The sequence below is a fragment of the Rhinolophus hipposideros genome (genome assembly GCF_964194185.1).
Source record: "Rhinolophus hipposideros genome assembly, chromosome: 16".
Taxonomy (NCBI): Eukaryota; Metazoa; Chordata; class Mammalia; order Chiroptera; family Rhinolophidae; genus Rhinolophus; species Rhinolophus hipposideros.
Window position 1 is genome coordinate 26025770 of NC_138062.1, and position 125921 is coordinate 26151690.

A 125921-nucleotide genomic window follows, 5' to 3' on the forward strand; every position below is an offset into this window, starting at 1 on the left:
CTTAAAACAACACAAATGGATTATCCTCCATTTCTAGAGGTCAGAAGTTGGAAATGAGTCTCACCGGATTAAAATCAAAGTGTTGGCAGGGCTGTGTTCCTTTCTGGAGGCTCCAAGGGAGAATCCATTTTCTATTCTGATCCTGCTTCTTGAGGCTGCACACATCCCCTAAAATAACCCCCTCCCATTTTTAAATCCAGCAATTACTGATCAAGTCTTTCTCACATTGCATCACTCTGACTCTCTCTGACTTTGACTCTGACTTCCTTGCCTCCATCCTTCATTTAGAAGTACCCTGTGATTACAATGGGCCCACATAGGTAATCTAGGATAATTTCCCCAACTCAAGGTCAGTTGAATAGCAATCTTAATTCTATGTGCAACTTAAATTCCCCCTTGCTTTGTGCCATATAACATGCTATATTTACAGGTTTCAGGGATGAGGACATGGACATCTTTGGGCCAGGGGTTGGCAGGCATTATTCTGCCTACCACTCTATTTACTGCTAAAAAACACCATCTATTTTGAGAAAATGTAGTGAAAACCGTTTCTGTCACCATTAGAATCTTTTAAAGTCCAAGCTGCTTCATGAATGTCCTACCAGGACTAGAAATTTAGGGATTCCGACCTCCATGGTCTGCTTTTCCTAATTAAAACGTCACACTCCTAAAGAGATATTTTGAAGTGCTAACAGGGTCCCAATAATTACAAGTTACCAGTGTAAAATTTGTGTAACTGGGTGTGTTCAAAGAAAATTGAAAACAAATAAAAAGGAGGATAAAAGAGTAATGAAAAGGAAAAATGATAATGAAGTTTATCTTATCTTTCTTGTGTTGGACAAGTTATCCTGATTTGATAAATAGTACAATCAGTGATTAATTTTGTCTGCTAAAAAATAAAGTAAATTTCTACCCCTGATACATAAAAGTAAAAAGTATGCAACAGTGTACAATGGTCCTCTCACTTTTTCCCTCCTGCTGCATTGCCCCCTCACCCTATCTCTCAATTCCTTTTGGTTTATGAACTTGTGGTTTTGGTTTATGAACTGGACCAAGAAGCCAGCAAAGATGAATCCATTAGTCCCATTACTTTATTTGAACTGATATGGCGATAATGTCTCAGAAAAAAAGAAAGATGCTGGTTCTGAAAATCCCTAGGTTTAAAGAGAATCATATAACCAGTTTCCAGGTTTTGCAAACTTAATGAATTGATCATAGATCAGTGTTCTCAAATGTTAATATGCATAAGAACCAATGGGGGAGGGTTATTAAGTGAACATTCCGAATCAGTAAGTTTGGGGTGAGGACTAAGGTTGCATCTTTTTGACAAGGTCACAGGTAATGCTGATGTTGCTGATACACAGACCGCACTCTGAGTAGCAAGGAGTTACCACTCAGTAACTCCTGTCCTATCTCTGTTTGTCATTGTCATTTGCAAGTGTAGAAAGAGTACATGTTTGAATGCTTTGTACTTTTAGCAATTATAAGTACAAGAATAACAAGGCATCTTGAGAAGAACACTTGAGCTATTCTGCCTAAGCCAACAAAGCTATCCAGGGTTGCTTTAAAGTGAATATTTGTCCTTGTGAACATTTTTATCAAGTTGGCATAACAGTTTCCTATCCTCAATAAAGTGGAGGCAAGTAGGTTTTAACCTATGCATCACATGAAAGACAGAAGAATGGACCTGGAAGCTGATGAAATATTCAGGTATTAATTTATTCACTCATCAGTCATTTGAAGAGTGGATAAATGATTCTACTAGGATTCTCCTGAATCCCTCCCTATTAAGACCCATGTTCATTACTAGGCACGTAGGCTGCAAAGATTACTTCCCTAGTGCAAAAGTACTTTCAGTCCTTTGTCAGGGCCTATCAAATATCCAGATTAAGGAATGCCTTTCACAATCACCTTTTGATGATTCCAGCCACCCTCATTCCTAGATTGGTTGCTTTTCCTACATACCTCATTGTCTGGTACAAAGGATGGGAGAAGGATACACGATACACTCTAGCTGAGAGTCTACCCTGTGTAACACTGAGTAGCCCCTTACAGAAATTACTGAGGTTAAATGAAATACTTATCAAGGATTTTGGTGTGCTGTAGGATTTGAGGATGGTAAAAGCAGAAATTAAAAGCTTTAACAAGTCACATTCCAAGATGACAGGCATACTGATGAGCAATGCCAGTAAAGGAAAATAAAAACAAACAAACAAATAAACAACAACAAAAACAGGTTTTATACAAGCCTACAGTGCATGGCAACTAGAGGACAGGCAAATGAGGCCATTTGAACCAAACTGATCTTTCCACTTTGCCTTCCTATAGTTTTATAAATGCACATTGTATTTCTATCAAATGATAGCACTTCCTGTTTCTTGAATATCCATGTCATAGCTTCCCACCTCCATGCCTTTCCTCACGTTTTCCTTGGACTGCAAACAAAACAAAACAAAACAAAAACAAAAACAAAAACAAACTTCCTCTATTTCATCTTTTCCCAAATATGACCAACCTTTTAAGGCCTAAGTCTAATGCTGCTCCATTGTGAAGTATTTATCCTTTAAAAAAAAAAAATCTCTTCTGTGCTTTCATATCATTAAACTTGTTTGTTTGTTTTTTTAAATAGTATGTGTTTCTCTTTTAATTATGCATTAGTGGGTATTTCTTTTTATTTTTTCTTCTAGGTTTTAAATAGCACTATGAGGAGAGAAACCCTACTGACCTAAGAGATTATCACGGGTTGGGAGTAGAGGAAGAGAAGATTTCAAAGGTGGCAGAATCAAACATGCAAATTTACAGCTATAAACTTTTGCCTGTTACTAACAGAAAGTATATTTAAATGCCTTTTTTTCTTAAATGTCTTTTTTTTTAAAGCTTATTCTAACTGTTTGCCATGAGAAGAGCATGTAGGCAAGAACGGGTGAAAAATATGCAAATACGATGAGTCAAAAATGGGACCAGATTATGTGGTGGGTTTGGGAAGAAATATAATTGGAGATATCCGTCAAAAAGGTGACTCAAAAACAGTATCAGAACTTATTTTTCTATGCTGGAATACACAACACACACAAGGCCCCCTCACGCACCTGCCCCCCCCCCCCAAACAAATGTTCTGAAGCAAGTAGAATCAAGACCTTACTGGAAAGATGTAAATGCTCTGTAATTATTGAATTGCATTTGCAAAGGAGTAGATAGGCTTTAAATCTGAAAACCAGGACAAGCATGCGTGCAGATATCAACTTCCCAGCAGAAATGTTGGAATTTTTAATTGCGGAAAAGTAGTTTTTCTGGCTTAGTGCAGAGTGGGGATTTCTTTTTTTCCATAAGCCAAATTTTCCATGAGTTCCCTCCCTCTTATTTTCCTTTCTTTTCCCTTGTCCCTGTCCCCTCTTCTCTTGTCACCACAGAGTAACTGCTGAGATGGCGATTGGGTAGCTGGAGGGGCCAGGACTCAGTTCCCCTGCCCTAGTCTGCACGGTGGGTGGGACTCAGCACTGAGCTGGTTTTCCACAAGCAGGTTTCTATGCAGTTTTCCTACACTTTCACTGCACTAGACCCGAGGCTAAAAGTAGACAGCAGCTGGGGAGCTGCCCCAAGCGACCTACACCTGCAAGGGAGGGAGCGCCACCAGCAGACCAGGAACGGGGCCCCGAGTGACCTCACCATGGTGCGTTTTAGCCGCTACTTTCTTTTTCAGTCTGAAGGGGAGGGGTTCTGAGAAGTCCCTTGCTGTAGGGAAAGGAACTGCCGGGTTCCTTAGGGGTCATCAGAGAGATGCAGAGAGACAAGAACAGACCCCGATCAGAAAGGATTTAGTGTTTCGGAGCAGCGCGGGAATCGGGTTTGCTAGAAACGTCTCGTCCCGCCCAGCCTGTTGAGCAGGTAGACAGGAAGGAGCCCAGTGTGAGCTCCGCGGCCTCCTGTGCGGTGGGTGCACTCACGCAGGGACCAACAGGTGCCACCGCAGAGTCCCCTCTCCCGCACCCCCGCCCTTGACGCGCCCACTTTCGCTCGGCGTTTACAGTGAGGATTTGATTTGCGAGGCGCGCCTTTGAGCTGCTGGAGATCCAGAAACAAAGCCCCGAGCTCTAGGAGGCCACCGAGTAAGTGGTCCCTGCATACCCACGCGGGTCGGGACTCCCTAGAAAGACGGTCCCTGTCCCCGGGCCTCTGGCCTGGGCTGGTCTTCCTACCCGTCCCCCACACCCTGGGAAGCCTTCCCTGCGTTCCCAGCTGCCCAGCCCTGGGGGGCCGGGGCCCGGTTCCCACGCTGGGAAGGACCAAGGGAGCAAAGGAGACGGCGCCCGGGTGTCCGGCTCAGGGCTCGGGGGACCTGCGACGCCTGAGGCAGCAGGACTGACGCGGGGTGGGCGCCTGGCTGACCGCGCCAGCGGCTGCGCTCTGCAATCCCAGGCGCGAGCACGCGCGGGGCGCGCCGGGCCGCTTCTCTCCCACGGCTGGGTCGTGGGGCAGCTCAGTCCGCCCACCCAGGGTCGCCGGGCGGCCTGCGGCGCGCGCTAGGACGAGCTGGAACAGCACAGGGGCGCTGGGAGATTAGAGCCCGCAGAGCCGGAGGCTGCGCCTGGGCTTTACCGAAACTTCATCCCGCCTGCTACGGCGTGGGTGAGTGATTCGCTGTCCTGGGCGGCAAACGGCTAGGAGAGCGGGATTGCTTAGAGAGAGCGGGCAGCAACTTCCCGTGGTGCTGTTTGGAGCTAGACTGTAGAGTAAGAGTGTGTGTGTGTGTGTGTGTGTGAGTGTGTGTGTGTGTGTGTGTGTGTGTGAGAGAGAGAGAGAGAGAGAGAGAGAATTACTGGTTGGCAGTGCAATTTATGTTTTCATTGTGACTGCCGCACCTGGGGAAACAGTGAGCCAGGGGTCACCACCATCTCTGCGGGTCGCATGGCCTGGAGCCTGCACTCGATGTGCTAAGCAGCCTCCCTGACATTGCTGTGAGGTGGGCGGCACTGCAGTGTGATCCTGTGAGTCTTTTTTCTTTTTCTTTTCCCCTTTGTTTTCACACGGTTGTTTCTTCATTTTGCACTTGATAAACGGTTTGCATCTTTTGACGTAAACCAGAAGGTTGTACATTTCACTTAATGGTGATTGGCCGAAGATATCCTGGTTTCCAACATATTGGAAACTCCTCTGAAATAGAACAGATCATCTCTATATATTTTTTTAAATTAGAGCTTCATTTGTAACATATCAGTCGTGGTTTTCCAGGGTTAGTCCTCCGATGCTGATTTCATTAAATGCTTACCTATTGTACTTACCAGAACTGGGCTTGGGAGGAACATCCTTAACCTTCTGGTTCCATGTAAATAAACATTAAACCACTTAGTGATAGATACAGATTTTTCTATCTTGGTTCATAATGTAGAACTAATCTGTTGAGCTTTTCCTAAAATGGCTATATATATTGTTTTCTGCTGCTGCAGTCATTTCAAAGACTAAATTATGAGGAGTAGTGAAAATCATTAACAACATAAGCATATGAATGTCTAAAATTCCAAAGCAAATCTTAATTTGTCATAAAGCCACATAAACTTTTTATTACTTTTTCATTGGAGGTTTTCTGTGTAGTCTATGTTCTGTTCAGTTACTAAACCACTTACAGTCTGTGTATCTGCTTCAAGGGGTCATGAAGTCCCTGGAATCTTATCAAACATTTGAGTTGCTGCATTTTTAGGGAGATAATCTAGCGTCCTTAGATATCCAAAGAGATCTGTGACCCAATAGAAAAATGAGAACCATGAAATTAAAATATATAAGCTACACTTTTTCTTGTCAAAACAATATGCTCTCTATATAAAGTCTGCAGACATAAAATAGCAGGAACAATTCTAGAATAATTAAATAGTGTTACAATAATTAAACATTTCATTAAAAATGGACTCATGTTTTCAAATTTACCAGTTAGGAAACTTAGGTAGATGAAGTTTATTTGGTAGAAATTTGTAATGAATAGTTGGGAATCTTGTTTCTTCTTGTACTATAAGATTTCTTTCCAGTATATGACGGAGGAAATTAAAATTATACTTTTCTGTCATTGAAACCCAACAGAAATATAAAGTACTTATGCCTGATGTGGTGTTTAATAGTGTATGAATATAAATAGCCCGTTAAAATCCCTGTTTTTAGATGTTCAGGTAGAAAATAACGTGTCTAAGAGAATTTTCTGTTATTTCAAGAATGGGGAAGAAAATGTAAAGCTATTTCATTTGTATCTTAAAAGAAAAAGAAATATGGAAAACTTCACAATGCTTAGTACTTATCTTTCTTGTAACTATTGTTTATTAAATGATCTTGCTTTAAGGCATTATTTTGAAAACTTTAATATTATATTTTACTAAAAACAAAAGAATTAAGTGATACAATTAAATTATTTCTATTATGAATAAGTCAATAAAATATCTTTGTGACTGAATGTCAACAGTTTTGTTGTAGATATTTTTGAAACAAAAATATCTTTAGTTAACATTACTTTTTTGATAAATAAAAATATTTCATAACATTGAATTTTGTGAGAAACTATGCAAGTGAAATTTAATTCTGTATTTGTATTGTAGGTTGCATTTGCCAACAATTAATATGAGTGTAGGAGGGAAAATACCTATAATTTACAAATTAGTTTAAAACAACATATGTATCCCAAAAGTTTCTAATTACCTTTTTCCAGAAATAGATAAAACTCAAATTAGCCTTAAGAATGAATCTCTCCAGATAAAGAGACGTGGAAAGATAAATCAATATTTGAATATATCAAGACAAAAAGTGTTATTAATATACTAATATATTAATATAAAAGTATATATATTTTATATTAATATAAAAGTATAAATTTTGGAGGAAATTAGTTATTCAGAATATTTTTTATATGTCAGATTTGCCAGGAAGTTGCTTAGCATTTTTTTTCTTTTGATTTGCTAGAATATGTAACTTTTATGGCACTGATTTTTATATCACTTACATTATAAAATTTACCCAAATAACTTTCCTTAAACATTACTATTTATTACTTTTCTGTATATTTGTAGAAACAGATATTTTCCTTTCTAAAATATCAACAATTTCAATGGTTTTTAGTCTCTAGGCCGTCTAGATTTATGAAGTGTTTATTAGGTGCCTGTGCAATAGTTTTGTTTTGGGTATATCCGTCCGTCTTGATCTGATACAAAAAGGGCTTTTGGCAATTTTTAGGTCTTGAGATGAACAAATTCAGTTGCCCATTGACTCGTTGACTTCCTTGGGGTTGGAATAAATTTTTAGCTACCCTGGATCACATTTGCTTCTATTTCTCTCAAGCAGTTTGGAAGTGTCTGACCTATTTCATATATTTTTCTTTCCACTGGGTTCAGGTCAACAGGCTTTATCTTCCTAGAATTACTTTCAAGGATACAAGAGCTTTAGGCCAGCTTCCTTAGCCCACTGTGGAGAGAATGACCAGCTTATAAAACGAGGGGCATGAGCTTCTCTTGCCACAGAAAATGTGATTCTCACTGCTTGTAGTTAACTTTGCTTACCTGGAATGCTTTCTCCCTTTCAGAAAATCAAAGGCAACTCTCATTAATTAACTCACATACCACCTCTTCCTTCTCACCATAGTAGGAATTAGCAAGAAGCCAACAGAAGACAATAGCTTTGGGACTGAACTCCCTGGGAAAAGGAAGTTGGAAAGACCAAGGAAAACTTCTTAATCTTGACATTTTTGCCAGGTCTAACCTATCTACATATCCCGTATCGCTCTGCTACGTTACATTAAAAATAGCTGTTTCGATGTCTGAATGTCTTACCAAACTCAAATCGCCCTACGGATATTCATCATTGGACTCATAGTGCCTGGCACATAGTAGGTGTCTGATAAGCTTAATGTGTTGTCTTCGTAATTATTGAATTAAGTTTTTTTTATGCCTTGATGCTACAGGTTGCTCTATTCAAGAATACAATTTAAAGAATTGTGTTTGTTTTGCAATGACCCTCCATGGAATATTATGATCTTCTCTAATATGGCTTGCAGCCTGTTCATATGGCTTGCAGCCTGTTCAGAACTGCTTGTAAACTGTTATTTCTTTCACCATCGCCAAACTTCCCTTGGTATTTCTGAGTTCACTAGTGTTAACCTCTCCTTATTACCAGTGCTTGCCCGACCCCCTAAACTTTCCACTTTCCTTGGGAATCCAAAACAATGGAGGTTTTTCTTTCTACACATTAATTGCCTGTCATTGTTCAGGACTTCATTCAAAATCTACACGTTCGGCTTTCACTGTACCTTAACCTGTTCCACTTCCCTTTGGGAATCCAAGGTATTTGCCCATCTGGGCCTTTGCATCACTCAAAATTGCCTCGTCTGAGACAGCTAAGAACTTCGAATTCCCTTTATGACCTCAATCTCCTATCTTTCCAGCAATTCCACTCACTTACCACTAACCGACACCCTCCCCTTCCATTATTGTTCCTTGGCCACCCCCAATTTTCTCATGTTTTACGCTCACCTTGGACAGCAATGTCCAAGCCTCTGCTCCAACCCTCAAATCTCTTGCCACTAGAATCTGATTCACTCTAACTTCAGTTTAATGAATGGTTAACAGTGATAGAAATTTATTGTATTCTTTCTTGGATGATTCCATATCAAAGTCTCCCTAGTACATGTTCCAGATTTCCCCAGGTTTTCCAGTCCACTCAAATGACCCTTACTCCTTTCATCCTTGGCAGATGAGCTTATTTCTGAATTCACAGAAAATATGAAGTTCAGTTTAGGCAAAGTATTTGTCAAGATTTATCTTAAATGTAGGAGGCATTTCTTTATTTGATCTGTTCTTAGTATAAGAACTCTTTTCTTATATTGACATATACTGTTTGTCTCTATAATATCCATACCCCAGTGTTTACCTCTTAGAATACTTGCACACACTGTGTATATATGATAACTCTTGTAGTGTCTATGGTAATATGCGGTTCCTTCAACTCATCCTGTACTGGCATGGTTGCAGAGTCTTGATATCATGAGGGCGTTTCTCCTTTGGCTATATACTTAAAGTGTGGTCTCCAGAGTAGAACCTAGAGGAGTGGACTAGTATCATTGGATATATCAGTTTTTCTCCTCTGGATACCATATAGTAAATCATTCTAAAATGTAATCTGTCCTCCCCTCACTTATCTTTTGGTTTGCACCCACACTATGCTATTTAGTGCACACTGTTTTTGCATATTCTTCTGCAAATAAACTCCTCCCCAATTGTACATTTGGCCACTTGATTTGGGACTTTTAAAAATATTTACTGCATTATATAGGGTCCCATATGGGCACAGGACTTATTAGGGAGACTACTTCATAGACTGTGTAGATGCCTGATCAGTGCGCTATACACCTGAAGCTGAAGCTGAATAATGTTGAATGTGTCAACTATAATTAAACACACACACACACACACACACACAGTGCCAAAAAATTGTATACGCATTTTAAGAAAGGAAAACTGTATTAAAATTGTAATACTCAATGTATACCAATAACAAAAGATGACTCCAAGTCACATTTGACTTCTGCAATTACAAGAGGTGCTCAAAGTGGTTACCATCAGCCACCAGATACTTATGGTGAACTACTGCTTGAGCAACACTGATCAAAATATCCATTTGTATACATTTTTTGGCATCCGCAGCATGCATATGTGTAGCCTTTATATATATATATATATATATATATATATATATATACATACACATATGCACATATGTATGTATATATATATGGTCACGGGATGTGGAGATTGGGGGGGGTCATCACTTTGTAAGGGATATAAATGTCTATTACATTGTTTTGTACACCTGAAACTAATAAAATGAATTTAAAATAAAAATACTTACTATAATTAAATTTTATCTTTACCTTTTGTTGGCCTATTGTTCCAGAAGGTCAAGATATTTTTGGAATATACCCAAAATATATTCCATGATATAGACTAGCAATTCTTCCCAATATAGAGGCATTAACAGATTGAATCAGGTTACAATTAATATCTTCATCCAAGTAACTGTGTAAAAGGCTGAACTGAAGGACATTTGGCATGATCCTAGCCACCTTTCTCTTGCTTTACATGAGTCCATGAATTAGTCCTCTTGATAAGGCTATTTGACCAGTTATACAGTCAAGTAACTCTCTTTCCTCAGAGTTTACGTTCCTTTATGTGGCCCAGGAGTATACTGTGACAGACTTGGTCAAATTCCTTGCTGAAATGCATTTCCACTTTCTGCAGAATAAATATCAGGTAACCCTGTTAAAACAAAGAGGAAATAACACTTAATTAATTTATAATGATAGATTCTTTGCAACCTCTCACTAGCTTGTAGGGAACTACACTTCACATTTTGAGTGCTCACATACCATAGTTTTAAGGATCTCTTGGGAACCATGCCTGGAATTAATGTCACTCTCTCTAGGCTAGAATTGCTGGATCCACCTTCTCTATTTTGAAAATTGAGGCAATGGCTGGATTCTTTGTTCTCTATCAACCCTTATATTCATCATAAAACCTGTAAAGATTATTTTAACTCTCCCCTTATGTCATCCACAAGTGCTTTCAGTACTTTGCAATGTAACTTCTTCTAGTTAATGGATTTAAACTCATTTAGAATATTTAATATCATACTATATCTTGGGTCTTGAAATTTATTATTTTGATTGTTGTATTATTTTTGCCAATATGAGTATTATTTTCTTGAGAAACGGAGATGAAACAAAGCAAGAATAGTTCTGCCTGTCTGGTCACGTACTGTCATTTGAATTTCTTAATCTCTCAACAGTCAGTATACTCTTCCTATATCCAATAAAAATGCCATTATTGGCACTTTATCTGGCAATAATAACAAAAACTAAAAGAACATTTTTTTGAATTTGTAATTTTTGAAAGCTTTGGGTTTCTTATATTTTAGGACATGCTCCTTAGAGGTTCAGTCACCTTTTTGTACTTCTTGCAATAAAGTTTATAATGGTTGTCACTGTGGAAGATACAGGCAGAGTTTATGACACAGTCCGCCACTTGAGGGAATGTAAAGTCTGCATGTGGAGATAACAGAAGCCAGAAATAGTTTCAGAATTATATATGTCAACACGTAACAATGAACTTAACATTTGTGATGCAGTTTTAATAACTTCTAAACAGCTTAAAAGAAGGAGACAGTTCGACAAGATGGAGCTATTAAAGAAGGCTTTCTAGAGAAGATCAAGCACTTACCATGTTTCCCTGAAAATAAGGCCAGGTCTTATATTAATTTTTACTCCAAAAGTCGCATTAGGGCTTATGTTCAGAGGATGTCGTCCTGAAAAATCATGCTGGAGTTATTTTTTGGTTAGGTCTTATTTTTGGGGAAACACAGTAGTTGAGATTTTAAAACAGAACAAGTATGTTGGACTTTGTAGGACATGTAGGATTTAAATGAGAATAATGGAAAGAATGTTCTAGACAAAGGAAAGGAAAGGAGCACTGCAGGAAGCAGGTGAGGTGAGTGGTGTGTGTGTGTGTTTGTGTGTGTGTCTCCAAAGAATGGAGAGAGAAAGGGCAACACCAAATCTTTTCAAGCCACAGCTTTGAGGTATTCCTTTGTGGAAAATACTACTCTCTCCCTCCTTTTCTAGCTTTCCTTCCCCTTTGCTCAGTCTTTGAGAGGCCCTTACCTACTCAGTCTTTAAATTTCAAACGAGGCTCTATTTCTCAGAATCTCTCCTTGATCTTCCAAGTCTGAATTGAGGGCACTGTTATGTTTTCCTTCAGTTCCCTGAACTTCCCTCATATTATTATGCTCTACCACAATGGCTTGCTGAATTGTCTATTTTCTCTATTAGACTATTAGACCTTGAGGGAGGAGGTACCATTTTTGTTTAGTTCTCATTCTATTCACAGACACCTAATAGAAGTGCTCCATGGATCATAAACACTCACTAAAAATGTGTGAGATGATATGGGTCTGCTTGGAGCAATGAGGTTATGTAGGAGAATATTTATAAAAAGATTGAAGGTAAAGAGGGGTTAGGTTACAGGACCAGAATGTCAGGCTGCCTCTTTGCTTTATTAGGTAATATGGAACCATTTTGTTTTTTGAGTTTGGGATGGGGGTGTATGCATTACTTTTAATTAGACCTTCATAAGTCAATTCAAACTATTTGAAGTTTGATATGCAGGTCTAGATTTAACTAGGAAATTATTTGGCTGCTTACTGTGCATCGGGTGTTTCTATTCGTGAGGTTGAGAAACCCTATAACTTTAATACTGCGTGTTTTTATTAGAGAAGTTTTGTTATTTCAATAGTCTAATTTTATACGTATGTACTGAAATTGTTAGCTGCTTATTGTTCTCAATTTTCAATCATTTTGCAGCTTCAGATGTACTCTACTGTAACTGGTTAAAGGATGTGTAGTTTATATATCAAGTTAATAAAACACAGGGTGAGGAATTTCAATGTTCCATTAGTACAATATAAACTTTTAAGTTGTGTATTTGTGAGCATAAATTTCAATCAATATAGCAATAAAGGTGAAATGTTTAGAAGGTTACAAGGGTAACATGGAAGAGATTTGGACAAACACAGTAACATTATCAGTACTTGATATGCCAACATTTAAAACAAGGTGTTCTTACACTGGAGGATTAGCATTATGCATTTGTAAGTGTAATTAGCAAAAGGCAGTCCTCCCAGTAAAAACTCTTTGGGTAAAACTCCATTTTTGTAATGCTTGAAATAGTTACAGTCACTAATTGTAAGTAACATTCCTCTTTGTCCACCTCTGCCCCAAATAACAATTTAATATGCCACAACATTTATATCTGGTTCTTTTCTGTGGTGACTACCCAGAAAAATACTCTTAAGCTCTTATTGTGTCATCTAATGCTAAAAAAAATCAGCAGTATTATGTAGGAGAGCTGTGATATTTCTTGACAGAGAGTGTACCTTGGTTGGATAGCAAATTCTTGCAACTAAAGTTCTTGCCTTTCCACTTTCCTCCCTTTGAAGCTATAAGAGTTTATCCTAACTTAGGTTACATTACCACCTAGAGCTCACTTGCTGGCTTAGCCAAGATCAAGAAGATCATAAATGAGGTATATTGCAAGACCACACCCCAAAAAACTTTCTGTCCTATTGGTCCTTCTCATGACCTAAAATTCCTTTGTATTATTGCAATCTTTTGGATTTTATTTCTTGGAAGCCATGAGACAACTCTTTTACCTAAAAGACCACTACAACCATGCTTGCCCAATTGGAAAATTCACTTTTATTATGTTGCCTTCTGCCTTCAATCAAGAGCGTGGTTTCTTGGACATAGACTTTTAAAGTTAAGAGTAAAAGAAACTGAAAGACCCAGCATGTGGGGCATAGACAAGAAAGATAGATACTAGCAGGGAACAATCGGCAATGACATGGTTCTCAGACAGGAAGAAGAAGGTCAAACGAAAGGAGAGCAGGTTCTGAAAATAACTATTCATATTTTTGTTACCTATTAGTTTTCTTCATTGCTAATGAAGCAGTGTGCTAAAGGGGGGTGTTTAGAACATATTTCCTCACCAACATGTTGTGGCCTTCATTATCTACTTAAACCACAGTATAACTGGTTTAGTTATTTTTATCTTACTATTGGATATATTTCAGTGCCTAGAGGAAACTGGTAGCTGCACGTTGTGCGGTCTGGTCTGTTCTGTTCTACACAGAGTAAAATGGTTTTGGATATGATTCTTTACATTAGCTGTCCTTGATAAATAATCATTGGTCAGTATTGTCAAGAATTTTTCCTGCATACCGTGTGTTAAAGACCATTTTAAGTGGTGTAGGGATCACACAGTGTTCGTAACTTCAAGCAGATAATCTGACGGCCATACTTGACTGCCTAACTGCCATCCAATGCCGTGTTCATTCTCTTAATTGAATGCTATGTTACAGCCATATTGTGTCCACTGTAATTAATCACCATGCTCTTCTTTGCTTCTGATGTTAGGCCAATTATATCCTTTATTTCTGATATTGTATTGTTCATTTTTAGCATTTTTGATTATTTCTTTACTTTCTGTTTTTCAATTGAAACTCCCTATTTATATATGCTATCCAACTCTACCACTGGATTCTGTAATACATTTATCATGGTTATTTTTAAGTTCCTGTCTGATAATAATATCTGGGCCAGTTTTTGGTCTGCTTCTATTAATTGTTCTCTTGTGCGTGGGTCACGTTTTTCTTCCTCTTTATGTGTCATACGTGTCATAGTGGTGTGCGTATCATATCACACATATGTTTTAGGCTGCAAGTGTGGAAGATTGAGTCAATATAAGTTGTGGGGCTCCTCAGGATTCTAATCTGTCATACATCAGTTGAAAGTTTAACCAGCTTCTCTTGACCTCTCTCTATGGGCTTCTGTCACTTTCTACTACTTCATCTAGGCTGAAAATAACCGTGGCTCCCATTTCTCCTAGGGCCCGCTATTCATTTATTTTGGAAATTAGTTTTTTTTTTAATCACTTGGTTAAGGTGTAATTTACGTACAAGAAACTTCACATATGTAAAATATACAATTGGGTAAGATTTGACAGGTGAAACTACCACCACAATCACGACACACACAAAAAATAAACAACGAAAAACATTTCCATCCTGACTAAAAGTTTTCTTGTATCCCTTACCAGTCAGTTCCCCTTTCCTCTCCTATCCCCAGGTAACTGTTGATCTGCTTTCTGTACTTATAGATTTGTTTGCAGTATGCAGATTTTATATAAAAATAATATTACAGTATGTACTCTTGTGTGTGTGGTCTCTTTCACTCAGCATAATTATCTACTTTATTGCATGTATCTGCTGAGTAAGAGTTCTTTACATATATGGCTGTAAAACATTATTTTTATGTATTCACATGATGAAAGATATTTGAAACATTTCCGATTTGGGACTATTACAAATAAAGCTGCAATGTGTTTGTTGGAATATATTATTTACCTTTTTCTTGGGTAAATGCTTAAAAATAGAACAGCTGAGTAGTATGATAGGATATGTTTAACATTTTAAGAAACCACCAAACTGTTTTGCAACGTGATTGTATCTTCTTAGATTCCCTCCCGCAGTATAGGAGAATTCTAGTTATTCTACATCATTACTAATTCTCGGCATTGTCAAACTTTAAAATTTTAGACATTCTAAAGGGTTTTCACCTCATGACTAATAATACTGAACATCTAAAGAGGTATTTATTGGACATTCATATATCTTCCTTAATGAAGTATCTGTTCAGATCTTTTGCTCATGTTTTTTCAATTGAATTGTTTGTTCTCTTATTTAACTGTAAAACTTTACATATTCTGGATTTAATTTCTTTGCTGATATATGTGTGGGAAATATTTTCTCCCAGTGTGTGAATTGTTTTTTGTTTACTCAGCTGTATCTTTTGAAAAGCAAAAGATTTTTAAATTTTGATGAAGTCCAGTTTATCATATTCTTTTATGTTTCATTCTTTGTTGTGCTTATTTAAACATTTTCGCCTCATACAAGATCACAAAGATTTTTCTCCTAGAAGTTTCATAGTATTAACTTCTGCATTTCGGTCTGTGATTAATTTAGAATTAATTTTTGTGTATGATATTAAATATGGATCAAAGTTCATTTTTTCCCCATACGGATATTCAGGTGATTCATCATTTATTGAAAAAGCTTTCTTTTACCCTGCTGAATTACCTTGATACATTTTTTAAATAATTGAACAAATAAATGCATATCTGTTTTTGGACTCTTTATTCCATTGATCTCTGTGTTATTCCTTTCAAACCAATACCAAACTTTTTTGATCACTGTAGCTTTATAATAAGTTTCAAATCAAATGTGTATATCTTTCAGTGTTGTTTTTCTTCCTTAGTAACGATATAACTGTTCTATATTTTACATTAAAACTTAGCCTCATTTTGTCAATGTCTACTAAAAAACTGGCTGAGATTTGATAGGGATTGCATTGAATGAAAAGAGCATTCAGGAAAAATTGATACCTTAACAATAGTGAGCATGGTTTATCTCCCCATTTACTTGGCCTTCTTTAATTTATTTTACCAATGTTTGTAGTTTTCAGTATGGAGGTCTTACAAGCCATTGGTTAGATTCATTCCTAAGTATTTTATAATTGTTTTTATTATTATAAATGGATTTTTAAAAATATATCTCGATTGTTTACTATCAGTATAGAAATTCCAATGGACTTCTGTATATTAGCCTTGTAACCTGCAACCTTGCTAAAATCACTTCTTAGTTCTAGTTATTAGTTTGTAAAGCCCTTGGAAATTTCTACATAAACAATTATATGTGCATATAGCAGACAGTTTTACTTCTCTCCAATCTTTTTACCTTTTTTCTTAACTTATTGCAATGGCTAGGACCTAGCCTCAATACGATGTTGATTAGATGTGGTGAAAGGTGGCATCCTTGCCTTTTTCCTGATTATAGTGAGAAAGTGTTCAGACTTTCACTTTAAAGCATGACTTTAACTGTAGTTTTTTTTTTTTTTTTGTATATAGATGCTGTCGGATAGATTAAAAAAATAAAAAAAAACCTATAATTGTGTAGCTTATCGATCTAGTTCTTATTATTGGGGTTGGAGTAGGAGTCTCTTGTGATTTTCTATAACATAATCAGAAGTGGTAGACTCTATTTTGACTTTTTCTGAGCTAACTTTGTACAGTGTGTGGTAAGTGTTCCTCTTTACAGAAAGCTCCCAATATACATAAATCCAGAGATTTCTAATCCTCAAAATCCTTCTTTCAAACTTGCTATTCCTCAATCTATTGGCCTTAATATCATCTTTATTCATTTAACACTACAGTATTTCCTCACCATAGCTCCTTATTTCCTTTCATTTTACTCCACTGTTATTATTGTTATTTGTCTCATCAAAGTCATAAGTGTCTGTCTCATCTAAAAGTTTAATGATATTTTGTCAGTCTACTGTAGACTGAATTGTGACCCCCTCCCATTCATATGTTGAAGCCCTAATCCCCAATGTAAAGATATTTAGATTATCTTTGGGAAATAATTGGGTTTAGATGAGGTGATCAATGTGGGACCCTAGTGACAGGATTAGTGCCCTTAGAAGAAGACAACCCAGAGAGCTTGCTTTCTTCTCTCCCTGTGCCATGTGAGGATACAGCAAGAAGGTAGCCATCTGCAAACCAGGAAGATAGACCTTACTAGAACTGGACCTTGCAGGCACCCTGATCTTGGACTTCCATCCTCCAGAACTGTGAGCAATTGGATTTCTGTTGGTAAGGTCTTCCAGTCTTTGGCATTTTATTATGGCATCTTCAGCTGACTAATACACCTCCTGACCCTCTTCAGACTTAAAACATATACTTCTTTTTGAGCATGTCCTCTTCTGTTTACATTCTCATCATTTTTTTTCTGATAGCTGCTTCTCCACATTAGTCATAACATCCTTCCCCAATTCTTAAATATGAATTTTCTCCAGGATACTAAATTTGGCCATTTTATCTTTCTCCTTCCAGCCCCTTGACACTGAACAGTTTGAATTAAACTCCTGAATTTAATGGCTTCCTCTCTGTGGAGGACCACAAATTAATATCACTAGTCTGTTATATGCTCCTTCATTAAAGACTACAAATTTCAAATGCATCTCTACTAGATGACCCACTAATAGTTCAAGATCTGTGTATATAAAACAAAATTCAGCATCCCTTCTCTCAAGGCTACTTCTGTTACCTCCTTCTATTAATGGCACCATTATCTTACCAGACAAACCTCAGAGTCATCTCGTTCCTCAGATCTAGTCAGTTGCCACATAATGACAATTTTAATTTTATAATATCTCTAGCACCCATCCTTTCCTGTCCCTTCCCACAACTTCCTTCATTGCTCAAATGCACTTACCCCATTCTTCCTCTATGGCATGCCCTTTTGCTAACATCTTTATGTCTGAACCTTAGTCATTTTCAAAAAATAAGCTCAAATTTCATAGATTCCAAAAAGCTTTCCCTGATCATCCTTTTGCTGCCACTGCCTAGAAGTTATATTTCTTATAAATATTGTTACTCTTCTGTCTCTACCTATTCTTCACTTTTTATTTTAGTCATTTAAGAAAATTACACATGCGCACGCATGCGTGCGCGCACACACACACACACTCATACACACCCATACTAGACTTTGAAGAAAATTAAGGAAGGGAATAGTTTTATTCTCTTCAGAAGCTCAGAAAGTATTGATTGATTTATAAATGAACTTATTAATAGCTCATTATAAAACTTTTTTCAGGAAACAAAGACATTCCATACGCTCCAAAGTAGCCTCATCTTATTTGCATCTTATTGATTTTTTCCCTGTGTCCTGCCCTATATAGTGGTTATAGTTAATAACCTAATATTAGTATCTTTATTGTCTTTAGTTAATATTTATGGAATGCCTAATAATACGTAACACTGGGCTCAGTGCTTCTAATAAAGCATTGAACTATAGGAAGCGTGTGTGGTTTTCCGTTTAGCGAATTTCATAGTGAAGTGGTAGAACAGGAGGCTAGGGAATAACATGAGCATTTTTTGGCAGATCTTAGTGAACTTCATAAATTTTTATGTATGGAGAGATTTCTCTCTTCCAAAAAGGTAATAAATAAATAATAAAATAGAAAAGGAAAATAAATGATAAAAATAAAAAAATAGCTAATAAAATAATAAAATGAAAAAGGAAACTATACAGGAAAACTTTTTGAAAAGTTGTTGTTCTCATGTGTCATTTACATGTGTGTATTTGTCTCTGTACATACCAAACATCCAAGGAAAATAAAAGGAAAAAATTGAGTCAATTTGATAATAAGAACTTAAGCTATCTGTATTCCTTCCAGATGACTTCAAGCCAGTAGTTCTGTCTTTTAATTTCAGCACAAAATAACTTACTGGAAGTCCAAAGTTGGATAAATAGTGATCTGCATTGGTTAGTTAGATTAAGGCTAAAAACAAGTCTCACTTTCAATTAAGTGGCAAAGACAGGATAATGAGCAAGGTTATTTAGAAAATATATTTAGAAAATTGAAATGGACTAAAGATAGCTCTCTTGAGAAAGTTCAAAAGGTGATGAGAAAATCATGCAGAAGAGCCTGTTAGAAATATTTTAGAAACTGTAGACAGCCAAAACAATTTTATAGTGTGTATTATTAGTGTGATATGAAGATGAAACATAAGCCTCTGATGTGATTAAGATGAAGTGTTTACAATAAGCCTCAAATGATTCAGTGTGGAACTTGAATAAAAATGCTAAGTGTTAACTTTTTTCTCAAAGCAGTTGCTACAATTGTTGGAAGTCCACAAAAGGAGGAGCACTTCTCTGCTTTGCAGTTGAGTAGGTGATCAGACTATATTAGAGTGAACTCTGAGCTCATGGTCAAACTGCCTGAGGCACTGTCTGGTCTCTATACCTCAAGAGTTTGAGGTTTGGGTCAAGTCACCAAAATCTGGACTTCTGCTCGAGCATCTATAAGTGGGAAAGGTTGCAATACCTCATCTCTAACGTGGCTTCCGGTTCTAAACTTCTGTTCTGAAAATGCCTGTGTCTCTATGTAGACTTTTATGTAAGAGATACTGAACAATTGTTTAGGGTTTACTGTGAACAGGACAGTTTCTTTTCACTTTCACTATTTTGAACCAATTAGAGGTGAGATGGTGTTAAAAGAATATAGATGTGGTTTCAGATTTAATGGGAAAGAACTCAGTCTTTCTCAGCATATCCTTTGTGAGTATCCAAATATATACCTGCAAAGTACATGTTCAGAAGCCAAAATTCATTTCTGGTAATGGTGTCTTCTAATCATTATGCAAAAATTCAGAACTACACTAATTCCTAGAACAAGAGAGGCTCAAAGTAATGTTTTACAAAAGGGAGTCTCCTTAGAGATCACTGGGACCCTGAAAGTTTCTCTCATACCTGCATTTCTGGAATATCGAGGCTTCATTCCCTCAATTGACATGCCCGACAGTCTGACCTTCCATTTTCTTCCGTCTTCTATTTTAGCAGGTAAATTTAATCTTTAGTTTCCAGATTACATTTGTGGGAAGAGGAATTTCAATAATAATAACTAAGTCCCTTATTTCTCAAGTCCAATCCAGAGCATTGGCTCTGTAATAAAATAGGCCAAGGTTCGTTTCCTGTTTCTGCCCCTCACTGGCGATGACCAAGGACAAATGACTTAATCTATGTTTCAGATTCTTGTGTAAAAAATAGTAACCCACACACACACACTAATTTCCCCATTTGTGCAAATTAAATGAGATAATGCGTATGATATCCTATGTCATCCCTTAAGGCAGAGGTCAGCAAACTGATTATATAAAGGACAAGATGGACAATATAGTAAATATTTTAGGCTTTGCTGACCACGTGGTCCCTTTTGTAATTACTTAACTCTGCTGTTGTAGTTTGAAAGCAGCAGCCATAGGCCATACATCCATAAATGAGCTTATAAAAGTAAAACTCCTGTTTTTCTTTTACTGTCAGTACTACACTTCTGACACGAAATGTGTGTTTTCCTCACAAGCAGTTCTCCAACACCACCTTGATGTTGTACAATTCAATTCAATTCCAACACTGTCTACATGGAGTTAGTGGCAGATCCCATAGACTAATGGCTCAGTCCTACACGACTGCTCCCACTTAGGACTTTTTTATACAGGCTTCATTATGTAGGCACCATTGATTAAATCACTGGCCATTAGTGATTAATTCACCCTCCAACTTTTCTCTGCTCCCCAGAGATCTGGGTGGGATGGAAAATTCCAACCCTCTAGTCACCTGGATGGTTCCCCTGACAACTAGGCTCCATTCTGAACATATACTGATATACTGGACCCCCAGCCTCCTATTACCTCAAAAGCATACAAAAGGATGCTTATCACTTTGGAGATTCAAGGATTTTATGAGCTATGTGCCAGAAAACAGGGAAAGAGGGGAAGGTAGGCAAAGACCAAATATGTGTTTATTATAATGTCAGTGTGACTATGTTCCAATGAAATTTTAGTTATAGGACACTGAAATTTGTATTTCATCTATGTTCCTATATCTTGAAATATTTTTCTTTTGACTTTTATTCCATCATTTAATAATATCAAGATGATTCTTGGCTCAAGGGCTGATAAAAAACAGGCAGCAGACTAGATTTGGCTCACAAGCCATTTGTTGTCAACCCCGACTTCCAAGGGTCGTGAGTGTCCAGTGTTCTCCTCAGTAGTGGGTTAGCTTTGTCTGACCCGTTCAGTCCTGGCCCAGTGTAGGCATCTCCTCCAATGCCTGTGCCTCAACCACTGATGACATTTGTTCCTATTCTTTTTGGTTTTATCTCTGTTGTTTTCTGTGTGGCCAGGCCTACATTTCTTGATTAATTTGTTCTTGATTAGATTGCGTAAATTTCTATCTCCAGCAGAGCTTACAAGTCTTAAGTTTTCATGGCTCAATTGGTTTGTTGTCATTTTTCTCAAGGATCTTGGGAAAAGTTCCAAAGGATGGAGTAGAAGAATCATGAGGGTCACTATTATGTCTCCTTCCAAAATCTTTGTTCCAAATATGACAGCTCAGATAATTTGACTTTATTCTGTCATAGCGTGAATTACGTGCTCATAAGGTTACCACTGCCTTCCCATAAAGGTTGGCCACCTTGATACCTCCCCATTGTTCAAATGTTAATTCAAATGCTCTACAGGTACGACAGTCAATCCCAGAATCCATTTCATTCTTGTCAGAAACTCCTACATCTCCTAATTAGACTCTGGGTGGCTTGCCTTGATTTCACAAACATACTAAAATTAACACGCCAGTTGATAGCTCACCTTTCTCTGCCCATCACCTAAATCTTTTCACAAAATAAGTAAACATTGACAAGGTAGATTTGTTTGTTACTGGTACATGAAATTGCTCATACCTTGTATCTGTTCTTGTGTTTTGTAGTTATTTGTTACATAAAATTTCTTGTATCATAATATGTTAAAAAATAAATGCTAAATTCCTTTATGATAAAAAAACAAGTATCTAAATATAAACAAATAAAAATTTGAATTAAAAAATTAAAACGAAAGATTTTTTTCCCCTGAAAGTATAGGCCAAAAACATGGATTCACATTATACACAACAAAATACAGTATATACTCTAATGACATAAGGCTTGCTTGATTTATATAGCAGGTTTCGTTTAATGAGTAGAAAAAGAGATTTAAAATATAGCATAGTCCTTCAATTTTTATTCTGATATTTTATTAACGAAATTTGGCATGCAACTTGTTAGCTAATGGAATTACATAAGATAAAGCCAAAATAGAATCTTACTCCTCTGGGCTGTGCTATAAACTCCTTTTGTAATTCAGTAAAAGGAATCCTAATTATTGACACAGATATTATTTTCTTGCATTAATGTTCTTCAAGTGGAGAATGTTTTCTATATTTGTATGGCACCAAGCACCTGCTATATAGCAGAGTTCCTCTGGCTTTGAAAAGTGATAAAAAAAAGTGTCATGGGTATAAAACATTTCTGGATCTTCTTGAGAAGATGGAACACATTTGTCAATTATTTATTTAGTGACTTCTGTTAGCATTATTCTCTTGTAGAATAACTTTGCCTGTGTTTTCTCTAATTCTTCATGTATCTCGGTTTTATCACCTTTTTGCCATTTTGCAGATGAGGTAATGGAAGCTCAATGAAGTTAAGATACTTCTCTACTGTCCAATGTTGTGTTAGTTAGCACTTACTCATCACGTACTGCGTGCCCGGTGTTTACCTAAGTGCTTTTCATTTATTGATGTTTACTCTCACCCCACATTTATGAGATAATTGCTGTTAATATCCCTGTTTTCCAGATAGAGAAAGTTGAGGTGAAATTAGATTAAGAACTTGACTAAAGTCACAGAGCTCGTAAATGGTAGAGGCCAGAAGCAAACCGACCATCTGGCCTTAGAATCTGAGTTCTTTACTGCGCACTCCACTACCTCAGGGCACAACCACGTGTGTTGGCACCTGCATTTATGGGAACTGATCTCTCTATCTACTTTAAAAATCATTATTGCCGAAGAGGGAAAAATAAGTATATGTGTATGTATGTATGATATGAAGTCACAGATGTGCCTCCAGAACTTCCTGATGGGCCAAAATTAAAAAGAAGAGAAAATGGAAATTATAATGTCATTAATCACCAGTTTCATTATGTCCCTTAAATGAAAGTTATCAATCAGCTCAATTGTTGAATCATCATGGAATTGTTTTCATTTTAAAAGTTTCATCAGATTATATTTTCGAAATCATGATGAAATCTCTAGTCTTAGAGAATGTGACCCGATTAGGTGATTTTCCCAGGTAGTTAAGTAGCCGTTTCACATTACTTGCAAATTTAAATCAAATATTGTTGAAAGTACAAGCATTTCTGACATAACATGATATACGTGTTTCTGAAAATCTTTGTATACTGCAAAACTATGTGCTGAAACAAAAGAACTTATGGGAAGAAAATGTGTTAGGCTGAAACCAATCAACACTTATGAGCACTAACAAAAGCAATCACAATCCTTAAAAACATATTAAAAAGACAGGTTGAATTCTGACGGATACTGTACTACAGTAACTATAGGCCTAGCTTAAGGGAGAAAAGTGAAAGTAGCTGGAGGGGAAGGGACTATAAAAAGGGGTCGAGCCTGTTGAGTTGTGGAGACAACGTAAAAATGAAGGAAAACTGTACAATAAGTACTTCTAAAAATAGGGCATGTGGTTAAACTGAGCTAAGGGGAAGAACAAAGGATGAGTGAGAATCTAGCATGACTGCTACTTTATAGTACATTATTCCCTTACTTATAATTGCCTATGAGCTGACTCACATCTCAGAAATACACAGTATTTATCTGAAAATAGATAAAAACACTGACTGTTTATAGTGTAAACAGGAATTACATTTCTCCCTTCACTCCATTCATAATAATTGTATTTTCAGTAAATATATTTTTAAATAATTAAGTTTCTGTAAGGAACTATTTTAGCAATATAACTATGATGGGAATTACAGAAATAGCTGCAGGAAATTGTTTGATATATTTCAGGAACAAAATATTGAAACATCTGACTTCTTTGTAACCTGCATGATCTATCATAAATGGTAATGATGTTTAATTTGAAGAAGTGCTAACTGTCTGTATTCAAATTTCTGTGATTATCACACTAGAGAGCTTTAAAAATATAAATATTTAGGATTTATACTCCCAAAGGTTTTGCTCTTTAATTAGTTATAAAACATTCTGTAAACATTTTGATATAAAAACTGAGACTGAGAATCACAAAATGCTAATTCTTAAAGTCTCCCTGCTTTAGAGTATACTAAACCTTACTATTACTTCAAAGATGTCACAGAATTAATTGCCCCCTAACTCCAGTGAAAGAGATTGTGGATCACACTTACCTTATTTTTAAATAAAGAATTAATAGTTTATTAAACATAATTTGTGTCTGGTACTGTAGCTTTAGTGAGGCAGTTGCCATCAGGAGAGGGGGATTCCTGGGTCCCTAGAGGTGAGGTTGCCATCACCTTTTGAGTTGACCTCTTTGTTTTGGAAGGGTTACCAGCATGGGCTCTGTAGTTACCAAAAATTAAGATAAGCTCCCTCTACTATTCCTGAAGATAGATGGAAATACCGTATACTTGCATGCAAATGCCGTCTGTTGGGAAGGTGAATGCTCTATTCTGTAATATAAATTGAAGTCAGCTTTCCCATGTCTCGGCTATTGAAAACAGAGAAATTGCTTTCCAAAAGGAGATTTTAACAGAAGAGTTGGAGCACAACCACTCCTAGAAGGTGTTATGTAATATTGAAAACCTCAGATCTGGACTTGCTCATGCCTAAATAACCAGAGTCATGGGAACTACATTATGGACCTTTTTGATTGTTCCCCATGGACCCTAGAGTCTTTCTTTGGCTGTGGTGTTGAGAAGCAAAGTCAGAGGAATGTGTTCTCCCTTTTCTTCAGTCCCCATGTAGTCAGTAGCCAAGGCCTGTGGATCCTCTCTCTGAACTACGTCTGGAATTGATCTACTTTTTCATTCTCAGGGTCACTCTTAGTTCAACCAAGACCAACCATCTGTCCAACTCTGATGCATTTCTCATTCTGCATTCCAAATAATCTTTTAAAAATGCAATCTAATCTATTCATTTTCTTACTCCTTAATCGTTCAGTTGGTTGACCTCAGAATAGAGTTTTAATTTGTTCAACATGGTTTATGGAGCCCTCTAAATCCTGACTTCAGCCTGTCTCATCTCTTACCACCACCACCACCACCACCACCACCACCACCACCACCACCACCACCACCTTTCTCTCCTTGACTCCATGCTCTGCTCAGGCTGGAATTACTTCAGTTCCTAGAACATGACCAGATCTGTCTTGACCTCCGAGCATGCTGTTCTCTCCTCAACTCTCTTTACCTGGCTCAGGGCCACAGTTCAGCTCAGATGTCTCTTCCTCCTGGGACTGGGTATGAATGCTTAATTTGCACTGCTAGAGCACTGCGTGCCTCCCGTTTTTGCAGCACATGCCACACTTGGACTGATGGGTCAGAAATAGTTTCCCAGCTGGACTGGAAACTCCCTGAGAGCAGCGGATGTTCTTTACTCACTGCTCTGTCACTGCATCTAGAAGAATGCCTGACACGTTGTAGCCATCCATAAATATATGTTGAACAGAGTGAATGGATACATGACTGAAGTAGCAGGCTATCCAGTATATCAAAGAATCTACGGGAGTGGATATTATGGAAAAGAAAATGCCAATGGCATGGAGAATTGAAGCCTATTAAGAGCCAAAAGATTCTTGGGGTTTAACTTTTAGGAGCTCACTGTTTAATTTCTCAGGGAAGGTTTTCAGTAACATAGTGGAAGCAAAAGCCAGAGAGTTGGAGATTTAGGAATAAATATTGTGTAAGGAAGTGGACACAGCACAGAGGGCCTGATCTTACCAGAGTGTGACTATAAAGGGCAGCAGAGATCACGGGAAAGCCAGGGAGGAGGGAAGGTCTGAAGGGTCTGACCTTCATCTGCTTGCCTTTTTCTTAACTTAGTACTGGAGAGACTTGGACACCCTCACCTGTTTTCCTACTACTTTGTCCTCCCTTCCTGATATATCACAGGCGAAAAGTCTATAAATATTTCCTACCGCAAAGTGAAAAGAAACACATTTTTAAATTCTTCATTCATGGGATTTTATTTAATACTTTTTCAATTTGGGAGGAATGAAAACTTTCTAGATTTTCAGTCTACCTGAAAATTAAGCTGTTTTCTTAACATTTGTTTATAAAAATGGCTGTGGCAGTTTGTACTGGAGTATGCAAACTTTATCCTTACTAAGGCAGTTTGTTTTGAAGTTCTTTCCTCCTTTCAGCTACTCTTAAAAATCTAGACTTTGGAATTTCATCTTAACACACTTACATCTCTTTAACCCAGACTTGGGCACTGCTAGATGCTAGGTCTGATGTTGGACACAGATATAGGTATTGCTTTGATTATGGAGCCTTAGTTTGTAGCCCACACCCATTTCTAATTTAAAATCTGCTCTTTAATGCCTGCTGCTGTAAAAGTGTCTTCTTGTGTCACAGAGCACCTGTGGAGTGTTTTCCTCAGGTCTTTTTACATGTAGAAAACAAAGTTTTTGTGCTTAATTGGCTCCTAAATGATGGCCCTTCCCTTTACCCGAACAATAAGGCCCACTGGTTATTAATACAAGGTCACTAACTGGGTCCTTATTCTCTCCATAGCAGTTAATCACTTACTAGTAAGAAGGAGAGAGCGTTCTGTATATTTGGAGGCTGTTTAATCATCAACTTTGGGAATGGCAAATATTTCTCTGAATTTCTGAGAACATACAGCCCACTGCTTCCCAAGGCTTTGTCACCAAATTTATTACTTTAATTAATTTGCATTTCATTTGCCATGTTACTGTCATTTCTGCAACCAGCTACCGTGTTTCCCTGAAAATAAGACCTGGCCATACAATCAGCTCTAATTCATCTTTTGGAGCAAAAATTAATATAAAGTATTATATTATATTGTATTATATTACATTACATTATATTATGTTATATATATGTTATACTTATATAAGACCCGGAATTTATTATATTATATTATATTATATTTTATATTATATTATATTTGATATATTTTATTATACTGGGTCTTATATTAATTTTTGCTCAAAAAAACTCATTAGAGCTGATTGTCTGGCCAGATCTTATTTTCAGGGAAACACAGTATGCACTGAATTCAGCAAGCAATCAAGCTATTTGTGAGCTAATTTAGCAGCTATTTGCTGCTAATGTTATACGTAAAAAAAAAAATCACTGGTTGAGTTGATGGGCCTTTTCTGTATTCCTGGAAGGCAAACACAAGACAAAAGAGGTTTCCAAGGTACCAGCACTGCGTGCATCTGTTTCATAGTGTAATTTCATCAGTTGAACAGATAAAGAATGCTAATTAGTTTGTTTACAGATTTGTGATTTAATGAGACTAAACATTTAACTGATCTTGTTTAACTAAACATTTAAGTGAGCACAACTTGTTTCCTGTTGTGTTTTTAGTTTCATAAAAAACAGTGCTAGATATATTTTCTGGAAATTACAATACTGTGCAATACAGGAGAATTTCAAGGAAGGTTGACTGCTCAGTTGTATTCTGCCATAGTGAGATTGAATAGGAAGATGAGAATAAAAATGTTGGGTTTAGGACAAGGGTTGGAATTCATTGCTAATGAGAAGATTAAGCTAATGGAAGACTTTATCATAAACTATATTATATCAAACTCCTAAATTTAGTACTAAATCCAGTACTAAAATTCTAATATATACCTTACTTTTGGAAGCAGTTCTACACCTTCATTAGATTAACCTATAATCAGAATACTGTTGTTTATTGCCTTCCCTTTTATTTTGAGTACCTTCAAAAAATTCCAACTGTTCTTCTAATTTCTTCTTATAATTGTTGTAGTTATAGTTTGATATAGCTGAAATCATGGGATTCAGTTAATATGTCTCTTCTTAAAAAATTGACACAAAGTAATGATATACTTTTTATACATAAGTGATTATTTAATATTATCTACTACATTCTCTTTACTTACTTTCATGTACAAAACTGGATCCACTATATCTTGAGGGTGGATAGGTAGAGGAGATGAGGAAATAACTCGCCTTATAGTCACAATTATATTTGGATTAAAATGCTTCATTTAAATTGCTCAGCTTTTTATAATCAGGGGTCAGAAAACTACAGCTGTAAGCCAAATCTACAGCCTGTTTCTGCAAATAAAGTTTTATTGGCACACATCCATGCCCAATCCTTTGCACATCAGCTATAGCTGCTTTTATGCTGCAATGGCAGTGTTGAATCTGTGACAGAGACCTACAAAGCTGAAGATTTCTATTTCCTGGTCCTTTATGAAAGGTTTGCTGACCACTGACCTAAACTACACATGAGGACAGGCGTTAGTAAATAATCATAGGATTATGCTGAGATACACTAAGGCCTGAGAAACAAATATTTGTGGAATTGAATCTTAAAAGAAATATGGTTGAGAGCATTACATTTTCAGGTCTTTCAGAATCCAAGTCACCATTCCACTTATCGCCAAATTACCTTTGGGTCACTCAGTAGCCTGCTGAGCTAGGCCGCTCCTTATTCTATTCTGACAGAATATGTTTTCTGTTCAGGAATATATAGGATCTTCCTTGTACCTTCTTGAAGATTCATAAATTACATACATTACATTTGGTCACAGATTTGGGGTATGACTTGAAGTAAGATAGAGTACTGGTAGCTTCTTTTGGCCTGTCAGCATTCATAATCCTCACCCATACTTAACAGCCCATGGCACCCCAAGGATTGTCAGATGTTGAATTTAGCTTTCTTATTTGTCTCATTTCAGAAAATGAATTGTCCATCATTCTAAACTTATTAGATAACTTATCTGTGACAATTATACAAGCTGTTGCTTATACATATTAAGGACATATTAAGAGCATTGAGGCACATAGGGATAAAAGAAAGAATTGAACTCTATTTGTAAAGACTGAAGTATAAGGCTTTTTATCCTGGATGATTCAAATGCTACAAGCCAATGAGCAAAAGAATTATGTTCTTGTTTGTTTTTTAATGTAATCCTCTAAGCCATATCTTTACGTTAAACTAATCCTAATTTACAAATTAAACCTGATTATTGTAGAAACCAGTATAATTTGGTAACATAAGTTTGGGTTAAATGAAAACACATTGACTCTGGAGTCAGATGGACCTACATTTAAAGTCTAGTTCTGTCACTTTCTAGCATTTCAAATGAAAGAAAATGACCTAAACATTTAAGCTTATGGCTCATTGGGGATAATAATACCTGTGTCATATGGTTGCTATGAGGATAAAAGGATTCCTATAAGGCTTAAATGTAAACACAGGGTTCTCAGAACTGTGCCAGGCACATAATAGGGGATAGGTAAACATGGTTTGTTTTCCACTCTTTTTTGTGTTTTTGGTTCTTCAAGAGTGGAAATAGTTGGAGAACCCAGTTAATTAAGACCATTAGCATTGCCCATAAGCTGAACTCACAACTAGACAGTTCCAGTGACAAACAACCAATGATAAATGGGTTGTGAATTATGTGAGGATTCACAATCACAACATCAACAAATACAAAAGTACAAGGGGAATGGCCTTGTGTGTGATTTCAGTGGGCCTCTGGGAAGAGAGGCCTTCTTGGTTTACTCCAGTGTTATCTAGATTTGAATTCAGAGACTCTTGCCAATCCAATGGCATGTTTTTAGGTATCAGGAGTTCTTTGAAATAGTATTATTTTTTTTCATTGTGATGATATTTTAGTTATTTGACTATTTATAGAGACTAGTATCTTTTGTGGTAACTATTTCAATTAATTTTTTTCATCTACAAATTAGCATTCCAGATCTGCATATATTGAAGCATATATATATATGCTTCATATATACACACATATATACACACATATATACACACATACATACACCGTGTTTCCCTGAAAATAAGACCTAACCACAAAATAAGCCCTAGCATGGTTTTTCAGGATGACATCCCCTGAACATAAGCCCTAATGTGTCTTTGGAGCAAAAATTAATATAAGACCCGGTCTTATTTTCGGGGAAACACAAAATTATATATAAAATGGTTTATGCTATTCTGATTTATCAGAAATGAGAGCATAATGAGAATGTAGTAGAATTAGCACTGATAAAACATAGATTTAGACTTGGCTTCTGTCTTAAAACCAAAGTGTTCTATTCATGTAGAATTAAACTAGACCACATGGGCTATAAAAATGTCCAAAAAGACACTTTGGAGAAAAAAAAATGTCCTTATTATATTTGTATTCATTTGAAAAGTATTACAATGTTAAAAGGAAGTATTTTACTAGTATATTAAAATACACACATATTAAAGATCTTTATCAAATGTTTCATCCATTTTTTAATTGACGTTTCCACCAGATTATTTTTTTTTAATTTGAAAATGCACTATGACTGTATAGTCTTTGCTTCTTCACACCTGGCTTTTTCTGTTTTCCTAAGTGTACAAAGTCACTCCTCTTTCTGTTCTGACTTTCTACTGTTTACAGACACCCTAGTCACCAGTGTCCTTGATCTGACAGTGGCTTCTGTTTGTCGGTCCCACGTAAGAAAAATTGCTCTCCAGGAGGAGATCCACAGCAAGGTGAGGTCACCAACACCATGTTCTGTACGAAGCTGAAGGATCTCAAGATCACAGGGGACTGTCCTTTCTCCTTACTGGCACCAGGGCAGGTTCCTAAAGAGCAAGCAGAGGAAGCAACAGGAAGCTCAGACAGCTGCCAAGCCACTCTGCCCATCTGTCAAGATGTTTCTGAGAAGAATGCACAAGGAAGTCTTCCCCAAAGGAAGACCAGTCGGACGCGTGTCTATCTCCACACATTGGCAGAGAGCATTTGCAAACTGATTTTCCCAGAGGTGAGTACTCACCGTTTGGTGATTTAACTGCTCTTTTGAAAATTGTTAAAGAATGTTTTTTTCCTGAGGAAAATGTCAGCATTTGCTTTCTCACTTTCAAGGCTATAATAGATGTAGACTATTTCCTGGAAACATATAAAAAAAATCCCTTTAAAAGAATCATATTCTTAAATTGTGTCTATCTTAAAATGTTTCAGATCTTGAATTCGTTTCAAAAGGATCTTGCACTCTGACAACCTTTATGACTGAGCAACTGCGTAACTCCCTTAGCATCAGCTTTCTTGTCTGGAGAATGGAAATGATAGCAGTTCCTACCCCCTAGAGTTTCAATGAGCATGAAGTGAAGTACTCCACATACTCCACAGCTCTTGCCATACCATAAATGCCCAGTAGTTGTTAGCTACTATTTTAAAATTAAAAATCCTTGAAGAATAAATTATATTCTGCAGTGTTTTCTTTTTCTTCTGATTCCAAAGAGCATCATGTATCCTCTGACAATTTGTTGAGGTGGGAAAAATCTCCCCTTTCCTACGGGTTCTGAGACTGAAGTCTGCTGAAGCCAGGCTTGACCTACTCCTTTGGGTCAGAGTCATGGGCCAGTGGTTGCCAGTAGCTATGCATAGTTAGCTTGGACATTTCTTGATAGAACTCTGTCGTCTGTGTAGCCTAATGCCATTTTGAGACATGGAACCCTTTCTGTTTATCTACCTTCATAAGAAACTCTGGGGAAAGGGCATATACCTAAATAGGTCAAATGTCTTAGAAATAGAAGGGGCATGTAGAAAGCTCCTCTTCCCTTGCAGGGCTATAGAGAGCAGAAACTGGAAGTCTTCATGATGTCTCTCATGATGTGTTTAGTTTTATGGAAACTCGCTTAACCTATGAGTTTCGACATTGATATAATCAGACTCCAGCTATCATAATTTACCAGTAGTGTTCAATTGATGCGACACCAAAGCAGTGAGGAACACAGACTTGCTGACTTTTAATGACTGAAAGGATCTTCAGAGGTCACCTTGTTGCCCCTCCCAAGAAGGACTAGGGAGTTAAGTAACTTGACCAAAGTCACACAATTTTTGAAGGGCAGAGCAAGCAATTATTGCTGTCAAATAATATGGGCTCGAGTGACTGAGAAAGAAGAGACTTGAATTGAAGCTTGAAGCATGGATAAATTAGAATTAGCAGAACGTTGAAGGTACTTACTTCACATAGAATAGTAACACAAAAGTACTTTGGTTAATGGCCTTTGAAACAGAAGTATTTAATTATTCTCACCCTACTCTAGTCACTAGACAGCCAACTTTGGCTGGGATGAGGGATGTAGCCCTTGTCAGGGAGCTGTTTGGCATCACAGTCTGGGAAGTGGTTGGTATTCTCCTTTCCAAGGACAGAGTGAGATGCCCAGAGTTGAACAGATGGTGATGATGGGAAAGCTGGAGCGCATCCATGCTTCCCCTGAGTCTTGTCATTACCATGCTGGCTTCATCAGTTTGTTTGATAAATGTTGAATTCCTAAAGTAGAAATCATACACATGTTGGAAGCTCTTTTAAAAACATTCTGAATACCAATATAAATGGTACTTTACTTTTTTCTTTGTCTTTACTTAGAATAATCTGTGTTGTTTGTTTATGAACTCGTGGTAGTTAAGATTTGACTACACTGCCATATAGAAGACAGAGAAAGCAAAGCTAAAGAATTCTAAGAGGCGGGAGGGGTATAGTTGGCATTGATCACTAGAAATTTTCTTCCAACAAGTGAGGCCATTTGCCTTATAACAGTAAATGTCCTAATGTTGGACACATTTGGACTGTGTAATAATAATCTAGACTACTTCATCATCTGTCCAAACATCTGCGTGTCTTTAATTAAATAACACTTTTTTTCTGACTGGTTTTTTTTTCAGTAGACAGATTTAATTCTTAGTATATTGTCTAGTTTCAGTTCTATTGGTAATCCAAAGGAAGAGACTCAAAATGCCATTTGACAACATCACAGTTCTTTTTAGATAATCAGATTTAACTCCCAATTTATGTTTTTAGGGGTGGCAAGTATTAAAATTCATTACTCTTAACAAATTGAAAGTAGGAGGTATCATTCCATAGTTGTGGAATAGTCAGGCTTAAACGATCTTGTTGGTCATCTAATGCAAACTTTTCATTTCTGTTGAAGAAATCGAGGCACATAAAGTTAGGCCACTTGCTTTACGTAAAAGAGACTACTGAAGAAATGGAAAGGTCTCAGCATTTCATTCACAATCCATTATTTGTGATAATATTGTTTGCACATTTTTTTCATGGCTATTGCTCCCTGATAATTCTGTAGGCTCTTTAGGTATGGTGTCTTTAGGAACTTGCTATGTAGTATGAGCCACAGTTGGTCTATCTTTGGTCTGGAAAATCATTAAAACTGTAAAAAAGTTGAAAATCAACTGAAATAGTCAAACCATACCAATGAAATTCCATTCAGTGTTCACAGTAATATTGCATCAAATGATAGTTATACCTGAAATATTAATATGTAGTGTATTTGTGAGAAAAGTACTGGTTTTAACAATGAATACATATCTATCCTTTATCAAGTCAAAAGATAATTGTTACGTAAAGAGAAACAAACTTGAGAGCAACACTTCATTTACTTTTGGGGACAGGTGCCCCCTCTGTGAATCAGAAATTCCATGATCCACAACACTTCCAGGTCCAAGAATTGTGGATGTAAGCAGAGCCCATTTTTCCAAACCTCAAATGGAAGCTTTCCCAAATAAAAGGGAGTTTGGGTGTTAGGTACTAAACATCAACAGAAGACTACTACACAATATTTATGTGTATTGGATTGTAGGAACCATGTTTTGAAGAAAATATTGGATTTAGCCCTAATTTACCATGCTAAACTAAAAATCAATATATGGATTTGTCAGAATGTGGAATATTTGACCTTCCTAGAGCAGTTCTGATTGTATGTCATGAGGCCCTGAAGTTGGCTTTGTATGACAGGCCTCACTCAAAGTTGAGTCCTGCCAATGGCTTCATTGTGAAATTGTGTCATCCCAGGGTCCAGGATTAGAATATATTATAGGAGCTACAGAGCCAAGGCAGGAACCTCTATGCACCATCAGCCTTTACAATAAAAGTGTTGCCTGGAAAGCTTGTGGGTTTTGATTTTTTTTTTTTTATCTTATAACAATTTTCCAGAGGAGCAATGATATATCATAAAAGCAGATATAAACGTCTGTTAATCCATAATATCACTAGAGTATGCTACTAAACCTTTGCTAAGATTGCAGCACCATTTTCTTTAGAAAATAAGTTCTGATTCCAAATGAAAAGTTAGGAACACATATATTCCACCAGCTCCAGCAATGGGAAGAGGGACCATTTCTCCTCCCCTCTTACAATGACAGCATTTACATTAAGTGGAAAAAATAAAATAAAATAATAAAAATAAAAAATAATAATAAAAAAAAGAAAGCACCAGAAAAAGAAGTTCCTGGTGAGAGTGAGAAGTAAATGAAAGGCCAAGAAAGATCTTGATTGAAAAGGGTAAAAGAGTACACCTGAGGGTTTAATCAGAGGTAAAGAGGGAGAGAATGATGTCTCTACTAGCACTTGGGAGGAGGAAGGACAAATCTTTCAGTGGCAGAACTGGATGGGTTTGTTTTTTTTCTCATTGCCTATCAAGAGTTTTTGGTCAGAGGAGCAAATGGTGCATAAACAGATCTAATTCAATTATTTTAAATTGGAAACAACCTAAATGTATTTGTAAACAAGCTAAAAGAGTAATGCCTCTTGGCTCTATTGCTTCACTGATACAATTTTATACATTAAGCTTTCAAGACTTTGAACCTCTGACGGGGAATATCACTCATTTTTTCATTAATTCCATCAATATGTATTGAGCATCTCCTATGGCTATGTACTGTTCTAGGTGCTGGATATATAGTGGTGAACAAAACAGGTGTTCCCTTCCCTTTTGGAGTTTCCACTCTAGTGGAGGACATAATAATAATAATAATAATAATAATAATAATAATAATAATAGCAGGTGACAAATGCATGAAGGCAAAGTGAGCGCTTATCACCAAGGCAATGACCCTCATTTTATTGATGACCTGTTGGCCCATATGGATATGTTTTACGGGAAGAAATAACTCCCAGCAACCCACGGTTTCATGGGTTTTAATCCACCTGAATATGCTGGTGTTAGTAATGCCAGAGTAACCTTCTACGAAGTAAAAACGCCTTCGAGAAATTGACGCTTTTCAAGCATGCTGGCTGATCCATCTCATTTACAGTCTCCAATTTAAATTCCTTTTTTCTTGACATAAAAGACTGCTGAGAAACGTGCCCTTCGCAAACATGTTCCTCATCTGCCAGGCATCCTGCCCTTTGCCACCAGACAGGTCCTCAGGACCTTGTTTAGAATCTGCTCACTCGAGAAGTCTCCCGCCAGCCTTTTGTTCATCCTGAGGCAGACATATCTTGCCTCTCCTTATCAGAACAGAGAAGTTGTTCTACATACCATGTTTTCCCAAAAATAAGACCTACCCGGAAAATAAGCCCTAGCATGATTTTTCAGGATGACATCCCCTGAACATAAGCCCTACTGCATCTTTTGGAGCAAAAATTAATATAAAAATTAATATAATATTTTCGGGGCAACACAGTAGTAAATTTGAGTTTTCTTTTCTTTTCGGCCCTTGCATTTTCGTTCAATAAATTTCAGATTTCTTTTCTAAGCGCTGTAATGTATATTAAAACAGAAAATTCTTTCGGGCTTTATTTCATTAAAACAGAAGATTGGCTATTTTCCTGAACTCGATTGCCTCATTTGACCAGTGGAAACTCTAAGAGAGATATAAATAGTTCTTAAGGAGAAAGGAATTTCCCAACTTGGAACATGGCCAGAAAATTCTTCACTTTCCTCTGGGTAATCTACAGAACGAGTCAACGATTATATATACACATGTAGATATATATGATTTTTATATGGAATGCCAAAAAATGGGCATCACTTTTTACCAATGCTCTACGTCTCCTTATTAACTAGAGACGACAACTTGTTTAGAAAGATTAATAGATAGTCAACAACTTTATAAAAGTATGGAAGCTTACGCACAAATATCTTGCAGTATAGGAAAATTCATGAAATACTCAGCAATCAATGAAAGAGAGTAAAACTGTAAGTATTCAGTGAAGATTGTCAGTTCAAAGAAAGGAAGCTAGTACAAGTGAGGGCAAATCCAAGATTTGTTTCAAGTTAATGATTAACTGATCTTGGTAACAGATTAGATTTAAGGGATACAAGAAAGGGGAAAGACAGATATCTCCAGTTTCCTTGAGCAGGAGATGTAAATGATGCCTGAAACATTAATGGGAATTTGCAGTTAAGGGCTGAGAGTCACTGATGTGATGGGTTTGTGAAAGGAATAGGGAGTTGCTCAGCTCAAGCCATGCTGGCATTGAAGTATTGGCAGCGCGTCACTACTCACCCAGAGGTAGTGATGGCCAGGATTCATTCATGGAAGACCTGACATTACCAAACTGGAGTCTTCTATTTGGATTCCATCTCAACTTGACTTTGTTTTGTGGCTGTCAGAACCACCCACCAAGGGCAAAGCCCCTGGGCCACAGCCCATATCCAAACTCAAAGGCGTCTGAGCTCATTGTTTCTTCCCAGGTTTGAAAAACCCATTGAAAATCAATGTCACTTTCCAAAGTGTAAATTCACAGCACTTATCATTTAAATATTTCTGTATCTGCTTTTTCACAAGAAACTTTCAGGATAAACATTTAAAATATATCTTCAAGTAAATTTAGTTAAGGGAATATTTAAAACTTTTGTTTTCAATTTTCAGTTCGAGCAGCTGAATCTTGCACTTCAGAGAACACTGGCAAAACACAAAATAAAAGAAAGCAGGTAAATTAAACCATTTTAATTGTCTGAACTTCCTATTACCATCTTTGATACTATTACTAATAACCAACACTTACTGAAAGCATGAATGTATTTGGAATCCTTATGGTATGCCAGAAACTGGACTGTTTTAGGTGCCGTGAATCTAAAAGTAAGTGCATTTGTTGTTTACATTTTACATATCACGAAGCTCAGGTTTATATAAAATGTTTAGGATTTCATAGGGGTTAAGGAAAAGGCAAACTAAATTTCCAACCTTATTTTTCAAAGCCCATGATTTTAACCATGTTGCCATATACTGCTGCTTTAACAAACTCCCATAGACCTCTTCTTTCCTATTAAGGGGTAATTTCTGAAATATTTCACAGGTAAGCTATGGATCCCAGACAATCAGTACAGACTCCTTGCCTGAAGGATATCCTAAAAGGTTGGGGCAGGGTCCCAGTAATACCTCTCCCCTCTCTTCTGCCCCCCTCCCACTCAGGTTAAACTTTTAGCTGTTGTAACAGGAGGTGAGATGGGAGAAGGATCAAGGTGGGTGAATGGGGGGCTTGGGGCAGCAACTATGTATTAATCCTTAGGGAAGTCTTTCAGTATTTTCATAACTAGTTTGGTTATACTGGTGTGCACTGGCTGAATATCAGTTCTATGTATACATTTTCTTGTACTCTCTTTGACATTTTCTTAAGAAAGCTTTCTGTAGAGGCTTAATATATAAGGTGATTTTTAAAAAGATCTGACTTATAGAGTTAATTTTTCAAATATATGTTGGCATAGTTACCGCTGGTAGATAACTTGATTTGGCCTTGTTTTTGATTCCTTGAAATCTCAAGGATTATTTCATCTGTAAATGATAGAATAAATACTTGAGTTCAAATGTACAGAATTGAACATTGAAGTTTTGCAAAGCACTATAATTGTCAGGAATATTTTATAAATTCATTCATCTTTTTACTACTCATGATTTAATAATCTGTTCTGTGGATTATCTGTGCTTAATTTTCCTTGCTGACTAACTTGTCCCAGACTGCAGGCAGCAGGCTGCCAAGAAGGCGTCACAGATGGGTCCAGAAGGAGAGAGTGTGAATCCATGTGTCTGACAGAAGTTTTGTTTACACGAGTGATATGAAAAGCATTCCAGAATGCCTCTGACCTTAATTCTCAGTCACGCTGATAAGATACCCACACGTCATTGTAGCCGTGCTACTGTGTCTGTCTGCTTAAGTCCTTGGCAGCCAGTTTACTGAAAATTTATTCTCAGGGCTTTGTGGTCTGAAAAGTTCCTAAACTAGATGCAGGGATTCTGTTAGGTTGTGGTACCAGCAGTGTATCTCTTTTAAAAATCTCAAAACTGAAAAAAAGAAAGAAAAAGATTTTATTTGGAAATCTTGAACAATCTTTTACCACTTCCCTGATTTCTTAAAGAACTCATCATACTTTTAAATTGTCCTCATGATAACATTCAGTTGTTGAAATAAGATGAGGGCCTTTTTTTCTTGTAAGAGTGCCTGCTAATATGCCAAATGGCTTCTCTCTGCTTTGCTTTTTCAGTTCGTGGGTATGTTCTTTGTTTCTGTTCTTTTTGTTTTTTCCCCCCAATCTTCCTTTTGGCAAGGCAGCTACCATTTCTATTGCTCTCATTTTACCAACTGCTGAACACACCTTAACTCCTTTTTGGACGGCTTGTTATCTTATATGACTTGAAAAGCAAAAATAAACAAGTAAACAAAAACAATCTAATAAACTGTCCCTAAATAAATTTTAGTGTAGCCCGTTCTGATACTTCTCTTGGTTCTTTGTACATCGAGCTTTTGCTTCGTTTCTTTTATGGGAACTTTTGTTCACATCATCATATGTGGGACTCATGGCCGGTGTTTGTGTGCAACGCACAGACATTTACGGGTGCACGCACAGGCTTACACTTCCTGTTGTTATTTTGAAGGGACAGATAGGGAACTTACTTTGAAGTGCAATATGTGTCCTTTGAACTCGCAAAGCTCTGTTCACATCTCATATCATGAGTGCGGGGAGATGGCAGAATTGTAGCTCTCTGAACAGATTTGCTCTCATTCTTTAGCAAGAAATAGAAATTGCTTAAATGAAAAAAAGTAAATCTAAGGACTGATTAATATGAAATAATATATATCAAGGAGTTTGGTGATGGACAGAGACTAGACTTTCAGTGGCGAGCACACAACAGAGTACACAGTTGTTGTATTATAAGGACATACGCCTGAAACTTATATAATGTTATTATTAACTAATGTCACTCTAATAGGCGTACACTGTTTTATATATATATATCTATATATATCTATATATATATATAGATATAGATATACACATATATATGTATATATGTATATATTTCTTTATATATATGTGTGTGTGTATCTATCTATCTATCTATCTATCTATCTATCTATCTATCTATCTATATATATATCAGTATATATAGGTTTGGGGATCTCTAGAGTCAAACTAGATAATATTGTAGAGTGATCCCAAACCAATTTAGATAAGAAAATATTTCCTCTGAGTATTTTAAATAATTATAAGCAATACACCCTTATGTGACAAAGTAGTAGACTTAACAATTTCTTTTCTTGAAAATATTTTCTTTTGAAACTTCTCTACATGTATAGTGTTTTATTGAAATCTGTTTAAAATTTGGTATTTATGCCTGTTTGTAAACTTGGCTTGTCTAATGGTAAACTAAACCACAAATAGAACTTGGGTGTCCTAATATGCTTTTGCTGTTTGGCAAATTTGCTCAAAATCAGTCATCGCTATAAGAAATCGTCAAACAATTAGGCAGACCTGAATCAACAAGTTGTCCAATTGAAATTGCAAGAGACTTCTATCAATTAAAATGTATGCTATTACATTAAAGAATAGACTTTTTAGTTACTAATTTTTATACAAGATCAAGGATAAAAGTTTAATGATGTCTGACAGTTAAATATCTAGGACCTAAAACTCAAAAGTAAGTTATGCTATGTATTCACCTTAGAAAAAAATAGTGATAGTTAAAAGTGAAATCCATCAGGATGTAGGTATTTCTTCTTGATTGGTTTATCAGAAAAACCTTGGGCTGCTTTATTATCATCTCTTTCTGGACTATTTCACACTCCTGGTTCCCTACCGGTGTAGACCTGTATAATATAATCTGTGGATAGTGAAAAGATGAGCCCACATCGTAAAAAAATGATGAAACATTTTATATAAGGTATATGTGAGAGTTTTCTAGCATTGTTTTGGTTTGTACATGTCACTGCTCCTTTCCTATAAACTTGACAGTCAGTCAACATTTGCTGTTACAGAAAAGGTAATTTAAAATATTTTCTGTCATTTCTGAATGTTATAATCTGAAGTTTTGGCATTTATTTGTCAGTTTATAATTTAAATATTGAAATAATTTCAGAAAATCTGTGGAAAGAGAAGACTTTGAGAAAATAATTGCAGACCAAGCACTTGCAGCAGGTAATGGAATTGTTTATGTAATTAGGAAATAATTATACAACTAATAGTTTACCTGTAAACTGCCATTTTCTTTTCGTAGAAAATACCTATAAAACTAATGTTTTCTTCTAAAGTATTTATGTTTATTTGTTGGTGACTTCCAGTGTGAAGTGTTCAATGTTATATATTGTGTTAGCATAATGACTAACTCTTTTTCATACTATATATATATATATATATTTTTTTTTTTTTTTTTTTTTACCTAAAACATTTCCTCTTCTTGTCCTGTTTATTTGCTGAGAAGTAGATAAGGCCAAATGGGAAACTGACTCATAGACATTTACATGCTTTGGTCTTGAAGTTGTCTAGGTATTCCTCATTTATGCATGGGAAATCCTAATCAATAAAGTAAAATAAATAACTTTTTTTAATGTTGGAAACAATCATGTAGAAAGGGGTTAATGGTGTTCTCATATGAATAATTAGTTTAGGGAGACAAGTAGATGAGTAAATTTGTCACACTGACCTTTTCAAAGTTTGAATACATGGATGGACCAATAGGCTAAATTTTTATAAAAGTATAACATATTAAGAATTTAATAATAATGACACCACCAATAATAATAATAATAATAATAATAATAATAATAATAATAGTGGTGATGATGGCTAACTTATATTGAACCCTTCCTAGGAGCCGGGCACTATTGTAAACATCATCCCCCACATATCCCAACAGTGCTATGAAGAGGGCACTATTGCTTTTCTAAGTTACAGATGAGAAAAACGTTTAATACACAGAGTTTAAAAGCAAAGGAGGTTAGGGAGGAAGTTGTAGAAAGTAAATAATATATTCCAAACACATATTCATTCGAGTAACATTAAACAACAAGAATGGTATTTTACTCAGAAAACAAACAAACAAAAACCTGCTTTTTATAATCTGGAAAGAAAAAATGACAAAATTGAGTTTCACGACCAGTGATTTCAAATTAATTCCTGTATCTGAAGCTTATACTCCTGGACGCCCTGCAAGGGGGACAGTACCCCTTCATCAACAGGTGCTGGTTTTATTGTTAACAAAATGGGAGAGCTTTTTCTGAAATGGACCTGATCTTGTAATTCCAATTGATCTTTCATAGTTAAGTTTAAGGGAGATAAAAAGTTGAATGTTATACGCAATCGATCATTCTTTTTTAATTAACTGATTTGGGATTTTTACTCAGAGTTACCAGAATTTTAGTGACTAATATACATAGATCATTTGAAGGTAGTTGGTTAATTTGGGTTGGAATTCTTATTCCCACATATAAAGGGAAATGAATCATCGAATAAAACAATGTTAAAAATAGTAGTAACAGCACAGTGTTACTAATATGACATATTTGATATGGCAGAAAATGTATTATATGCTTTCAGGAGTTCCAGTGGAGACCATCAAAGAATCTCTCGGGGAAGAGCTTTTTAAAATATGTTATGAGGAAGATGAACACATCCTGGGTGTAGTTGGAGGAACCCTCAAAGATTTTTTAAATAGCTTCAGCACCCTTCTGAAGCAGAGCAGCCACTGCCAAGAAGCAGAGAAGAAGGGCAGGCTCGAGGATGCCTCCATTCTCTGCCTGGATAAAGATCACGATTTCTTAAATGTTTACTATTTCTTCCCTAAGAAGGTCACATCCCTGATTCTGCCCGGCGTCATTAAGGCAGCTGCTCACATCCTGTATGAAACCGAAGTGGAAGTGTCCTTAGTGCCTTCCTGCTTCTGTAATGATGGCAGCGAGTTTGTTAATCAGCCCTATTTGTTATACTCCGTTCATGTCAAAAGCACCAAACCATCCCTGTCCCCAGGCAAACCCCAGTCCTCGCTTGTCATTCCCGCTTCTCTCTTCTGTAAAACATTTCCGTTCCATTTTATGTTTGACAAAGATATGACAATTCTGCAATTTGGCAATGGCATCAGGAGACTGATGAACAGGAGAGACTTCCAAGGAAAGCCTAATTTTGCAGAGTATTTCGAGATTCTGACTCCCAAAATCAGCCAAACATTTAGTGGAATCATGACTATGTTGAATATGCAGTTTGTGGTCCGTGTGAGGAGATGGGACAATTCTGTGAAGAAATCTTCAAGGGTAAGAGCAGCAACACAACAATATTTTGAATATGAAATAAATTATTTTGTATTTAGGGACCAGAAACAAAAAAGAAAAGATAAAGATATATGCATCACTTCAAAGGTTTTGATAAAATATTTATGTTTGAAAAGCTCTCAAGTACTTTTAAGGTTGGAATAAATTTAAACCAAGACCCCTTCTGAATTTATTTGCTTGCTTACTTGACCCATTTCTTCACAAATATTCATTGAATGTCATCTACCTTTTTTCAATCATTGTGAAATAGCTGACTTAATTTGGAATATAAGAGGTATTGTTCTACAACAAACAAACAAAAACCAATTATTCCTTATAGGACCCCACTAAGTGGATTTTTAAAATCAGTATTTAATAGACGTAGAAAAAAATCAATAACTTGTTTAATTGTTGGAGAATGTGGGGGGAAAGTTTTCTGTCATCTCATGATAGAGAACTTTGGTAATTATTTAGTCTTAGGAAAGAAAGTTTGCTAAATCATAGTTGATAGTACAAGCAAAGCAATAGAGAGGCTTGTGATGTGTATAACTTTTAGACATGCATACGCCCAGCAGATGCACTGTTTGTTCCCCAAAATGAAAATAGTTTTATTACTTTTCATTATAAAAAATGCAGAGCTAAATGTTCTTTTTTCAAATGGTAATACTTAAAGATGTCCATTGCAGCAAAAAAATCAAAAACATTAATGATGCACATTTTAGTTTAAAACAAAAAAATACTATTTATAACCTCCTTTTTATTACTAAACGATATAGTACTTTAGATACATTCCATTGTCATTAGCTATAGGTCTATTTCACTTTTCAAAGGCTGTGTAGTACCCATTGTAAAGTTGTCCTCCATTTAATTGTCTGCTGTTGAAGGACATTTAGGTTGCTTGGGACTCTTTGCTGCAGTGAATACACAGATGCGTGTTTGTCCACACTCATTCGAGTAAATCTTGTGATACAGGATGACCACTTAAAGTCTTACCCCTCTCAAGGCTCCTTGATACACTATTCCTGCTGGCTGCTACTATCAATGGGATGTAGTAACAAAAGCATCCGCGTAGCGCTTAGTGAGAAAATCCTTCAAGCAAGAATTTTTTGCACTGCTCATTGAAAGTTATATACAGAGTATACTCCAATATAGTCTCTAAATAGCTGCATACATTTTGGAACTCATAGTAACTTGGAACTATTGTTCCAGTTTAGAGGAATCGTATTGTTCTTTGTCAGCAGGTAGAAAACAAAATCAAGTTTAAATACAAAGCGTTTATTAGTATATTAACTTCCCCTCCTTTTGTCTCAAAAAGGTATTGGAGACTTGAATAAACCACGGCAATGGGTTCTCCTTTGTTTCATAGGTTATGGAGCTCAAAGGCCAAATGATCTACATCATTGAATCCAGTGCGATCTTGTTCTTGGGGTCACCCTGTGTGGACAGGTTAGAAGATTTTACAGGACGTGGGCTCTACCTCTCAGACATTCCGATTCACAATGCCCTGAGGGATGTGGTCTTGATAGGAGAACAGGCCAGAGCACAAGATGGCCTGAAGAAGAGGCTGGGCAAGCTGAAGGCCACCCTCGAGCAAGCCCACCGTGCCCTGGAGGAAGAGAAGAAGAAAACCGTGGATCTCCTTTGCTCTATATTTCCCTGTGAGGTTGCGCAGCAGCTGTGGCAAGGGCAGGTTGTGCAAGCGAAGAAGTTCGGTAACGTCACCATGCTTTTCTCAGACATCGTTGGGTTCACGGCCATCTGCTCCCAGTGCTCCCCTCTGCAGGTCATCACCATGCTCAATGCGCTCTACACGCGCTTTGACCAGCAGTGCGGAGAGCTGGATGTCTATAAGGTAGGCGTGGAGTGGGGGGATGCCAGTTTCCCAGGCAAAAGCACCTGAGAAAAAGCACTGCAGCTATGACCTGAGTTACAATGCAAACAAAAGGCTTTCCTTGGGAGGGTTAACCTGGGAGCCACATCTGAGAGCAGATACTGGGCATCAGTCATGTGGGTGTCCTCCAGCCAGAAAGAGCTCTGAATCTGCTCAGGAACAGAGATGATTGTTCCGTGAAAGGCCTGCCATATTGTCTTCTCAAAGAATAGGCATAGAATGGTGGCATGACACGCTGAGTAGAGGATGGAGTAGAGCACCCAGGATAAGTTAAAGTTTAAATGTCAGTGATCACTATGTTGTTGTGTACACCTGAGACAAAAAGAAGAAAAGTCAATAAACGTGACACTTGACTGTAGAAACTTAGTTGAGTTATGAAGCATGAGATCATTCAAAGTGTGGCTTGTATAAGCCACACTTTGTTTTGTATCCATAAAAGTAAAAAAAAAAAAACCACAGGGTGATTGAAATTGTATTTCAATAGATTAATTCAGTATAGAGTTAACGTGACAATTTTCATGGCTAGTTAACAGAAATCCAAATTATCTTTGTAAGGCATTATTATAAAGAGGCCGAGAGCAGAGAGTTCTTCAAACCTTGTCTCTACCTGACTTGCTTTGTAAACTGAAAAAGTTAACCTTTCTCATTTCTGCAACAGAGAAAATATTATGCACCCAGAGTTTGTATGCGTGAATAATAAACAATATGTCCCATAATCTTTATGAACAAGATTGTTATAAATATTGTAGTAAATAATATCTGTTATTCTTCAGGCAACAGGATTTTTGGAGAGCCTGTGAGGTACCAGGCATCATTCCAGGCACTGTGAATATACAGTGATTCTCCCTAAGCCATAAATTATTTTTTTAAAAAAGGAACTATTATCAGTAAGAGAACTAAGGGAGAGATTTCACGTTCTGCCTGTCTCTTTAGAAGTAAAACATATTTTTTACTGATTTTAAGTATTTTGCATTGTTTTAGATACCAGCATTAAGAATAAAACATGCTTCTCATTTGTGTGGGTGGAATCATCTCTTAATTGGCCACATAACTATCTGGTATTTCAGAGCTTAACTCAGCACAGAATAGAAAAATGATTGAGAAAGAAAGAAAAATTATTTGTGGGACTACATAAGCCCCTGATTTTAACCCCCCAATCTAGATGCTAGAAGTAAAACAAACAAATAAACAAAACAAAGAAACCCTTTTAAAAATTTCTAACAGGAAATTCCAGACAGAACTATGATCCCTTGGGACAAAAATAGGTCCATGTATAACTACAGATAAAATCATTGGCTTCAGTTAGGTTAAGCTTGATGACCTCTTGTGGAATTTATTGTATTTACTAGTTTTTGTAGACAGTTTCTATCTAAGAATATTTCCTGTCTCAGCGTTGTGAGAAGGAAGTCTTGCTCTCCTTTGCAAACTGCTGTGAGCGATAGCAGAAGTGGTGGGCCTCTTCTACAAGCTTCAAATTGGTGATTCCTATCAAGCGTTCAGAATCTAGCCTCGTTACTATGAAGATGGTAGCCATGGAGTTCCCTGATAAACCCAGCTGCTGCACAAGCTAGTGAATCATCATCTTTACTAGTTCTTATTTCCACCTTCTCTTCACTTCCAGGCGTGAAAACATCTGGAGACAGCTGTAAATAAATATGCGTCTTAACCACAAAATAAATTTAAGATATACAGAATGTATAATCATAGGCTGACCTATAGGTGTCATGGCTTCCTAGAAATAGTCAAGTTTATTTACTCCAGGACCTGATGATGTCAGGACTTATTTAATTTCATTTTCTGTCTTTCAATCTTTTGGTCATTTTGTGTGTGTGTGTGTGTTAGTAATTTATTTAGCCATTGTTTTAGCAAATACCTACTAGTCATCCAGCATTTGCCAGCATGGTGGGCACGATCCCTATGAGAAGAGTTCATGTGGGAGGCAGTGGAAGGGTGGCACTGACAAATGCTAGATTTCCATGTGACATGATGAAAGCTCCATTTCACTCAAGTCTGTACAGGGTGCTACAACAGCACAGCACAGAGAATAGGCACCTAACTCCAAGTTGGGATGAGAGTACCACTTCTAAGTAGTAACATTTATTGAGCACCTATGATCTCTTAGCCTTTATGTTAAGCACTTCTTATGTGTCCGTTACCAAGGAAAAGCTTAATGTTAGGCATGGCTGCCTTGTCCATTCATTGGTGAATATACTGGGCACCGCTGATATAGGAATTAATAAAATAGACAAACTCAGAGAGTTCTACTGGGGGAAAGAAGGACAATAAACAGATAAGTAAATTTATAGTATTCCAGGCAGTATAATATTCTGGAGGAAAGATAAAGCAGGTTAAGGGGTAGAAGGGCAAAGGATAAGGGATGAGTACTATTTTGCAGAGGGTGGTCGGGATAGGCCTTTCTCCTAAGGTGATGTTTCAGCAGGGGCTGAACGAAATGAAGGGTGATCCAAGTGGTTATCTGCAGGAAGCTTATTCCAGGCAATGGAATAGCAATTGGGAGCATGTCTGGTATATTTGAGGGAAAGCAGGAGGCCAGTTGGCTTTGGGTCAGAGTGAGAAGGACGGAGAATTAAGAGATAAAAGCAGGGATTAGCAGAGAGGTGGGTCAGGGAGAACTTCGGGTGTATTACAAGGGCTTCGGCCTTTATTCTGAGTGAAATGGAAGATTACTGAAAGTTTGTGTCTCTTTTTCCCTTTCTTATCTCCATTTCTCCATACTGTAAGCTTTGTATACGAGGAGTGAGATGATCTGATAAGTGACAATAAATATTTAGAGGAGAAGAAAAATGCAACTATTATATTATTAGAATTTGGTGCATTTTTTTTGTGGATTTAAATTAACTGTTAGCTTTTCGTAGCTAGTATCACAGACAGATAACACTAAGATTCGTTCATCTGTATGAATCTTAATTTCTGCTATATGTTATCTACTGATTTTTCTTGAACTTTTATTTGTAATATGGAAAATATGTTATGTGTAGGTGGAGACCATTGGTGATGCATATTGTGTGGCTGGGGGATTACACAAAGAAAGTGACACCCATGCTATTCAAATAGCTCTGATGGCCCTAAAGATGATGGAGCTCTCTGATGAAGTCATGTCTCCCCATGGCGAACCTATCAAGGTAACGTATACCAAAAATTGTCCAGGAAATGAGAGTAAATGCTTATTAGTTATCAAAAGAACAGTGTATTATTAGTTGGGGTTTAGTTGCAGAGAGCAAAATCTCTAACTTATTTAAGCAGGAAGAAATTTACTGCATGGTATTAAATGGTTTACACAATCATTGAGAGGACCAAAGAACCCAGCTATAAGCTGAGTTTTCAAAAAAGTGGCTCCCACAGCCACACTTGAGAACCACTACTTTTCCCACGATCAGGAAGCTGGCTCCAGAAATACATACCACATCAGCCACAGTCAGGGAACTTCTGTGTTGAGAAAGCTGCTGCCTCTAATACTGGCTACAGAACAAAACTATAATATCAGCAACATGGAAATCCTTCATCATGACACACACAAAATAAGTGACTGGAAACAGTTCTCTTCTAAACATGCCATGGAAAATCCAAAGGCTTCCATAGGTCTGCCTGCACTTGTAAGCAGCAGAAGTGCAGTCACAGCAGAAATCCTGGCTTGCAAATCTCACACCAAGTGTATCTGATTCACCGAACTTAAATGCATATGGAAATTGCCAGTGAGTTTGGAAAATGTAATTTTTATTTTTCTAATCTTCAGGGGAGGATGTTATGGTAGAATTGTCTCGAGCACATAAAATTCAAAAATTTCTAGATGAATCAGATCCCAGAATAATATTTTATTGCAGAAGAGAAAATAAAATTAACATGCTAGGCATTCGTTTAATAGATAGAACATGAGCAGATTATTTGTGGCACCTGTAGTGAATCGCCACTTAAGTTTTATAAGACAGGCCTCTCTTGATGACTTTCAGAAATGGGCCTCTGAAATGATATAGAATCCTCTCTGGTATGCTATGAGATATACAGAGAAGAAAGAAAAGAAGCTTTAAAACAAAACTATAATATTTAGAAGTTTAGTCTTGGCACTCTTTTTTTAAAAGATAGTTCTAGATTATCCTCTTTTATAGTTAGATGGTTTTCTAAGGGAAAAAAAACACACCACTAGGTGATGATTATAATACAATAAAAAAGGTACTGCTAGTCCTGACTCTTAAGTGTCAACAGAAACCATACATGTAAGCCTTCATAATTGTTGTCTAACTTCACTGTCTACCCACTTAAATATTGCTATGTGACACACTTCCATATATTTAGTGCTGTAAAACACAAACTTTTATTATGCATGGATTCTGTGTGTCAGAAGTCTGGATGATGTGTAGTGGGAATTCCTCATATCCACAATATCTAGTACCTCAGCTGGGAAAACTCAAATGGTGGAGGGCATTCGGAATAGTTGGATGTACCACTTGGATCTGGAGAACCCATTCCAAGATAGTAACTTCACTCATATGCCTGGTTCCTTGCTGGAAATGGCTGAAAGGTTGGATTCAGCAAGGACTGTTTGCCCGTGTGCTTAGATGTGACATAACCTCAGAGTCGTCACACTTCATACATGGTGGCTCCTGTCCTAGTGAACAAGATTGGTAGAAACTGCATGGCCTTTTATGACCTGGCCTTAGGAGACACACAGTGAGACTTCCATTATATTCTATTGGTCAAAGCAATCACGTGTCTCCATAGAGTGAAGGAGAATTAGGCCGCATGTCTCAATACGAAGAGTGGAATAATTTGCAACTGTGTTTAAAAAGCATCATAGCATCTGACTCTTCCTGATTTAATTTCTATAATTGCACTTTTTTTAGAGTAGAGTTCTGTATCCCGCCCTGTTTTGTGAGACAACGCAGCATCAAAGTAAAATTTTAGAATAAAACCTGTGACTTCTGAATGTATTTTGTAATTAAAAAGTATATGGTTGCAGGGGGATTAGTGATATGATTTTTGTTACTTGTAGAAGTGTATTTTTAGAGTTTTACAGTTAGAGGAATTATTTATAGCTTGTTTCAAAGATAATTACCTGGGTAATAATAGTTTATTTTTAATGGCCTGTAAAGTGAGATGTTAAACACCTTTTTATTTGTACTAACCTGCAGTCCTAGGAAATACCTGATGGCCTTAGGAGCTACCCATAAAATATCACAGAGACAGAACTGAAGAGTCATTTTACTAGAGAGAGAAACATTAATGTTTATCAGAGAGAGAGGATTGTGACTTAAATGTCTCATTTAATCTTTATAACACCATTAGGAATAGGAATCCACAATTCACTTATGGACAAGTATAGTCAAGCTTCTTTTGCATCTGAATTTGGAGTCATGTCTATCTGGCTTCAAAGGCCGGGCTTTTATTCCCTCTTACCCTGATATCCTATGAAATGAAATCAAAGTGAAAGAATAGGAAATATTTCCTTTTTTTCTTTCTTTTCAATGTTTTTCTTTCTTTTCTATGTTTTTCTTCGATGTGTCTTGTGTACCAGTCATCTATTCACTGATTCCTACTGATTTCCTCATTAACATCCACCCACTCAGGCTTAGGAAACTGACAGAGACTGGAGGGCTGAAGCAGCAGTGAAAGTCAGTGACTGGAAAGTGAACTTGGAAGGAAACTTCTTGTACTTCTCCTTCCCTCTTCCCAGAAGCCTGTGATGATGAGTAAAGGACTATGTCAAAAGTGGTCCCCAAGGCCCATCCCAGTTTCGGGTACCCCCTCATGTACTTTCACTTTAATAAAAATCTTTGCTCCTCTAAAAAAAAGAAAAGAAAGAAAGTGGTCCCCAAATGGAAGACTTCCTCAGCAGATTTCCACTCAAGCTTTTGCCAGAATACAGGATTTTGTCTGTCTTTTATGATTTCACATGGGAAAAGAGATGCATTAAACGATATGTATCTTAAACTTTGGGTCAGTTTCTTGTTCCTGCATTTGCAAAGTTCCCTGATAAGAAAGCAGTGGAGTTGAGAGTGAGATTCAGAAGCGGAGAAGGGAGGTGGGAGGGAGAGCTACATGGGGGCAGCCAAAGGAGCATTTGGTTTATCTGCATTTTTTGGATTTTTAGATGGAGAATGTATTTATACATTGATTAAATAGAAAAAACTATATTAAATGAATCCATTTCATAAATATGTTAATGAAATAGAAAAATAAGAATGCTATGCTAAATTTACCATATAAAAAGCTAGAATAACTTAAGTATGGAGAGAGAAACTGGTTTACCCGAATGGTTGCAGAAAGAGAGCAAAAACTTCTCTACCTAAATGTTCTAAACTTGTGGCTGTTATTTATAGGCAGAAGATAGCTTTTGCTCATCTTTCTTGTCTGTTTATATTGTTTAGTAGTTATACATGTAAAACCATCTTCTCCTAAAGAAGAAAAAGCCAGATGTAATAGACATCTAAGTTTTGTTGCTGAAAGTAAAATTGTGACAAAGAAATGGGATTTTGTCCATCCTTTATATTTTATATAATATAAATATGTCAAAATATATTTTATAGATGACGAAATAGAGGGGGAGAAAAAGACTTACAGATAGTCAGACTAGCCATTATTAGCAGAGTTTGGTTTAAAATACAAATCTCCTGATTCATATATGGTGCTTTTGTTTGGAAATTTTGCAAAATTGATGATTTAACATCTTGTAAGCAAATAATTTAGGAGAGTTTCTAGCAGCTATCGGAAATAAGCTATAAAACAAAGCAGAACTGGAGTCTTCAGAATTCTAGATTACTGAGTTCTAAATTCTGAGTTACTGAGTACTAGCCTTTGTTTAAAAGGCATATATCTAATAAAACTTATTTTTAAATGGTCAGTTGAACATAGAACTTGAAAATAATGCACATGGTTTCTGATGGTCATTTAAAATATCCCCACTTTAACTTACTAGCAGTGATTTAAGACTTTGTGCATCCACTAAAGTAATCAAATATTCAAATCTTCTAGAATATCCCAGTTTAAAGTATTCTGTCCCGGTGGCTCTCCAAATCATTGATAACGTTCAGAATTCCTAAATCTTTGCCACAGCACATTCCAGACTGCATCTTATATCTAGATAGGGCACAACACTGATTTTTCCGTGGGTCTAGATGTTTTCAACTAAAGTGTATATAGTCACTATAATTTGGGCATCAGCAACAACTTCCTGCTTCCTCTGTTATTTTTTTTTTTTGCTTAAATATTACAATTCCCTTTCTCTAGCTATAATCATTTGAATAATGAGGTAATGTTTGGCATAAAGTTCTTTCAAAGCAAAATGCCTAAAACCCATATTTTATACAGTGAGAGCTAGCTTCTTTTGCCCCCTCTCTGACAGTGCTTGGGGAAATGACTCCTGTAGCCCAGAAGTTATGTCTGTCTCACTTGATGGACCAAGTGTTTTCACATAAACAGCGCATAGACACTTTGTCTTGTCACTATGGTGACTGTGTTAGGTATGTGTGGAAATTTGTCTTAGATGTTGAAAACAAGTGAAATAAAAGTGCATAAATGGGGAAAAGTTAAGAGGTAAGACTGATTCTGCACTGATAATTTTTAATCAGCTATGAGGAGTAGAAGGAAGTTGGCTGGAGGTTTTGAGGAAGGAGGGAGTGGTGTGGTGAGAGTGATTGGTAAAACAGTTTAGACAGAGTATTCAAACAACACTGATAAGTGGGTAATGTTTTACCAATGACCAGGAACATTGTGGTACTTTCTGTTTTCAGATGCGAATCGGACTGCATTCTGGGTCGGTTTTTGCTGGAGTTGTTGGAGTTAAAATGCCCCGTTACTGTCTTTTTGGAAACAATGTCACTTTGGCTAACAAATTTGAGTCCTGCAGTACACCACGGAAAATCAATGTCAGTCCAACAACTTACAGGTACTGTTGCATTGACCACCTGACATTTATTGTTCTATTATTTTATTGGGGATAATGGTATTTGGTCAAGAGGAAGTAAAGCAAAATGCCCATCGTATGTGCACATCTGCCCTGGGACTTTTGCTGCCATCTTTGGGTCTTACTACCATCAAGTTTTCATCTAAACAGTTATATTTTTCTAACCTGTTTTTCTTATAAATGTTAATCTTTATTTAAAGATGATTTAATGAACATCTCTAACGCCATGACACACTAATTGTGTTTATCTGGAAGTTTCTTTAAAAATAACGGGATTTGTATTCAGAAGACATGTCTTGATCGTTCCAAATACAGGGATTACCAACTGTGGGATCTTGAGCAAGGCACATAATACATTCAAACGATACAAAGGTGATGATGGGAATTACCGTATTTAATAGGAAATGTAGGGCAGAAAAGAATATTTTCAAATTTGTTAATCACCTATGGTTTTATACATTTTTGTCTATTAAACCTTTATAGTTTTATACATTTTTACAACTCATTTTTAAACATTTCAAACATACAGGAAAAAAAAATCAAAGAAAATATGTTACTCATGTAGCCAATACTAATTAATATTTAACAAATATCAACCTCTTGCCATATTTGTTTCAGATCCCTGTTTTATGAAAGAAATAAAATATTACAGGTTCTTTGCCCCTATTCATTCTCGGTCTGACGTACTGAACTCTATACCCCTTAGGGTTTATAGGAACATCCGAGAAAATATACATCCTGCAAGACAAACAGGCTCCCAAAGAGAGAGGCAGGAAGGCACTGAGTAGAGTAATAAGATATGCTGCTTCTGTTTATCAGGAAGGAAAATGGGCAGAAAGAGGCTAGAAGTATAACTATCATTTAGATTCCTCCCGATGGAAAAATAAAGCCAGAGGAAAATCAATTTCCACAGAACCTATTCATATCCTTTTATATCCTTGCCTTGAATCCACACCTACACTATGTTTTTGAGAATTTTTTCTTGACAAAATATACATCTAGCTCTTACAAATCTAGTTCATTTATTTAAACTATTTCTAATGCAATGGTGTGCTGGTAAACCAGCTTTGGGGAGTGAAATGGAGAATCCGATTTCTAGCTTTTACCAATTTCTCTGGTGTCAATACTCTCAACATGGCAAGTTTCAGGCCACTGATAGCTTACAGAAGTCATGAATGTTCAACAGTTGATGGTCACAAGCCAGTACGAGCCAGACCAAGCATGTCACACTATACATGCATGTGATATAATATATATTCTAGAGTACGAATAAGTATGAAGAATCCATCTTCTACCCATGGTTAATTAGAATGTATCCAGTTTTTCATTATTGTAAAAGTGATTTGATAAATATTCTTATACATACATATCTAGATAATATACCTATAAATGGTATTCCAAGATCAAAGCTCTACCCAGTTTCAACTTTACTGAGGATCAATTTGTTGTGCAAATTGGTTTTACCAATATGTATTTCACCAATGGTGTATGAAGGTTTCTCTTCCCCAAAACCTGATATTATCAGACTTACTGTTACCAATATGATGGGTGTTATGTGACATCTAATTAATGCTTGATCAATCTTGTGTAATTTATTTAATTTTCACAGCTGTCCTCAGAGATGTAGTATTATACCCATTTTAAAGTTTAGAAAACTGACATCTTTGCTGCTATTCAAAGCTAAATCTACCAAAGTTTGAAGCTTATACCTTTACTATGGGATTCTGTAACTTTTCATTATATATTACCAAATACTGTGCCTTATAAAAAATAGGCACTCAAAAATATTTATGAATTCATGAGTAAAGCATCATTTTCATTAGTTTTACTTTGCAGATTTTATATTCACTGATACACTGATAAAAAACAGTTAACAAAATACTCACATGTTGTATTCTACTCAAGGTCTGTCATTCTTGAGACCTAGATTTCTATTTATTTGGTTTCTTCAGTACATAGAAGGGTGTCTCAGTATTAAAATCTAATGCAGCACCATCATCCCATCATTTAGACATGGCATCACAGACTGGTGAGTAGTAGGCCATGATTGGTTGGGCAGATATGATGAGTGATTTTCTATATAGAAATTGGTGTAGAGCCCAAAACTATTCAACATTTTTCATGGCCTGAATAATCGATTACAGAGATGCGTATTAAGTTTGCATTTGACAAAGTTAGGGAAGCAAATGAGAAGAGGAGCCACTAACTTAATCAGTAGCATTGGAATTTAAAAGGAGTTTAGTATAATGGACAAGTAGGTAGTAGCAAATAATAAAATTTGATAAAATAGATGAATTTAGGAAAGAAAAATATTGCAAGTACCAGATGGGAAATAGAGTGTCAATATGTACAATTAAATCTCATTTAAGTCCTACTAACCTAGAATTTGTAAAAGTTCCATTGAGAGATCTAAAGTTATTCTTACATTTTACACGAACACACACACACACCTGTGTAAAACTTTTCCTTCACAACTTCTTGCCCATGATTACTTGTCTCTAATATTTACAAAATGAATGAATCGATACATGGACAATATTTTAACTCTTTCAAATTAGTGAAGCCTTATTCTATAACATTATATTTATGTATTTGTGTTTTTGCTGTTATTAGACCTTTGAATTATTTGTTTTTCCCCACTACTGTGGCTAGCACTGTTATATAGATTATAGATTATATCTTTTAAAAATATTTTATAATTAATTTTTTCTAATATTAGTGAAATATATTATATGGTATAATTTTCTTGTTACTGTGAATTAATTACTTATTGTACTTCTGTGAATGTGTTTGTTAACATCATTAGGACCTTTCTGTCAATCACAGTGAAAATAACCGGTTTATTCATATTCTCAAGTATAGTCCTTTAGTTATGACTTTTTTTTGAGTAGACAGTTATGTCAGTATTAAATTTTAATGGTAATATTTTTATTTTAATCTCTCAGATTACTCAAAGATTGTCCTGGTTTTGTGTTTACCCCTCGATCAAGGGAGGAACTTCCATCAAACTTCCCCAGTGAAATTCCTGGAATTTGTTATTTTCTGGAAGCTTATCAACAAGGAACAAATTCTAAACCATGGTTCCAAAAGAAAGATGTTGAAGATGGCAATGCTAATTTTTTAGGCAAAGCATCAGGAATAGATTAGTAAAATATGTACACGATTATTAGTCTTTGGGGTTTGACTCCTTAGAGCATGTGTGGAATCTCTGAAAGCACTTTAGGAAGCAGATGGCTAAAGAGCAGTATTAAAATTTCAGGAGCTAAGTCACCATCTACTTTTTCTTCCACTTAACATGACAAAACATTTACTTTAATAATTCAACTCTTCAGTGAAATTAAAAAACAAAGAAACCTCGAAAAGTGACTTTTGGGGATATATCTATTATATAACAATCACTTATTTAGCACATTGTACATAATATATCAGGCATTTGTAGTGACCTGTACAATGTGATGGAGTCACTTGCAATATTGTGTCCTGGTGGAATGCCATGGTTATTAAAGTGTATTTGTGATAGTGTTGCCTTAAAAAAGCTTTTGAATAGAAATTATAATCTTCAGTACCGTAAGTTCTTTGAACCTTTCAATTCTGCCTTTTATTACCTCATTTAATTTTTAGCATATATAACAAAATACATTGTTTTTTGTTCCTGTTGCACTTTTCTTTCTTCTTTTTTTTTCTGTAAGAAAATAAGCAATTATGGGTTAGATGCAATGTGAATATAAAATAGATCTTATGTAAATATCAAAGATTATTTTATAAAAACATTCTCCATAACATGATGTGTCATTAACAATAAATACTTCTTTTTGTTTGACTTTTTTTTTTATTCTACATATGGTGAAAGCTATTTTAATTCGTATTAGCAATTTAATTCCTATTAATTCATTTTTGCATTATAGTATTTAGGATAAAAGAGGCTTACAGCCTATGTTAAAATGCAATAATACCATTCTAGTTAATTTAACCAGAAGCAACATGAGAGTAAGTAAGCATTCAGGGTAAATTCCAGAAAATACAGAAACAAAAGGTTTACACACACACACACACACACACACACACACACATACATACACACACGAAAAAAACACACACAGTAATTTACAGAACACACAATGCAAATTACAACACACAGTAATTTGGGTCTATTTCAGCAGACAACCTCTGTTGCCATGCTGAGCCATATAAAGTTCCAATAAGAAAATCAAAGTTCAAAAGTGGGAAATAAGACTTGTTCTTTTTTTCTGACAGTGTATTTTTAAGTATTTGTCTTGAACACTTTATTGTGGGTATATGTCCTAAGAATCATCCAATTTTTTGGTCTTATTAAGTACACGCCTGTGAATTTGTGTTCTAGTTGAAATATCTCAATGATATTGTTTAAAGAGAATGTTAGTGTTGATGAAGAAAGTGATGCGGTATTTGGAAACTTTTCAACATTTTTCTGGAGCTTGAACTTTAATTTTTCATGATGTTAGTCTAAGATCTCTGGTGAATTAAATAACCTACAGAGTTTGGTTTAGGATAAGGATTTGATTTTAAAAGAGCTCAACTTCAAAGCAAGAGAAAGGTGAACATTATAGTTTTTAAATCAATATTAACAGAGCCAGAGGTATGCTGAACTCTTATTTGAGGAGTTAAGAAGTAACTCAGTTTAAAACTTCTTTAATTAACTCCACAAGTTCCCAGGCTACCCCATGGTGACCTCAGGAATAAAAAGTAATTGTTGATTGGCCTCTAGAATCCCGAGTCTACTAATACAGATATCACATTGATTATTATTAACTACGTCATACCCTAACATCTTGAAGGACTGAATGTGTTTCATTAAATACCAATCCTATCGTTGGAAAACACCATAGGCCTTGGGAAAATATAGTTATAGTCTTACAAATATATGAAGTTAATAAAAATACTTAAAAGGAAAATTAATACTTATATACATTTTTTTTTCTGGAATTGAGCCCTTAGGGAAAATAATAAGAATTTAAGGAAATTAAAAACATAAAATAAAATGTCTTTATCAAATATTTAAACAGACCCTACTTTGGTAATTATTTGTGTTCTAAAAGTTTCTAAATCAATTAGAATTCAAAAAATATTTTCTCTGTGTGTGTGTTCACATACAAAATCAATAGAGTAAAACATACACAATCTGAGTAAAAGCTGTAGGAGAATTCCTTGTGCTATTCCTGCAACCTTTCTATAAATTTGACATTTTATCTAAATAAAAAGTCACCAAAGGTACATTTTCCCACAGAAATGAAATAATCTGTGATAGGTTCCCTACACCAGCCTACAAAGTTTCATTAATTATAGAATACTTTGGGGACCTTGAGCAAGATGACCATACAGCATTTCCACGATTGAATACATTCAAAATCCACAAAAAAAAGGTAAGGAATTCCCTTTCCCTCTGTTTTATCCAATTTGGAGGATAAGGGTTATGGAGGCATTTTCATATCCAGAACACTGGTGGTAGCTAGGGGCAGAGAGCCTAAAAGGTAATTCTCACAGAAATAATTGACTAAAACAGGAGCTCTGATTTAGGAATGAACTGAGGACTGAGAAAAGAATAGACACAGAGGGCCTGCGGAGGGGTTGGGAACTAAGGGTTCTGAATCTTGTTGCCAGATTAACTTTACTAAAAAATAATGTGGGGTCCCAAGACTGCTTCCTTATCAGCTTGTTTTTCCTGAGAATTTCAGGAACTGTTCCTTTTGTTCAAATTTCATTGTTTCCACTCATGGTTTCGTGCCCCATTATCTTGTGCCCAGTAAATAAATTTAAACAAAATAAATTTTCTCTTCATATATATTTCTCAAGCAAGCATAGAGTTCCCCTGAAATTTTTTAAAGACGTTTGCATCAAGAAGCAAAGAGGAATATAGAGTTAAAATATCTCTTCCCATTTTTTCTCATCTTTTTATTTCCATCTATACTTTGTTAGAAAACGCAAAGTTTGAACCTAGATAAAAATAGATTCACTTACTCAATTTGATTTATTTTTTTCATCATTTCTTGAATGACTTTTATGTGCCAGGAATACTATTGTTTTGGAATTCAAAGATAAAGTATGGCCCATTCTATCAAAAAAGGAAAATGAAAGATGAACATAAGATAATTAATTATAAAATTCTGTGAGAGCACAAAGTAGGAGGAGACTCAGTGCTTGGCGAAGTGTCTTTGTCTTAGAGGAGTCCATTAAGCCAAGAGGAAAGGACTTGGTTCAAGCAAATAATCAAGTACACAAAAAGAAATGGAGTCTTGGAGATACATAGTATATCTGATGGGAAGTGGCCGGGGATGCATTGGAGGTGAGGAAAACAAGGACAGAAAACCACTGGATACAAATCATGAAGGGGACTATTTGTCACATTAAGGTGTATGATTATTATTAGTATTAATCATCACATTATTTATTTCTATGGAGCCTTGGTTCAAAACAAATCTCACAAGAGAAAAAGAAAAAAAGCAAAACAGTAAAAGAAGTAAACCATTGGCTTCTGCCTCCCTCCCCAACAGTTTTAAAACTACTAGTAGCCATGGGAGATGTCAGATGTTACAGGAAGAAATGATAAGATCTGATGTGTGTTTTTGAAAGACCAAGTCAGAAACAGCATAGATAAGGGTGGATATTTCCTTGCACAGATGACCAAATGAACATTCTTCCATATCTCAGAAGGATATGATCTGTGCTGTATCTTGGGTATTTTACCACAAGTATGAACATAAAGCTGGGATGTCTGGCACTGGAATTTCATATTACTCTCAAGGCCATTAGTCCTCTGCATCCTTTGGTGGGAAGGAAGAGTTGCTTCTGCCTAGCAAGTGAAAGAGATAATGAAGGGGGGTGCCTTTTCCACATAGATCTGGGGAAGAGACATGACCCCCTGAGACTCCCTAGCTCGGAAAGTGCCCAAGTAGAGTTTTACATGCAAAGCCCAAATGAAGTCTAGGACTGTTCAATGCTTGAAAGCCACATTCAGGTCCCTGTTATAGCAACAGTTAAAAGTCCCAAAGAGAATGGGTTAATGAATTATTGTAGTAGTTTTAAGTACATAGAGTTTACCTGGATAAATCATTATTAAAACGTGGAAACAAATCTCTTTGATACATATTTGTTGGGTGGCTGGCTAGCTCACTACCCTTCACTGAGCAATAAAACGTACAGTGTTCGTTTTGCATGATCATGTACTTTGGTGTCATTCTTTAAATATCTGCGCTTGGAAAGTTAAATGAAGGCAGATTTGAAGGATGGAAGGATGGGAGGATTTAATGTGCGTGAGAAAGGTAGAAGGGCAGTTGTTAGAAGAGCTAGACCAGAGGTGTTTCAATTCCTGTGAGGAAGGACTTATTATCTCCTGCAAAACAAAAACTCAATGCTGCAGAGAGGATAGGGAAATGTAGTTCTCTTGTCTAATTAATCACAGGCTAAAAGCAGGGACACCTTGCTTTGTTAAACAGAGAACACCAAAAAGTAATTTCAAACCAAAGTTTACAGTGTTATAATGTACATTCTTTGTTGGGGTTCTTCTTAAATCTAGAGAAAACTTAGTATCCTTTAGTGTGAAGGGGAAGAACCACTCCTGTTGTGAAAGCCATGAGCTTGGGAGCCATTAGTCCCTTGTTCAGTTTCCTTCTACTCTTTGCATGTTTGCTTCCAGATTTTAGATAGTGTGGCTTCCTTTTCAATGCTTATTTTATTATATTGATGATGTGTACTCCTTTAACATTCTTACTTTAAGCTATGACAAACATTTTACATTTTATTGCCATCCATATTTCTCTTTAAGTAGCTTTAAATTTGTCATGTCTGCATTTGTTTTGGCTAGCTCATGGAATCTACACACTTTTTCGTTCAAAACTATTCTCTCATTTTCTTTTTTATGCTCATTTCTTCCCATATTTCGGGCATGCCAAAAAATAGCATAGGGGCATAGATTCTGTGTGTTGTTTTTTTTTTTTTGTTTGTTTGTTTGTTTGTTTGTTTGTTTTTTAACTAAGCAAAGGGGGAGAGAAGAGGAAGTGATATTCTGAAAGCGAGGCTTCTTTTATCATCAGTGCCGATTCTTTTCCATCATAATAAACTTGGTTTCAGGAAAATGTTAATATTTTAGATTTACACATTGGGATAGAAACCAGGACAAAATTAAATGGCAGATCTAGTAGGACTAAATCTCAGACATTATGGTAGAAGCTTTTGGATAAGGTTGTGCTGCCTTTCAATTTTTTAAGTACTTAATGTCACAATATTAAATTGCCAATAAACCTTACAGATTGTGAAGAAAATTGCTTGGCAGCAAAGGACTTTGCATAATGCTCAAATCTGAAAGCATCCACTAAGATGTCTGTTTAGTCTGAAATGTTGCCAAACCCATCTGTGTTGAGGAAAGAAATAGGAAGTGGCCTCAAAGAAAATTAAAACAAAACAAATAGAAACAAAAAAGCTATTACAGAAGTTGGACAATCCAGTGTATTCCACACCTGGAATAAAAGTGACAAACAGGCCTTTTCGGAAATTATAGTGATATTGGTCATGGAGTTCTGTGCCTTTGGAAATAGTATTGCCCAGTGATTTAGGGATGGGCAGCTTCCAGACACTGTTCCATCACAATGAGCTGCCTTCTTCCCCAAATAACTTGTATCTTGCAAAACTGAAGCGAATAAAATATATATTAGTGTTTGAGAATTAAGTGCTCCTTCACCTCTTCCCACATGTAAATTAAAGGTGCCCTGCAAAATCTTGTAACAGAAATGATATTCGCTACTCTAGAGAGGTCTTCTCCAGCCTTTTGGATTCCTGTCCACTACACATAAAATATTTTAGTACATGGACAATACATTATAAATATAAAAAAATATATTTGTAATATAACTAGTATTAGTGTTTATAATTAATAATGATTAATAAATATAATATGCTACTGTCAAACTTGTATCCTGTGATATAGTAGTAAAGCTTCTTTTGTTTTTTAAGTGAGCATGAATATAAATAGAAATCCCAGTATTTTCTTCTCTTACTCTAGTGTATCGTCTTTATATTTTATTTTGGAAACTGCTACAATTGGCTAGTGGATCTTCACTTTCTTTGAGTCACCTGTTACTTTGAGAACTGGATAAAAGATATAGACCATCACTCCTCCGAAAACGTGCATATAATCTTCCAACCCAAGACTTCTATGTACATAATTCCAGAGGTTTAAGGACTCCTTAGAGACTACACGTAGGCCACCCCAGTGAGGTAGCATAGACCTTCAAACTAAGAATATATTATTTAGAGGGGGAAAATCGCAAATAACCTTTGAAATGAGAAGAGAGTAAATAACTGGGAAAAGTCTGTAACTTTTTGTTTAGATGAGACCGCTTTCCATTTTTGAGGAATAAAGGAAATGTGTGTGTGTGTGCATGCACATGCATGCTTGTGTGTGTGTGTGTGTGTGTGTTTCTCCTATTCTGTAGAATGATTTGTGGGGCTTCACATACAAGCAACTAAAATTTTATTTTCAGCAAATATTTAATACATCTCTCAACACATTTTCTCTAGCTTTTGGTAAATGTGCATTGCTATTGGTACTCCAATGTGCCCCCTAATTTAAGTATTTCTTTTCATTTTTTACTCTGTGTAAAAGAGGATGCTATTAGACCTTGCATTGAAAATCTTCTTGATATTAACCACATTCCCTTTATTGTAACTTTCACAGTTTCTTTAAATAACATGTTTATTTTGAGTTCTGCTTCTGGAAGAGTTGCAAAGCCTATCAAAAAGTTATCCTGTGTCTCAGAAGCTTGTTAGATATTGCTGCCACATAAATGTTGTAATAAAAGTGTTTAAATAAAAGCCTTCTTAAAATTTAAAATGAGTTCTATTTAAAAACAAAATGAACCATTGACTCAAATAAAAACAGTATTATTCTAAGTAATACAAATATGTTTATTCTGATACAGAGAGAGGAAACCTCCAACATAATGGTGTGGAAACACAGGACCAATAACCATTATTCAGGTTTTTGCTATGCATAGGTCAATGTATCCAAAATCCAATTTCAAAAAGCTATTGTTAATAGCTCATGCATATCCTACACAAGCTACCTGTCTCTCTCGCCCCATTCCTGGAGCTACTGCTCAGTCATTTTATGGACCTAATGAATGTCATAGGCTGCTGTCACGGATCTGTAGGACAGGCTGGGACAACTGTGCTGAGCGAGGGTCTCCTCAAGCAAAGACCAGACTCATTTATTCATACTGAACTGGGAACCCTAATGTCTACCAGCTTTCTGGGAAGCGACAGAGGAGGCATTATCAACTAATGCACCCTAACTGAATCCGCGTTGGGGATTCCGTAAATGGTAAACAACACTTTCTTTCCAGGAGCACCATGTGCAACCTGGGACTGTACTTATATGGAAGCTCAGCATTGGGGAAAGGAGAAAGGGACAAAAGCTCTTCAAGGATTCAGTGCAACACCACGGTCATGAGGCCTGCAGATGGCTACAGAGATCTCTCCAGAGTGAGTTTCCTTGATTACTCAGGGAACCTTCCTGGAGGGATAGCTGACTGTTTATGCAAAGTCTGTAAGTAGTTGTCCCAGTGATGAAAGCCGTAGTTAGAATGGTGCTATGGAATTTCCCCCGACTTTAGCTGAAGTGAAAGACACCAACTAGGCCAGACCACACAGATACCATCGGGTTACTTACTCATACATCTGGGACGAACGTAAATGGCAGTCACCAAGAACCTGTGCCAAAGAGAAATAGCTGAGCCATAGGTTAGAAGACGAACTGGTAGAATTGGGATCTAGAAAAGCCAACCAAATGAGCTTTTACTGCATTTACTTTCAACTGTATGATTAGTATCTTTAGCACAATCCATGACAAATGATCTTTTAATTTTTATTGGCAGGCTCATCACTGAAATATGACTCATCTTCTGCTCTGGGTTTTTTCCTTACCCCCATGTTCAATAGTTTCATACGCTGCTCCCCTTTTCCTTTCCCAGCCTTCTAGCTGCACTTCTGGATTTTTCTCAAACATCATTCTCAACTCCCAGGATGAACTACTCCCCACTACATATTCCTGATGTTCAAATGTAATGAACAAAATGAAGACATAAATTAATGTTGGGAAACAGACCAAGGATTTTGATGGTGGTGGAAAGAGGGTTTCTAGCAGTGAGAAGGTAGGAAAAAACAACTTTAGAGGTTTAAATGCACCTACCAGAACAAAGAGCAAAGATAATTTTTGACTCCCCAAATCAAAAACTATTACATAATGCTATTTATTTGTAAAACATCACCCTCCTCAAAAAAATCTAGACACATATGCAATTCAACAGACTAAATCAATATCTTTTGGGTATTGAAATATGAATATAATTATACATAATTTATGTTTTTCCCATTAATTTTCCAGTCTTTATGATTTTGTGAATACTCAATATTCATTTGTTTTTTTTTCTGTTTAAGTCAGCCCACAGCTAATTTCTTTTGCTTGCGATGCAGAACTTTGATACAGAGACCAACAATTTCCATGACAATTCATCTTGGGATTCTTCTTTCAAAGAATGCTTTGGCTATACATTGGGGGAGAAAGGGGCAGTGTCCTACACTATATATAAGCTACAGCAGTATAATGCATGTGTGAAACACAACACTATCAACAGGAGAACAAGAGGTAGGCACATATAGTAATAGGATATGTGTTATTGACATCTCTGAAAGATTAATATAGAAATGTAACTTATAGGTCTGTCTTAGTCAGCTTGGGCTCTTATAATATAATATTGTCAACTGGGTGGCTTAAACAACAGACATTTACTTCTCATACTTCTGGAGGCTGGGAATCCAAGATGCAGGTGTTGGAAGATTCGGTTCCTGGTGAGGAACCTCTTCCTGGCTTGCTGTGTCCTCACAGAGCAGACTCTTTCTCTTCTTATAAGGACACTAATCCCATCATAAGGGCCCCACCTACATGACCTCATCTAAATCTAATTGCCTCCCAAAGGCCCTAATACCTTCACATTGAAGATTAGGTAGGGCTTCAACATATGAATTTTAGAGGACACAAACATTTAGTCCTTAATAAGGTCTTGGAGACATTTAAGAATTTGGTTCAGAAAAGATACTCAACACATACTATTCATATCCTATTGGTGCTATAACTAATTACTAGCAATGTAATGACTTTAAACAACACACATTTATTACTTTATAATTCTGGAGGTCAGAAGTCCTAAAATCAAGGTCAGCAGGGCTGCATTCCTTCTGACGCTCTAGGGAAGTATCCTTTTCTTGCCTATTCCAGCATTTACTGGTCTCTTGCACTGCTTGGCTCATGGATCCTTCCTTCCATCACTGTTCCGTATGCTTCTATCATCACATTTTCTCTGACTTTGACACTACTGCCTCTCTCCTACAAGGACTTTTGTGATTACATTGCGCCCACTCTGAAAATCTAGGACACTCTCCCCATATCAATATCCTTTACTTTGTTACATATGCAAAGTCCCACTTGTCAAGTAAGGTAACATATTCACAGGCTCGGGGATTAGGGCATGGACATCTTGAGGTGGGGTTGAGAGGTGGCGAGGGGAGGGCATTATTCTGTCTACTACAGCATACCTAATGTTACATATGTGGGAAGATCTACCTCACAGCTCAGGACTTTCCAACTCAGTTCACTCTACTGTATCTTTTTTTCTTTTTCATGTGAGAAAACTCTTGATTTCAGTAAAATCATCTTTACCCAGGTTAGACTGGAAAAACCAAAGATTTCCATAGAAGACCCCCAAAGTAGGACTGAATAGCCTTGGAAATTATGGCCAATTATTTGTGGGCTTTTTTACTGGTTTCTTGGCAGGGATGAAAATGAAAGCAACAGAGTACAAAGAAGAAAGAAATAAGAACAGTTCGAATAAAGCGAATACACACTATTTGGGTAGATAGCACAGAAAAACATACCTCAGGGTGGTTTGATTTTCATTCACCTGGGATAACAGAAGAGAACAAATCTAGAGCTGCTTTTTTCTGCTGACATTGGCTCCTATCTGTGGGGTTGGACTGATAATAAAGAAAGGGATCAGGAAACCATGCTTTATAGTCTCTACAATGGCACTGTGGGATTTAAACATTATCTGAAACCCAATACCTATGAAAATGGACTCTTTACATTATTATATACCTATTTCTTAAATGGACCATAAAGTCCACATTTGGTGAGCATTTGCCATGTGTCAAGCACTGCAATACATCCTTCACATATATTATCATATTTCATCTCCACGATTCCCTTATTTTCAGAGGTTTAGAGAAGTTTAGTATCGTGTCCACAGTGAGACCAAAGCCCAGAAATCTTATGAATCTCATTCTCTTATCTCTTCATGGTAGTTTCTCACATGAATAATATTCAAAATTCATTTATTTCAGACAGAGAATCGTATAATAAAGATAGCAAATCCAATGTGCATTAAATTGTACTGTCTATAAAATTCATTCATGTATGTTAACTCATTTGACCCTTATCAAAAACCCTACAGAAGGTATAAATTAATGGCTCTCATTCTCCCCTATTTCCTTTTGTATCAGCAACATTCAATATGCAATTGGACACAGACTAGAAAAAAGCAGTACTTTAATGCAGTATCTAGAGGCTTTTAAGTGTGGACTGTCTTGAAACAGACATGTGTAGTTCAAGTGCTAGATTCCAACTGCCACTAGGTGAGACAGGAAAGTATATTTAGCTCTGGTTTCATGGGAATCTTAATATTTTCCAGGGCTTCTGACATAATTCATTACTTTACTAATTATTACTTCTTGGATAAGATTTTAATTTTTCATTGTTCCCAGCAAAACAAAACGCATAAGAGCTGTCCTCATATAGAAAAATACATTTTGACAATGTGAACTTTAAAATACCATTCAGTGCTCAAAGTGAATGAAACTTTGACATAATGATGGTAGCTCTAGCCTTATAAAAAGGCCTGATCATCTTTTCCAGCCACATATAAATTTGTTTCTCTATTAATCAGCTTGACTCTGAAAGCATAACATTAGTGCTAAATCCAGTTTTCATAAGTTTTTCTCGGGAAGAAAATATATTTTTATTTAATTAAAGTTGATTAATGCTTCTAGTTATTATAAAATCAATACTGACCATCATCTTTAACTCTCTTTAATTGATTTCCATTTACTTAGAGTTAAAACATTATATATACATACTGGGGGTGCCAAAAAATGTATACACATGACTTGTATTCATTTTTTGTTGTTGGTATATATTGAGTATTACAATTTTAATACAGTTTTTTCCTTTCTTAAAATGTGTATACATTTTTTTGGCTCTCTCTGTCTCTATCTCTCTGACTGCATTATATTTGTTTATAAATTCTAATGGCAGGAAAAACACTTAAAATAATTTGGTTTAGAAAGAGTAACTTTAAAAAGTTCCTCTTCTAATATTCAGTACCCTTTTCATGTGGTTAAATTTGCAAATTAAATAATATCTGAATGTTACCTCTTTAGGAATCTGAGTAATCAAATCCTCTTTTTTTCCCATTAATCCAAAACCACATCATTAATATTTCATTAAGAACACAATTTTCTTTTTGCTCGTAAGCAATCTGAATTCCTTGCTTTAAGTATTGAGTGATTATATTAGCAAAAGTCATAAGAGGTATCATTATGGTGTGCCCAACCAACGTTGGCACAGAAGATTCACAAAGAAACAATAATCTGGCTCTGAGCCACGCAGATAAAAGAAGGGTATGAATATAAAGCAAATCATTGTATAAGGAATTGTTGAAATTAAAGAACACCCTGCTCCACGAAATGTTCCAAAAATAGAAGCCCTGGTTCCATGGTAGAAAATACTGGCAAAACACCAAAGCTTTGAAAAACACATACACAGACCTAAGAACATCCCCCCAACCTAAAGTTTGATATTTTTACATCACTGGAAAAGCTTTGAAAACAACAGTTATGATACATTTAATAGTTAACTTACCCAACTAATTTATTTTTATCAGCTGAAAATGTGAGTCATTTGAGCTGACATTTTGGAAAAACACATATTGCCTTCTTATTTACTTACTTACTTACTTACTTATTTATTTATTTATTTATTTACTATGTATTGGCCTGATCTTCAAATTGTGTTGACTTTAAGACTGGCTCAGGGGCAGCCGGTTGGTTTAGGGGTTAGAGCGCAGTGCTCATAATACCAAGGTCACTGGTCCCACATGGACCAGTGAGCTTTGCCCTCCACAACGAGATTGAAAACTATGATATGACTTGGAGCTGAGCTGCGCCCCCCCTCAAAAAAAAGAAAAGCTAGATTGAAAAACAACAACTTGACATGGAGCTGATGGATCCTGGAAAAACACACTGTTCCCCAATAAAAATTAAAAAAAAAAAAAAGACTGCTCAGACATTCCCTAAGCTCCTCCTTTCCTCCCTAACTGATTCTCCTCAGCTCCTGCCATACAGAGGAGAGTGCAATATATTGTTTCTGAGAATACAGCATAATCTAGGATGTCTAGTCTCTTTTGTCAGCAATGGTGACTATGGGTAGGGGCTTACAGAAGCATGGTCATCTCTACTGGGTTCCTCCATGGCTGAAGGGCTCCCTCTTTTCCCTGAATATCACATCCATTGTAGAATCTTGTGGTCCAACAAAAGCTGGCAAAGTTTTAGTGAACAGAACTTCCTTTAGATTCAGAGTGAATAAAATACAATCAGAAAACAAAACACTATAATGTATTCACAAATGCAAATAGGTGTTGGACAGAATGACAATAACTGCAAAAAAGTATTGGACAAAAAGAACAATGAGGGCAGAAGTTTGAATTTCAGAGACAGAAAAGAATTTGGCAGTGAAGCTCATTCTTCATTTTCTCTGACATCTTTTTTATGTGAACTTTCCTCATTTTTTATCACTAGAGAGGAATTTCCTTCCAAATCTCTTACCTATAGAAAATCTAAGGTACAGGACTCCACAGCCCAATTTAGACAGATGTAACATGGGTCTACTGCTGTTCAAAGAAAAACAGGACGACATTTGAGAAAAACGTCTTTTTAACAAGTTAAAAAATTATTACATCTGTATACAAAAAAAATCAAAAGGTACAGAAAGACATAATACAAACATGTCTTGGTCCCTCCAGCCACTGGTTTTAGTAACAGACAATAGACATCTCATAACTTTCCTACATGTATACGAGATCAGACAATTAAGTCTGTGAACTCATCTTAGAAAAAGTGACACATACCTCATTGCTGAATATCACTACAGTCACCTTGGGAAGCTATGCATGGACGCCTGCATCTAGTACACCCTTCAAAGCAATTATGGAACTCTTTTTCTGGAATAGCCATCTGAGCTGTCATCGTATTACCTTTGATGTCCTGAATGTCATCAAAATGTTGTCCTTTCAATATTTCCTTTATCTTCAGGTAAAGAAAGAAGTCATTGAGGGCCAGGCCAGGTGAGTGGGGAGGGTGTTCCAATACAGTTATTTGTTTACTAGCTAAAAACTCACTCACAGACAACCCCTGTTGTTGTGATGCAACAGCCATGGATTGTTGGCAAAAAGTTCAGGTTGTCTAACTTTTTCATGCAACCTTTTCAGCCCTTCCGAATAGTAAACTTGCTTAACTGTTTGTCCAGTTGGTACAAATTCATAATGAAAAAATCCCTCTGATATCAAAAAAGGTTAGCAACATCCTTGTAACAAGTTCGCAAACTTAATTGTCAGAGCTCGTATTTAATCCACTATTGATAGAAATTAATATTTTTATAAGTTATTTGTTGTTTTGTTCATTTTATATATACTTATTTTGTATCAGTTATGTTTAAAGATAAGTCTCTAAGTATGAATGCCACTAGTGTTATTGTTTTGACATTTCTCTGACTATGTTCTCAGTTCCACTTGACACCGGTGATCTAGAAACAATGCTTGTATTCTCTTCCTCACTTTTGATCTCACCCTAGTCAACCATGTCCATGCACCTCAGCCACAGAGTTTTAATCAACAGACAGTTCCTGTCCCTCTCATCTTCTCCCTGGGGTGGGCCTCGGGGCATGAGATTATAGACTGGTAGATCATAGGCTGCAGGATAGATTAATTAAAATTCTGCTCATTTTCTACTGGGCATTTGCCAGTTCATCTGTTACCTCCCAGAAACAACAGAGACCAAATTCTGGACAAAAACTTCATGGTTCCTGGTCATGATGTCGGACTAGGTGTCCCACCAGGACCAAGCACAGAACATGACTGGATCTTGTAGGGAAGTTTGATAATGGGCACAGCTGGTTTTGACAGGACGCTCAACCAATTATATTACTGAAAATTTTAGCTGGCTCACTCAACTAGTCTCATTGACTGAAAGTAAAATATGTGAAACTCAGTATTATTAGCTTTCAGTTTGTCATAAACCGTTGAGGGACCAAACCACAAAGGAAATGTTTATCTGCAAGACAATAAACTAGAGGATGCTGACCAGGAGGGAAAATTCCTTTTAAGGTTTGTGCATTGCAAAATACACACACACACACACACACACACACACACACACACCCCACACACACACATCTAGTCAGTTTTTGCTATCTCTGAGGGTAGACCTTCGGATAAGAATATATTTGGTGGGACTACAATAGCTGTTTTCTCCCCTGCCCCAAAATCCATGCAAGGAGCAAAGTCGTCATTGTTATGGCCTCAAATGAAAGCCTTGTCACTGGGGCGGGGGCGGGTAGGCTCTGGAGCGCAGCAGTAGAGAGCGCATCCGAATTCCCTCCTCTACCGTTGATTGGTTGAAAATTAGGAGGCAGCGACCAGCCCCTTGCGGCTCGACTCGCCATTGGCTTCGAAGGGGTGGCAATCAGGGCGGCTGAGACTGCTGCGCTCGTTCCAGCTCGAGGCTGCCGCCGCGGTCCTGTTACGCGGTAGCCACTGCAGCCGCCGCCTGGGTCCCTTCGGCGGTGCTTCAACGTGGGGCTGCCTCCCCGGCTCCGCGCGCAATCATCATGGTGAGTGCTCTCAGCCAGGTCAGGCAGGATCCTCCAGCTGCGACGGGCCAGGGCCTGGCTGCCCCCGGGAACCGGCCGCACCACCGAAGCTTGGCGCGGGGGCTCGGGGAGCGCACCGCTGGGCGCCGGAGCAGGCTCGCTGTTTGCCTGCGCCCGGGACTCGGGAGGTGGGAACGCCCGGCTTCGCAGCGGAGGAGTTAGGTGCCTTTGCTCCGTAGAGGGTCCGGCTTCCCGAGCTCGGAAAGGGGAGATACGGCCAAGGCGCCGGGGCTTTCCAGCTCAGGCCGGCCCCGCGGGTGTGGGAGGCTGAGCGTCAGAGTCCAGGGAGGCGCAGGGTTGGCGTCCCCTGTCCCACGTTTTCCCCATGCCCAGCCTGCCTCCGAGCGGTGACAGGTAAGCGGGGGAAAGGAGGTGGCATGGGGGTGGGGAGGTCTGTGATGGAGAGTATCTGCCCCGTGTGGGGGTGGCTGCGCCCTTAATGTCTCTCTTTAGCAGCGAGTACCGCGAATACGTTGGACCCAGAGGGCGGGGTACAAGGTTAAAGCGGCGCAGTGGCAGGAAACGCAGCAGCCTCACCCTCAAGCCCCTTACCACCTACAGCTGGTTGCTGACGCTCAGGTTTCCCCCTGTCCCCGCAGTATGGATTTGTGAACCACGCTCTGGAGCTGCTGGTGATCCGCAATTATGGCCTGGAGGTGTGGGAAGACATCAAGTAAGTGACTGGGTCCCCGAGCTCGGGCTAGGCGCCGGAGGCGCGTGTGGGGGAGGGAGGAGGTCCCCGGGCGGCCCCCGGCGCGGTCGCCTGCTCCTCGCTTTATCCTTCGCTTCCTGCTCCGGTCGCGGGCGCGTATTTCGGAGATGCCCCCTCCTGCCGCTCTCGGCTGCAGCTGCGCTCCCACGCTCCGGAGCGGGACCTGGAGAGGAGGGGCGGCCCGGGCGGGGCGGGGCGGGGAGGGCGAGAGCCAGGGAAGGGACCCCTGGGGTCACTGCGGCCTCCCGACCCGGCCGGAGCGTGGGAACGCGCTGCCAGCGCCCGGCAGCTCCCAGGCTTTTCACCACCGGCGGCTCCCACGCAGAGAAGGGCCCGGGGGACCACAAAGGCCTCCGCGACGTTCAAGCTCCCAGAGGCCTTAGAAACAAACGGAAGACCTTGCCTCGTTTAAAATTTCCACACCTTGCAGACACAAAAAAATAGTTAACCTTTTTCAGTGCGCTAAAATTCGCTTCTAATGAGACTATTCTTGAGCAACTGTGAAGCATGTGCATTGATTCATTCTGAAATAAAGTGAAATTGGAATGTTTTCTCTTTCATTTCCCCAAATCCTACCCCCCCACCCCTCCTTTTTTTGTTTCTGCTATGGTGGAGGCTGTCAATTGTAGGCGGACATCCTAGTTTCAATCTACTAATTTCAGTCTAGAGCTGTGAGCCCGGTACTTTGGATGTGAGGGAAATACCCCAGGCACAGGAGAGTTTAAACCTGTTGGGATGATGGGTCATTTCTGCTACCACATTAAGCATTTCAATTTAACAGAGGCCTTTCTCTTTTTCTCTCTTATTCTGGTTAAATTTGCATTTCACTTACTGTATAGATGAGCACAACCCACTAGCTACTCCAAAACCTTATTTATGTATTTTTATTATTAGAACAACAATCAATCACATTCAAAGAAAGGTGGAAGGCGTGGTTACCTGGGTGGGCAGAGGAGAACACACTGTTATTACATACTCGCATTGCCTGTACTCACTGATTTCATTTTGTTATAACAAGTACGTGATGCTTTCATGCTACTTTTTCCCTAGATATATTACAATTATTAGCAATCAATTCTAGCTGGACTTATGCAGTTACATGATAGTGATTTCTTACAAATATCTGTTTCCATGGAAATGACGGGTTAAATATTGAGCACTAGATTGCAACTTTGCCTTCCTTGGGTCTGTATCAATGAGCACCGGCTCATGACCCATACTCAATATTTAACCCACAGGACACATCTATATTCATAAAGTGAAAGAGAGATTTGGCAATTATGTGGTTGAATCAAATGAGAAAGCTTACTATGAGACTTGAATGTTCCATGCACCTTACTAATACTTTCATAGGTGTTTTTTTTCTTTTGCTTAGTAGACAGCGTTACATAGAAAGACATTGAGAGCAAGATTTTAAACAATGTACCTTAAGTATAGGATTATTTTTAAGTCACCTTCATTATGAATTTACGAAAGCAACATGCATATCCCTCACATGCTGTTTTCTCAAACTCTGTAAGATAGGAATTCCCAAATTTTCTGGTGAATGCTATGGCAATGAATATGTTTAGAATCTTGACAGCACAATACAAGATGACTATTATAGTTAAACAGTCAAGTATTTTAACCAGATTGACTATGTATATCCCATCTATTATCAATTTAGGTCACTGTTACATACAGAAATGAAAATTGTACTAGAAAAATATGTCAGAATTTTTTTAAATTAAATTATTGTGATTTGTTTGTATTGGCCATATTTTCCCCAGAGAAGATCAAAATGCCTAAAAATATACAAATTCCGCTGATGTGAGAATTTAACTCTGCCCAATCCTACTAAGAATATTGTTACATTTTACTTTTTTAAACATAATTTTTTATTAACATCAATATCTTTTAACTCACTGATTTATCTTTAAGTAGTTTTGAACAGTGTTCTTAATCTGTTCAAGTGCTAATAATTTAAATCATTTGATACATTTTCTTCTGGTAAAATGAAACAATTCGTATGGGTGTTGGTTTTTTTTTGTTTGTTTTTTAATAAAATTATCTCAAGGATTATGTGCCCCTGCAAAGAAAATACTATTAGTTAAACTAATGTTTGCAATCCAAGTGTTCATTTTGATTTTTTTTCCTAAGCATTTGGTGGAGCCCATCTTGTCCTGGGTACAGCTTGGTACCTGCGCTTTGTTCAGCTTTCTGTATTGAGGGGATTAAAGCAGGTCAGCGGTTTCTAACCCAGTTAGTAACCCCGAGGGATTATTACTAAGAGCTCCCTGGATAAGCATTTGTTATCACAACAGAGAGATTCTCATTGCTTGGGGGCAGGTGAGGAGGAGTTGGTAGAGCTTAATTTTAAAATGTTTCCTGGAAGATTCTGATCCCTTCTCCGGAACTCACCCTCTACTCCAGGGAGGGTCACTGCAGTCAATGGTCCAAGATACTTTTAGTTTTAACTTTTGATGAAAAACTGAATATATGAGAAAAAAACTGTCTCAGTAAGTAACAAACTCCTCTATCTTCATTTTTGGTCTGTGAGAAACTATGCAAATTGATGTTTATAAAATTTCTATGATACTTTTTTGGTTTAGTAGGCAATGGTCATCCATCCTTCATGAGAAAGGATGCCAAACATTTAATGACAAATAAAACCCTAAGTAACAGATTCCAGACAGAAAGTTCTAAGTGGATAAGAGCCAAAAAATGCTTCATTGTAAACTCAGTATCTACTTACACTCTTACCAACAGTATAACCATTTCATAAGAGATTTAAATTCCTCTTTTTAAGAAAAGGAAATACTGTCTCTACCAAGGGTAGATACACCTTCTCTTAAAAGATCAGATAGTAAATATTTTAGGTGCTATCAGCCAGAAGTCAGTGTTGAGCTTATTACGTATGTGCCTGTATAATTATTAAAATTTAAACATTTAAAAGTATAAAAAGCATTCTTTGCTCCTGGACCAGACAAAAACAGATGGTGGGCTGGATTTGACCCGTGGGCTGCAGTTTGCCAGCCTCTGATCTAGGCCTAACACATGTGAAAAAACAAGAGACCTCTGAATCTACTTCACATCTTTTGTTGATTTCCCGTCCTTTGAGTTTTCAGATGGTCCTTTCTAGAAGTCATAGTTCCTACAGGGTGAGAAAAAAACTGATTATTTCAGGAAAAACAAAACAAAACAACAAAAACCACAAAGTCATGTACATATTAGAAAAGTACCTGAATACTTGATTTAATTGTCTCTGTTACCTCTCCCATCAGCCCTGGAAAAACTAATTGCATCAAATTACTGGGTTTGATTTCAGACTTTTTTAACTTTACTGGAACATAAATATGGATTCAAAAAACTGAAAACATCTAAGATGATTAAAAGTCTATTAAAACAAACAAAAACACCTTCCTGAAAACAAATTATTTTGCCTAGAGTTGAGCACGTGAAGGAACAAATTTAAAATAGGTTGAAATGCCTAAGTGCTACACAGAATTTTGATTAGCCTTTCCTAAAAGATCTGAGATAAACCTTGGGATTGCAATTTTAGTTTGAGATTTTAAAATAATGTATTGACACTGTTAGTGGATAAATATTGGAGTAAGTTCTTCTAGAAGGCTGTCAATCATCTTATGTTAAGAATACATATATGTTTAGTATTGTTTTATCTGATTTACCTATAGCTGGGCAGGTATTCATTGATTTAGTTATTCATTCATTCTTTAATTGATTCATTCATTCTTTAATTCTCTAGTTAAGCTTATTTTAAATGAGCATAGTCTAGTGTTTTAGGCACTGAGGATAGAAAAGTGAATGATATAATTCTTGCCTTCAAATAAAGTCTAGAGATATCAGAATATTTTTAGTCTTATTTTTTCTTGATTTTTCCTGCCTACAACTCAAATATGGAAAACATTTGACTGTTGGACAGCATATGCTGCTCTTCCAGGTTTGACATCAGTGTATCTAGCTGAATTTACTAATGACAAAATAATCATTATGGCTCAAATCAGCAAGTGCTTTGCTGTCAGCTCATAACCTGACTTTCAAAGATGCCTCAAAGTTCCAAGCCTCAACTGCATAAGGAATAAATAATACCTATCGTATAAGGTTGTCACATGTTGAATAATGTCTATATAGTGCTTAACACAATTCCTGAAAAATAACTTTAATAAATGGTAGCTATTATTTTTTATTTTACCCTAGAACAAAAATGTTTCAACTTTTCCCTTGCCTAGCTCACCTGAAAGATATCAAACTCTCCTTTAAATAACAGTAGTTCATTGAAGTTTATATACTACACTAGTGTAAATGTTCCTTCCTCAGTCTAGGATTCTATAGAAACTTCTTCATTGTTATTTTCACTGACTTTTCTCTTTTATTCATTCCATGCAGCTGGTACCAGTTCTTTGAATCTAAGCCTTTTAGATGCTCTTCTTCTCCTTTTATTCTTGCCCAGACCACTTTCCCCTTTACTACTATAATAGCCTCATAGCTAGCTTCTCTGTGTCTGACTTGTCCCACTCCTCCCCATTCTTCATTTTATAGGAAGAATATTACTTCCATTTGCTGTTTTTTTTCTGCACAAGTTGTTTTGTGTTCTTCCATTTCATTTAGTTCTTTTTCTGGAGGTTTTTTCTGTTATTTTATTTGGGATGCATTTCTGTGTTTCCTGATTTTGCTGCCTCTCTGTGTTTGTTTCTATGTATGAGGTAGATCTGCTATGTCTCCCAGTCTTGGCCAGGTGGCCTGAGGTAGTAGGTGTCCCTGACACAGTATTGCTCGCTGGTCATCTGCTCTGGGTGCTCCAGGAGTGTCCCTTGTGGGGGTTGTGTGTGTGCCCTCATTATAGTTGAGCCTTGGTTGCTATTGGCATTTCAGTAAGTGGGGTTGACCCTCAGACTGATTGGCTGTGGGGTTTGGCCACATCAATAGTTTATGGGTTGCTGTCTAGGGGCTTACCCTACTGAGTAGGATTTGCCCCGGCAGATTCTGGTGCCTATTGAGACCACCCTTTGTTTATGCTGCTTGTGGGGCTTATTGGGTGGTTCTCTGCTGTGGTCTGAAGCAACCTCTGGGGAGGGACCTCTGGAAGAGTCTTCTGTGCAGGCCCAGGGCACCCACTGCCTGTGATTGGCCAGGGAGTACCTGATAGCCACTACAAAGCAATTCATAGTTGTTTACTTCTTTTGCTAAACCTGGAGGTACGTGGGAGAGGCCAGAACACTGTAAGGCCTGCTGCCACTGTCAGCTCCCTAAAGGTTCAGCTGCTGATAAAGCCTCCTGCAGTATGCAAGTTGGGTGAGACAGGGTCTCAGGGAGTCATTAGAGTGGGAGGATTGTGGTCTTAATGTAAGTTCTGGTTTGGTGCCAATGCTGAGCCTGGAACTACTTAGCAAAAGTCTCAGAGCACGCTGAGGCCAGTTGCTGCCTGCCTGGTGCCTGCTGCAGTCCTATCGTTTTCCAATAAAGAGTGAAATTTGGGCGGGGCTGGCTGCTTGGGGAGAAAGTGCTTCAGGTGTTGGGGGAGTTCGGTGGGGCTGGGTCCAGGTGAGTCAGCAGGGTGGAGCAGCAGAACTCAACAGACCAATCAGATTCAGATTTGGCTGTTTGGGGGAGGGCTCAACAGAGTAAAGATGGCGGCTGCCTGCTGACTGCACAGCAACAGAGCTCCACTCAGGGGAAATGGTGAGTGTCCTCTATCCCTTGCCCTGAAGTCACATACCTCGGTCTGCCCCCACCCATGCCTCTAACACCCTCCCCCCACTCACTGTCCATTCCCTGGAGCCGAGGGTGAGGGCCTGGGAGCGAGTGAGTGTGTGCAGGCCTTTTAAGAGGATGTCTGGGTTTCCCACAGCCTTCTGTCCCACCTGGGTGGTCAGAATCCCCACTGTTACTCATTGCCAGATGTTATGGGGGCTTCTTTTCCTAGTACCAGTACTCTGGGCTGGGTAGCCTGACATGGGGCTGGGGTCCCTCACTCCTCTGGGGGAACCTCTGCAGCCGAGATATCCCTCCTGATTTTCAACCACCACGTGGAGGTTTGTAGCCAGCCTGTTCTGTGTCTCTGCCCCACTTACTAGTCTCAACATGGCTTCTTCTGTATATTTTTAGTTATAGGACTTCTGCTTGGCTAGACTTCAGATGGTTCTCTAAGTTGATTGTTCTGTAATTTAGTTGTAATTTTAATGTGTTCATGGAAGGACACAGGAATAGTGTTTATCTGCTCCACCATCTTGGATCTCCCCTTCAAGTTCTGCTTCGGAATCAATCTTACATTATACCTTTCAAATCTTCCTCCCTAAATCCCTGTTTGTTGTTTGAAAAAGCAATGTATGTTCTTAATAGTCATTTTATCAAAACAAAACAAAATAATGTCCCATGTTTTGCCATGTTTTAATCAGGTTTTCATAATCATGAGGCTATATAATTTCTATACCTTTCTGTACCCTTGCTCAAGTAGATGTTAATATATTAATGGTTCTTTATATTATAAATGCTGTTTGATATTTCTGAAGTCCTTTTTTCTGGCATTTCAGTTGAGTGTTACAATGCCCTTTTGAAATAGGAAGGGTCTTTCTAACTCGATATTTCCCCAGCTTTATTAAGATATTGACACATAACATTGTGTAAGTTTAAGTGCTAATTTGATAATACATTTGTAAATAGCATTAGCTATCACCTCCCTCCTGTCACATAGTTACCATTTCCTTTTTGTTTTGAGAACATTTAGGATCTACTCTCAGCAATATTCAAGTATATGATGCAATATTATTAGCTATAATCAACTTGTTAATCTTATAACTGGTTGTCTGTACCCTTTGAATAATAGTTTCCCATCTCCCTCACCCCCAATCCCTAGTCACCATCACTCTACACTCTTTTTCTCTGAGTTTGTCCTTATTAGATTCCACATACAAGTGAACTCAGTGCTTTTTAATTTATTTTTTTTATTTTATTCTATTTAAAAATTTTAATGATAAAGCTGAGTTTCCAAGTGGGTAAATGACTGTCCTGGGGAATTATACACAGAAAGCTGAAGGGTCAGAACACTCCAACTCCAACCCAACTCTTCTGGTGCCAGGTTTGCTGCTGCTTTTAAGATAAAAATAGGAGCTAATATACTATATGTAAAAAAATGAAGCTATATTAAGTTCTATACCCAGAAACTTTCTCAATACAAATAAACAAATTAATATACAGGTTTTCAAATAAGTAAACTAAGTAATTTTTAGGATCAGCACCTTTGTCTGTGGAAAGATCAGCCTGTTAGCCTGAAAGATGGAGGAAGGCACAGTACCTTAGTTGATAAGCTTATTAACATTTGAAGTATTCTTCCAGGTACAAGTAGATGTCCAGGTGTAAACCCCTTCACATACCTGCCAGTGAACTCTTATACAGGGCTCTCCGAAACTTGTACCATGTCTGGTGAGCAGCAGGACACCTAGGTGATAAACCAGGTAATATCCATATCTCAGGGTTTTTCTTTGATGACCTGAGGTGTTCCCCCTCCCCCCCCAAAAAAATCAAACGAGGTCTTTGTTTTCCTCGCTCTCTGCAATTTTTGAGAATTGAAAAATCATAGAAGCATATTCTTTTCTTAGCTGGGTCAAGAAGGAACTGTGCATATTAAAATGAGCACCAAAGGATAAATCAGAAAATCTGTATTCTTCCTGTTCACATACCAAGACCTAGTTATGTCCGACATTCACTAGACATCGGTGCTGTTCGCAAGGAACACTGTCCTTTTGACTTTCGATAGCAAATGTTTCTCTTCAGTGTGTTGGAAAGTGATAGTTATGGGTGGATACTGTGCAGACAACAACAAGGAATCACAGTTAAAGAAAACTGTATTACTGGCCCAGTTCAGAGGGTGACATCTCAAAAGACATGAGTTCTTGCAGCTTTTCCATTCACTACTTTGCCTCTTTGTTCATGAAAGAGGAAACCGGTGGTTGCGGGGTGGGGGTGAGGGTGGGGGGGTGGTGTCTTTGTTTATGTCTAGCCAAATGGAGCACCTTTTTCTATATCAAAAGATGCCGCTAAAGAGGTTTCTACTCCAGATAAAAGGTACGCATTCTGAAGTATTTACTGTACCTGTTTATTATTGGGGCTTTGCTTTCATTGCATATTTTGATCTACTTGCCCTTCATTATTGAATCATGAAATATTAAATTGGTGCTTCATTGAAGTTCTTTGTGGTCAATCTTCAATCATCCAAACATGGGGAACTTGCAGGCCAAATGTCCCAGTTGCTCTCAGCACTCCAGCCTCATGGGCCAGTTTTCCGTTCCTGAAGCACACTGAGCTTTTACATGTGTTAGGATGATGCCTCTGCTCAGAAGGGTCTTCTTTTCTTCACTCTCTCCATCCCTTCCCGTAAATGTCACTATGTCTCAGCTTTGAGATGACAAAACAAAGGTTCCATCTTAAGGAAAGCCTTCTCTCGCCTCCAAAATTGTACTTTTGCTTCATAGTACATGCAACAGTTCATGATGATATATTTCTGCTATTTGATTAATATCTGTCTCACTAGAATCTAGCTATTACTATTATAACTATTGCTCAGGGGAAAGCCTCTCTCTCTCTCCCACAATATATACACACACAGACACACACACACACACAGAGGGTGCCAAAAAAATGTATATACATTTTAGGAAAGGAAAAAAAACTATTAAAATTACCCAAATGGTAACCACTTTGAGAACCTCATGTAATTGCAGAAGTCAAACGTGACTTGTATTCATCTTTTGTTATCGGTATATACTATTACAGTTTTAATACAGTTCTTTTTTTCTTTTCTTAAAAAATATATGGATTTTCTTGGCACCCCTTGTAGATTTCTTTATTATTCTCATTTTATATATAAGGCAACTGAGGCTTCCATACTTTAAAACCCTGCCTCGAACCACTCAGCTATTAATCATCAGAGAGGGGACTTGGAAATGGTCACACTATATACCTCCTCCCAAAATAAAAGGGCCTACGACCTCCTTTCCAACGCCAACCAATTTAGCATGGCGATAGACGACACGTATGTGTTTGAGTACTTCCCATTTTTGTTTTTGTTTCCCTGGACTTTTCAAGCACTTGTGATTTGTCTATAACATTTTTAAAGGTGGTTTTTATTCAACCAGCACATCTACTACAGAAAATGAGAGCCTCAGAAATGTTGAGCAATTTATTGATTTTTAGAAGACCCGATGTGCTCGTAAGGTGAATTAAGGATCATTGCATTGGGCTGTTGAAAATTGAGAGGCCATGAATGCTTCACACCCACTGCGCAAAAGTCGTATGCATTTTTAATATTTTATGTGTCATACATAGTCTTATCTGTGTTTTATAGCAGATTTTAACCTTCCTAATGGTTGTATACCACCCAGCATTTATGATGTCCTTACAAGTCATGAGATGGACCATCCTAGGATTTACTGTCAAGACGATACCTGCAGACTGTCTTTTGTACAGCGTGTGCTTTTGATAATGGTTTTAAAGTCAGTACCCCTTTGAGCTGTCACTGACCAGGCTGATGGTTTGATGCGTGCTGACCTTTTCTGCCTGACATCAGACCTTGGTTTAAGGCTCCTTTTACAATATGCATGTCTTCAGGCTCTCCTATTTCAGAACACCCATTCCATACTTCCATGGGAAACTTTCCCAAAAGCCAGCAGTCCTTGTCCTATAGTAAACTTACTTGAGAAGTGTATCATAGCAGGAGCTCAGGGTCAGAATGAATTCAGTTTTTGTACATGACTCTAGGTAAGCACTGCTGTTCCTCTATTATACAGATGAGGGAACTGAAACACAGACAGGTGCACATCCCAGTTTATTGTAGCTGCATTTGGGATTAGCTTAGTTGCTTGCTTTGCACACTGTTTGAGGAAAGACTATGTCTTATGTATGATATGGATGAAACCAAGTGTGTTTGTTTACCTAGGTTTACTTGTTAGCCAAATAATGCCTTTTTATCACTCCAATCTCATTTAGGCCAATTTAAAAATAAACCCTGTCTAAAAATTTTTACTGTCTGCTGACTTTATCATTGAGTAATGCACCAAGTAGAAAAATTTAATGCTTAACCAAAGCAGAGTTATTGAATACATAGGTAAAGATAACATGGACTACTGCAAGTCATACTATTTGGAAATAGTGAGAGATTATTTTTGAGTTATCCAAGAGATTTTTAAAATAATAATAGGAAGCAACAGAATGTAATAACACAAACTAGGGTATATGATGATAACAGTCCTAACAGTTGCCATCTGATAGATGAGCGCTATTGAATTCATTTTAGTCCAATTTATCTATGACTTCATATGACATTTACTGTCATCTAAAAATTATTGAAAAAAAAGTATGTCCAAAATTTTTCATTTGGGGGAAAATTTTAAATTATGTTTCTCACATTAGCCTGCAGTTTTCTTCTCACATATAAACTAAATATAATTTAAATAATTGGAAATTACATAATTGCTTTGTGTAATGCAACAATTTAAACAAACTTTGATATATGTATGTGTATATATATTGGTATTACCACATCTCTGTGCTCTCTGGAGGCTAAAACAGTTGACAACATAAAATCTGAACAGATAAAATTTATTTAGCATTTAGAAGAAAAGAATGGAGAATTGAGAGACACTGGAAAAACTTTATTAACTTAAAATTTCTACCACTTTCAATAACCAATATTGCCTGAAATTAATTCTTCTGGGTATTACTCCTTTTGCACTGTCAATTCTCCTGCTCAGTTGAACTAATTCTCACTATACTAATCCTCACTAAATTCTCACTAAAATGTTTGTAAAATCTCCAAGTAGCTTTTCCTATGAAAAAGGAAGAGTGAAGAATGAGTTACAAAAATAAGGAAAATGGGTCCAGAAAGATTGGGTCATAAAGATATTTTTTGCCTCCTGAAGTCTTTGCTCAGATGTTAACTTCTCCATGATGATTATATTTAACATTGCAACCTGCTCTTTGCTCCTAGATCTCTACTCTGATCTCTTCATCTGGATCTACTTTCTTTTGTAGCACTTATCACTTCATTAGAGATGATAAAATTTGAATATATATTACATTTATTGCTTATTGATTGTTTCTGCCAGCTAAAATGTAAGCTCTATGAGAGCGGGGAAATTTATCTATTTTGTTCATTGACTTACCAAAAGTGCTTAGAAAAGTGCCTGGGCATAATAGGTGCTCAAATATTTGTGGTAAAACTCCTATCCCCAGGATGAGGGTGGGGCATGGTGGTAGAAAAATAAATAACTAAAGGGTGACCCAAAGTTCCCAAAGATTTCTAAGATAAGTGTAAATAAGGAATCCTAAGTATTTGGAATAATTCATTGGAATTCAGTATGAAATTCTGAAGGGAAGATGATTATTTCCTTCCGCATGCTACTGTTAAATTTCTTTTTCAGCCTCCCTCCATGGAGCATGTTGGGCTGATCAGTTCAGGAACTAAAGCCTAAAAGATAAGAAAACTTATTTTATTAAAAAAAAAAGAAAGGAGAGAAGAAATGGATTGACTCATAGTTAGGGGAATTTTAGGGAAATGGCCATTCCTCTGTTTTATTTAGAGGGACTTTGTATTCTGTTTGTACCTCATTCATTTAATGATTGTTATGAATTGGCAAGTGTTTCCGAGAAATTTAGTTTATTACAGAAATTTATGTCATTTAATTTATCCCATTTGGAGGAAAACAAAATGAGGCACAGTGAGAGCATGAATTAATATTTTATTATTATATTTAATTAAAATTTAATTATATTTTATTAGAATACCTGAAATTAGAGGCTTCAAAATTCCAATCTGTAAATCAATGCAGTTTCATTATAAAATGATAGTGACAAAATGAGAAAAATTAGACTACCCGTATCTTTCAAATCAGCAATTCTATCTTCCAGAACCTATTCTACTTTTACACAGAAATATAATTATTAACTACAAATATATTCATAAGAACATTGTTTATACTTGTGAAAAAATAAAAGCAATATAAATATCTACTAAAACTTTAATATGTCTATACAACATACTTAATAACATAAAACATGTCCATCAATTAGTAAGTCAAAAGGAAATTTTAAAGTATGATCTAGTGTGTGTTATTTATAAAAGTATATTCAAGCATGGACAACTTGAATGTAATATTAGCAGTGGGTATCTCAGGATAGTAGAGAATTTTTTAAGTTTTTTTTCTCTTTCCTATATAAACAGTCCTTGACTTAGGATGGTTTAATTTAAGATTTTTCAACTTTATGATGGTTTGGAAGCACTATGCATTTAGTAGCAACCAGACTTCAAATTTTGGATTTTGATCTTTTCTTGGATGAGTGACATGCGGTATGATGCTCTCTCGTGATGCTGGGCAGTGGCAGTGAGCACAGCTCCCAGTCAGACACGGAATCACAAGGATAAGCAACCGATACTCTGCAGTGCACTTTGTTCCCAACATTTTTTGGATACTGTAGTCAATAAATTACACGAGACATTCAACACTTTATTACAAAACGGGCTTTGTGTTAGATGATTTTGTCTAACTGTAGGCTAATGTCAGTGTTCTGAGCACATTCAATGTAGGCTAGGTTAGGTTTATTAAATGCATTTTCAACTTACAATGTTTTCGACTTAATGATGAGTTTATTGGGACATAACCCCATCATAAGTCAAGGAGCATCTGTGCTTCGTATTTTTATACAATTAGAAATTAGAATGTTCAAAGATAAGCCAGTGTTTATACATTATATTGTCATAATTTGGGGATATTTCAATGGCTTTTGGTATCAAAAAGACCTGAAGTTTTGACGATGTGTTCCTTTCACTTAACAGCTGTGTATATTCAGCAAAAGGGAGGAGAATTTTACACCTCATATATAGGTCTTTAATTTTTTTGAATATGTAGACATGGGAAGTGCTGTGGTCATCAGTAATATTTATAATGCTTCCACAGCTTAGAACATACTTCTGCACACTTTTCTCTTTACAACTGCGGGGGGTTATATTATTGCTCCCATTCTAGAAATGAGGGAGTTTGATGCTCATATGCTTTATGTGGTTTGTCCCAGTTCATTCAGCTAGTAATTAGGGCCTCTGAAATTAAGATTTCCATGCCTACTAAATCATGTACTCCCTCCCCTCCCCATGCATTGTCATGAATAACTGCAGGCAAATCAGTGGTATACTCTGAAGAACACAGGGTTTGTAGAGACTGTCTCCATCCCACCTGGACCTAAGACATGCCACCATTTGGCACTGTTACCTTGGGCAGACACTGGTGGCATTGCCATGAGCAGCAGCTGTGACAGCACAGCTTCCAAAGGAGAGAAAGCAAGTGTGGCCGGCCGTGGCTGCACTGAAGGAGTGATTTGAGCTGCTATGTTGAAAGTTCACCTAATGATAGAGGCTAGTTTCTCTTGTATTCTCCTGGCAGCATACAAAGGCGATGAATTAGACTGCAAGTCAGAGACTGATATCCAAACTCCATGTATTTTTGTGAGTTTAACATTGGAAAAAATATCTGGAAACTTGTCATTTCTCTTCTACAGCTCGTAATATTTTGAATGATGGATTTCTCCTCTCCTTTGGACACTTGTTTGAGAAAGATAATCCAAATCCTATCAAATAAATGTAGTTATATAATTGTGACAATTGTTAAAAATAACTATTCCGTCCTTTTATTAATACTGAGTGTATTTTGAGCTACTGTATTTAGTAAGCTAAGGATATGTTAGAAGATTTCATCAGTCCACTTGGCACCTCAAACTTTAATATGTTTAAAACACAACTCTTGGTCTTACCCTCAGTCTACTTCCAACCGTCTTTCCCAATTCAACTACTGGTGACAACATCTATCCAGTTGCTCAGGCCAAACTTTCAGTGTCATCCTTGTGTTCTTTCTTTCTCTCACACCCTGTATCCAATCCATCAGCAAATCATGCTGAATTTGCCTTCAGAATATATCCAGATTTGGACCACTTCTCACTTCCTCCTCTGCTTCCACTCTCAATCAAGTTATCAGCCTTTTCCGCCTGAATGTTGGCAGTAGTCCCCTAACTGGTCTCCTTGTTGTGTCCTAGACTCCATTCTCACTGCAGTAGCTGATGGATCCCTTTAACCAGGTCAGTTCATCTCAGTAATCATGTCACAAGTGCCAGGCCCTTTCATTTCTTTCAAGTAAATGCCAGTCACCCAATGTCCATGCCACATTACCTCTCTGATCCATTCCCTTGTGGCACCTCAGCCCGGCCTCTGTTCCAGCCACACTTGCCTCTGCTGTTCCTCCAACACCCCAGGTTGCTCCCGTCTAGCCCTTTGCAGGCGCTTGTCCCTCTTCCCAGAACACACTTCCAGGTTGCTCATGGCTCACTCCCAAAGCTCTTTCAGACTTTACTCAATTACTAGCTACTCAGCGAAGCTCCCAGCTATTGTACGTGAGCTCTCTACCCCTCTACCTGGACTAAGTTTTCTCCAAACTACTTAACATTATATATGTTACTTACTAGTTTTATGCCCCATCTGTCTCCCCTCCTAGAATACGTTTGTTCCAAGAGGTCAGATATTTTTGTTTATTTTACTAAACACTGTGTTTCCAGTACCTACAACAATGCTTGGCATATATAGGGACTCAACAAATATTTGCTGTTTATTAAATCGAGTTATTTATTACATTTAATATCAGGTATTGTATTGGATGTTAGAGTAGTTTATAAATGTTGATCTTGCTAGAATATACTTCACTGTATTATTTTAATTTGGGGAAAGAACATGAAATAATTTCTTCCTTATCCCTGACTTTTAGGTACATGACATCAATTTAAACAAATTTGCCAAAATCAAATCCTATTTCAGATAGAAAACCATTGTTTATACAATGATTGTAGCTATAGTACCTATTCTTTGATTTCAGCTTTTCCCCCTTGTCTATCATTTTTGTTTTCCAGAAAAGAAGCACAATTAGATGAAGAAGGACAGTTTCTTGTCAGAATAATATATGATGATTCTAAAACTTATGATTTGGTTGCTGCTGCAAGTAAAGTCCTCAGTAAGTTGAATTTGACTTTCCTTTTTTGGTTAAGTTACACACAAAAGCCCAAGGAATGTGTGGTCCAAGATCACATTGGATAGTTATACAGGTTGTGCACTGCACAACCCTGGTGGTGAGAGTATCTGCATATAATGTGAGGCTCAGGCTATGCTGAGTCCTTTTACAAGCTCTTTAGAGAACAGAGGAGTTCTCTGCCTCTCCCCACAGGAAGCCATGTGTTGGGGAAGGAAAAAATAGTATTGATCCTTAATGTAATAAGTTAATAATGTAATAATAACTCAATGTTATGGTGTCAACAGCACAGTAATTGCATGAGTGTAGTATACAGAAAATATTATCACCAGATCTCTTTTGAAATCTTAAGTTTTGTTAGCTATTGGTAAAAGAATCAGGAAACTGAGATCTGTATCAGACAAAACTCATGCAAAGAAGGCAAAGTTAAAAGAAAGCTGCATGCAAAAAAATTGTTCTCAAAGTAGTGTCTCTTATTCTCATAGTGCTTAGTTTATAAATAGGCTATAGTTTGGATAGACTACAAAGAAGCTTTTTAGCTTTGCCAAATATAACCAGAAGAGCAAATACTATCTATTGCAGAATACAAGAATTAAAAAAAGAAAAAGAAAAGAATGGTAAGTTGTTAATAATAATAAGAGAAGTATCCAGCTTTGTTAGTAATCAGAATTGACACAAATATGAATTCTTTTTCATATAAATATAGAACTTTAAAAAATTAAATATCTAGTATTGTTAAGGATAAAGTTAAAGAGGAAATTATGCAAATTTTGAACCTAATGGTAAAGAAAGCTTTTCTGGAGAAAAATTTTGCATCATTAGTCAAAGCCTTTAAAAAAAATGCTCAAATCCTTTAGGAATTTTTCCTAAAGAAATTATTAGATCTATTTGCATTATGATTTACATGTGCTTTCATTTCAGAGTTACTTTTGTTGCATTCCTATGTTGAATAATATGGTGACTAAAACTTATATACAGAAAAATATCTTAAAGTTTTAGGAAATAATAATTGCATATTGACAAAAAGCAAGATATTAGGCTGCATACTACATACACCAATCTTATTAATTATGTATATTTAAAGAAAAACATTTTGCACCAAATATTATTATGTGTATTCTTGATGACTTTCAAGATTTTTCTGTGTTTTTCAAAAAAAAAAAGTTACGCATTAAACATATATCTAAAACAGCTCAAAATTAACTAAGTGGATTTGTCATGGAAACTGAGAAACTGATTGCTTTTTTACAAGTACAAATTTACACTGTTAACATGTTAATATGATGTCTTCTCAGATTTCATTGTATTGTCACAGCCAGAAAAATTTCTTTTTCTTTTTTCAGAAATTGTTAGACAATTGTTAATGAAGTTACATAGGTTTCAGGTGTACAATTCTGCAATACATCTTCTATATGTCACGTTGTGTGTTCACCACCCAAAGTTTGTTCTCCTTCCATCAGAAAAGATGAAATGGTGCCATTTGCAGAAATTTTCCATGTGATCTATATTCACTGTCCACAAATATTGAGGATATGTAAATTTTTTTATGCACGTATCTTCATTCTTCCATTAACAATATATTATGTTTTGTTTGTTTGTTTTTGTTGTCCTTTCAAACATGTGAAATAGATCTCAACGCTGGAGAAATTCTCCAAATGTTTGGGAAGATGTTTTTTGTCTTTTGTCAAGAATCTGGTTATGATACAATCTTGCGTGTCCTGGGATCTAATGTCAGAGAATTTCTACAGGTAAGCGATTTTAGGTCTTGTAGTTAAAAGGTTTGAATTTGCGATTCTTAAACATAGCCTCTGGAATACTATTGTTCAGCCAGCTGGATGAGAGTATCTTGCTGCTAAAATGGAATTATAGTGCCATTTTTCCTAATTCACGTGAAATGATAGGTATTAGATGGTCTTGAATACATTTTAGTATTTTTGTTTCAGATTTTTTCTTTAGCTTTTGGTTCCTGACAATAAATAAGCAAGTTGTAAGTTAATGTTCTGTGAAAGACTCATCATGGCCTATTGTGATCTGTTTAATTGCCTTTTTTTTTTTTTAACTGCCTTTTTAAAAATGGTTGTATGTGTTACTAGTTGTGGTTTTATGTTTTGGGTCTATAAAATGGTCTTATTTTAGGTACTCCTAGTTTACATAATTAACTAGTATATCAGTATCTATGACGTTCTACCCAGAGCTTGTTTAGGAGAAAGCATCATGGCTTTCAGGTGCTATGCCACCAAAAGAAATCTGAGAACCATTACATATTAATTAATCTATCAAAAGGAAATAGGAGACCTTCCAAAGCAGTTTCTGGTGAAATAAAAGCTAATGTCACCCAAAGGTCTTTGTCTTTTATTCTTGTTAAAATTACCTTAACAATTTTTTACTAGTACAATACACATTAGCTGAGAAGCTATTTTTGGATTGTCTGTCCTATTTTAAGCATAGGCATTTGTGAGACCCTCTTTTTGAAATGTGTTAACACTGAGAATTATGTGATTGTTTGTAAAGGATATTTCTAAACTGGCTGCTGAAAGCAGCCAGATCTTGCTGGAAAATGATGTCAGTGCAATACTAGCTGAACTGAAGCCCAGTTTTGAGGGAATGTAAACGACTTTCAATCCAGCTGCATTATTGATTTAACAGCCAAAATAAGAACTTTAGTGTTTAATCAAAACGTCTCTTGTTTACACAGTGACATTTTTCTTGTAAATTTAAAACAGCATTAAATCAAGTTGGAAACTGGTTTGCAATCCCCTGCCATGGATTTACCAAACCACTGATGTCAAAAAAAATCTTCCACTTCCAAATGAAGTAGCTGCCAGGAGATATGTAAATTAAACTTTAACAGGCTGTATTTAAATGAATTATTTTAAATAGGTTAAAGTTGGGTATTCAAAAATATTTTGTAATTTGGGACTTTTCAATATATATTTCATATTTTAATACCTTTGTTGACTCCTGTCACTTTGTCAACAAAGTTTCAACTTGCAGTTCCTCAGTCTTAATTTTAACTTTCTCAATGGCTCCTGTACATAACAAAACAAATATTCAAGTAGTTTTACAATTTTTTGTTTTTTAACTTTGACTTATTGTGACCATCTGCTAAGTTTGTAGTGGTGCTAGCTATAAGAGAACAGGCAGCCTCTTGGCTTTTTTTCTCCATATTCTAGAGCTGTGCTATTCAAAAGCATAGTCACTAGCTCCATGTGGCTGCATCTTTGAAAATTCTAACACTTTTCTTCATTTGCCCTACACTTCCATGGGAGAGTCTACTATTATCTGGAGATTAGATGGTTTTCCTTCTCTCTTCATGACTCCTCCAATCTCTTGTCCATTCTATAACTAATGATCTTTCGGAACTGCAAATACATCTCATGTCATTTTCTTGCTTAAACCCTTCATTGATTCCCCATCGCTCATTGGAAAATGTCAAAAATAATTAAAATGATTGAAACTGCTTACATCCCGTATTCATTCTCTCTCTCTTCTGAGGTTTTGTACCTGCTCTTCCCTTTGTCTGGAACACTGTTCATGTTCCTTTTCACCTAGGGGAATCTTATTTATCTTGTAGGTCAATTTCTCTCTTCTGGGAAGATGTTACCCCTCTCTCCAAGCTCTGCTCTTTCTGAGTCAGCGTAGTTGGTATTTCTTATGTCATTACAATACATCTATTTTTCTAGCCACAGTCTTTCTCACACTGTATTATCATTTCCTGTTTGTTGGGCTGGAATGTAAATTTCATAAAGCCAGAGAACATGTGTAATCTCTTAATGACGATATCTTCACAGATACAATCTGTGTATCTGGGGATGAATGAATCTCTCTTTTTTTAAATTAAGGTTTATTGTTTGTATAAAAATAGGAAGCAAACATACCAATATCTGAAGGTTAGTTATTTTATTGAGGATAACAAGAACCGATTTTGGGTGAAACTATATGACTTAATTTAGTGATAAATCATGGACCGGAATATAGGAGAATAGAAAACCACCCATTAGATGGATTTCCTTGAGTCAGGAGCTTCCTCTAGGCCATACTTGATAAGCTAAGCTAACATAGGACCTCTGGGAATGGAAACCATGTCAATTCACAGCAGGGCTACCAATTCATTTTCAGTGGTGTTACATTATTATTACACTATGCGTTCTTTATCGCCCCAATAATTTTATAGAAGTAAAATGAAATGAGCATTGATGGCTGCCAGGTTGACTACTGAAAAATAAATGAGCAATATACATGCACTCTTAGAGACCAGTTGGGATTTAAGTTATGGGCCCGTTTAAATATGCTTGGAATCTCAGTTGAATAATCAAACAACTATTCTGTCATAGTTTGCTGGAAACTCTCACTCCATCAACTAATTTTGGAGGGGTGGCAATTTCACCCATTCACTCACTTCATATACATGGGAGTTCCTCTGTCAGTGTGTCTGTCCAGCTTGTGATGGGATTTCCTTAAATTCATGAAAGTCCCAGGTTTGGGCTTCCAAAACACAACATGGTGATTTAGCCAGACCACCAGGAGCAATCTGGGATTGATGACCCATCTAAAACCTTTAAATGTTTGTACAAAGTGTTATTTTGAGAAACATGCGGATTTTCCTGAACAGCTGTGAAATTCTAATACTTCCCTAAATTATTTATAATACTTCTTTTAAAAAATGCACCATTCATTTTATTTTTAACTTTAGAATTTCAAAAGGAATTGTTTTTTTCTACATCCAAAATGCCAATTTCTGTAACCTGTAGTTTTAAAATGGACAAGTGAGGCCTTTTAAAGAAGATAAGTATTGTAGAATTGTAAGACTTTTCTATTTGAATAACTGGCATATATTTTTGCAATTTATAAAATATAGATTGTTAAATGCAGTATTATGTAAGGAGGATTTCTTTTTAACATGAGTTTAAAAGCTACAGAAATGTTTTACACAGGTATTTCTATGAGTATTTGCCTTTTTTTCTTTAAAGTATTTCTCTTGAGAGAATAGTAGTGATAACTATATATAATTCAAAAAGTATTTCCATTTGAATAATTTTAGTGACCAGTACAATTTCTTCTTAAATAGAGCCTTACATTATTTCTTTTAAAACAAGATTCTCTATGTCTTTTCATTCAGAGGCCTATTTCTCAAGGGGCAGCTCAATGGAGAAAAGGCAGGAACAGTGTCATGAAATCATGAACTTCTTCCTTGCTCTCAGGTTACTCAACGCTCTGACCTTGGTGCTTCCCATTATATGAGGTTGGGTTTTCCACTGTATTTAGGACTTGCTTGTTTAAATTTTTCATGTTTAAATTCTAAAATGACTTTTTTCTTATAAAATTTATAATGTTTTCACAATTACATGACGCTCATAAATAAATGGTATTGGCGGTCTTGTTTTTCAGAAGTGTGAGGAATAAAAAAGGACATGCTGTGCCTAAGCCTCTTTCCTTAAAAAAAGAGAGGTTTGCAATGACTAATTTTTTTCTTTCTTTTTTCTTTTTTATTTATTTATTTATTTATTTATTTTTAAATTTATTGGGGTGACATTTGTTAGTAAAATTACATAGATTTCAGGTGTACAGTTCTGTATTACATCATCTATAAATCCCATTGTGTGTTCACCACCCAGAGTCAGTTCTCCTTCCATCACCATATATTTGATCCCCCTTACCCTCATCTTCCACCGCCCATCCCCCCCCTACCCTCTGGTAACCACTAAACTATTGGCAATGACTAATTTTAAGATTTTTTCCCAGATCTAATCTCAAGATTGTTCTGCAATAACACAGAAAACTTCCCTTTCTCCCCATCAACTAAGGTAAAGATTCTTGGAGACTAAAACATCTCTCTAAAACTTTCAATGCAAGGTCTTACTCCATCCACCTGTGTGGATCACTTAGGAATTTTTGCTTAGATGCCCTGGAAGCAGAAACCTGAAGTAGTAAGGTCTGGAAATTTTGCCTCTGTAATTACGTGTGAGCCTACTTTAGCCAGGCTCATTACAAAGAGAAGATTTGTATTTATTTCGAAACATTCCAAGATCTTTAAAAATATGGAACTTCAAAGTATTTCTCAAAGGAATAATAAATTTTCTTTTGTGTCCTAAATCTGTGCAGTGTCCAAAATCTAGAACTTCAATACAGTTTCCCAAGATGTCAGCACTAGTTTTTCTTCTGTAAATGATAAATGCTAGGTGACAAAATGCACTGCATATTAATAGTAGAACTCCTGTGAAAAAGTACATTCATTTTGCTGGTAGAAAAACCCGTAAAATAATATAGAAATGAAATGGAAACTTCAGAGTAATCTTTTGGCATCTGAGGCAAAATAATTGAGTGGACCTGCTCTCTATCGCTTTCCTATTTTATAATTTCATAAAGCTTAGAAGAATGAAGGGAAAGCATATACGAGGTTTGCTTTATTGTTTTCTGGGAATCGACTTGTGCTGTGTGCTGGAATATGTTTGTGTACAGTTTTCCCAAGTTTTCTTTAATGTCTATATTTCTTTGTAATTAACCTCTCAGGTCTTTTCTTTGTATACCTGCTTCCATGAATATATTTAGAAATAAAACAGAATACCTGTTTTAATATGGAACTCTTGTTCCAGGATACATTGCTACAGCCTTGTGGAGGAATCATTAGCTTTGCATAGATAGTATTGTAACATGCAGTCAAGGTTTTCTCTTGGATATTTTGAGAATCTTTTTTTTGTGTGTCCTCTGATGTGGCTGCAAACGATTATAGTCTTACTACAAAGAAGGCACATTTTTAGCAATATAAATGTACTCAAATGAAAATAATTTAATTGTTAATCATGAATTCCATTTCTCATAATAGACAGGCTGTGGTAATCACTTTAAATTTGAAAGAGTAAAATCAAGTGAGGAAAGCTGTAACTAAAGAAATCCCAAGAGTATTTTTATGTTAGATACTATTTCAAGGAGATCAATATTACATTAAGTGGTGTTAAAGCTTTCATGCTACAGGAAAGCACTTCACTTGTCCGTTTAATTAATAGTAAATTCAATAAAATAGTAACTCTCTGGAGAGTTGGTTACCACAAAGACATAAAAATGAGCATTCTGACTTCACATGTTTTGCTTTCCCACTTGCTTTGACGTGATAAATTTAAGCAAAATTTTATTATCAATATTAATACATCTATTTAAATCAAAATAGTTCTGCATTGGGGGTGAAGTGCCTATCTTTTTGTGACTCATGGTGTAGCTGCATGTAGAAATGTGCTAATGATATAATATGGCACAAGATAAAAATAGATGAGTCTGAGTGATATAGGCATATTGACTGATACATTTAAATACTTTGTAGAGGGAAAATTGAAAAAGAATATTAAAATACATATTTCAAGTTATTGATTGATTCATTTTTTTCCCAAAAATGAGCCATAACACAGTACCTGGGCATGACTACGCTAGGAAATTTCCCAAATGCAGCAACAGGCTCCATTTTGACTTTATGGGAAATGTGACACTTTATAATATCAGCAGAAATATAAGGGATCTAGGATGTTATGAAAAGCAGTCTTCACATCTTCCCTTCTCAGGAAAGAGTTCCCATGAGAAGAACTCGTCATAGGAAGAACCCTTGTATTACTCAACCAAACACAGTAGTTTTAGAACTTCAGCAGCTTGTAGTTTATGTAAACTGTCCAATACTTAGCTCCTGCCATATTGGATTCTTTTTACATGGCAATAGCATCCCCTAGAGGCAATCAGGGTGAATTGATGTTTTTTGTTAAGAAACGGTTTGACTTGATTATATCATGTCATAACAGGTGAAGTTTTAGGAAGAAAACAAAAAACACTATGCATAAACGCCTTTAAAACAGAAACCAGATTTACCCAATTAAGGGCACTATTGAAACGTTTTTTTGCATCAGAATGTCAACCTTCATGACCTAGCTCAGGTCTCATCTACACTTTGAAATCTTTGGACCTTATTCTTTTAGTCTGAGTTGTTGGATTCTTTATTTATGCATCAAATGCCACTCTGCACATTCATTTGTGGTATAAACCATAAACTGTTTCAAGTCAGGGTCCTCATCGTGCAGATTTGTACCCAACCCTCTTCCCTGCCCCCAGCCTGCACCACATAAGTAATGTACATGCAGTAACTTTATAGAATGAATGAATGGTTGGATGAAGGCGACAGGAAATTAAACCACGGTGCCATAGGTGCCCTGGTGGGAAATTTCTCAAATTTGGGCCCCCATGGAGTCGCCTCATACTCCAGTTTCTTCCTGATATCTTACTGGATACTTCTGCTTCCCTACATTAGTCTCTTTGAGACATTTGGAACAACAATGAAGATTGCTTGGCTCATCTCCAGCACCTTCGTTTTAGATGCCTTCTTTTAGGCCCATGATATTCTGTGACTGTTTTGTTTTTCTCATTCTCTTTAGCAAAAATCAACAGTTATTAATAGATTACTATTTGCCTGGTGTATTAGTTTTTCTGTTTGTTTGTTTTCAACTGTTGCCATAACAAATTACACAAGTGTACTTGCTCAAAACAACATAAATTTATTATCCTACAGCTTTGTAGGTTGAAAGTCTCACTGGGCTATAATCAAGGTGCCAGCAGGGCTGTGTTCCTTTACATAGGCTCTAGGGGATAGTCATTTCCTTGTTCATTCAGGTGTTGACAGAGTTCAGTTCCTTGTGTTATAGGGCTGAGGACTCAGTTTCCTTGCCGGCCATCAGCTGGGGCTGCCCTAAGGTTCTGGGACTCCCTCTATCCTTGTACATCATCCCCTCCGTCTCAGAACCTACAATAGTGGGTCATTTCCATCTCATGTTATCATCTCTTTGACCTCCTGTCATTGCTCTTCTCTCTCCCTATAACCAAGAAAGGTACTTGACTTTTTAGGACTCACTCGTGTGATTAGGGTGGCTCCACCAGAATAATCCAGGATAATGTTCCCAATTCAAGATCCATAACTTTACTCTCATCTGCAAAATCTTTTTTACCATGTGAGGTAACATATTCAAAGGGACTAGGGTGTGGAAATTTGGGGGACCCCATTATTTTGCCTACTATATCTGAGATGTGCAAAGCTCTTTAGTTATCTCCATTTTATCAGAAGAAATCAAGTCTTGGAAAAGTTGGGTAAATTGGCTACATTACCATGAAATGACAATGTCATGCATATACAACTGCCCCAAACTTCTGTAAATATGCATATCTTTGCTTTAGCCCATAACTATGTTTCTTTTTTCTGCTTCAGGCATTCTTTTTATACCCCACTTGTTTATTTATCCTTTCTTAAAATGTATTAACTGTTCATAGCCACAGATATTTTCCTTAATTACTCTACTTTAGTTTCAAGTTCTCTATGCTTCTTGCCTTACACATGTCTCTGTGCGGCTTGGGAAGGATGTACTATGTGAATATTTATTGAGCTGATAGGCCCTCTAAGCTTGGCTTGAGCCTTCTTTCTTTATCTTGCTTTCCAGAAGCCAGCTGCCATTGTGGAAGCATTATTTATTCATCATTATCTCCTCTTTATTGCAGAACCTCGATGCTCTGCACGACCACCTTGCTACTATCTACCCAGGTATGCGTGCACCTTCATTTAGGTGCACTGATGCAGAGAAGGGCAAAGGACTCATTCTGCACTACTACTCAGAGAGAGAAGGGCTTCAGGATATTGTCATTGGAATCATCAAAACGGTAGCTCAACAAATACATGGCACTGAAATCGACATGAAGGTAATCATCAGTAGTGGACACTCTCCTGAACACAGGTGACATGCAGAACATTAAAAATGGTCCTCTGCGAATTTACCTTCAGTTCTTGCTGCTAGTGGATCGCACCAGAGGGATATATAAGCCCTAACAATAGCAAACCCAACAATCTTCTATATTTGGCCTGGGAATGTAAGATATACAGGAATGCAGAATATTTTTTTCCTTGTGGCAGAGGATTTTTCTTTCTAATTATACATTGCTTGAGGCCACGTGAAATTTGATTTGCGATCCCGGACAGCTGGGAAGCAGGATATGTGACTGGCTAGGCTGTGACCTTCAGAATACAAAAAACATAATGTGGACAGTCAAATTGTAAGATAATGTCAAATTAGATATTATCTTACTGTTTATTGTTTCTTGGTGGATTTTTTTTTTCTGTCTGTCCCTGAATTGTAATTGAAGTATTTCATTTTGTGAACTAAAAGTTTTGCTTTTTTAAAAATTAGATTACTTGGTGAAAGGAGCCAGATCTCAATACTTGAAAAATGTGTTGTTATTGATAATACATACTGTCGGTTTTTAGTGATAATTTCAAGGTATTGATACAACAATTATGCAATAAAGAGAACCATAATTTTTCTCTATTTCTGACCCAGATAGTCTCACCCAGTCAGATGCTTTTTGTGTGCCCAGCATATTCAGCCCAAAGCACCATTTTTTCAGTGGCCCCACATTTGAGAAAAGTGGGAGGAGGGATATTCCATTTCAGCTTTCTTTCTTTATGGCAGTCCTTCAAATCATAGTTATGTTCTAACACATGGACAGCTTAAATTTTACGTACAATACTATACAAATAAAAATTGTAACATTTACATTAGATACATTGGAAAAGTATTCCATATATTTAATCTAGTAATATCACATTAGATTTCAGGGTTTGCTGTCCTTTAGGAGTTGGTGTCAATTCTTACATGACACTGGTTGGTGATTGCCAAGTGCATCCTCAGTTTTTCTACAACTAGAGAGTGGGACCATGTGTAACATGACATTCTCAAATCCGGAGATTTACAAATTAAAACCTTGGGTAAAGGATTGAAATTCTTCCATAATTAGGAATCTCACTAGAATTTAATCAAAATCTTATATGTCTTTTATTTACAATCTTTGATCCCGACACCAAACTAACACATCTATACTAAGTGAGCCGATATCAGGGTGTTTATGCATACTGTGTCTGCTCTTGGGTGTTTTTTACTTAGCCAAGCTGAGCAGGGAGCAGGTAATGAAAACTTCGGGAAAGAAATATGAATTAGGGCACAATTGGAAATTTCAGTTGCTGGGGTATTTAGAGTCTTTGGTATGGGAGGGTGACAGCATTAGCATACTTTATATAAAATTCAAGTTTTTACTTAATTGTGGGGTTCATTTTATTCAGTATTTGGGTTGTCTTGTGGCTTTCATTTTTTTAAGTACTCCAAATAGACTTTTGAGATATTTACATTTGATAATTATATTTTGTATGTTTAATTTTTTTTCAAAGGCACCGTTTTAATTTCCTGAAGTATTCTTATATTTAACAGGTCCAGAGCTACTAGACAATTTATCTACTTTAGAAATATTACACCATGTCATGAAGAAATATGCCAAGGATAGATTAAAAATATGGTCAGAAAAGCAGTTTGTTTTGCCAATTTAATTAAAGCGAAAGAGTAGAATTAAGGAATTAATTAGTAAATTTAGATTGCATGTAATTCAGTTCTTGTAGCTAAAATGGAAGCAGAGCAGAACATCAAAATTAGGCCTGAATTTTAAGATTGACTCTGTTTTGTTCGTTTTATGAGACTTTAGGAAAATCAACCTTAATGGGGCAGAATTTTTAAATTGTAAGTCAGAATACAAATGTTTAACCAACATAGTAGATTAGTGTGACAGTCATAGTAGTTATATCCTATTTTCACCAGGAAAATATATCTGAAAGAGTATGTACAAATAATGTCCATGTTAACTGTGATTTACTCTTAAGTCTCAGAAAATGCTGCAGTGAATTCTTGAACAAAAAAGTAAATAAAGAGAAACATTTTATCTTCATTTAGCTGTATCTGAAGAAATATTGCCCCAACCATTTCCCATTTGGATCTGGCTGCAGTTGAGATACAATTTTTCCCCTTTTAGGAGGACGTGTTGCTTGTAATTTCTTCAACTCAAAAGAAAAACAAAAAGCTTTTTTATACCTTAATAATGTATGTGCCTGTGGATAGTATTTTAGAAATGTAGTTTCAGTTTAAATATAGTTTTAACTGTAGAAATGTGGTTATTTAGAGATTACAGAAATGCTTACTTAGTGGAAGTTTAGAAATATAATTATTTCTTTAAATATAGAGCTTTGCTCACAATTATGATTACTTCCTTCGGATGAATTCCTAGATTTGGAATAAAATCAAAGAATGTATAATTTTAAGGACTTTTTTTTGCATATTATCAATATATCCTTCAGAAAGATTAATCAAAGTACTTTCCCACTAGTGGTGTTTGAGATGATTTTTTCTGTATCCTACCCAATTTGGTATTGTAATTTTATATACTTGCCAATTGATGGATAAAAAGTGAAATTGCTGTGTTTGTAAATATGATTATCATTTCATTTCCCTCTGTTTGTAAATATCTTTTTTTTCCACATGTTATGTGGTGCTTCTTTGAATGGTTTGTAGGTCATTCACAGTGTGCTGGCTGAGGGGGCGAAGCTCACCAGGATTAGAGGGTGCCTTGCTCCCAATTCTACCAGAGTCTATATGGGCTGTTAAGGGACTGATACCAGATTTTCAATTTTACTATGAATAATTTTTCAGTCTGCAAATTTCATAAATACATGTCCAAACATAGTTTTCTATTTTAGGCAATGGTAATATTTGCATATATTAAAAATTTAGAATGAACTCTCTAAATGCAATTCTATAACCAGCTTCTTAGGTATTTCGGTATTTTAAATCAATTGAAACGCATACAGTTAACACCATTTTCCCCCTCGACATCCAGGTCATTCAGCAAAGAAATGAAGAATGTGATCATACTCAATTTTTAATTGAAGAAAAAGAATCTAAAGAAGAGGATTTTTATGAAGATCTTGACAGATTTGAAGAAAATGGTACCCAGGAATCACGCATCAGCCCATATACCTTCTGCAAAGCTTTTCCTTTTCACATAATATTTGACCGGGACCTAGTGGTCACTCAGTGTGGCAATGCCATATACAGAGTGCTTCCCCAGGTAAACTGACATCACACTTCCTTGGAGCCTGAGACAAAAGGCCCTAAAGACACAACTGTTATGGTGATTTATTAATTCTTTTAATTCTGTGACTGGGTATTAGGTAAGGTGCAGCGTATCATACATCACACAAGTTGTTTAAACATGAGATTAGTGGATTTGAGCATACTGTGACTTTCCCTAGGACAGCTATTTATTAATGATTTTTCTGTTTTATTCACTTACAGTGCAGTGGGAATGCCATACTTTTTATTACATGAGAAAATTGATAGCATTCTAGTAACAATCAACTTTCACTTATTCATTCATTGAATAAATATTCATTGGATATCTACTGTCTGAAAATAGCTTCCAAATCAACTTTTGACATTTTCAGGGAAAATAAGAGAATTGAAAAAATACCAAAGGAGAAAACGATAGAGATTATCATGGGGTTTAGTAGAAAAAGCATCAAAGGACAATAGTTGGGGTGATGATGAGAAGTTACATTTGATTTGCATTATTCAAACCCATTTGTAAAACCCTTCCTTTCTGCTTGCCAGTTTCTAACTTTTGGAGTTGTACATGACAGCTATCTAAAGATACTTTTTGCTTATAATTAAAGAGACTTGATAATTCAGAATTAGCCCAAATAGGATCAGGCATAAACTTATAAATCTGGAAGCAGAATGGTGTACTGGGCTCCTGTGCAGGCTCTGCCTCTCCCTCGTTGTGTGACATGAATTGTGTTACTTTGCCCCTCTCTGCCTATTTTCTCTTTGTTATACAGTGTGAGGATAGAGAGCACGAGAAAAACTTGAAGTCTAGTCCCTTGTGTGTTATAAGCAACCCATTATTATTATTATTATTATTATTATTATTATTATTAATGATCTCTTGATAAACTGTGAGTGTTTGCTGGTGGTTTTGGTATTTCAATTTTATTTTAAGCCATAGGTATTTCACACCTCATGCTACATTTTAAAAGATACCTTTCCATCCTTTCTTCTTTGAAAATGCTTCTCTTATTTCTTATCTTATATTGGACTATTAGTCATCTGAATCCACATTAGGTTTGATGTACATGAAACTATTTGATGTCTATTTAATCACCAACTTGCATAGGTCAAGATATGAGTCCATAGTTGAGGTAACTTTTCTACAAAATAATGTATTACTATATTTATATGTAATTGAGCTGGTTTAATCTAATGATATCAAATCATTAAAAGTAGTTTGAATAATTAAGTGTTCTTTTCTTTTTATCTACATTTTAGCTCCAGCCTGGCAATTGCAGCCTTTTGTCTGTCTTCTCTCTGGTCCGTCCTCATATTGACATTAGTTTCCATGGTATCCTTTCACACATCAATACAGTTTTCGTATTGAGAAGCAAGGTAATTAAGATATTTCATTAAATGTGAGTAACAAGGAATGTTATATATTCAAAGTGTTCTGAAGGAAAAAGTAGTTACTGTGATATTCTATAAGATGGAGGAGGTATAGTGAAATCAAAGCCAAACCTCAAAGGGAGTCCTATTTCAAAGGCAATATTATTATTTTTGGTTTGCCTGAGGCACAATGGAACTCTGTCATCTAATCAGAATTAACAAAAGTAACTATTGAGAATGCCTTGATGGCACAGCCCATTGTTACATATTAAACCAACATTTTTTACTTCCTGTACAGCTACAACGTCCCATTTTAGAAATCAGAGCTGATACAGATATTGTTTTTAAAGAAAAACTTCATTCACTTTCTTAAAGTGTCCAATATTCTTGGTGCTATTCTTGTGGGAAAGCAAAAGTGATAAAATATTCATTCAGTTGATAATTTATGTAGTACCCAGATCTCACAGTTTCTGTCTTTGGGATTGATACACAAATATGTTCTAGAGTACACATCATTCCTACAACCCTCCCAAAGGTCTTACATACACATACTTATATATTTGGAACTAACTACTGCTCTACAAATGCTGGGGTGGGGAGTTGGTTTATTCTTTGATGAAGCTTGGTGTTATATGTTGTAGTCATACTGGACAATCAGAAATAAGATTCATTGATGCTTTAAATAAATATGTTAACAGTACTACAACTACGCTTTCTGGGTTCAAAGGAGATAGTCAAGTCACTTTTCTGCAGTGATTGTAAGGGAGCTACTATGCTTATTCCCTGGCCAAATTCTCGTGAAATGCCTTCCCCTGTTCTAACTGGTACACTTATTCTCCCTTATGGTTTGGTGGGAATGTTATATATTCATGTTATATGTTATATCCATGTATTCATGTTATGTATATATGGTGGGAAGTAAAGTATGCATGTCCTTCTTTTTGCTGAATTGTTAGGTAGGAAGATAGGTGCTAGTTATTAATGGTTATGTCTTGCCTTTTCAAGGAAGGATTGTTGGATGTAGAGAAATTAGAGTGTGAGGATGAACTGACTGGGACAGAGATCAGCTGTTTACGTCTCAAGGGTCAAATGATCTACTTACCTGAAGCAGATAGCATACTTTTTCTGTGTTCACCAAGGTAATGATTTTTAGATTAATTACAATGGTTATAGGTACGAAGGAATTCAGTAACATTTTATTCAATCGTGTCTATATATTCTAAAGTGTAATTAGATTTTACAAGTCTTCTCCTATACCTCTCTATAACAAGCTTAATGTCATTTAACATTTGTAATAAACTCAGAAGAAAGCATGCATTCTATTTTATTTGCCATGTCTTGAACTATTTGCTGAATGTTTGTGCCATTAGATCATGTTATACCTAATCTGCAGTTAGCTAATTTTATAGCCTTGTACCTTCCAAAGAGGCATCCTGTAGAAAAGCAATTCTGAAAGCATCTAATTTGGTGGCATAATTACACAGGTACAGCTGGCACCAAATGACTTTTTAAATTATTTCTGGATTTCAGCTATTTTGTATTAAAAAATATTTAGCTGTTTCAATCAGAGTACACTATACAAAATACATTATTAAATTGAAATTTACGTTATTTGCAATTAACAGCAGAGGGGAGTAAAACTGTAAGTTGGTGTTGTTCCAATTTGACAAAGCATTTTAACAAAAGATGCATGAGAATTCAGAATACAAAAAATATATCAAAATTTGCTTTAGAATAATAGAAGATAACTGTGGAACTTGTTGTTAAATGATTTTTTGTATATTTTTAACTTTATATAACCAAAATGTTTACACATTATTTAATAACATCCTCGAGAAAGCATGTTTTGGTGACCTATTGACTCAAAATTTAATTTAAAGTCTACTTTGATTATTTTTCATTTAAAATTACCATCAAAATTTCTGAAAAATCTAATGAACTTTGTAACAACTTCCTTTAATATTATTAATACAGTATTAAGTCTGTATAAGATTAGTGATGACTTTTTTCCTAAGAATATATATCATGAAAATAAAAGAGACATGATTAAGGAATATAAACTTACTTTTTTGTTAATAACCTCCATTGGTCAATTATATCTTCATCTGCCATCAAGAAGTGTTTTTTTCTTTTGCCTCTTTCCAAGTAGAGCTTTAGTATAATCACAGCTTCTCAATAGGGACAATTTCTGTTTATGGCGATAAAGCTTTCTTCGGAAACAGAAACAGAAAATTTGAAGTCTGTTTGTTAATTACTATATGCAGAAATTCGTCACATAGTGACACATTTGCAGATTGTCATGTGGTACCAATCCATGTGTGTAGAAAGATTTGTACTCACGTTTAAAAAAAAAAAAAAAAAAGGAGGTCAACTAAAAGCATTTTCATTTGAAAAATAATTTCAAGATGATAAGTTTAGATTTAGAAAAATATTAATACTATATTAAAATAATAATTTTTAGAAGAATGAGATATAATTTAAGTTTTCTAACTGAATATGAGCATTTTTATTTTAAGTCTATAATCTTTTGTTCTCTGCTCATGGGCAGGTCTTGTATACCACTTGGCAGACAATCTGGCCTCTTTCCAGAGGGTTCTATTTCTGCAAGTGAGCTTTAACTTACATATGCATTTTAACAAAATGTAAGGTGACAATGTGCTTCATTAGTCAACTCTTTGATCATTTTATTTTTCTATGTCGGTATGCTAATTTTTGCTTTGATTTATGGATTTTTCCATTGAGAATATATTATAGAGAGACATTTCATTACTCCAAAATTCTTCAATTAAATCTCAACTCAACTAGGTCATTTTAGAAAAATGATTATTGTGAAGACCCAGAACTAATTACTTTGCATTTAAAAAAATCATACCAATAATATAGCTGTCAGGCATTTTCGCCAAAGAATAAATTTTTCAAAAGCAACTTTTTACTTATCAGAGCTTCGCTGAGTCGATAAGCATTATTATATTGTTCGAAAAATGGCTTAAGTTGCAAAGATGCATGAAATTTAGAAAGTTTAAGTATTGTTTCGAATAAATGAGAAAGATCTGTCAAAGAAAATAGAAGAAATTAGAACCAGAAGTAAGAATAGTATACAAATATATGTCAGAAAGTCGTAAAGACATAAAATGCTTATTGAAGATGGATTGTAAACTTTTAATCTTCATGTTTAGAGGGAAAAGCAACCAGTTGCAGGAGTCATGGAATTCATAAGGCAGAAATGAACTCAAAAGAAACACAATTGTCTCTGTTAAAGAGAGTAAAGATAAATTTTTATTCATCTCTTGATAATGAGGAAAAACTAATGAAGCACAGCCTTGTGTTAAACACCTGAGCAGGCTTCATATTCTACCTTATCTTTCAATTTAGGCTGATGGCATCAGAAAATGCAATTTGGCAAAAACGCATTTTAGATTCATGGCTCTTTGATAGATTTTTAAATCTCTAAAAGAACGGAGTCACAGTCTTCACTTCAAATTTTATTTTCTTCAGCCTGAGAAGCTTTGGAATGGTAGGAGATGGTAGGATTATATTCCCTGACAGTAATCACGGTTGGTGTTGTCATGTGGACAAGTTGGACTGATGTCACCTCATCTCTCTGTGCGAACAGTGTGATGAATCTGGACGATTTGACAAGGAGAGGCCTGTATCTAAGTGACATCCCCCTGCACGATGCCACGCGCGATCTCGTTCTTTTGGGAGAACAATTCAGAGAGGAATACAAACTGACTCAAGAACTGGAAATCCTGACAGACAGGCTGCAGCTCACGTTAAGAGCCCTGGAAGATGAAAAGAAAAAGACAGACACGTAAGTATGTAAGCTTGTGGTTAAAGAAGGGCACAATTGTCAGGCATCGTCTCTTGTGACTATACTATAGTGAAGATTGACAATCAGACTGAAAAGTTATGGATGCCATTGTATTCTGGAATAGTAGATTAACTCTTCCATAGCACTTAAAATAAAATTGTGCATACAGACATAAATCAGTCTTAATGGTAGTGGGAATGTGTCTTCTATTTTTGCAAACTGAACTGAAGGAATATATGCCAATACATCTCTCTGAAAATCATTAGGCATATACATGCCTAATGTATACATCTCTCTTGAAAATGCATCAAGTCCAACTATCCATTCATTAATTCATTCATTCCTGTACACAAGAAATATGTACCGAGCACAGCTCTGTGTGCCAGAGGTTGGCCAAGTGCTGAGGGTTACACTGAGCACTGAACTTAGGGTTGGCCATTATATTTGAAAATATTTCTTTTCTTGGACTCTGAGTTATTTTAGGGCTCGGCTGGTATGAATCTGACAAATGGTAATGTCGTCTGTAATGACAACAATTATATCTGTAAAGACAAACATTAGCAAAAAACATCAAAACATAAAACTATTGTTTTGCTATGAGAAGTAGATCAAATTATGAAATATTGGGCAAGTAACATTAAAGATAATGCTGCATTTTCAAGTAATTCATTGAAACAAATACACACTGTGTATACTACTTGGCCTTGCTTGCATATATTAAAAGGACTAAGTCACTGACACTCATAAGATATTTTACCCAGGGTCTTGTGTGTTCATTTTTCACATTTATATTATAGGAAGTTATCTTGTTGGAGAATTGAACTGATCTGCTTTACTTCCAGAAGGGATGTGCTTTACTTCCACTCTAGTTGAACACTCAGAATAGTGGTAATAGCATTATTCTCTATACTTTTCTTGCACTGACACATACAGAGCTGCCCATGGATGGATGCTATGCCCACACAGAAACACATCAGTTAACTATTTAATAGCATAGATACACATTTTAAGAAAGGAAAAAACTGTATTATAATTACACTGATGGTAAAAACTTTGAGCACCTCTTGTAATTGCAGAAGTCAAACATGACTTCGTGACTTGTATTTGTCTTTTGTTATCAGTATATATTGAGTATTACAATTTTAATACAGCTTTTTCCTTTCTTAAAATGTGTATACAGTTTCTTGGCACTCTCCGTATATTTTTCAATCAAACCTTATTGTGGTTTGAGGAGGACCTTCTGGGGAAGGTAGAAGTGCTGGGAAAACAATGGTATCCAATGTCCTGGGATCTCCCCTGAGGCCGAGATCGCCCCTGCTTCCAGCCTCCAAAAGTATTCATAGCTTTTTCATTCACTTGTTTTGGTCTTTGTATACTGAAGCTGAAAGCTGTGTTTAGTTTCTTTTGACCACTTAACAATCCTCATGGTCCTAAATGGACTCTTTTAATCTATCCAGGTATTTTTCAAATTTCAGAAAATATATGGGGCAAGCAGCTGAAATTCCTCCCACTGCTTGAAAAACAACTCAAACTGTATGTTGTATTGGGATGTGTTCCAACTTTATCCATGAACAATACCGCATTTTGTGGAGCTTGTAAGATAGTACTTAGGACACAGGTCAAAGTTATATGGGTTTGTAAGTTACTCATGGTCCTGTTCTGACTGCTACGTTAGAAAACCACCTAGGTTATGTTTTGTTTGTAGATACTTGTTTACCAAGATGATTTAATTATAAACCATTCACTATTGATTTTCTTTTGTGCTCAGGAGTTCTGTTCACATTTTAAAATTCAAATATAGCTTTAAAATATTTTATAAATTGTTTAAAAGTTAAAAATGAAAGTATGGGGAAATTCCACTAAAGTTAGGAAAAATAACGAGAGCTCGGCTTTATCTGCACATTAACTTTCTCTGGCTATAGAGAGGAAAAAAGGAGGAGGCATCATTTGTTTCTCTAAGCCCTGATGCCAAGAGCCCTTAGGTCTCCCTTTTTCTTCTTCTCTTCCCGTAAATCCATCAGTAGCCATCCTTATCCTGTTGCGTTTATCACACGTGTCCCCTCAGGACGATCCCTGATTCCATTGTAGTAGTCTCAGTGTTGCCTATAGAGGGAAATCTTTTCTTGTCTAGACGAATTTCCCTCCGTCTTACTAGTTTCTTCCACAGAAGAGTGAAGCATGCATGAGACTGGAGAGAAATCTGCTTCTTTCAATACTACTTTGCAACAATTGGGATACATTTCTTACTCCTGAGAAATAACTATGCTCCTGACATTGTGCTGTTTATATACAGTATTTTAAGTGCTGGTAATGACGACTTCCATATCGTGATAGCATAACAGGAGGGTCAGATTACAGGACTACCAATCCAAACTTTGACTTCCTGTTGCAGTCCTTTGTCTATATGTTTGTTTCACTTATTTTGATTTGCTATGAATTGGTTTGGCCTTGAGGACGTTTTATGTGATTAAAACATACAAATGATTTATATTGTCGATATGTCTTATTTTTCACTTATTAGTATGGCTAATATTTACTACTAGTTTTAAAAGGCATCCTATAAAAATCCAGGCCTTTACAGTACGAATGACATTGATGTTCTCGGAAATGGCCAGGTGAAGCACTACAACTATTCCCAGCATTTCTTACCATGACTTTTTCCGAATCCCGCCGGATAGGTTGCTGTACTCTGTCCTTCCTCCATCCGTGGCCAATGAACTGAGACACAAGCGTCCAGTGCCTGCAAAAAGATATGACAATGTGACCATCCTCTTCAGTGGCATTGTGGGCTTCAATGCTTTCTGCAGCAAGCATGCGTCTGGAGAAGGGGCCATGAAGATTGTAAACCTCCTCAATGACCTCTATACCAGATTTGACACCCTGACTGATTCCCGGAAAAATCCATTTGTTTATAAGGCAAGTCCTGACCACCAGGTAATACAGTGCCGTTCGGACGCCTCCCTCCAGAGGCACTGCAGTCAGCGTTCTCTGGCTGGAGTTTCGGTATATAGGAAGACCCCCATGTATTCAACATTTATCACTATCTTAAAGATCCACTTGTTCTAAAAGATTCTCTTCCTTGTAACCAAGAGGAATGGAGCAGATGACGCCCTAGTTGAAGTGAAATGTTCAGCAGCTTTTTTTGCACTTACATTCACGCATCTGTGCTGGTTGTTATCACACATAATATAAACATGGCATTCAATTTAGTGCTCTGTAAGAGACGTGCTTACTGAAATACATAAATGCTTTGCACGGTAAAGAAGTCGTGGATCATGAGAAAGGGGCTGGGATTTTAGATAACATCAACTTGAAGATAAACATTTACAAAGCATTTCTGCCTTTGGTTTCAATTAGAAAAAAAACATATAATATTGCAAAAATGAAGTCAGTGGAATATTGCTTCATAAAGGAAAGAATGTTAACTAAACCATCTCCAGGCATCTGGAATAATATAAGTGCCACAAGAACTGTTTATTTTATAGTCGTTTTTCCGAGGTACAGTGTAACGCTTGGTGAGGACATCATAAAAATAAATGGTTAATGACCATGATAAATCATTGAACTTCAGCAGTGGCTCTTGTGCCATGAAAGCATCACTGTTTTAGGGCGAAACAAGGCAAGACATTGTTCTACTGAATTAGAAGGCTATCTGAGGTGAGAAACTAGAACTTACAAGACGAAAAAGAACACTATGTCTGTATCTGCCTGTAATCAAAGACCTCAAGAGCCATGTGTGTAAATTTCAAATGTTTACAAGGTTTCATCTTGGAGTTGAAAGCCTTACAATTTTTAGAGAATTAAGGGAGAAGATAGTTTAAAGTTACTGAAAGCCCTGGACAAATATTTTTGTATAGGGGCAGCAAATGAAATAGTCTTGTTTATGCTAACCAACATCTAAATATGTGTTAGGTGGAGACCGTTGGTGATAAGTATATGACAGTGAGTGGTTTACCAGAACCATGCATCCACCACGCACGATCCATTTGCCACCTGGCCTTGGACATGATGGAAATTGCTGGTCAAGTTCAAGTAGATGGTGCATCTGTTCAGGTTAGTAAATAAAGTAGATATAATAATAGTGGTAGTAGACCTCTGTGGACAATTGATTCATCTTCTTGACCAAACAGTCATTAATTATGTATAGGAAGTGCATCTTCTTAAGAAACATTGCAATATTTTATTGAGCCCGTTTTATTGCATTCTTTCACGGAGACAGCAAATCTCTCCACCTACCGAAATCAGCTAGTCTGTTTCACGTACCGAAAGTCATGAGAATGAGATGAAACCTCCTATTCTTTCTGGTTTATTTAAAAAACATCTCTTTCTTATGTCTCATGTAAGTTGCCAGATTCACATCTTTGAAATCTTCAGACTTTAGGAAAGGAATATTTCTCTTAGAAAACAGATTTTGTGAAGGTTTTGATTTTGTCTGTAATATATACTTGGAGTTTTTCTCGAGAATTCTTATGATTTTTATATGATGACTCTACATTATTCTGTAATATACAATAAGCCCATATTAGTGTACTAGCGATTGACATTATTAAAGCAAAACTTTGATTTCTGCAGATAACAATAGGGATACATACTGGTGAGGTAGTTACAGGTGTCATTGGACAGAGGATGCCTCGGTATTGTCTTTTTGGAAACACTGTCAACCTCACAAGCAGAACAGAAACCACTGGAGAAAAAGGAAAAATAAATGTGTCTGAATATACATACCGGTAAGAGAACATGTTTTGGTATTTATTGATTTGCACGGAAAATGTCTGTTTGCCTGTGGTGTCACTGAATTTTGTTACCTTGACGCAGTTAACCACCCCTGCCCTCAGGATTGTTTATTTTTTATTTGAGAAGATTTTGTCATTATTGACACTGTGAAAGATTCCACAGCATCTTAGGAATTCCTGAGATGTCCATTGTGCCTAAAACCATGAGTTACCTGTCAATACAATGTTAGTGTCTCTCTGGGCTGTGTTGATTTATCTTTCGTACATGTCGCTTTCTCCATGCACCCATTGCCCGTACATCTCTCCCCACTCCCTGTCCCCTGACTCTCAGATGTCTCATGACGCCAGAAAATTCAGACCCACAGTTCCAGCTGGAGCACAGAGGCCCAGTGTCCATGAAGGGCAAGAAAGAGCCAATGCAAGTTTGGTTTCTATCCAGAAAAAATGCAGGAACAGAGGTATGATCAATCAAAGCCTACTTCTTTTCTTCAAGACAATCTATACATATGAGAGCTAAATCATAATCATTGAAAATGTTTCATTGGAAAAGCATTCTTGCTTACAGAAATGAACGCTTAAGTAAAGCCGCAGAAATACTGCACAATTAATGAGCCAGTTCTTAGCGGATACTTTATGGTTGCCAGCTTTTGTCCACTCATGAAATTTGAACCAAAAACACTAGCTGGAGAAAGCCTGTGTTTTTGTTCTCCCTCCATAATCTGGCCCAAACTCAGCTGAGGCAAGTGGCCTATAAGGGACTCCCCTGGCTTTCAGCCCTCAGCTCCATCAGGTGTTCTGCGATCACCATTAGCATTTCTTCACCATGAAGCTTCAGATCCTTTGAAGGGCCAAACTATCTTCCTGTGAAGTGTTTGGGGATCTTTGGAAGTCCTGGTCCATTGTGTGTTTTTCCTAGAGAAAAGAGTGATTTATAATTTCCCAGAACCCAAGTGATTCTGTGGAGAAGCTTTAGGTTCATGCTAGTACTTATGATGGTTATACTCCAGCCAGAACCCACGTGCTCCCGCAGATCTCAGAACATCAGGGCTCCAAACCGGAACCCTGTGACTGAGTGCCTGAGGGCTTGTATACACAGGTCATGCCCAGCCTTTTCCCACTCACAATGTGTTGGGTCAACAACAACTTTGACACTTTGTTCCCCTATTGATGTGTTGATTCTTTAGAGAGTGTGAGACTACTTGATTATATTTTTTGCCTGTATGCATACCATTCCCTAAAAATGCTGTTACAGTATAACAAATCCCAAAAGGAATGGAATGCCAAGTTTTAAAATATTTATCTTCATTCAGCTGTTTTAACTTTCAATAATTTACTTATGGGTTTGGCACGCTTACTAATGTTCTTCAGATAAACTGTATGTCAAGTGTTGGTCATTTTAGTTGGGTGGCCCTGTTTCAAGCAGTTACAGTGGGAGTAATTTAGAAAGACTAGATATAAATGCAGATCACAGTCTTATAGGAAAAAATTGAGAGTAGTACAAGCTTTATTATCGCTGAAAATTAATCCCTTGTTTCTTCTACTTTTTAAGGAAATAAAGCAAGATGATAACTGAATCTTGGACTGTGGCAGGAAGGAGACTGAGATTAGGTTCTGGTTATCCTCTAACACACAGCAAGGCAAGCAATTGTTACCTATGGATACAGACTTTTGCTTCATCCTTTTCAATTATCCCAAGCTTTTCTCCTAGGTATATCTTTCACTATTCATTATTCAACTTTAGCTCTGCTTTTGATTCTTTACAAGGTTTAATATAGTATCTAAAGTTTGGCTTTAGATGTGGATGATATGCGCTTCATGTGTCTTAAAATCTACTACAAACATTACCTAACACGGTAATTAGCAAGTAGTAGGCACCCAATAAATATTTGTTGAATTGAATTAAATGAAATGGAACAGTATTTGGCCGTGTGCATACAGACCATGGTTTACCAAATCTGTTTCGTGTTCCATATATACGTATGCATATGTATATTTTAATGACTATAACATATAGCAAACTTTATATTGTCTTGGTGTATATCGTTATAGAAATGATTTTCTAAAGAAGTGAATTCTAAGTTTTAGGGGAAAACGTGATTTATTTTCAGACTCCCATGCTAAGAAAATAGTGACTATTTTGAAGTGTGCTAATTTCCCTTCAGAAATGCAGAATTCACATTTCTGTGATAAAGATATTTGGTTGCTCATTCACATCATGTGGCAATTATAATTCCTCTAAAATGCTATCATTTTTGTTGTATCCCTTGTATTAAATCTCATTAACTACATGCAGCTGTTACAGCAAGCGGCACTGTTCCCCATTTAGCTATCACATCAGCTTGGGATCCACGAGAGGGACTAACCACATCCTAGAATAAAGCTGGAAGCACTGTGGGGACATTCTGTTAATCAGAGTGGACTTCCATTCCCAGAAATGAGCTGCTTTTTCTTAGCTTAGAAGAATGTGATTATATCCAGGGCATCATGTTTGGAAAACTTAGTTTAAACTAATTTCGACATAGAATGCATTCCCATTGGAATAATTGGCCTGTTGTTCTTAAATGTCTCTGATAATTTATTAATATCTCTCTTTATAAAATATAGTGCCACTACTTTTGTGTAAAAATGTTTGTCTTTAACTTTAGTGTTTCATATCAACACATCAATATATATGTATAAATGTTCCATGTTAATGTGTAAAACAATCTGCAATAAATTATTTTTTCCACTTATCTCTAGACAGTTTTTACTTCAACAAAATGATATGTTGTCATTTTATTAATGCTAAATACATTTTAAGATTTTACCTGATCAACATTTAAGTTAATTTCAATTCACTGCTATTATAAAGTTTAATGGCTCCCCTTAGACAAGCATATCCTCAAATACTATTTTTAATACCAACAAAATGACAGAAACAAGTCTAGACTGGGGGTGGGGAGGTACACAGATGAATAATGCAATGACATCAGCTCTTGAAGTCCTCACAATCTTTTAAGGGTGAAAGATTACATATACATATAATAAAAATGTGGTATTTGTAGTGATAAGACATATTTAAGATACAGAAAGAATACTTAGAGAATGAGAGACGAGAGGACAGGGTAGGGTGGGAATAGGAGGAGATAGGGAGGCCAGTTGGGTTTTATGATGGTCTAGTTGAAAGATGAATTAAAATCATGGAAGCAAAGACCTGTATCTCTTCTAGTAATCTACACTCAGTGTCTCCATTTCTCTCCTGTTTAATCCTCCTATGCAGTGTGTTCTCTGTACATTGAGCTTGCTTTGCCTAAGGTCATCTTCCTAATTTCTAAATTCAGTGAACACTAATCATTTGATTGGCCCTGATAATTACTTTATGGAATCTTCTTAAAAAGTTATTATTGTTCTCTTTTTACTGTTTCTGTGAAATTATTTCCCAATCACTTTTTGGTGATCATTGTAAAACACAAAGAAACGTTAAAGATTTGTACAGGGTACAACCACACACCTACTACATAGATTCTACAATTATTAAAAATTTGCTGTATTCTGACAATTTTATTTTCTAGCTTTCTGGAGTCTGTTGGATTCTTTTTTTATTATTATTGAGATACAATTCAGATACTATAAAATTCACTCTTTTAAGGTGTACAATTCAGTAGTTTTAGTATATTCATAAGGTTGTATAACCATTTAATTGCAGAATATTTTTCATTACTTCAATAAGACATATGTAACCATTAGCAGTCACTCCCAATTAACCTTTTCTCTCAGCTCCTACCAACCATTAATCTACTTTCTGTCTCTAAGGATTTGCCTATTCTGAGCATTTCATATTGTGACGTTGTAATTTATAATAAGAAATACATATTTGATTTTCCTCTCAGTCCTAGTTTCTGGCATAAGCTTCTTAGACCTCTGGAATTTCCTAAGTGATGAGAGCAACAAAGGTTTCTTTTCTTATGTTAATAGTGGCTTTTGGATTGCACCTAAGGATGGGGGCCTGTTTCCAGTGTGATCAGAGGGTTGGAACTTTCAGTTCCTCCCACCCCCCACCTCAGACTTCCTGGGAGGTGAGAGGGGCTAGAGATGGAATTCGTTAGCACTGGCCAGCGATTTAATCACTCATACTAGTGTAAGGAGCCTCTATAAAAGCCCGAAAGGACTGGGTTGGAGAGCACCCGGATTGGTGAATTGTGGAGAAGCAAGGATTGTGGTGTTCTTGGAAAGGGCATTGAAGCTCTGTATCTTTTGTCCATACCTTGCTCTATGCATCTCTTCCATCTGGCTGTTCCTGAGCTATATTTTTCTTATAATAAAACAGTAATCTAGTAAGTACAATATTTCTCTGAGTTTGTGTGCTGCTAGCAAATTAATGGAATGCGAAGAGGGGGTTGTGGGAACCTTGAATCTATAACCATTTGATCAGAAGCACAGGTGACAACCTGGATTTGCAATTGGCCTCTGAAGTGGGTGCAGAATTCTTAAAGGGGAAAAAAATTACTTATCTGCCTACCTCTAAGTATGTTTTTCTTTTTGCCGCCCTTACTAATGGCTTTTGGGACCTCTGGAGGGTGGCAGAGAATGCTGTTTAGAATCAAAGTCTGGAAAAGAACCGAGAAGAACACAGGGTCTCTCAGAGAAGTTCATTTCACCATCTTGGTTCCCAAATGACTGTCACTTCCTGTGTTCAACCTTGAATTCATCTCTCCCACCAGCCCTTAGGTTCAAAGGTATGTCATAAAAATAATTATTTGTACCTTACTATGACCATTTATGTAACATGGAATTTCTTTACACATATCTTGTTCCGAATTTCACCCAAATATTTCCTGCAACTTCTGTAGGAAGCTGTGTAAACTTGTTAAAACAGGCAATTTGTAATAGAAGCTGTTTGTATAGAATTATTATAGGCAAACTAAGTTGTGTCTAATTCATGTTAAAAGCTATCAAATACAAATAAGAAAGTACTGTTATTTACAAGGAGAAAATTGGAGAACCTTTTACTTTACATCGATAAAACGTGTTTAAATGATTCTTTCTTGCTACTTCTCCTGTATTAGAGAGGGGAAATATAGGGCAGATTAAAAAAACAAAACAAACCATCACAGAAAACACTGGACAGAGAGTCAAGGACCTGAGTCCAGTTCTGGCAAGGCCAGCCCTGCAGTTTTGACAAGTCATTTACTTTCTTAGGATTCAGTTTCTTACTCTGTAAAAAAAGGAGCTAGACAAAATGATAGCTGAAGTTTATCCTTGCTCCAAAATTCCATCATTTCTTAGGTAAAAATTCCAGTGTAGTGATGCTATGACTTTGGCCCGGCCTTTTTGGGAATACTTAGAAAGACAATCTAAACTCTTAATAGTGCTCTCTTTAATAATCTAGGAACACTGAAATACTCATAGATCAACTGAGGGATTTTAAAGCTAACCTCTAAGAAATAAACAAACCTGAGGCAAACACCTGGTAAGGACTTTTGACTCTAAGCCAAAATCAGAATGACTAATCAAGGTTATAATCAAGTTTATAAGAGTATTAAAGTATGTGTTTCTATTAAAAATTGGCCCTATAGTATTTATCTAATTATGTCTCCTAAGTTCAAAGTCCGTAATAAAAGAGTTGTGTTTTTGATTCTCTAATAATAAGGGGAGAAAATGTACCTCTATTTTAAATAGTCATCCTTTTGAATAGAAAATAACATCTCAAACAATTAAAGACAGAAAGTATCAGTGAGTGTTACATAGAGAATTTTTTAAATTATTGCTAGTGACATTTATTGCCCATTTTGTAATAACAAACCACCGCCCTTTAAAAAAAGAAATCCATAGCCAAGACATGGGAACAATCTAAGTGTCCATCGATGGCTGAATGGATAAAAATGTGGTACACACACACACATGCACACACACACACACACACACACACACACACACAAACAATGGAGTATTATTCGGCCTTTAAAAAGAAGGAAATGCTGCTATTTGTGACAACATGGATGGACTTTGAGGGTATTACGTTAAGTGAAATAAGTCAGACACAGATAGACAAATATTGCATGATCTCACTTATGTGTAGAATCTGACAGCTGAAGTCATAGAATCTAAGACAGTTGAACTCATAAAGAGTAGAAGCATGGTTACTAGGGGGCAAGGGTTGGAGGAAATGGGGAGATTTTGGTTAAAGAGTACAAGCTTTCAGTTATACGATGAATGAGTTCTGGAGTCCTAATGTACAGCGAGATGACGATAGCTAATCATAGTGATACACTTGAAATTTGCTAAAAGGGTAAAATTTAAATGTTCTTACCACACACACAAAAAGGTAAATGTGTGAAGTGATAGCTAGGTTAATTAGATTCATTGTGGCAATCATTTCACAATGTATATGTCAAATTTCACAATATATATGTCAAAACATCATATTGCACATCTTAAATATGTGCAATTTTTATTTGTCATTTATATCACAGTAAAGCTGAGGAAAATTATTTTAATAACAAAAATAAATTTAAAGAAATCTGTAAATACATTTGTGGGGTTTTTTTGCACCACATGAAGAAACTTGAATATAATTGATATATATCCATGCAATCATAAAGTTCTGGACAACCACAACACGAAGACCTGACATTGTAATCACACACAGTTTTGAATGTATTAGTACAAATAACAATCAAGAGGATTTCAGTTGTTTTTGTGTAAATATCATTGCAGTACAAGGCCTAGGCTGAGCCAGCTGTTGATTCCTCTTCTCCTGGGCAACTGGGACTCTGTGTGGGAGGGGTCGGTGGTCCTGGAGGAGTGAGGAGTTTGTATCCTGGAATCTGAGACAAGGTGAAGGCGGGGCCTGAAGAAAGTATCAGTCTCAGGAAGTAAGTAGAATTAAAATTTAGGATCTGACAAGAAAGCCTCGTGGTCTGTCAAAAGAAGCCAGTAACTCAGAGAGTTAGAGGCAGGAAAGATTTGGGAGTTTAGTATGTCTGGAGTCCAAAGCCTTTTGCAGGGTGTCAGTTTGTGTGTGCAGTGATGTTTTTGGTACATATTTTTTCAATGATTTTATATCCTCAATTTTAAGTTTACAACAGGATATTACATAATGAGGTGGTTGTAATTCCTTGATGTATTAGAATAACTATGTTTTCCTCCAAAGCACAGTATTTTTTTTGTCTTTTTAGAAAATTAGCATGGTTGAATAGAAATGTAATGTCAGACATAAAAATGAGTCACATATGGCATGTGAAATTTTAAATTAAAAAATGTCTAGTAGACATAGTTAAAAAAATAGAAACAGGTGAAATTAATTTTAAAAATTTATTTAACCCAATATGCCTAAAAGGCTGTGATTTCTACATGTAATCCATATAAAAATTATTAATAAATCATTTTGCATTCTTTATTTCATTCTAAGACTTTGAAATCCAGTGTATATTTTATACTTGCAGTACATCTCAATTCAGGCTAGTGTTAACAGATAAACTAAGAGTTGATTTGAATAAAAAAATCCTCTTAAGAGTTTATTTGAGCAGAAATCCATTCCAATCGGGCAGCACCGTACTAGGAATAGTTCCACCAACAGGAGCTGGGAGAGAGACTTTTATCGAGTAAGAAAAGTATTGATTAGCTATAGTTTAAAGCCTTGTTGGCTGTTTGTGATTATTTATCCTTAGGTTTCAGTATCATAACTTTGAAGCATTTACAGTCTTAGATTTGGGGTTGTTTATCGACACTGCCACAGCATCAGAGCCATATCAGTCTAATGGCCTTCTTGTTTAATTAATTTAACATCATCCACTTTTCTAGTGTTCAATGTTCACGTGAAGCTATTGCCACAATTAGGCAGTCCAGGTCTAGATATACAGGAAATTGATTAGATCGTACGTAAAAAATGAATAGTCATCTTACATTTTTGATTGTTTTGTTTCCTCCTTGTCAGCACATTGAGTCATACCTTGTTGTTCCTAAAAAAGGAAAACAACAACAACAACAACACGTATCTGAATAATTGAAGGTGAAAGTGGCCATTGGATAAACAAAAGTGTTTATTCATTTTAATTTATAATGTCTAGTTTTGAATAGAACATTTCTTTTACACTTAAACACTATGTGCTAAAACATAATGTAGATGGTGATAAGAAGAGTAATAAAGGAAAATGAGTTCTCAGGGATTTTTAGAAAAAAATATTTAAGAAAAAAGGAATTAGACCTATTTTTTATAAGTTACTAACATTAGCAACTTCATGTTGTGAGATGATAAAGGACTTTATATTTTCACCTGACAATTCTTTTGCATTTTTTCACAAGAAGTAATTATAAAGCTTTAGGCAGCACCTATTATCTTTGACAAAGCTAAGACTATTTATAAGGCTTTAACTCATCATTCAGTTGCCACCCACATTCCATTTCTCCTTTATTTGTATTCTTGCTAAAAGTTGTTCTTTCCTTGTAGACCCAACCTACTATTTTTGCACTTGACAAGAATTTATTAAAGTATTAACTAAAAAAGAATTATGCAAAAGATGGCTGCTAGAAGTTTTGTGCACTTGTGTACAAATGAACAATTTTTACTTGATTTATTGTTAACAAAATGTCCTAGAACTGTATGAACTCTTCAGATTGTACTGGGAGGAAATGTTCCTACCATACTGAGTACATGCCCTTCTCTGTGAGTTTCCCAAATGTTGTTTTGAATTTATCAACTTCTGAGATTTGAAATACTTTCATACTCTTAAATACAGCTCTTTGCCTTTGTTGACATGTAAAGACCTTTCAAAAAAGGACTTCCTTTAAAAATAGTGTTAACACTATAATAAAAGTTACAAAACTCCTTTTTAAAAATGTGCATTTCCTTAAATGTTGTACTGCATTGTAACTGCTAATGGAATTTAGTGGGCATGAAAAGCTTGAGATAAGGGGTGATCAGAACCCCTGTTGCCTCTCAAACTCACAGCAAAACCTATGGCACCAGATGGCAATAGGAGAACATCACCAAAGTCATCTAGTGCCCCCACGCGCCCAACATTCTTTCAAACATTTTGCATGTGCTTAATCCTTGCAGCAACCTATTGAGTAAATACTCTTATTATCACGTCCATTTTACATAAAAGGTAAACTGCAGCACATAAAGTTTGGGTAAGTTGCCAAAAGTCAGAGTGTGAGTGGAAGAGCCCGTAACTAACTATACATGCAATGAGTGCCAGAGCCTATGGTTTCAACACCAGCATGGTCTGAGCTCTCAGATTCTGGGAGAGCAAAGTAGCTGGCAAGTGGTGAGTTTTTGTGAGTGTTTTATTAGATGACTGTGTGTTAAGTAATAAAGTTCAAGTTGGACAAATGGTCAAGGAGTATAAAGACGATATGGTTTTGCCCCTAAATCTTACCACAAACACTGAAGAGCAGGATTTGGAGGCCTGGGGCACAGGAAAGGGGCAAAAACAGGTGTAGAGAAGGAGAACATGATAAAACTTGATGTGGATCACAGGCAGCAATCATAAGGCAAGAAGAAGACAACCCATATGCTATGTAGTAGGAGAAGTGTCATGATAGTAATTGGGTAAACTGGTAATCTACCATGTTTCCCCGAAAATAAGACCTAGCCAGACCATCAGCTCTAAGGCGTCTTTTGGAGCAAAAATTAATACAAGACCCTATATTATATTATATTACGTGATGTTACGTGATGTTACGTTACGTTATGTTATGTTATGTTACGTTATGACCCGGTCTTCTATTATAGTAAAATAAGACCAGGTCTTATATTAATCTTTGCTCCAAAAGATGCATTAGAGCTGATGGTCTGGCTAGGTCTTATTTTCGGGGAAACACGGTGAGAATAGAAGGCTTATATGCTGCCTGAAAACCAGATTGGCTCTTGAGTTTTCAGGTTGCAGGACTGATCAATTCCAATAGTGAGCTCCAATGGGTTATAGAAGTAAGGAAAGGATGTCATTGACTGTATCCTTCCCGTAAGGCATCAGCTAAAAGTGCTGGCTCCCTGAATAGGAGAAAATCCTCTGTAAAGCTGGTTAACCTCACTCTCCTTCACCCTGCTTCCATTAACTAGCATTTTCATTTTATTTATGAGGGTTGCTCACCAAGGTAAGGTTTTAAAAAATGTTTCTTTCTAAGGTTTCTAACAAGGTCTCCCAGAAATATAGAAGAAATGTCCCTGATTTCCCATCCTAAATTAGGTCTATGTTTCCATTGTACCTGGGCATAACCAATTGCCATTCTTCTATCTACTGTAATTCTGATGACTTGTCTTCTTGTCAAATTGACCTATATGTACTCATATTAACTCATTAGTCCCCACAGCTCAACAGATACCTAGAATTAAACTATCCCATAATTTTAGTTAGGAGATTCCTTTTACTATAAAATAGTGTTTGAGTACTTAAAAATAACTCACTGTGTTACTCTTCACTTAGTGTAACAGAAAATTTTCTTTTTCTCAAAATATGCTCAGGGAACAACACTGTATATGCATTTTTAGTATTTTCCCCATCATATATATATATATATATATATATATATATATATATATATATATATATTGTTTAAAAATGACAGTTTTGTATCCTTCCCTTTTTGTTCAATATCATATGTAAGAATTTTTCTGCATCTTTAATTTTTTTCATAGAATGGATATATACTGATTGTTTAAAATTTCATCTTGTGGATGGACAATGATTTTCTCAACCAGATTAGCATAGCCAGGCATCAGCACTCAGTTAGAAGCTGGATGGACTGAGTAGCAAGATCCAGTTCATTTTTCTCATGTATGTCAGTTACTATGATGAAGTGGGACCTACCTGTTCATTCAACACATATTAATTGAGCTCACATGATTTGCTAGATTCTGGTCTGAGAGCATGAGTTCAATCAATGACAAATGGATAAGAGTTCCTTTTCCCCTAGGAGCCTACATTTTAGGAGCAGAGGGAGACAGGCAATAAACTATAATTTTAATAAAAAAGTAAATTAAATGACAGAAGTTGATGTACTCTATGGGATAAAGACAAAGAATAGAATAAGGGTGATCAGGAGGGCAAGAATGGGAGTGAGGTTACTTGCCATTTGAAAATGAAAGTCCATGTTGGCCTCAAAGAGAGGAACATAAGCAAATAGTATTTGAATGGTGACAGGAAATTGTGCAAATTTTTGAAAGAAGAGCAGCCAGGGAGGGCACTGACCATGCTTAGATCTATGGTAGGGTCAAGTGACACGCATTTCGGAAACCAAAAGTGTAGTGGCCTGGGAGCAACTAGGCCTTGTAGCACTGTCTAGTTTCCTTAGCTATGAGAACAAAACAATGTATGTCTCGGGGAATCTGAAACAATTCACAGTTATTCCTTAACTCCATGTAATAGACAGATATTTAAAATACTCAACATGCATTGCTACCCTGAAGCATGAAAACTTTGTTTTTTGCCACTGCTTGTTGCCATCTCCTGGTCATGGTTTTTAATGACATGATTATTTCATCATATAGCTGATTCACAACTTACTCATAATACTGCTCATCGATATTTGGATTAATTCTAATTTTCCATTATTATAAATAATGTTACAATAGCCTCCTTGCTTATAAATTATTGGCCTCTATCATATTTGAGGCAAATATTTTCCCAGTTTCTTTGTTATTACTGAACGCTCTTTCTCATATTTTGACATACAGAATTTTTATGATGCTAAACATACCATTTTGAGCTCTGCAATTTTTCTTTGCCTTTATATGTAGAAAACTTAACTATATGGAGGCTGTATACATATTTCCTTATATTGTCTTTTATAATACATTTTATGGTTAGTGCTCTTATATTTGTCTTAATTCATATTGAGTTTATGATGGTATATGATAAGAAATAAGAATTGAACTTGTAAAATACAAATAGCTACTTTCGAATTCAAATATATATATATATATATATATATATATATATATATATATATATATATATATATTTACTTTTTTGGAGGTTTTATATATATTATATTATATATGCATAATAGAAATGTAATATACTGCATAATATCAAATATGAATTATATGTGTATATATCATATATACTTATATCTCCAGGGGTAAAATTGCTAGGTGCTAATTATTTGATTTGCCTAAGTACTTACATGTTGATCTCCAGAATAGTTGTACCTGTCAAGATGAGCATCACCGGTGCACCATCATGCCCACATTCTGTGCCTAGAGTTGGCACTACACAGCCTATTTTTCCTTTCTGTATCCAACCACAATCTCAGAACTTTATCCAAGTTCTCCCAATCTGGTCTGCAAGATTCTACTCTGGTTTGATATACCCAGTGGTGTGAAGAGTGATTTCTCCTCACCTTCTCTGAACTTGTATTTTTTTTAATAAGAATTTTGAAACATAATCACATACTGGTTTTCCTCTCTCTCTCTCTCTCTCTCTCTCTCTCTCTCTCTCTCTCTCTCTCTCTTTCTCTCTCTTTCTCTTTCATCTATCTATCTCTAAATGAGAATGAAATAGAGCATTTTGTTGTCAAAAATCTCCCTTTGTGCTTCAGAAGATGAGAATAGTCTAAAGGGGATTTTGATTTGTTCTTAACAGCACAGAAACTTTGCCAGTGCATTAAAAAGTTGTACTAATATATTCAGGACATTTGAAGATCACTGATAGAAGTAATATTTAATTGAACGGTGTACTGTGCTTTGTTAGCATAAGAAAATTTTAAAGGTTACTTAAAGTTTACATTTGAGTCATCTGAGCTAACCGTCTGTTTACTTACAGTCTTCTTTCTATAGGTGTTTACTTAATGCTGATGTGCAAGCACGGATGGAAATATGGATTTGCACAAAAGTTGCCGGATACTATTGTGGCGTTGCCTGACGCTATTGCGGAAATTGCTGAACAACTTTTTCAGTGCTTAGTCTTCTTATTTGCTCATAGCCCGTAACTCTGGAAAAACTCGTCTCAATTTAATCTAATTGGACTTGGAGGTTTAAATCCCTTTTCATCTGACTTGTGTTTCTGCCGTTTCTCAATTTTTACTTTGATTTTGAATCTAGGCTTTCCAATGAGATCATTACTACTATTGTTAACGTTTTAGAAGAAAACTTTCCATCACTTTAAATCTAAAAGTAATTACTCACGTGCTGATTTTCACTATGCCTTCAGATGAAGAGTGAAGTCCAGTGAGGTTTCAGAATTTTAGTAATGAGATGACTTAGTAAAATAAATAGCAAAGAAGATGGAACAGTTCTTACATTAGATGTCTTACCCTTCACTTCTTGCTGAATAAATGAATTTATTAGTTTTCTAAATGATTTTAAATATCTGTTGTTGGGTTTTTTGTTTTGTTTTTGTTTTGTTTTTTTCTGATCATAGTTTCTCATTCTTCTTTATTCATGACAAGAAAAAGTACAATAAATCTTTCAGGATGGCTACCCACAGAAGAATGGTCAGAACATAGTACGTTGACCAATGATTTTTCTGGAGTAGATTCTCACTTAGACCACTCTTTCCCCCATTAAGTATCACATTCACTTTGACTCTTCTCACACCACAGTAAAACCACCAAAGAAGTTGCCAATACCTCTATTTACTTTAGTCTATCATAGAACGAGACAATACAAGCTCTGTTATATTAAAAGAGATGAGTTTAAGTACTAGGACTTCTGGCCCACCCTATTCACTCTCTTGGTATCACAATCTCCTCATAGCTTTACTATTTTGCCAGTCCAATCAAAGCTACACAGATATCTGGTCATATATTTGAAAGAGCTTCTTCTTACTTTTCCATAATTTCTTGTTCTCTAGAGCATGTCACCTTCCATCCTGCTCCTTAGTGTTCACTGAATTCTTAGAGCAAAAATAAGATACCTATGCATACACATCAGATTGGGGAAAACAAAACAAAACACCAAATACTTAAAAGACACATTATAATCTAAAGGGGAATATAATATAATGGGGAAATGCAAATTGTCATATGCTACTGTTGACTGTATAAATCATACATTTATGGCACAGGCGATTTGGCAATATATAGTCAAGGTGAAGATGTATATACCAAAAAATTCCAGCAATTTCATTTCTAGGAACGTAACCAAAAGAAAATGTGCACAGAGTTTCATTGTGATTCATTTCTTTGATATAGATAAAATGTTGAAACAATGTAAATATGCCTTAGTTGGAGGGGAGTGAATAAATAAATCATGCACATTATTTTGTGTAACAGTCAAATAAACTAGATCTTCACGTGTTAGCATGAATACACAGTAAACATGTGAAATGAAAAAGCAGGTTTCTGACTAATATATATAGCATGACTCAATATGTGTAAATTTAAAGGAAATATGGCAAAATACAATATTAGTTAAATCTGAATGCTACATACATGGTTCTTTGTTTTATTATTATATTTAATTTTCCAATTTTTGATTATATTTAATAGTCAAGAAAAAAACAAAAGTAGCCATTGCATATATCTAATTTTCTATGTTAATTTCTATGTAAAGTGTTCAATTATCTTATTTAACTACTGATTTACTACAATGTTTAAGAAATTTTAAGAAAAAATACTGTACTGATTAAATGTCTTACTATATTTAGACAGAAAAACAACTAAATAAAGATTGAAGAATGTGGGGCAAACTAAATAGAGAAGGCATAACCTTAAATAATGGAAAATATTTCAGAATTTTCATAAATAAGAATATTGCTATAAAAGAGAAGATAAGGAGACATACTGAGGAATGGTCATGGTCAATGGGTGGGACAGAGAAAGAACTGCCCAGCATAAGCATGTTGGGAAAGAAATTCCAAATGATGAATATATAAGATGGTTAGCTTTTAGACAGTTATAAGAAATTAGAAACTATGAAATGATTTGGGATAAAATAATTTCATGATAAAAAAATTAGTTAAGAAATCATTCTGCCAATATGATCATGTAGATAATTGTTAAAAGAAGATTGTAGAGTTCCAGGGAGCAGTTGTCAAATTCCAGGCATGAAGGCATGGATTAGGGTATTTATCCATTATTGGCATTTCAGGGTCATGAGATAAAAATATTCCTAATTTGACTGAGTACTATCAGATTACACTGGCCTCCTTCCTATAGCACTAGCACTTGCTTACAATCAAACTTAAAAATAACATCATTAAGTGAAATAAGCCAGACAGAAAAAGTCGAGAACCACGTAAATTCACTTGTATGTGGGATGTAAAACTGAAAGCAACAAAGGAATAAGACAAACAAACAAACAAACTCATAGACGCAGACAACAATTTAAAGGTTACCAGCAGGTAAGGGGGTAGAAGAGGAAAAGGGGGATCATACATATGGTGATGAAAGGAGAACTGACTCTGGGTGGTGAGCACACAATGGGATTTATAGATGATGTATTACAGAATTGTACACCTGAAATCCATGTAATTTTACCAACCATTGTCACTCCAGTAAATTTAATAATAAAAAAATAACAACATAAGATTTTTAAAAGTTATTCTCACGTGACCAGAAAGGAAATAAGACCCAGCAATAATTGACAGAATGAACGTAGGGTTAGAATTCTATGACTTGATTATTTCTTAAATGTGTTTGAACAGGCCTCTGGACAATTCACCATCGATAGGATATGCTCAGAGGCTGAAAATAGGTTGATTGAGGAGTAATGAAAACACTGCAACTCTTGAATTTCCTCTGTCTATTAAATAAGCACATGGCGGTACTTGGATAAAATGACAAATGCTATATGCTCCCAATATACTACAGATTTAACTTTATTTTCAAATAGATTTATTTTAAGTACCCATCTAGGTAAGAAATAGGTGTAGTCACTGCACCTCCAAAAGTCAGTTATATAATAGAACTCTCCAGACCAAAATAAATAAATAAATAAAATTATGTTGAATTTTAGTGAAAATGAAAATCTCAGAAAGTTTATAATGCACAAATTATATATACTGTTTCTTGAATAAAAAAAAAAACATCTTGTCTCTTCATATACAGTTTATTTATCAGGTCTAATATATATATTTAGCAATAAAGAATGTTGTGGGGACAGAGTCAGGAGTGCAGTTTCCAGGCTCTCACCCTCACGTGGAAAGGTGCTCACTTGGGTAGTAAATGGCCATCACTAATATAACTGCCATGGCTATTCTAGCAGAAGATGGGGGCTAGCAAGAAGATTGTGGCTGAGCTAGCAAGAGCGGATTGCAGTTAGCATGGCGGATTGCAGCTAGCAAGTGAGGTTGATTGGCAGAGAGAAGTGGATGGCAGGTTGCGGATCGTGTGGCTCCTGCTTCCTGTGTCTCCAACCCAGCCGCCAGCGAGAATATAGTGGTATGACTCCCCTATATATGGCTCCGTGGGTGTTCCTTTTTGGCCTCACCATGTCCTGTGTTCTTAGGTGGGGAGGGGGACCAGAGACCCCACATGACACCCTGCATGACGCATGGCGCGGAGAGCAGGGTACAGTGCTGGCCAAAGCTCTCCAAAGGGCGGTGGAGCAGTTTGTGCATATGAACACAAAGTCTCAGGAAGACCAGGAGGAGCAGCTACTGGAGAGCTGGACCCCCGTGGAGGGGTGGGAAGATGTGGATGGTTCCCCAACCAGCATAGGCCAGAGAAAGCAAAGGTCATTGCGGCTCTGTGTGCTGGGAAGTGCTTGCTGAGGACCTCACCCCCAGTTTGGGGAGGACTTAGAGCCCTAGCCCTGCGGTGGGGGCACAGATTGTGAGGCTCATAGCCCTTGCGAATGACTGTGGACTGGGGAATTGCTGTCCATCCCTGATTTGATGGAGCACTTGACTGCTTGGGGACATACCACCATATAGTGGAACCGGTGGATGTTTGCTTCATGTGTCTTGACCCGCTGCCATGGAGAATGTGTAAGCACCTTGACTGTGAGTCA

At 36.4% G+C, this 125921-nt stretch overlaps 2 protein-coding genes across 6 annotated transcripts; both read left to right on the forward strand.

Annotated features, from left to right (window-relative positions):
• The first annotated feature begins 3420 nt into the window (after positions 1–3420).
• GUCY1A1 (guanylate cyclase 1 soluble subunit alpha 1) lies at positions 3421–58808 on the forward strand. 4 transcript variants are annotated; one of them, XM_081077267.1, is made up of 9 exons: positions 3421–4106; positions 30671–31037; positions 36890–36951; positions 40373–40431; positions 41830–42539; positions 43903–44388; positions 47427–47570; positions 52173–52327; positions 55291–58808. In XM_081077267.1, exons 2-9 carry the CDS (start codon positions 30783–30785, stop codon positions 55490–55492), a joined length of 2073 nt encoding a protein of 690 aa, XP_080933393.1. In that variant the 5' UTR covers positions 3421–4106; positions 30671–30782; the 3' UTR covers positions 55493–58808. The 4 variants fall into 4 exon arrangements, with proteins under 4 accessions (XP_080933393.1, XP_080933396.1, XP_080933394.1 ...); XM_081077270.1 differs by having other exon boundaries at positions 3476–3670; XM_081077268.1 differs by having other exon boundaries at positions 4028–4626.
• An 11395-nt stretch (positions 58809–70203) lies between these two features.
• GUCY1B1 (guanylate cyclase 1 soluble subunit beta 1) lies at positions 70204–111777 on the forward strand. 2 transcript variants are annotated; one of them, XM_081077273.1, is made up of 14 exons: positions 70204–70370; positions 71009–71082; positions 86059–86159; positions 87804–87922; positions 95694–95891; positions 98904–99134; positions 100391–100507; positions 101507–101640; positions 104115–104312; positions 106991–107228; positions 108225–108365; positions 108885–109039; positions 109377–109503; positions 110595–111777. In XM_081077273.1, exons 1-14 carry the CDS (start codon positions 70368–70370, stop codon positions 110616–110618), a joined length of 1860 nt encoding a protein of 619 aa, XP_080933399.1. In that variant the 5' UTR covers positions 70204–70367; the 3' UTR covers positions 110619–111777. The 2 variants fall into 2 exon arrangements, with proteins under 2 accessions (XP_080933399.1, XP_080933400.1); XM_081077274.1 differs by lacking the exon at positions 70204–70370 and adding an exon at positions 70564–70763.
• Positions 111778–125921: the final 14144 nt, after the last annotated feature.

Bases quoted from the DNA above. Each gene is read 5' to 3' on its own strand.
- GUCY1A1 (XM_081077267.1), top strand. From the start codon at position 30,783: ATGTTCTGTACGAAGCTGAAGGATCTCAAGATCACAGGGGACTGTCCT. The intron at 36,952-40,372 runs GTAAATTAAACC...AAATAATTTCAG, and splicing joins CACAAAATAAAAGAAAGCAG to AAAATCTGTGGAAAGAGAAG. The intron at 40,432-41,829 runs GTAATGGAATTG...ATATGCTTTCAG, and splicing joins AGACCAAGCACTTGCAGCAG to GAGTTCCAGTGGAGACCATC.
- GUCY1B1 (XM_081077273.1), top strand. The intron at 100,508-101,506 runs GTAATTAAGATA...TGCCTTTTCAAG, and splicing joins TTTTCGTATTGAGAAGCAAG to GAAGGATTGTTGGATGTAGA. The intron at 108,366-108,884 runs GTTAGTAAATAA...TGATTTCTGCAG, and splicing joins TAGATGGTGCATCTGTTCAG to ATAACAATAGGGATACATAC.